Source organism: Pseudoliparis swirei, chromosome 17 (assembly GCF_029220125.1).
Source record: "Pseudoliparis swirei isolate HS2019 ecotype Mariana Trench chromosome 17, NWPU_hadal_v1, whole genome shotgun sequence".
Classification (NCBI taxonomy): Eukaryota; Metazoa; Chordata; class Actinopteri; order Perciformes; family Liparidae; genus Pseudoliparis; species Pseudoliparis swirei.
Window position 1 is genome coordinate 4,596,226 of NC_079404.1, and position 144,179 is coordinate 4,740,404.

At 41.9% G+C, this 144,179-nt stretch overlaps 5 protein-coding genes across 7 annotated transcripts in view; 2 read left to right on the top strand and 3 right to left on the bottom strand.

The window, feature by feature from the left end:
- The first annotated feature begins 10,708 nt into the window (after positions 1-10,708).
- Positions 10,709-37,907, top strand: slc18a2 (solute carrier family 18 member 2). The gene is made up of 15 exons (XM_056435799.1): positions 10,709-10,866; positions 13,048-13,366; positions 19,731-19,789; positions 19,888-19,971; positions 21,447-21,539; positions 22,942-23,031; positions 23,191-23,234; positions 25,926-25,986; positions 28,245-28,340; positions 30,859-30,937; positions 31,912-31,963; positions 32,839-32,902; positions 32,995-33,114; positions 34,200-34,333; positions 37,157-37,907. Exons 1-15 carry the CDS (start codon positions 10,734-10,736, stop codon positions 37,262-37,264), a joined length of 1,536 nt encoding a protein of 511 aa, XP_056291774.1. The 5' UTR covers positions 10,709-10,733; the 3' UTR covers positions 37,265-37,907.
- Positions 37,908-43,202: 5,295 nt separating this feature from the next.
- On the bottom strand, positions 43,203-89,856 carry pdzd8 (PDZ domain containing 8). Its single transcript, XM_056435797.1, has 5 exons — positions 88,882-89,856; positions 78,761-78,886; positions 72,149-72,251; positions 48,046-48,208; positions 43,203-47,940 (listed from the first exon to the last, which is right to left on the bottom strand). Exons 1-5 carry the CDS (start codon positions 89,766-89,768, stop codon positions 45,602-45,604), a joined length of 3,618 nt encoding a protein of 1,205 aa, XP_056291772.1. The 5' UTR covers positions 89,769-89,856; the 3' UTR covers positions 43,203-45,601.
- A 229-nt stretch (positions 89,857-90,085) lies between these two features.
- On the top strand, positions 90,086-107,797 carry edaradd (EDAR-associated death domain). 3 transcript variants are annotated; one of them, XM_056435804.1, is made up of 6 exons: positions 90,086-90,164; positions 100,417-100,475; positions 100,827-100,869; positions 102,387-102,454; positions 105,479-105,527; positions 106,813-107,797. In XM_056435804.1, exons 1-6 carry the CDS (start codon positions 90,146-90,148, stop codon positions 107,199-107,201), a joined length of 627 nt encoding a protein of 208 aa, XP_056291779.1. In that variant the 5' UTR covers positions 90,086-90,145; the 3' UTR covers positions 107,202-107,797. The 3 variants fall into 3 exon arrangements, with proteins under 3 accessions (XP_056291779.1, XP_056291778.1, XP_056291780.1); XM_056435803.1 differs by lacking the exon at positions 90,086-90,164 and adding an exon at positions 92,266-92,423; XM_056435805.1 differs by lacking the exon at positions 90,086-90,164 and adding an exon at positions 92,397-92,423 and having other exon boundaries at positions 100,565-100,869.
- Positions 107,798-109,069: 1,272 nt separating this feature from the next.
- Positions 109,070-113,972, bottom strand: si:ch211-125o16.4 (neuroblast differentiation-associated protein AHNAK). The gene is made up of 4 exons (XM_056435796.1): positions 113,897-113,972; positions 113,693-113,810; positions 113,374-113,549; positions 109,070-113,080 (listed from the first exon to the last, which is right to left on the bottom strand). Exons 1-4 carry the CDS (start codon positions 113,900-113,902, stop codon positions 109,754-109,756), a joined length of 3,627 nt encoding a protein of 1,208 aa, XP_056291771.1. The 5' UTR covers positions 113,903-113,972; the 3' UTR covers positions 109,070-109,753.
- A 17,467-nt stretch (positions 113,973-131,439) lies between these two features.
- exo1 (exonuclease 1) overlaps positions 131,440-144,179 on the bottom strand; it is a 15,502-nt gene continuing 2,762 nt past the window's right edge. Inside the window, exons 3-14 of the mRNA XM_056435798.1 lie at positions 144,154-144,179; positions 142,328-142,451; positions 141,123-141,260; positions 139,792-140,004; positions 139,000-139,187; positions 138,779-138,881; positions 138,457-138,655; positions 135,200-135,386; positions 133,741-134,218; positions 133,538-133,627; positions 132,685-132,881; positions 131,440-131,692 (exon numbers count right to left, since the gene is read on the bottom strand). The exon at positions 144,154-144,179 is cut by the window's right edge and continues 94 nt beyond it. Of these exons, the coding sequence (XP_056291773.1) occupies positions 131,581-131,692; positions 132,685-132,881; positions 133,538-133,627; positions 133,741-134,218; positions 135,200-135,386; positions 138,457-138,655; positions 138,779-138,881; positions 139,000-139,187; positions 139,792-140,004; positions 141,123-141,260; positions 142,328-142,451; positions 144,154-144,179 (2,055 nt within the window). The 3' untranslated portion in view covers positions 131,440-131,580. The remainder of the gene's footprint in view (positions 131,693-132,684; positions 132,882-133,537; positions 133,628-133,740; positions 134,219-135,199; positions 135,387-138,456; positions 138,656-138,778; positions 138,882-138,999; positions 139,188-139,791; positions 140,005-141,122; positions 141,261-142,327; positions 142,452-144,153) is intronic.

The following is a 144,179-nucleotide window of genomic DNA, read 5'->3' on the forward strand; positions in this document are numbered from 1 at the left end:
AACAGATAACTGAGAACTAATAATATAATAATAATACTTATAATACTACTAATAATAATAAAAATAATAATAATAATAATATATCGTATGAATCAAATATATATTTAAAAAATATGGGGGAAATAAATAATGCCTCTGTATTGCTCAATCGCACGCACGCACGCACGCACGCACGCACGCACGTCAATGCCATGGAAACCGGACCGAGGCTATTTAAGGCCGCGGACGTTCTGATTCTGCCCTTTGCACTTTGGACTTTAACGCGAGCGGACCTCACCTGTGAACCCTCCTGTGAACCCAGACCTGTGAAGGAAACTCTAAGACTTTTGCACTGCTTGAGTCTTTTTGTTGGAAACAAAACTTGTCTTACAGAACTACACCAGATCCGGACTACGAGAGACCCGAGACCCCGAGGAAGGCCCTCCGACGACCGAGAGCCGAGGACGAGCCCCTGCTGAAGCGACCGGGCTGTGATTTGGACCATAAGGTAAGACCATTTCTACATTTAATTTAGCATTTTTATTATTAACGTATCCCCTTAAATCCATAAAAGTGTTCTCAGTTTAGAAATCAGTGAAACCTTTTGAGTTTTAACGTTTAGAATGTTGACAGGACACTCAGTCGATGATTCGTCGTGTAAAATTAGATTTGAGCTGCAGAATGTCTTGAAAATGTCAGGAGGTGTGCGGAATGTGTTGACAATTAGTGCAACTCCTCGAACCCCCTTTTATTTTTGTTTTAAGGCATCAAAATGTCGAAATGTAACTTTGAAATTTCAGAAAAAAGATGGCGCCTGAACCAAATTTTTTGAATTCTCAAATAAACTGTAAAATGCATAAACTCGGCACCATGGTAACCATCGGGAACGCGCGGGCCGCCTGACCTGAGCTGCGCGTGACCCGGAGCTGCTCTGTTGTGACCGTTGAAGCGGGCCTTATTGTACACACGTCTGCTCCTTTTACTTTATCATATGAAAGTGATTTATTTAACGTTAAAATAATGTGCACGAGCGCGCGCTGCCTCCAGCATCTCGTCCTCGCGCTCTGAGATGCACCTCGTGAAGTGGAGAATAATGAGTGAGATCTGTAGCCGTATACCATCAAGTTCGCATGGACCTGTTTCTAGAGCCCTTAACTCAGAGCTATCGGTCCAAAACGTTCGAGCTTGAGCCCTCTGGTTGACCGGAGCTGTGAGGCGAACTCCTCGAGCTGTTGACCGCGAGCTGAAAGTTATCCTTGAATCTCGTTCTAGTGACTGACTTCCTCTTCCGCGGACCTCCGAGAAGCCGGAGAATGGAGGACCACGCGTACGCGCTGCGCGGAGGTAAGTTTTATATTTATATTTAGCATTTTTGTGATTGATTCTTACCTTAAAACCATTTAAAACGTTCTCAGTTGAGAAATCAGTGAAACCTTTTGAGCTTATAGTTGAACAGTTCACAATGTCAAGGGGCCTGTTTGAAAAATACAGATGTGGTGGAGGTTTCTCTGTGTAAAATGATTATTTGAGGACCGGAATGTCTTAAAAGTCGCTGGATATCTGTGGTATGTGTTAACTATGAGTGTAGGGGATTTAAAACAGTGTTATTTTATTTAGAGGCTATCAAATATGACAGATTTTACCTTGACATTTCTGAAAAAAGATATTCTTAATACTGAAATAGAATCATGCGTCAGCGTGACGTCATCGCACCAGGTGTGTTAGAGACGCATCTGATTGTGAGAATGAGTTGGTTTGTTTTGACTGTTTGACTGAAACGTCACTTATTCAACAAACATCGGCTCCTTTTACTTAATACTATCCTATGACCTATTTCTTTAACAATTAACCCTCCTGTCGCACAACTAAAGGTTTATAAAAGGGAAAGTGAGAAGATATGAAACATTGTTTAGTCTGGAAGGTGTGGCTCACGAGTCTAAACAGTTGTACATTGACCTGCTAACTGATTGATTAGCAGCTGGAATCTGAATCTATTATTGCTCGATGTAATCCAGAACTGTTTTATTGAATGAAGAATCCTGAAATGTTTCCCTTCAGCTGGCGGAGACTACGATGGAGCTCCTGGCCTCCCTACGGCCGTCAGGTTAGTCCAGGAAGATAACATTGCGGACATTAGGCTTCATAATGCGCGTGTGTCTTTGTTGCGTGTCTTGGCCCTTTTACCACCAGACGTGCTCCGGCGCCGACTCCGACACCCAGACATCCGGCCCCGCCGGCTCCATGATCGCCCGACCCGACTCCGCGAGAGACTGGCCCGCAGGTAAGTTATCAGGTTAGTGATACACGTGTCCCTTTAAACTTACACTGTTTAAAGTCCTGTTATTGGTTTGTATGAGCACTTTATTTTATATTCTACTGTAAATGTAATATGTTACAATTCTTGCACTTTGTTGATTGTTGATTGTTTAATGTTGTTGTCTGATGTTGCCCCACCCGCCATGACACATTCCTTGTATGTGAAAACATTCTTTGCAATAGACAGATGGATACAGACCGAGAGACACTTGAGAGATAGATAGATGCAGACCCGTTCTCCCGTGTCTGTCCTTGGTATTCCTGTCCTCTCACCCTCTCTTCAGCTGTGGACGTCCTGAAGCAGCTCCGGCCCCCCAGAAACCAGAAGAGTCTCCCAGGAGCAGCAGGAAGAGGAGGAGCCCGACTGCCCGGCAGGACCGATGAAGTGCCAGACAGCCTTCCCTCGCGCCTGGCAGGGGAAGGCTGTCTGGCACGGTTTTACTTTGTTATTTAGGTATGGATTGCTGTGACACGAGAAGCAACTTCCAGGATCTCCTTGACCACGACGAAGAAGATGACGAGGGAGGACCACATGAGAAGGATGAAGGACTACAGGACCAGATGCAGAGCGGCGGTTGCCTTAGTAAGTAATCCCTCTCAGACTACAGAAGTATCAGGAACACGATCCCATCATGGAGGCCAGATCCAACACAATAATGTAAAGGTTGTTCAGTTCAAACGTATTCATGTCTGGTGTTTGTGTCTCACAGGGCAGGACTCCTCTGTCTCACGCCCAGCTGGAGGTGGACGTCAACCAACCCGTCACCCTCAGCAGACCACTGGACAAGAACAATCAGGACCCCCCGTCCACCCAGACCCCCGACACCGCCCGCCCCGCCCACACAGGAAGCAGCTGTGAAGAAGACGAACACTTCAGCCTGAACAAGACATAATAATTCTTTCATTACTCGACGTTCATGTAAACTGTGTCCAGCATTTAGATTGTTATCTCCTGATTTTAATAAATACATGTACAACAACATCTAAATGTCTTTTTATTAAAAACTACTGGGTCAGCAAACACTGTTATGATGTTCATATTGGGTTATAATTCAACTTTAATGGTTGAGACTTATGCACTACAATGTTATAGTTTTTATATTTACTTATTGTGTTGATTCTTAATAATTAATGTCTAATATATTGTTAGTTTATACCACTGCTCATTTTTCATCTTCAAAACGGATAAATGATTAAATTTTTGTTTGGTGTTTTGCCGAACAGCTTAAATGACCACAAAGATATTTTATCGTACAAAACATCCTACATGGCAAAATGTCAACATGTGTCATGTCAGTTGGCAACAATCAGTAATAAATACCAACATATATCTTCACTCTAAATAATCCAACTAAAGTAATGCATCATTTTCATTGACAAATAGAAAATAGGAAAGTAAGTAACAGACAGTTTATGAAATGATGCTTTTATACCAACCTCCTAACTGGATGGAGAACATTGAAACAAAACCAAAGAACAGACAACATGGAGGAGGACGTCTCCACAGCCGCTGGACCTCAGCAGCATGAATGACGTCCTCTGGAGGCTGAGGACAGGAGACATGAGCCGGCACCTCGTCCAGCAGCTCCTGGAGAGTCCGTCTGGAAGCTCCTCGCCTCCTCGCCTCCCAGCAGCCGGACAAAGGGCTCGGCCTTCTGGACTCGTTGAACGTGGCATGTCGGTTCCAACCTGTAGAAGGAATCAAACGGAGACTTTAATCGTAACGTTCATCTTTTAGGCTTTCTGGAAGAACAGCTCCCGTCTCACATCTAAAAAACTGAACAAATAAACCGGAGCATGACGACCACAATAATGTGTATTTGACATGAAGACAGAAAGGGCACTTTTCTCATCCAGGGCAAAAGGGCAGGTGCTTGAGCACCACTAGGGCTCTACCTGTGCACGTGCCTGTTCCTCATGATGCATGAAAACACGATTTTACATCTCTTGAGTTTATCTTGAATGTGGCTAACTTTTATTAATTGCACAATAGTGAATAGAAAAAAATGCAGGGGATTGAACCGCCAACCCCCTGATTGAAGGGCAGGCCTGCTCCTCACTCACCCACAGTCACCCCTGCTTGTTTCCTGTACATTTTAAATGGAAACTTGACGAATCAAAGGTTATCGGTCCAGGTGGGAACAACCCGTTGACGCCTGTGGAGAGAGAGAGAGAGAGCTTCTCATTGGCTGCGGGTCACTTCCTGGTTACTCAAGACTTTAATGAAGCCCTCAATGTCTCCTTTACTCTTTCCAGGAGGAAAGGAGGTCCTATGGCTAAGGCTCTGTTTTGTTCTACACCATCTAGGATCGATAATCTTTATATACAGAGTGTTCATTCTGTGTGTTTTTATTATTGTGGTTGTTCTATTCACAAAACATCCATTGCATGTCTGTCCATCCAGGGAGAGGGATCCCTCCTCAGTGGATCCTGCAATAGTTTTGTCAATTTGTCTTGCTGTGTTCGTGCTTTGGGGGTATCGTACAGTTCCTTTGGGAAAATGTGTTTCTAAATAAAAATGTACCTGGCTTAACTCAAAGCATATCGTGAAATATGACAAACAGCAATAAATTGCAATAAGTTGCAATAAATCTTGTGGCTGTAGAAACGGAATCCGGTTTATTTTCCAGTCAGTTTTTTTTTAATACCATAATTTGTTTTGGTTTATTGCTAAACAAGAATCCAAATCAAAGAATGACAACGACAAACATATTTATTTACTATTTAAAATATGCTCAATGTAACTTTTTTAATTGAAAGCGCTATAGGCTGGTATGCCAACATCCGTTCACGGGGATGTGCGTCATGCTCGGCATGTAGACCGATGACCTCGGTGACCTCGGTGAGACCTTTGGTATCCTGATTCCTCTTCTTCCCATACGAGTGCCGTCCCGATGGTTTCCCAGCAGATGTCCCCACATGGAAGATATCGAAGCTTCAAAACAATGAACGTCTACCGCAGCCCGTTCAGCTTCATTGGCCTCTATGGCACTGTGCTCGATATATATATATAAATATATATATATAACAAGAAATAAAAAATGCAATATGTACAACAGATGCAAGTAAATCAGGTACAAATATGCTGCAAATATATAAGGATGCAATAAGGGGATGAGTGAAGAATATTGGTTAAAAAATGAAATAATTCTTTTGTTATCATTAAGCAAAAATGGAAATAAATAGTTTCTAACTAAACTAGATGTGTAATAATGATAATAATAATAATAATATTAATAATAATAATACACACCTTGTTTAGTCATAAAATATTTTAATTTGTATTAATACTAATAATAATACATTGCATTTGTATAGCTCATTAAAAGGTTCTTGAGGCACTTCACATGGTAAGCAAACAATAGAATCAACAGTAAAACTAAAAAAAAGCCTCCGCTTCCATTGCTCTAATTTCCTGTGTATTCTATGATTGTCAAATCGTTGTTTAAGGACTGTTTGTTTCTCTTCAGGCATACCAGAACACATGTTCCAGTTGTCCTTGTTTACTCTCTTTCAAATGCCTGCAGGCTTCCCCTTCATTGCTAAATCAATATTTAACGTCACAACTCACTGAATGTGAATAGCTGACAAAAGTCTGCAGAGATGCTGACACAAGGAAAGTGTAAATAAAGGTAAAAATGTAGGCGAGAGTCCTCTTGCACGAGAGACGCCCTGAAGCCTCTTCACATTATTAGTCAGAGCACTCGAGTAAACGATGGTAATGGTCACGGACCTGTGCTTCTCTTTTCTCGTCTTCCCACCACTAATAGCGCTTTAACACTCTACATGTCATCATTCACACATTCACAACCGTTCATACACTGATGGGAAGAGCTACCGTGCAAGGTGCCACCTGCCCATCAGGACCAACTAACCTTTCACGCAGTAGGTAGGCCCAGCTACAGGAGTCAAGTGTCTTGCCCAAGGACACATTGACGTGGACTAGCGGAGCCGGGGAATCGAACCGCCGATCCTCTGATTGAGAGACGGTCACTGGCTCACCACTGAGCCACAGTCGCCTGATCATAAACCAACAAGTGCTATGATGATATAATTGTTCATCTGTACACATTGTCAGACTAAGATAAGTGTGAGTAAGCAATGGCACTCTTCACGTTTTTGATTGGAAGAGGGGATCTGGTGTTATTGTTGTGTTGTTGAGTCAAAGCTTCAAACATTTAAAATACCGTTTTTATCCTGTTCCGTGTCATATTTGAGTCAAAGAAGCCCGATGAGATGGGATTGCATCATTCTATTTATTTCCACCATGCAAAAACGCATCTCTGCCATGCCCCAAAGTGGCTGATGCGTCTCAGTGGCCTTCACTTGTGTACTTTCACTGGTTGTAAATATCTGGAGTTCTTATTTTGTTCATACGTGCTGGAAACTGCATAAGATTTAAAAAATAAAAAGATCTTCCCGTTAATGTTGAATGACGAATTTGCTACGGTTATATTGTCAACCTCAGGCTACTATAAACAAACTGGCCGGCAATTCCCCCGTAGCCATCTTTACACAGGGAGTAGCCGACCAACGTAAGCAACGACACGTTGCTTCGGAAACAGTTTCCATCTCGTTGTAATTGTGTAGAAGAGTCCGCTGGTCACTTGACAACTATTCATCTGTCCATCCTGGAGAGGGATCCTCCTCTGTTGCGCTCCTTTTTTCTTCCCAGGGAAAGGTTTTTTTCTATTTATTAATTTTTTTCCTGATCCTATGTGAGGTCAAAGGTCAGGGATGTCGTGTGTGTACAGATTGTAAAGCCCTCCGAGGCAAATTTGTAATTTGTGATATCGGGCTATACTAAATAAACTCAATTGAATTCTTGAAAATATGAATTCTAACAACAGAATACACAAGCAGACGATGTCATGCTAACAGTCTCTTTGAAGGTGTAATGCTCGCTAACTCTTCGAGATGGCGAGGGCCGAATGAGGCCTCTGTTGCCAACATGGGGATGCATATATTTTCATGACTTCTGCAGTGAAAGGATCTAAGAAAGTCCGTTATGAGAGGACTTGGTCTGGATGAGCCGTCGAATGAGAAGAGTTGTCGTCAGGTGGCAGTGAAGGGTCAACTTCAGGTTGCCAGTTTGGGGGCGCTCCTGTTTGAAGAAGCAAACATCACCTTCCCTTTGATTTACTGGACTATCTTTTCCTAAACCGCAGTAGTTTTGTCGCCTAAACCTAATCTAAGTTGTTTCAAGACGGAAAGTTTATTTTGAAAAGACATGTTTGTATTTAACGAGCGGGCGTTGACAAGTGTCGCTGGACCTTTTATTGGTAAATGAACCAAAAAAGTAACTTTTTCTAAGATATAAAAACCATTGAGGTTTGAGGACACCATGAAATAGTCATTATTAAAGTCAAATTCTGTGGAGTCCAGTTGAGTTGAGTTCAGCTAGATAAAGGCCCGTATACGGGGCTCACCAGCCCCGGGTTCACTCTCGACTTGAGACGGCTCACTGCGGCCTCACGGTGTTTTCATTTATTCCCGTTGCGGTAATTTGTACATTTTGTGTAGCTTCTTCTTGAATCTGTGCTTACTCCAAACTTTAAATCGAGGTCGGCGCCCAGAAACGCACTGAACTCTGCAGAGTCCGCCAGAGGGCATGCGGGGTACCTCTGCAGATACCCCCACACACATCTAGTGGTCCTACGTGATGATTGAGAGGGTTTGACTGTGTATGGGTCCATACATCGTCTCCATTGAAGAACATCGTAACCCATTCGGCCTTTTAGTTATTAATGTCCTTAATCCAGCGGTAAATGGTCCATGCTGAATTTGTATTGAAATAACAACTGTGTGTGACTCCTGTGACTCTGTGCTTTTTCAAATAATAGAATAAATAAAATTGCAATCACTTTGAATTAAACCAGATTGCTCTATCAGACAAAAACAAATAAAAAAATGCAATCACTTTGTTAGAACAATGCAAACAAAGTTGTGCAAAAAAGAAATAATATTTGGCAAATAGCTTATTAATGAACATGTTTGGCGCTGGTTATCTCTTCAAGATAATAACAATAAGTGCAACATATGAAAAACTAAACTAAACGAGTCTAAATATTTGGCAATAAAGAGTTTTACACTAAATATCTTTTTCAAAATAATAACCTTTAACAAAACAAAACGAATGCATATATATGTGAGCCATCAAGTTGTATCAGTATTAGTTCAAATTCACTCAGATTCTCAAAGGAATCAATATTCCCCTTGATCGAGAGCCTGCAAATTAATCATAATAATTGAATACACTTCATCATGACGGACGTTTAGTCTCTCAAAGACTCGCGACAACACGTTTCCTCGTGAGAGCAACGGAGCTTCACGTGAAGGCTCTCGTCTCTTCACAGGGTGAACACAGTGGTGCCTTCAGGGCATGGACGGATTAGGAAACCACGGGCCCCTGGGCCTGGACGTGTCAAGGCCCCCCCCCACCCCAGCCGCAAAAAAAAAAAAAAAAAAAAAGTCTAAAAAAAAAGTCACAAAAAAAAACATTTAAATATACTTTTTTTTTTTACATCGCTAACAAAACAGTCCGTATGGAACAACGATACCGGAGCTGAGCAGACAACATAACGCGAATTATATGACCATGACATGAATGACTTAAGCCTAGCATATACCGGCTATGGCGCATCGTGTCATATCATCATATCAATACAAAGTTAATAACAGCTACTTCACGCAGAGGCTCTGGATTAGGGGCCCCCTGAGCTCATGGGCCCCTGGTGCCGGTAGGCTCGTTCGGTAATCCATCCCTCAGTAGGACTATTGGGGCCCTGTTACTGACATGAATGACTTAAGCCTAGCATATACCAGCTACGGCGCATCGTGTCATATCATCATATTCATATCAATACAATGTTAATAACAGCGGCGCCGAGAGGCTCAGGCCCAGGGGCCCCCTGAGCTCATGGGCCCCTGGGCTCATGGGCCCCTGAGCTCACGGGCCCCTGGTGCCGTAGGCTCGTTCGTAATCCATCCCTCAGTAGGACTATTGGGGCCCTGTTACTGACATGAATGACTTAAGCCTAGCATATACCGGCATACGGCGCATCGTGTCATATCATCATATTCATATCAATACAATGTTAATCACAGCGACGTCACGCGCGGAGGCTCTGGCCCAGGGGCCCCCTGAGCTCATGGGCCCCTGGGCCTGGGCCCGGTAGGCCCGTTGGTTAATCCATCCCTGCTTCAGGGACCTTGTTTTTATGATCTTGGCTTCTCTGTGTATGGCGGTGTGTCCATGTGGAGGGACACTCTCGATCACTATCTGTGCTAAAGCTACACAACTCTCCACCTCAGCCATGTTGTCAGGTAACTGATCAGCTGATGCCACTTGTCCAACGTGATTTGCCCACATGGGGTATTCAGCAAGTTTCCTCTGAAGGAACTCCCGCGGCGCAATGACGTCACGTGAGTGCAGGTGTGACGTCTCCAAGTGTCTTTGTTAATTAGTTTGGGCCAGTGGCTTTAGCCCCGGATGTTTTTTAATTAGCCCCGAATGTTAATTTAAAAAAAAAAGATTTAGCACACAAGTGGTTAACACCTCCAGGTCGCACGTGACGTCATTCAACAGCGGAGTCAGGCTGGCAGCAGGCGCACGTAACAGCAAGCTGCTGTCTGAGTGTTTCTATGTCTAAAAATTTCGCTGCTTCACTCTTCTGGGCTAAGCCCAGCGCCGCCGCTCCCATAACGCGCACTACGCGCTGCGCGTAGGGCACCAAGTCCTGAGGGGGCACCACAAAACAGAACTAGAGATATATTTAATCGCTCAGCACCCCCCCCCCCCCCCCCCCACCCACTTGAGGGTCACGCCCCACGGTTTGAGAACCACTGCGTTAATGGCACATCTTGGCACATCTTGGACATCTTGAATGAAAACATTGCCTGCGTCTGTTTAGGATTATCTATAAATTATTTAAATGATATTGTTATCTTTTTTGTTGCATCAATGGAAAGAAGCGAGACGATTGCAAATGAACTGGTGAGAAACCAGTTCCACAGACAGATGTTGAACCGTAAACTAACAACTATGTGGCTCTAAACCAAAGTCCAAGGTTGCATCAGGTCAGTACTTCTCTGTTCATCATCATCATCATCATCATCATGATGTGTGTCTGTTATCATGTCCATTGTGCTCTGATCTGATGTAGTTTGAATGCGTGTCTGTCATGCACTATGCACATAAAGGTTGGGTGACGTCAGCAGCGGGTCCAGTCGGTAGAAAGACCGCGTCTCCTCCTCCTCCTCCTCCTCCCAGCTGCGCTCCTCGTGCTCCCGAGGTAAGCTGCTCTCACTGTGTCCGATACTCCCATTATCCCTGGACTGGAAGGATTTGTGAAACTTACTGACACCATCACTGCCACTTGTGTGTCTCCCTCCAGAAGGACTTGTGGCTCCGCGTCCATTCTCTGGCTGCTGACACCATGGGGAGACTCGATGCGCTCGTGCAGTTTAATTTGCTCACATGGATCAGAGAGGAGAAACAGTCGAGGAGACTGTGTCTCTTCGTTGTTTTCGTCGCCCTGCTCTTGGATAACATGCTCATGACTGTAGTCGGTAGGTGCTCTCCGGTGTGTGTTTTCAACCCCTACATCTCTGCAAAGTTTTTTTTTTTTTTTGCGCAACAGGTTTACGCAACAGGTTTTTAACCAAGTCTGTCCAAATGTGCCCATTTGACGCACAGATCAGCGCGTGGACCAACCCGTAACAAAACCCTGTCAACCATAATGATGTGGTCAATAGTGTGTGTATGTATGTATATATATATATACTGGAGCATGGATTTTTAGTTTTTTACCCGTATTTATTAGATTAAATTTAAAGATCTAACATTTAAAACTAGTTCTGATTTGAGCTCAGTTAAAATATTAAAACCTCTCCATCTGCGAGGAATATCCCTCAAGTATGCTAATACATATCTCTAAATTGTGCATCCAGTTGATGAAGTAACAATCGGCTATTATGATACATGATGGATATTACAGTGCGTATCGATCGGCTGTTATTTTTTTCAAAACCCTATTATTGTATGTATCATCCATCATCATTCATTCTGAGCGGTATACACAACCAGGCGAGCGCACACTAAGCGTCAGCCTGGTTATACCTATAATTAATTCTTAATTTACCCCTGAAAGCACGTCACCATTTCCGCCGAGTATTCCATTAACGCATAGTTTTACATCATTATTAAATGCAAAATGAAAATGATTTAAAGGGCTAAATGAATGTGCTGGGTTAAGTTAATGACACCAACAGAGCAATGTTGTTTTCTAACCGGCTCTCACTAAATTGTAACAAGTTGTGTTACATCTGCTGAAAGCAATAAGATCATTTCTCATTTATTTGGAGAATATTATGCAGACATTAACCTGAATTAAGGCCAAATAAAGCACCTCACCGGTATGAGGCAGACCTGGGCAGTTAACGCGGAATTATTGATTCAATTTAATTGATTTAAAATTAAATTACACGTGTTCCTTCTCGCAGCCATTAACGTCAAACCCAACGATCACTGCCGTATTTAAGATTAGTGATCATATTATTATATTATGTCACTATAATTGTATCATTTGGAGATTGAATGTATGAAACTGTCACGTATAGACCTCCATATTTCAAATGCAGAAATGCTCCCCCCCAAAAAAATATTTTTGCAGACTGAGAAATATATACTTAAATTATCTAGGCTGATACACTAAAATGATCAACGCTAATGACACCATCTAGGACTTACTTAACCCTCCTATTACCTTTGGGGTCAATTTGACCCCATTCAATGTTTAATGTCGCTAAATAAATGATTAACATAATTTTTTTTGCTTCATATTTCATGACTTTTCCTAATTTATTGGGGATAACTGGGAAAACATAACATTTACATGATGATATGTTTTCACTGTCCTGTACACAACTTGTACGCATCGGTGTTCCTTGGGGTCAATTTGACCCCAGGCTGTTTTTCACTGTGTTAAACATATAGGAAATATCAACTTTTTTATTTATTTAAAAGGCTATTTAGGTAGTCAACAAACACACATTTCGTACCTGACACTTAAACTTAGGAAACAATATTAATTCTAATCATTTTCTGGAGATTTTAATTGCTGGGGTCAAATTGACCCCGAGGGTAAAAGATGTTATTACATTTGAAGGTAACAGGAGGGTTAAAGTTCTATGTTTTAATAACTACAACTTTACATCAGTTAATAATCTAGAGGTAATCTGGATTGTTTTTTACGTATTTAACGAAATTCAACCCGAACTTCTGAAACTTCTCCGAACACCCAGTACAGTGAAGGTGAATGGAATCTTTTCAAAAAGATTTAAAAAGTGACCATGTGCAATGAACTGGTTCCTCTGGATAACCCACAGATCTCACAGTCAACAGTATCTTATGATGACTGTGAACACAGAGGTGAGTTGTTACACCCGTTGGTTTGGTTTCATTCCAATGTAAATGTTTAATTTGAGCGCCACCTTTTAATTCCTTTCACTTTCATTGCATGAATAAATACCACTCGGGCTAAGTGGGCGTAACTTTGATTTTGGTTCAAATTCCGGCTTCATTTAGTTTTTCTTTCTCTGGTGTCGTCCTTGTGGTCCGCCCCTTTTGAAGAACCCTTCTTGTTCTTTGCAATGACATCTGGATTAGCATCGTGCTAATGAGCATCAGTCCGTGTTTCCTGTCCCGTTTCATTGCATCTGTGTCCTTCTCGCCTCTTCTATGCCCGCTAGTTCCCATCATTCCCAGCTACCTGTACAGCCTGGATCATCCGGCCAACGTGACGTTGAAGAACGACACCTCGTCGCAGCCGGGCCCTCCGGCAGCCTTCCACAGCATCGTGTCCTTATACGACAACACCTTGAAGTATTCCGGCTCCAACGCCACGGCCGGGCCGACCGCCGCGGTCCCGACGGCGCTACCGAACAACTCCGCCGAGTGCCACCAGTCCAAGCAGCTGAACAATGAGAACGTCAAAGTGGGATTGCTTCTCGCTTCCAAGGCCACCGTACAGATCATCACCAACCCCTTCATAGGGCCCCTCACAAACAAGTAGGTTTTATTGTGTCTCTCTCTCTATGTTGAATTGTTAAATTCAGGGGCGTCAAACTCATTTTCACTGTAGGCCACATCAGCATCATGGCTGCCTCTTAAAGGGCCAGTTGTAACTATATATACTACTCCCAAACTTATTGTTACATTTTTTCTTTGCATTTGATTATTGTTTATTTGAGTAAATGTCTCTAATATTATAACGTAAATCCATTTCATTTGAAACCTTCAAAATAAAAGGACAATTTCTTTAAGAAAAGGTGATCATATGTCTTTCAAGCCGTCAGGGGCCACATAAAATGATGTTGCCGGCCGAATTCGACCCGCGGGCCTTGTGTTTGACACCTGTGGTTTAATTAGAAAGGGGGGTGAAACACTGTTGCCGCCTTTTGTTATAGCAGCTTCGGAAAAAAATCTGCGTCACAGAATGAGTACAAGCCATCGAAACTCAATCGTCCATGTTTGTAATTGTTATCTTAAATCACAAAATGCAATTTACTGTAGCATAAAATTCAATAGTCAGTATTGTTAACGCTTTTTACATCATTAAGTCACAAAAAACACGAGGATCGAACAAAGAGTGGAACGATTCAGGGAATATAATGTTTGACACAGCAATTTATTGTAAGAAATCTAACTTGAAGAGCCAGTTCCATTTCCCAAGGTTTGTTTTAGGAACATGGGACTAGACTCCAGAAATTTACTTCAGAAATTGTCAATGTTAACAATGCAAGAAATATAAGAGAACCAAAAAAAGGAAATTATTTTATTATTATTATAACATTTGAATTATTGGATGAATGTATTCATTGGAAGCAGAATGACGAAAGACAAAGTCAGAGTATCCCAGTAGGACAGCTTTTCTTTCAGGCCACAGAAGCGTCCTGCTAGCCCCAATACGTGGTTCAAATATTCTCCTCAAGTTTGGAAAGCTGGCCAGAGAGTCAAGACCCAAGAACATTTATGCTCTTATCAAATTTCATATCAGCCACAACAGATCCAACCCAACTGAATCTAATAGAGCGGAAATCCTGATTATGTGTGATTGCATGTGAGTGCATGTGCACTTGTCTGTTTTCATGCATGGATGGCTAGATGAGGTTATCCACTTTCAACCAACACAGCTGAGCTCCTGGTCAGCAGCTGATTACAGGAATTAGGTGCCAGAGAGCAGAAAGTGGGCCTCAGGAGACCTTGATCACAGGCAGCCACGTATTCCCCAACCTTTCGTATTGTTTCATGACGCACCCCGTCCTGCGTATCCCAGGTTGGCTAGAGATGAAAGTAGTGTGAGCCCAATGTATAACCTGAGAATGGAGGTATAGGGTCAAACAGGTCTCCGGTACAAGCGGACAAAATTGTTTCCTCCCGAGGGGGGCCAGGCTTAGCCTTAGAGATAGGGTAAGGAGATGAGTTTCCTCTGTAGTGGGGTTGGGCTCAGCCTTAGAGATAGGGTAAGGAGATGAGTTCCTTCTGTAGGGGGTTGGGCTCAGCCTTAGAGATAGGGTAAGGAGATGAGTTTCCTCTGCAGGGGGGTTGGGCTCAGCTTTAGAGATAGGGTAAGGAGAGGAGTTTCCTCTGTAGGGGGGTTGGGCTCAGCCTTAGAGATAGGGTAAGGAGATGAGTTTCCTCTGCAGGGGGGTTGGGCTCAGCTTTAGAGATAGGGTAAGGAGATGAGTTTCCTCTGTAGGGGGTTGGGCTCAGCCTTAGAGATAGGGTAAGGAGATGAGTTTCCTCTGTAGGGGGGCTGGGCTCAGCCTTAGAGATATGGTAAGGAGATGAGTTTCCTCTGAAGGGGGGTTGGGCTCAGCCTTTGAAATAGGGTAAGGAGATGAGTTTCCTCTGTAGGGGGGTTGGGCTCAGCCTTAGAGATATGGTAAGGAGATGAGTTTCCTAACTCCTTCGTGTCGAAAGAAGTCAGCTGCGGTGGTTCGGGCATCTCATCAGGATGCCTCCTGGGTTTTCTAGATGGATGGATGGATGGATGGATAGATATGCCACCGCGACCAGACCCCGGATAAGCGGATACCAATGGATTGATGGATGGATGATCATCAAGATGGCGATGGGGGGTGAATGATGACATGTAGTGTTAAAGAGCGTTGAGTATTCAGAAAACTATAAAAGTGCTTCACAAGTACAGTACATTTGCCTAGTTTATGCTAGTATGTGCTGTGTAATGTTGACTCAAGTCAAGATGGCGGCCACTGCCTTTCGCCCTGTTCAGAGTCTCCCTACAAAGAATATGTTGAATACAACAAAAAAACTGGAGTTAGAAGAGATCCCTCAATGATGTCAGAGGAGATCAGCAAAGGGATAAAACAGCATGGGTCTAATGGAGGAGGTCTGTGAGCTGAAGGCTAAAAACAAAGTGACCAGAGGGTTGAACTGTTGGATCAAAGGCTGGATGACTTGGAGCAGGACTCCCGGACTGATGACTTTGTCATCACTGTGCTGGCATTATAGCCATGTTGAGTCTACAGACAGGGATCGAAAAGGTGAGGATGCACCACCTGAGGAGCTGCACACGCTGGAGCAACAAGTGGAGCAATTTCTGAGAAGCAAGAATATTCACCTAGACACAAATACCAGCCGGTCACACTCTACCATAAAGGGGTGTCCAAGAAACTTAAGGGTACTGGAGCGTATGTAAATGAGCACCTGACGGGGAAAGAAAATGTTGAAATAGCGAGAAATGGTCATCTCCTCAGAAAGCCAAACAAAATTCATGCAACATGGCCAATGAGTGGACAAGTGTTTCTACGGTTAAATGCAGGAGCAAGCCATTGTTTAGTTATATAAACATTGGCCTACTAGAAGCTGCTGGGTGAAGGATAAAGATATAGGGAAACCATGTATGACTAGAAGTCTGCAAAGGGCATCTTTACTAAACTGACTTCCATTATGAGATCAAAGAAGACGGAGTACTATAATGAAATACCACAGAATAGTAAAAATAGCATGCAAGGAAAAGTAATCAATCATATCATTCTAAGTAAATGCTACACAGCTCTGATGCCACTGTGGACGATTTAAAAATCACGGTTGATAATTTCAGTGATTCATTCGTGGGTGTTAAACCCCTCGGGCCAACGCAGTTGCCTGATAAACAAATACAATTTGTTTCATAACCTTATTAAGGACATGGTACATGTTCTGTTGTGGGGTAAATTAAATTAATATAATTGAAATTGTAAATGGATGAACAAACAAAAGATTATCTGACATGAATTATATTGAAGTGATAGTGATTGATTTTGTCATCGGGCCTCTGAAATCTGATGTATTTAATCCATCTTTTCAAAAAGGTATTTTTCCGAATAATCTTACGATAATATCAATATTTTAGAATATGATCAATATTACTTGGATAATTATTTTTCCAACTTTAAAAAATATTATGGAAATGATTTGTGCAACAATTGGATCTATTTACGAGTCCAAAATAATGGTTGAGTGAATATCAGTATAGATATAGGACCTATGCAGTGATGGAAATGGTGGAACAATGCAATGTCACTCAGTTCTCAATAAGACTGTTTATAAAGCTAATTCTGAAGGTGTGACAGAAATATATATTTCTTTTTTTTTCATATTCAATTTTCTTATGGCAGGATGGGCATATACAGGACTGTCTCAGAAAATTAGAATATTGTGATGAAGTTCTTTATTGTCTGCAATGCAATTAAAAAAACAAAAATGTCATGCATTCTGGATTCATTACAAATCAACTGAAATATTGCAAGCCTTTTATTCTTTTAATATTGCTGATTATGGCTTACAGCTTAAGAAAACTCAAATATCCTATCTCTAAATATTAGAATATCATGAAAAAGTATACTAGTAGGGTATTAAACAAATCACTTGAATTGTCTAATTAACTCGAAACACCTGCAAGGGTTTCCTGAGCCTTGACAAACACTCAGCTGTTATAAATCTTTTTTTTTACTTGGTCTGAGGAAATATTAAAATTTTATGAGATAGGATTTTAGAGTTTTCTTAAGCTGTAAGCCATAATCAGCAATATTAAAAGAATAAAAGGCTTGCAATATTTCAGTTGATTTGTAATGAATCCAGAATGCATGACATTTTTTTTTAATTGCATTACAGAAAATAAAGAACTTCATCACAATATTCTAATTTTCTGAGACAGTCCTGTATAAGCATTATGCTTCTGCCTATTCCTTTTCATTCATATTGTAGACTATATTGTATACAGACTTCATCCATTGTATTGTGTGTGATGGTGGAAGAAAACAACACTACTATAATAACCAAAAATACAAATATTGTTTTGCAAGGCAGGTTGAAGTTGTGATATTGCTACGGTAGTTAGGTGCGTGATTGTCCATGGGTATTAGAATTCAGTATTACAATTTATCATCCATTATTAATGGTATTATTATATTGTAAAATAACCATATAATTAACTGTATATTTGGCATATTTAAATGTTTATTATATTCAAATTATTTACATAAATAGTACTTGCTGTTAAGACCATTTTTTTTACTTGTTAACCCTAAGCTAGCACTAACAAACTACACCTATCCACACTGAGTGGTGGCAATATATTTAGAAAGTCACAGAGTACAAATATGCATTTACATTTAAACATAATATTAAAAATCTCATCACCAAACTGCAGCAAAAAACACAAATTTTTGTGCCGGAACTATATGAGTCTTGCTGATATTCTTGGATTATGGGGATGTAGTTTACAGACTTGCTGCCGCTTCCTCTATCAAATCCCTAGACGTGGTCCTCATTCAGACCCCGATGACAGTCCCCACTGTATTCTGTGTAACTCATTTGGTTGGTCCTCTGTGGCACAGAGACGTGGTAAACACCCGGATCCTTTTATCCAAAAATCCCTTGTTGGACATTCACCTCCCACACAGGACCCGATCAGACTCACTCTACTAACGGTCCCACAGGAATATCATTTGTTGTGCACAAAACACATGTAATTTTCTGCATCACATTTTCAAGATGGACACTCTCACTACCCCTGAACGATTCAAGAGCGTTTCACCTCGTTGTGCAATCGTCTTCACTGGGTTGCGTCCTCTATTGTTTTGATTTGTTTGATTCTGTATTCCGTGTCATCGACGCAAATAAGGGGAACCTCACTGATTCTCAAGGCTTACGTAGAGGTTTTGAAAGAATGTATGAGTGTGATTGGCTGTGATGCTCGTCAATGGACAAAACGCCTTGTGGAATATAGCTCAACTGAAATATACGAAAAGGAAAAGACTGTTCAGGCATTATCAATTGAGTTGGTCCTTAAGACTCCACTCCTCCTCTCTACCTCCATCTGCCTGATGGATCGTGGAGGTCTCCATCGTGGAATATGCCTACTACCAACTATTCATACACTGTTATATTCATTGAATGTGTTTTAACTCTAAATCTGTCCTTCTGGTCACATGACATCTCTTGTTCTGTCCATCCTGGAGAGGGATCCTCCTCTGTTGCTCTCCTGAAGGTTTCTTCCCTTTTTTTCCCCGTGAAGGGTTGTTTGGGAGTTGTTCCTGATCCGATGTGAGGTTTTGGGACAGGGATGTCTATGTGTACAGATTGTAAAGCACTCTGAGACAAATTTTTAATTTGTGAAAATGGGCTATACAAATAAACTGAAGTGAATTGAGTTGGACCTTAAGACCAAAACAGAGTGAAAATTACAGTGAATCGGAGACTTCAAATGAATGTTATTGTGCCTGCTGGATGTGTATATTGGATATCGGTTGCATCTACAGTCCAAACACAGAGCCAGTCTGAAGATGTAAACGTTGAGGACAGAAGGAGAAATGTGTCTCAGATGAGCACTCAGATATGCTGTAATTGATGCGAGGAACATCAGCGGTTCTTAGTCACCTTCTGCTGACAGAGGACAATACAAGGCAAGTCAAGCATGTCAGGTATCCATGGGGGAAGACAACAGCTCTGATCTGCATGGCAGCTTTTACCATGTTCATGAAATGAGACGTTGTCATCCTCTTTCGGTTAAAATGTCAGGCTAACAATTGTAACCGGCGACAATGTGCCATGGAATATTTCTAAATGCGCTTTGTGTTCACGGCGTTACTTAACACAGTTTATTTTGACCATTTTGGCTTTCGGGTAATGATTTGGTTTCACTACAAGGTTGTATTACTTACCTCATGCATACTTGGTTGTCATTTAAATAATCAGCAGTCCTCAACAACTTCTATAATTTAATTTTTTTAGGTGTCACTCCTTTAGAAAAGAAAGAATTTCAGCTTTGATGGAATTTATTCATTGAATCTATATTTGTGGAAACATCTCAAACTAATTGCTGCTTACTGTACAAACTCTGTCTTCTTTCTTTTTGTCCCTTCAGAATAGGATATCATATTCCCATATTCGCTGGCTTCTGCATCATGTTCTTCTCCACTATCAGTAAGTACCGACCAAACGTGTCGTAATTACCTGAACACCTGAATGCATCGTGCCTGACGCCTCTCGTTTACGCTTCTGTCGTCTTTGCTGTCGTGAAGTGTTCGCCTTCTCATCGAGCTACGCTCTGCTGTTTGTGGCCAGATCGATGCAAGGTGTGGGCTCCTCCTGCTCGTCAGTGGCAGGTAAGGCCTCCTGCTCTCTATTCTATTCTATTCTTCCTTTAAATTGAGAGCTGCATTATGGGATGTTTGTAGGCTTGATGTTACAAGGCAAGATGATCCTATGGAAAGGGTGTGACGTTTGCTTTGTTGTTGTGTATTTTATTCAGTCAATCATTGCAATACAATACAATCTTGTTCTATATAATATACAAAACAGAATGACTGAAAAGGTATAGGTAGAAGCAAAAAATTATTAGATATTCCTATTCTAAGTTATTATAATCAAATAAATCAGAAAATTAATATAAAATAAAGAAAAATAATAAAGAAAAAAAATTATATATATATATATCCACAAACATCTTCCATATACACACGTTTCAATCATACTTATAACCCTCAATAAAAAATTCTATATAATCCTTTTGAAAACCCAAAATGAGTCGACCATTCTTACATCCATTTTAATGTTGTTCCATATTTGTACTCCTACAATAGAAATACATCTTCCTTTTTTAGCCTTCTGTACAGTAGACTTCCAAACATCTCTCAAATCATATTTACATTCAGGTATTGAAAACAAACTTTGTACACAGTCTGGCTGTGACTTTGCTTTAGCTCTGTACATTGTCTGCATTATTTTATAATAAACCAAATCATTAAATTTCACAACATGTGATCTGTAAAACAATGGATTTGTGTGCTTGTAGCTTTCTTTGATGCTCCAATAGTATAAAGGAAGGTCTACTTTATGCTATCAGCCAATTGAATGGGTGATTCAACTATATGTCATATCATCAGCTTTCAACATTACCCTACACTATTTTCCACGACACAATAATAGGAAATGGCATGCTTCCAGCTATATGAGGCTCATTCAGACTAATAAGGCGATCTATCTGGGAGCTAATGAACAGCTGAGCTGGTGAATGTAGTTAGAAAGGCCCGGGAGGAAAGGTATTGTAAAGCTCCTTATAATATGCCTGTGTAGGATTGGTTTTGCAAAGATGTTTACAATCTAGCACCAAAATCCAAATCACAAAAACGTGTAACAAATAAAAGGCATCTAAAAAAAGTACACTTATTAAACTTCAAGTGGTATTGATTTATTCTTTTAGTTTTAAAAATAAATAAATTGGGCTGCTGACCTCATCCATAGGAGTACATTGCTTTCCTCTGGTTCTGCTACTCCTGTCTGTTTCTCTAAACTCCATTTACTGTAATACACTGTAAAGAAGAGCTCGTACAACCCCACGGCATAACATCCAAACTCTCTCTTTAAGGGACAAAGACGCCAGCTAAATGCTCATTTTGGCACAACTGGAACAACTATGTGGGTCATTTTCAGTTCAAAATATCATCGTCATCATGAAATGACAAATGGTATATCCTTGGTAGGATGTGCTGCCGATCAGCAGCGGTTGTGTGACATTACCTGTATGTGACACTATAAATAGTATTTTTTAATGCAGGACCTGTTCATCTGTGTGTTTCAGGGATGGGAATGCTTGCGAGTCTGTACACGGATGAAGCGGAGAGAAGCAAAGCCATCGGGATTGCGCTAGGAGGTCTGGCATTGGGAGTGCTCGGTATGTATACATATGCGTAGGGCGACTGTGGCTCAGAAAGGTAGAGCGGAATATCGGTGGTTCGATCCCCAGCTCCACATGTCGAAGTCTCCTCGGGGAAGAGATGCTGAACCCCAACTTGCCTCCTGAAGCAATAGTTCACATCCTGTTGATGGACGCCTCGGCCATCCGTGTATGAAGTCACGTAAAGTTTGAATGCCATGTACCATTGTAGTGTAATTTCATCTTCTATATAATGTCAGATTATCTAATGCAAACATGCAAATCAGAGCTCAAGGTTCAAGAATCTATGTGACGTGCCTCGATTTGGGTTGGAACCTCTGGAAGTCCAGCTCCACGTCCATGGGTGTAGAGAAGAACATATGTAACGGGCTTCGATTCAGGTTTGAACTTAGGGGGTCCACGTCTCTGGGTTCAACCTGGTAGAGCAGTCCCAGATGAGGTAATTATGCCTGCATGTGATTGGACCACAAAGGCCGGGAATAATGAACTCCTCCTTGTTTGTTTTGGATAAAGATTATGGTAAAATGCATTATCGGCAGACTTCTCTCAAATTCGGCCTCCTGAGAGTCTCCAGGCTTCCTGCAGGCGCCTGTTTTTGACATGTACACTACCGTTCAAAAGTTTGGGGTCACCCAGACAATTTAGTGTCTTCCATGAAAACTCACACTTTTATTTATCAAATGAATTGAACATTTCATAGAAAATATAGTCAAGACATTGACAAGGTTAGAAATAATGATTAATATTTGAAGTATTAATTTTGTTCTTCAAACCTCAAGCTCAAAGGAAGGCCAGTTGTATAGCTTATATCACCAGCATAACTGTTTTCAGCTGTGCTAACATAATTGCACAGGTTTTCTAATCAGACATTAGTCTTCTAAGGCGATTAGCAAACACAATGTACCATTAGAACACTGGAGTGATAGTTGATGGAAATGGGCCTCTATATACCTCTGGAGATATTTCATTAGAAACCAGACGTTTCCACCTAGAATAGTCATTTACCACATTAACAATGTAGAGAGTGTATTTTTAATTAATGTTATCTTTATTGAAAAAACAGTGCTTTTCTTTGAAAAATAAAGACATTTCTAAGTGACCCCAAACTTTTGAACGGTAGTGTACCTTTAAGAATAAACTGAGTATTCTTGCAAAGTACAGTGTCACTCGGAGATTCTTCTTCATCATCAAGTTCTTGAAACCACCTCCGGTCGACGAGAAGATGCAACGCCATGTCGAGGCTTCTGACCTTTACACAAAAGATTACACGTTGTCGATCAGTGTAGGCGAGCACGATGTTTGGGCAACGTGAGGCGTCTTGAAGGCGAACAACTGCAGTCGCTGAAGTGATTGTGAAGTCGATCTCACCACAACTTACCATCCAGTGCGTCCCCCACAGTCGGACCCCCGTTTGGCAGTGTGATGTACGAGTTCGTTGGGAAGACCGCTCCTTTCCTCATTCTGGCGTTCCTGGCTCTGTTTGATGGAGGTACAATTGCATTGTTTCTTACATGCAGACCCAAAATAGTCTCTGTCGCATGAATGATAAAATAATCTGCTCGAAGATGATTTCATCGATTTAAAAAAAAATAGTACCTTTAAGATATCAACGGTTTAAATTACATTGATTCACTGTGTGTCTTCACAGCTCTGCAGCTTCTTGTTTTTAAGCCCAACAAGATTGAACCAGAGGTGAGTTTAATTTCCTTGATAACTCGATTCAGTTTATTTTGAATTGCGCAAAATCACAAATTTGCTTCGGAGGGCTTTTAAAATCTGTCCAGGACTTCACATCGTATCAGGAAAAACTCCCAAAAAGACAACTCTTTCTCAGGAAAAAAAAACCTTCAGGAGAGCAACAGAGGAGGATCCCTCTCCCTGGATGGACAGAAGCAATGGATGTCATGTGTACAGATGAACGGTGTTACATTCAATGAATATGACAGAAATTGTGAATAATGAGTAGGCATGGCCCATGGTCCAGATTTCCACAATCCGTGAAACATAAGGTAATTTCCTGAACTTCATTAAGAAGCTGTACAGTTGCAGGACAGTTTAAAGACACTATTTGATGATGATTTGATGGATCATCGAGGTCTGGATCGTGGAATATGCCTACTACCAACTACGCCATTGCCCTGTTGAGACTCCGCCCACTGTTGAGACTCCGCCCACTCCTCCTCTCTACCTCCATCTGCCTGATGGATCGTGGAGGTCTCCATCGTGGAATATGCCTACTATGAACTATTCATACACTCTGTCATATTCATTGAATGTATTTTAACACTAAATCTGTCCTTCTGGTCACATGACATCTATTCTTCTGTCCATCCTGGAGAGGGATCCTCCTCTGTTGCTCTCCTGAAGGGTTCTTCCCTTTTTTTCCCCCTGAAGGGTTATTTGGGAGTTTTTCCTGATCCGATGTGAGGTTTTGGGGCAGGGATGTCTATGTGTACAGATTGTAAAGCACTCCGAGACAAATTTGTAATTTGTGAAAATGGGCGATACAAATAAACTGAATTGAATTGAATTTGTATTGTATATTAAATACAGGAAGAGTGGAAAGAAACAGCTGGAGTATATGCAACAAAACCCATGGCTTGCACTTAATGCATAAAAAGAACTTCAACTTAACACAAGTGCAAAGTATTTTGCCCAAAAATAAATGTTAGGTTATACTTTTGTACAGGTGCTACACATTTGTGTCAATCCGGCATAAGGCAAGTTAGGGGGGCCTAAGTAGTGAGGGACTAATGAGGAAACCGATGTGAGGTTTTGGGCAGGGATGTCTTTGTGTACTGATTGTGAAGCACTCTGAGACAAATTTGTAATTTGTGAAAATGGGCTATACAAATAAACTGAATTGAAAAATAAACTGAATTGAAACGGGCAACAGGTGAAATGACATGAGCGCTAATTAACCAGGCAGTGAAAACAACTCGCATGAATGGGAATTTGTGACGCACGAGGTCATTTGTCCTACTGAGAGTGAAAGAACATTTGACAGAGAGGCGTCAGTGAACTCGACATGGAAGCTGACGTGTTTTTTTTTTCCAACCATAAATAATGACTCATTCAGAAAGCGAGCAAGAATGCTCTGTTGCTTCTCGACACCTGATGTAATGTAGGTAGAACAAAACAAATATCCTGCCGGGAGCAAAGCCAACGGACAAGACAATACATTTCAATATCCATTTATTTTGAAAAGGATTTCCAGAGACTTGCGCAATAGTCCTGCTCAAATGTAGATAGATAGATAGATAGATAGTTATATACTTTATTAATCCCCAAGGGGAAATTAGTTCTCTGCATTTAACCCATCCTTAGTTATTAAGGAGCAGTGGGCTGCAGTGATGCGCCCGGGAACTGTTAACCCAAATTATTGTCATTAGCACGCTGCTCTTGACGGATATTAAACCCGACAGTTAAAACGCACACCTCCACTTCTCGCAGAAGAATAGACGACTTGTCCGTTTCCTCAATAGTTTCTCTTCGACACTTCTGCCATCGGCTTTTGTTTTGCATCTGCAAGTTGTATTTCTGCAGTACAGTTTTGTTCTAATTTGCCCCATGAGATCGCGTGAGAGAGATCCTGTGATCTGTGCATCGCTCTCTCTTATAGTAATAGAAGTAGTGCGTGATGGGCCATTATTTGCAAATCTTGTAGCGTGTACATGTTTAAAATTCAGAGAGAAGAACATCTGTGAAGACTCTCCTTATGTGTGTGATGCACGCTTTTAATAAAACGTTTTTAATAAAACACTCTTAATAAAACGCTTTTAAGAAAACGCTTTTAAGAAAACGCTTTTAATAAAATCGGCTATAATTTCAGAACTGTTGTCTGAGATGAGCTGTCGGCTCACCTGCTCTGCTTGTATTTAGCAGAAAATGTAATTTCCCTGTTCATGTGTAACAGGATTTTTTTATTACAGATGTCTGTGTTTGGAATACTGAATTCAATTTAATGTGTACCCTGTTATAACATTTATTGTTTTAATTATTCATTTACAATTTCTGAAAATAGTCCTAAAGGACGTACTTTCAGCCAGCGTCTGTATCTCACAGTGGGAAATAATCATAGAGTCATTGGACAGTTTGTGCATCCAATGGCATTATTAAATTACAGTCATTATTAATACAAATACTATCAATGAATCAATTCAGGTCGGGCTATGCCAACTAATTCCTAGATTAGTTCTCAAAAGTGTTATTTAACTTCGAGTGCGTGACACACAAAGGAAGAATTACAATTATTTGAATCTGCTTGGATAAAAGCAGAATCTGCTATGATGTGTTATCTTCTCTTCATGCTTACGGCAGAAGCATTCATGTATTTCATGTATCTCACGTAGAATGTTGTTTTTGTGCCTTTGTCCTTCACAGAGTCAGAAGGGGACCCCGCTGCTGACACTAATGAAGGATCCATACATTTTAGTCGCAGCCGGTAAGAAAATAATAGCGGCAGAGTCGATGTGAGGAAACCTAATGTCACCACGCTTAGGAGAAGCATCAGTGGGATATTGTTTTTTAGAATGGTGCAGGGGGACGAGCGGGGAGAGAAATGTACCCAGATGTTTGATGTTGTTGTCACTGAAACACAAAGTCATCGATTTATTTATTGGTCGTTGAGGAAGTGCATGTTAAAAATGTCCGTCTATCATCTTTCTTGTGAAAAAAAATCCTGTGAGTACTCAAGTTAGGCCGTATTTCTCCGCCCTATGACCAGCAGCCACGTGCTCTCTATCACACGGGTTCCTTGTGGTTCCTTGTGGTTCCTTGTGGTTCCTGCGGCCCTCTTCCAATGAGGCACCATCGATGTGGTTCAAATCAATCTCACACATAGGTGAAATGTTGACGACTGATAGGGGATGGTGTGGTTAAACCACGCCCCCTCGTTTGTTGCCGCCACATGATGAAGTCCCAACTCAGTGTTTTCATAGTCGTGATGATTGTAGACGCTGAGATATCTGATGGTGTCCTGATTCCTGGATTGTTGGCCGGTGATCATGAATCTCACAGTCGCATTGTTTGTGTGTGCAGTGAAATCAGGTAACGTGTGTGTGTACACGAAGGGTGACGGCTTTTGTGTGTGTAGGAGTCGTGCCAATCAGTCTCAGTATTAATGAATGCACACATAGAAAACTGGATTTGGGGATTTTCATAAAAGATACACTCTCGAAACTTGTATATATATATATATATATATATATACATTCTTTAATGCGCACGAAAATAGTTATCATATATAAATGTAAACAAAATCCACAAATAAAGATTCATATTCACATTTTCTTAAGCACACCGACATAAAAAAATAATAATAATAGAAATCCACATCTATATGTAGAAATATGTCAACAAAACATATCGCTGTGCTGACGATGGCCGACTTTCGTGCATTTTGTGAATACAGTTTGTGTAAATGTAACAACATCCAAATATGTTTTTGATGAACATGTTAAACCTTTTAAATACATATATTTGTCCATTTCTATCACATTTATTTAAAACAAGACACATTTGTACGTGCAGATATTTTTTTTATACATGTTTACGTTTACATATAATAACTATTTCAGTGTGCATTGACCCCAAAACTGAGTTTTGTGATCCTTTTCGCCCCATAATAAAAAATACAGTTCATTAACTATATTCAAAATACATGAATACACATATATACTGATTAATAATCATGGAAATGAGATTTACTCTGAAAATTATTGTAATATCAAAATCCTATATTGTCGCATACTACTAGAAGGTGTAGAGCCTACATGTTGAAAACACACTGAAATGAGATGGTGTCTCCTCCTGCTCCACACCCAGACGTCTGATATCATGAACTCTTGTGGCGCATCACGTTGAGCCGGTGACTTGATCCCAGTGTCCGCCCGATGCCTCTCGCCCCGGGTTATTCTGGAAAAGGACAGAGTCCAATTTCTGTCTAGTGCGTGAGCATTGTGCATAAAAGTGTGTTAAAGAGTGTGTGTGAATCGGGGGGATGCTATTTACTACACACACCTGGCACAGTCATCTCCGAGGCTAATATGGTTAACAATAAGGCCACTCACACTGCGGCCGGGCGCAGCAAATCTGCCCGACAGTCCACACGGCACACACACACACACACACTCTCTCTCTCCCGATATCCAGAAAGGGCCGGTAGACAATATCCCCCTTTGATCTATAGGTTCTCGGGAACAACAAAGGAGCCCGTCGCTTCAAACGGGGTCCACTGAGGTCTGCAGACGGACGTGAGAATGGCCTCTCTCCACCTGCTCTGGATCTTGCACTCACTATTCATATTTCTGAAGGAATATTTTTTTTTTCATTTGAATCATGAATACAGCTTGACTAAGATTTCAAAAGACATTTTTCCGATAATTGAAAAGTAACAAAGGTGTATTTAGAGTCTCGGATCACCAGAAGGACCAAATCCAAATATTTTAAAGGCGTCTTTTCCAGCTAGGAATGAACTGCATGGTGACCACATTGTACCTCACAGGTTACATCATACACATGCATGTGGCAGGACAATTGCATTTGTGTGAGTTAGTTTTTCCCATTCACGTCAATTACTGGCTGTGTTTGTATGTGTATCGATGTGCTGGAACCGGAAGTTGGAGAATTAACCAGTAAGGATGGAAGAAGAAGAAAACAGACCATAACTGACACATCCTTTTTCTCAATCTTCTTCTCCAGGTGCCATTTGTTTTGGAAATATGGCCATCGCTATGTTGGAGCCAACGCTGACCATCTGGATGATGCAGACCATGTGTGCCAGCGAATGGCAGCTAGGTATCTACAGAGTACTCAGAAAATACACACTGTGTAGGATGTGTTGTTACAGCCTAAATATTCACAAAGCGTCCAGTTCCTTAAACATGCACACATTTAACTGGCCAGTCTGTGTTGAGATTATTGGTAATGAGGTCTTTATTGTGTTTTTCATTTTGTGTCCCTACATTTACATATTTTCTAAATATTTTAATTTATTTTAATTTATTTGTTTTATTGTGTTTTTTACTGCACCATTTACTATGGGTTAGGGTTAGGGTTAGTGCAGGACTATAGTCCTGCACTTTGTGACACTTAGTCTGTGATAAGTGCAAAATAAATAAACCTTACTTACTCACTTATTTACTCACTTACTTTCTTATTTATTTATTTACTCACTTACTTATTTACTCACTTATTTGCTTTATTTACTAACTTACTTATTTACTCACTTACTTATTTACTTATTTACTTACTTACTTAATTATTTACTCACTTACTTATTTACTAACTTATTTACTAACTTATTTATTTACTCACTTATTCACTCACTTACTTATTTACTAACTTATTTATTTACTTACTTATTTACTCACTTACTTACTTATTTACTCAATTATTTACTCACTTACTTACTATTTACTCACTTACTTATTTACTCATTTACTTACTATTTACTCACTTACTTATTTACTCACTCACTTACTCATTTGTTTATTTACTCACTTATTTACTTATTTACTCACTTACTTATTTACTTACTTATTTACTAACATACTTATTTACTTACTTATTTACTCGCTTACTTATTTACTAACTTATTTACTAACTTATTTATTTACTCACTTATTTACTCACTTATTTATTTACTTACTTATTTACTCACTTACTTATTTACTTACTTATTTACTAACATACTTATTTACTTACTTATTTACTCACTTACTTATTTACTAACTTATTTACTAACTTATTTATTTACTCACTTATTTACTCACTTACTTATTTACTAACTTATTTATTTACTTACTTATTTACTCACTTACTTACTATTTACTCACTTACTTATTTACTCATTTACTTACTATTTACTCACTTACTTATTTACTCACTCACTTACTCATTTGGTTATTTACTCACTTATTTACTTCTTTACTCACTTACTTATTTACTTACTTATTTACTAACATACTTATTTACTCGCTTACTTATTTACTTCTTTACTCACTTACTTATTTACTTATTTACTCACTTATTTATTTACTTATTTACTTATTCACTCACTTACGTGAGAGAGGCGGATGATTTAAAACGGCTCTGAAAAGGATGCATTCCAACAAAATGACCTCAATGCTGAAACATTTCATTAACGCCTCTAAGGCAGAGCCAACAATAACACAAGATTAAAGGAGCATGTCAGTGTTTTTCATTGTTTAACCTCCATTAAAATAGTAAATACTTTACATCACTGCCCAACCATTTTCCAAAGCATCGTGCCTCAGACATCTAATGTTTTTCCAGCCCTTCCAGAAAATGGACTTATATTGATTTAAAAAACAACCCGGAAAACCTAATGGGGGGGGGGGGGGGATGCTATTGTAAGTAGTCCATCAGTGGACATTATTTAAAGACCATCTCGCAATTGTAAAGTTAAGCGTTCCAAAATTCCGAGTGTACTTCTTGTTGCAGTGTACGTCAGCTGACAGGAAGTGAACATGGACCCATGCTGTTGCTTCTGAATCGGTCTATAAGAATGAAATCTACAACTCCATCACAAACTTAGTAAAAAAACTGTAATATATAGTGGATTTGTAGTAAATTGGCTGAAACGGATATCCCTGTCCAACGAGCCAAGGCCCTGAATCTTGGGTTGCAATGTTGTCCGGAGACTTCTTTCTGCCACCAAAACATAAGCGATTTAAGGAAGTCTGAGCAGTGTGATATGACCATATTGAAAGCGTCTTCCATCCCTCCACACATGTGACAGTCCTCAATCCTCAATTGGATTTGAAACGTAATGAAAAGTAATGTCGTCCATGGCTCCCTCCACAACGGGCTTACAGTCAGGTTCAGACTGCTCTCCGTTTCTACCGTTATAATCCTAATGAAACGATAAAATAGTATAAAAATGCACTAAGAGTATAAAATAACATACCTGTTCACCCTGTAACACCGAGAGAAACCCCTCGGTATCATATTTGACCTTCTAAAAACAACATTTAAACCCCCATACGTGTTTTACTTCGTGGCAATGCTTTCTCCTCGCTAGATATCTTCTCTAACGAAGCTCCCTGCCGTCTCGACCGTTATTGGTTTGTTCCAGTCGGTTGTGTATGAAGTCTAGGTCAGATTAAAAAAAGAAGGGTCAGTGGGAAACAGGATATTAGGGTGCCATGTGCTGGCAGGTGGAACGCACAAGTCTTCATTACAGACAATGGAAGATGTACAGCAGCTCAGTGATGAGGCCCCGATAGAGATCTGCTTATCTCGGAGAGCCCGGGGCCCACACCTTCATCTCTCGCCTCTGTTTGTGTCCCAGGCGTCGCTTTCTTACCGGCGTCCATCTCCTACCTTATTGGAACCTACATCTTCGGCAGGTTGGGGCTCAGGATGGGGAGGTAGGGAGAGAAACAATCCTTATCTTTGCTCTGTCTCCTCTCTCTCTCTCCCTCTCTCTCTCTATTTTTCTCTCCCTCTCTCTCTCTGATATCTGTTTCCGCTCCTCTAAATGAGTTTTCAGTGTTTGTGAGGCTGGCTTTACCGAGACCTTGATAATACAGGTTACATACAGCATTGGGGGAGTTTTGTGTGTATGAGAAAGTGTGTGAATTAATTGTATGTGAATAGTTTCAAAAGACTATGACATGTAATGAATAACTCAGTTTGCAGTTTATTTATCATACTTTATACGTATTTATTTTTATCGATATATGATTTGTTCTATTTCATACGGTTCCATTATGTTTTTCGCAAATGTTGGTATGACGGAGAGTCGGGTTTCCACCACATAATTGCAATACAATTAATAATTTACATAAATAACAAAGAAGCTGACTACATTTTAGTGTGACTTTTTATTTTTTTATTTTGCTCGTTCCTGAAAGTAACATGTTCTGGAGTCACATTCAGGATTACATCACAAAACGTATAAAAAACAGAGATTTTATTCTATATTTCCAAATTTTCAAATTGTTGCTGTGTTACTTGAAAGTTTAATTTCCAGCAATATATATTATAATAAGACATGATGGTGATTTCCAGTTACATTAACACCTCATCGGAACACATCTCCTCATTTTTCAGCCAAATATTTCCTCACCTCCGTATTAATCCCATTATACTCGTCATGAACTACCAATAAAAACTACCGACCGCCAATAATAAATACAAATTGCTTGTGGAGATATGTTACCGAAACTTTTTATTCTATCTTTAATATATTGTTGCTATTGGTTGGGGAGACTTTACATAACTCTGAGGAGATAAACCCCGTGATGGAGACTGATGCCTATGAGAGTGAAACACGGAGGAAGCCAGTGTGACTTTAAGCAGAGGCGTTTAAATAGCACTGAGCTTGTCCTCTCTCTTACAGATGGCTTTGTGCTTTCATTGGAATGATCATGGTTGGAATCAGTGTAATATGTGTAAGTATGAGGCGGAATTAATGTAAATTCACATTTCACTGATGGGATACTTCAGTTTAAATGGAGCAGAAAGGTTGCAGTTTAAAATAACTGAATTCTAGAGAGAATTCATTGGTTAGCAGGTCCGTGTTTCAATCAGGGGGTTGGCGGTTCAATCCCCGCCCTAGACGTCGTTGAGCAAGACACGTAACCCTGAGTTGCTCCATGCAGCTGTGTCCACGGTGTATGCATGTAACATCATTTATAAGTCGCTTTGGATAAAATCCTCAGCCAGTAGAAACACAACAGTAGATCCTCTAAATGTGCTTCAATATGTAGTGTAAACGGTTGATTTTCTCAAAATCAGGTTCTGATTTCCATGTACAGAGAAAAGCATGGAGTGGGTTGGCACCAGTATTTAGAATGTTGTGTTTCTCGTGGTAAAAAAATATATACCAGTGTCCGAATAATCAAGATGTTGTCCATATTTTCCAAATCTCATCCTGCCAACTGGAGTCTGCGTTTACAATGATTATAACGCTATGAAAAAAATGTTTTAAAGCACCCATCATCCATTGCTTCTTCTCTTCTGGAAGTGTTGGTTAGTTGTTTACTGTTTAGTTGTCTATGTTGCATTACATTACATTACATGACATGTCATTTAGCAGACGCTTTTATCCAAAGCGACTTACAATAAGTGCATTTCAACCTAGAGTACAAACTAAGAACAACAAGAATACAGAAAGTAACATTTCCTCAGCATAGTCGAACTACAAAAGTACCATAAGAGCTTTTTAAGTGCCACTGAAGTGCTAATCTGTGTTTTAATCCAGATATAGTCGGAAAAGATGTGTTTTTAGTTTTGTTGTGTTCTGATATGTGTGTCTGTGTTCTAGGTTCCACTTGCCAAAAACCTCTACGGTCTGATTATTCCAAACTTCGGCATTGGTTTGGCTATCGGTAGGTCTGCTAAATGTAAACACGACGCTCAGCAAGTGTGTCCCGCTCTGAGTGTGTGAGACATTGTGTTGTTCGTGGTGTGTGTGTTCCAGGCATGGTGGACTCCTCTATGATGCCCATCATGGGTTACCTGGTGGACCTGCGGCACGTGTCCGTTTATGGAAGTGTGTATGCCATCGCTGACGTGGCTTTCTGCTTTGGATTTGCTTTTGGTAAGAAGGAACCTGAAAACCTGAGCAATATTTTTAGACAATTAATCTCCAGGGTTATGATGCCTCCAAAGTGAATGTGGTAACAGACGCAGAGAGAGTCCAATCAATGTCCATCTGGTTTGTCCAAATTCAATAGTGTGGTCATCGTAGTAGCTCATGGTTATCACAATAACTAAATGTGTTTTAAAGAGGAAAAGCATTTTGCAGCCTTGGTTTTATAGTTATTCACTTTAAACCAACGTGTCACACTTTCTCACCCTCAATGCGTCATATAGTGCAGCGTGGTCGGAGCTCCCATGATGCTCTACATCACAGGTGTCAAACACACATCATTTTATGACCCCCATTTAAGAAAACTATCCTGTGCTTTTATTTTGAAGGTTTCAAATTAAATGGATTTGTGTTTATATTGGAGAAATGTTCTTGTGTACACTATTTCTACACTCAAATAAACAATAATCAAATGCAAAGAGGGGAGTAGTTTATAAAATAAGATGAAATCAAATAAAATAATCCTTTATTAGTCCCAAAGTGGGGCGATTGCAGGATTACAGCAGCAGGTGCACAGTGGTGAGCAGTAAGAAAATGAAAAATGTTTAAAAAAACAGTAAGAAAAATATAGTAGCAATATTAAATATACAGATGGAATAAAAGTATATACAAGGTAATGATTACGTCTATATACCGCATTTCAGTTACACCGGCCCTTTAAGAGGGAGCCGCGATGCTGATGCGGCCCACGGTGAACATGAGTTTGACACCCCCGCTCTTCATCCATCTCTAAGCAGCAGTTTTGGACTTTTCAAAAATGAACGTGTCTTCGCAGGAAGTTCGTATTGGGCTTCAAAACCACTTAGGAGGCATTCCCATCGCTCAGTAGTTCGGCACACTCTTTTTCCTAAAGCTAAGTGGTTAACTTCCCGTGAAGACGGAAGTTTAATCTAAAAGATAAACAATGCCTGTCGGGCATGAGCTCATATTCAAGGGAACGTAGTCGGAAGCTGAGTATCTGGCTGGTTGGGAGGAAGTGTCAGCCAAACTAAACCAAACTAAACCGGCGTGTGATCCGTCCACGACTCCCGCAGGTCCGTCTATCGGAGGAGTCGTCGCCGAGAGTATCGGCTTCCCCTGGCTGATGACCATCATCGGGATCGTGGATATTCTCTTTGCTCCTCTCTGCATCTTCCTCAGGAATCCACCGGGACAAGAAGAGAAAATTGTAAGATCCAAAAACACACTTAAAAACAGCCAATCAAATAATACACGTACACACAAGAATATTGAATTTCTGGAAGACGAGGTCAACAAACATAATTACTAGAATTTTCAAATTTTCTAAATGCATTGGTAGTTTTTTTGGTGCAATTCCCCCGAGACAATCTTTTTCCTTCATTGCCTTTTAAGTCTCAATGATGTTCATCTGACATGCAGTAAATAGAGCTCACACCAAATGCCAAAGTTTTAACGTGCCAAATTAAAACTATGAAGAAAAAAGAACTGACACAGACCCTGTCAAAGTCTGACGTAGGACACGGGACAATGAAGGGTTGACCAAAAAAGTCTCCTCTTTTATTAACAGTTTATTTTATAAGCTATCTTGCTAAATATTGCATTATTATTCCATAACTGCACCGTGCCTAAGATGTAGAGACACTGTTTCAGGCTCCTCACAGCTCTAAAGCATTTAAAAAGAAAAAGAAAGATTCAAACTATATCAACATTGTCAATCATGTAAAACAGAATGCTTATTTTGGTTCAAAGCCCGAAAGACGAATCACAATTACATTTACCAACGCCGCCGCGAGACATTAATGATGAATGATTCTGAAAAAAAACTTCTATGGAATTATTTGAGAAATTCCATATTTCGACAATATATTCAAGACAGTCACATTTAAGTTTTCCATTCTGAGTTCTTTTGGCTCCTTTGACTCTATTCCTGCTGAAAAGAAGATACAGTCACATATAACCATGTTACACCTGTTGGAACTCCTGAGTCAGTGACCCCAAAGGCAATGAAAGAAAACTACGCCTCCATAAGGTTAACATGTGCATCTTATAACAATGCTTCTGATAAAGGACTTGCATGTATGAAGATGCATTGTGACGTTTCTATTTAGGGCTTAACGGACACACAGACTCTCTCATGTTTACAGCCTTTAAAGATCGGAGAACAGTGAATGCCCTTAACATCTCCATCCTGCATGAAGCCCCTCATGCACGTCTCCATCCTGCATGAAGCCCCTCATGCACGTCTCCATCCTGCATGAAGCCCCTCATGCACGTCTCCATCCTGCATGCTTAACCCTCCTGTTACTTTTAGGGTCAATTTGACCCCATTCGATGTTTAATGTCGGTGTTCTTTGGGGTCAATTTGACCCCAGGCTGTTTTTCACTGTGTCAAACATATAAGAAATATCAACTTTTTTATATATTTAAAGGGCTATTTAGGTAGTCAACAAACAAACATAAAGTACCTCACACTTAAACTTGGGAAACAATATTAATTCTAATAATTTTCTGGAGGTTTTAATTGCTGGGGTCAAATTGACCCCGAGGGTAAAATATGTGAGTAAATGTAAAGGTAACAGGAGGGTTAAGACTGAAGCCCCTCGTGCTGCAGCTCCACCCCTCTGCCTTCCTCATAGTTTGTCATCTGCTCATCATCCATCAACTCTCTCCTCCATTACATTCTGTTTGTATTCCCTCCATCAGTATTTGCCTCGTTTACTCAATCCCAGAGTATTTCTCTTGAGCCACTGGATCAGATGTCGAAAAAGACCGACTATGCATAAAGCTCCTACCTGTAGAAAGTTGCATGTGTATGATTTCTGTAATTTGTGGGCTCTGCTTTCGTGCTGGCAACAGAGCAAAGGGCCTCTGTTCATATTGTCTCCTCTAAATCACTGACATGAGTATCGTTATAGTAAAACTAGCACTACAACTTATACTTGGAGAGTGTAGAGAGACGAGGAGAGATATTTAATATCAGTCTATCAAAATAACGATGCAATGCTACGACAGTGCAGCAAGGTGTGACCTCACATCACATGTAGTATGCATCTGCTGCTCTTACATTCAATTAAAATAAATGCAATACTGTCAAACTCTAATACAGTGGCCTAAGTGCCCACTTGTGTTTTAAATCTGTAAATCCGTAAAGTTTAAACGGGCAGAAATTTCAAAATATCGGTTGCCGGTCATGGGCCCAATTAAAAGATTGTGACGCATACGTAGATGTAAGATATCATGTATTTAACGTCAGGATGTCCCAAGACGGTTAAGATTATTTCATAACATTTTGTGTTTAAACTAGTACGTGCAATGTATTAGAAAAATGACAACGGTATCTTAGTTATCTCACTTATGTTATACAAAAATAATAACAGCATTTGAAATATTATACTTTCACCAGTGTGACATATCCTAGTTAACCTCCATATTGTTTTATAATGCATATATTAGAGCTGCAGTATTGCACAGACAGCCCCCCCCCCCCTCTTGCCTTGTTGACGAATTGCTAAACCATCAGTTTTTATGCGTGCAGGTGCAGGTGCATGTGCATGTGCAGGTGCATGTACATGTGCAGGTGCATGTGCATGTGCAGGTGCATGTGCAGGTGCAGGTGCATGTGCATGTGCAGGTGCAGGTGCATGTGCATGTGCATGTGCAGGTGCATGTGCAGGTGCAGGTGCATGTGCATGTGCAGGTGCATGTGCAGGTGCAGGTACATGTGCATGCTGGTGTGAGTGAGCAACATACAAACAAGTTATGGGCCCAAGATTTCTCAGAGAAGAAAACATGTGACAAGCAGACCCACTATCTGCCCCTCAATACCCATGAGTAGAGCCCGGTGGTGGGACCCCGGTACATGGGAGGCTTGAATGGCTCAAAACATAACTGCATGAAATATATAATTTCCATCCAACTTCAAACTACCTCGGACGAGCCTCGTCTCACATAGAAGGATTACCGCGGTGTATATATCTCCAGATGACTTGAAAACACAAAAAACGACACTTTCCTACAATTGTCTTTTCAGGCTATTTTGATGGACTCCAACTGTTCAATGAAGACACGGTCCTACTCCACACAGGGGACGCACTACCAGGGTGAGAACATGGATCCAGAATATGACGATTATGATTAACGGGACACGAGCCACGCAGGTTAACCCTTCAGAGGATCTATTTTTTTGTACAAAAAAAAATGTTTATTTAAACAAAACAGCCGAGATATTTAAATGTGAATGTGCCGCATTCTGTCTTCGCTGTTCTTTGTCCTCGTAGAAGTTGTACTGGAGCAAACCAAAGTTGTTCTTGATCTGTGGTTGCAAGCGCATTGTGTGAGAGATATTTTTTTAGCCGACAGCCTTATTCAGTCGAGAGATGTGTCAAAAAAAAGCACTTTTTAGGTCGTAGAAGTACGCTTTGCCGGTTTATTTTTGGATACAAATCTTTCTTAATTTATGTGTCAGCTATTAAAAAGTCTCCTTTTTATTTACTGTACGTCCATGATACTGTCTTGAATATTATTACCAGACCTTGTGCAAGTTGGTATTATATTGGGTAACTGTGTGGTATGTCAAGAAACTGTTTTTTGTTTAAAGTCGGAGAGAATACCTTTTGGGTCTGATCTATGATCCTTGTTTGCATTGATGTGGCTACAAAAGTATTCATGACTCGAGTCAACACATTTGAGCTGCTTGAGAAAAGGATGAAGAATGTGTTCTAAAAACACGCCGTAGATACGTGACGTCGCAACAGAATCCACGGAATCGTGCATCGTGGCGAGTTCGGTTAAAAAAAAAAAAAGATCATTTAAAGTTGCTGTCCGTAATGTTTTTATTTAATAAATCATTAATACTGTAAATTCTCAAATAGTGGCCGTTATTTACCTCAGTGGTTGGGAGAACCAGGCCTAGAACAGGCTTTTCAACAACAGTGATGTCATACTCACCAGTCAGAAATACTGTGTATGCAAAAAACTTCTCACTCCCAACTCGTCAAATACAGATTCCTGATCAGCGGCCCTCATTTCACACACAAGTCCTGGAGGAACGCATCTGCTGTGAGTTATGGAGACTCGGTGCAGCAGTTCCTGCTGGTTACGTGTGACGGTGTTCCCAGGAAACTGTTTACACGCAATCTCGTTTCAAAATAATCTTCCAATTTAGGTTAACTTAGTTTTTCTTACTCGATCTTATGTATTTCACCACTTCCTACACAGACATGCATCCGACACGGTCTCGTGGCTGTCTGCAAAACTGGTGTTATGGAGAAATCCATATTACGGAAGAGTAGATGCTGCATCACAGTTAACATGATGGCCTTTCTGTCTTCTCCATCTCTCCATCCCCTCATGATTGGTCAAAGAAGCTTAAGTGTCAAAGTTCACCAAAACTGAACTTGAACTCTGATTGGCACAGATTTCATTTGCCTTCATTTTGCATTTTGTGGTTTTAAATACTGCTATGGCCATCGGGAAGAAAGATGCAGATACACGCTTATACACGGCGTATGTTAACAAGAGACCCTTTTCTTAAGTTTAGGATGTATTCAACATGTTAACAATGACCATTACAAACAGATGATCCAGGTCCAGGGTCTCTGTATTGTGCGTAGCTTCTTTGGACACTAAGTGAGGGTAGAAAGACACAGAAAGCAGAGAGTCAACCATTCTTGGGAAACCCAACGAGAAGACACTCGTAGGTAGTTGAGAGAAGTTCAGTCCCAACTGACATCTAATATATTTGTGTTGTAATTAGGTATAATGTGCAGCTTATTTGACCACATTGATCAGATGCAGTTTTGATTTGTATTAAAATAGCCAGTTTAGTGTCGTTCAGGCGACACCAGTGAACCCCAGTGCAGTCACACAGCAGGGAGAGAGACAGTTAGGTGGTGGTTTCATTTGTTTTTTTGGGCTTGTGGTGAGAGCAGGGCTGAGGGGGGGGGGAACGAGATCAGAGGACCCGGATCCGAGGCTGGAGTCGGGCCGAGGTTACTGCCTGAAACATATGGAAACGGGAGTTTGAATGAATCTAAATGTCTGGAAACGTGACTGACTGCTCCAGCAGAGTCTTGGATTGGATTTCGACCAGATGTTTATGGCAGGGCTAATTATGATGATGAGAGCTCTATACACCTGTCTCCAAGCCGGCAAATGAACACACACACACACAAGAAAGACACACACACACACAACAAATGTCCAGATGGCAGCAGGCTGTGGCTGGTTGGGGTTTGTCTTTTAATATCCTTTGGGCTCTGCTCCTCTTATCACTGATGCTCAGTGGATACCAGGATGTTTTGGGGCGGTTTTCATTTTAATGTTCGGGGTCTGTTGTTGAGGAAGTCTAATAACCAGGCGTACTGAAGCCCAGCGTGTCGCAGGTTACCGGTTCATCGGTTTCATTGGGGCGATTGTGTTGAAGGCGGAGCTTAAATCAACAAACAACATTCCGAGGTTGTTGTTTTCTAGATGGACTGTACGCTAACTGGTGCGGGGTGCAGGCCGGCTGGGGTATCGTTCTTCATGGGCTGGAGAACCATTTTCTCAAAGCACTTGATCAGAATGTGGGCGAGTCTACAAGGCGATGGTCAATCGCTCGATGGTGGGAACACTCACCTGTGACAGTGACCCGACGAACACGTCAGAGGTCCCCCCAGCCTGCCGATACCTCAGCTTTGTTCACGTGTTGCCAGTGTTCAGTGTCGTGCGCCCTCCTCCTCGTCACCTGACAACAGTGGAAGCAGCAGGAAGCCACATTTTGATTGATGGCTCCACGGATGGTAGATCTGGCGGCTGGCGTGGGGGGGGGGGGGAGGTGTCAGCGTTTCTTGGCAACGTTGTCACTTCCTGTGCGTTTTCTGCCCCGAGCCATTATTAATGTTATTACGGACTTGTTTCCTCTGCTTTGACTCGTCCAAATGTCAGCTGTGGGAAAAGGTCCGCTGCCTCATGTGCAAAGTGTTCTCTGGTGGATTCATTGAGGCAGTTCTGCTGTGCCAGTAAACACTGTGTTCACATTGACTTCTTGACATCTTGGGCAATACGGTTTGTTTTGCTTTTGTGCCACGAGTTAGAAGAAAAGATTGATAAACTATCCTTTTATTGTTTGTATTCAATATTCTGACATTTACCAATCCTACGAATGAAAAGCCTCTCGAGACACTGAGATCTAGCAGTCTTATCCCTATAATAATCAACCTAATTGTTGGTTGTTTCAAAATGTCACGTTGGAATCACTCATATTATAATTATTGTCCTAGAGAATCATGAATATTTGTTGGGAAAATGATTTTTCTGATGAAACTGACCCGAGACCTGATGTTTACTACAACACCAACATCCGCCTTACAGTTGGGTTCAACACAGCTGACGCCACTGGTTGCCTCTTATTCTCAGAGATTAAACATTGATCATGTCCTTCGGTCACATATTCACTTTTCTACAATGGATTTGGAAAAATAAATGACATCGCAATGTTCAACAATCGTATTCTCTGTTAACGCCACGATGCAGTCGATAGAAGTGCGTCAATCGGCTTCTATTTCTGAAGTATTCACATATCTGTTTTGCACGCCTTAAATTGTTGTTGCAGTTATTGTAGAATCATGAATGAAACTCTCCAGAATAATTGGACGATGAAGGGCTTGACTCTCAAATCGACAGCAAGAGGGTATTCAGTGTTAATTTAAATAACCTCATTTAACCTCAGTTTAGAATATTAGCCTGAACATAAAAGACACAACTGTAGTTTTTTTTATTTGGGTTTTTCAGAATAAGGCCCAGGAACATATTCTATACACTTTTATTTTAGAGAGACTAATGAAAGAAGGGAGAGAGAGAGTTACAGGAGGACCTGACTCTTTTGTTCTCCATTAGTAGTGTAATAATCAGATTTTTTGTCATTACCAATTACATACATTTCTTATTTTTTAGGATAATTATTATGAATCATTCTGCCAACAAGGTGCTCTAGTTTGTTTTTAGATAATATATTTGGCTCCGCCCCGAGATTCAACTCAACCCATGAGATTATTCCCCCCCCCCCCCTCCATTCCAAACCGATATTCTTATATTTTAAAGACTCCTGTCATGTGTTGAATCTTTATCATATACTAATGTTTCACAATGTTTTGTCGTTTCCTCATGAACTTGCTGGTGGGTTGTGAAAACTGCTCGACCGTGTTGGTAGAATAACATCACGACTATGAAAGACACCAAGCGGTTCATTCATAAAGGTCAACAGACGGGACTAACACGCCATCCCATCAACCTGCTGAGTGGGGACATTCAAATGGTGTGTAGTTTAGTTAAGTTAGTATGTGAGCTTTCCTACATGTATGTCATTGGCTGGATATTATTTATTTAGACATGTGGGAAGCCTATATCCTCTATTAAATGTGGTATTAAAAGAAACCCCCCAAAAAGCAGTTTCCCCTCTATAACCCTCCTGTTACCTTTGGGGTCAATTTGACCCCATTCAATGTTTAACATCTCTAAACAAATTACTAACATCATTTGTTTTGCTTCACTTTCCATGACTTTTCCTAATTTATTGGGGACAACTGGGAAAACATTAAAAAAAAAAAATTATTGAATGTGCTATTTAGGTAGTCAACAAACAAACATAAAGTACCTGACACATAAAATTGGGAACAAATATGAATTCTAATGATCTGGAGGTTTTAATTGCTGGGGTAAAATTGACCCCAAGGGTAAACGATGCGAGTGCATTTGAAGGTAACAGGAGGGTTACAAAATGACATGAATATATCGAGAAATATGGATTTTCAGCAGCGTTGTGCTGCATTTAAAACACTCGTCATTTAGTCCAACTCTAAAGGCCTTTTTCCTATTATTTACATATCTGTTTATGAACAGGAGCAACATGTACAGGTTACCCGTGGACATATCCACATGCTAAGAACGCGCTCGCTCTCCGGTTTGGTAACATACATGTCGACGGCAGCGTGATGGGGAAATGTGAGAGCGGACGCTCTGTAATCAGCCTGTCCGTCGCAACGCTGGGCTTCAATTACTTTTGCAGATGCTCACACGATACCTTCCCTCTGTTCCCTTTTCACCGAGAACCCAAACGACCGTCTCGCACCACGTCTTCGTATCGCGTCGACGGCTACAGAAGGAAAATATCGTGCGTTTCCGATGCAATGTGCTCGAAATACGTCACGCGAAAAGAGCGAGTGCCGCTCCTCGGTTTCTTCTGGAGGAGGAGGGGACGTCGTCCTCAAGGCGTTATCGGTAAACGGAGCGCAGCGTAGCGAGACAGGACGTCTGAAGAGAGCGCCGATGCATCCTCCAATGTGACATTTGTACTGGTTAATGTCGCCGCAAAATGAAATGTCATTTGACAATCAAATATACTGATACCATGGTAAACAAAGATTAGGAGTTCAAAGGGCTCTTTTAGTGTTAATCTCCGTCCTAATTTCACACTCGACTCATTCTGAAAGGTCACGGCTGTTTCTCGCTCCGGCAGTTGTTTTAATGCACAGCCGTGCAGTTTGAACACCTGGTAACGCGTTGTTGGTTTTGATAAGAACAATGTAGCTCTGTTTATTAAGTGTGTGTGCTATGTGCTCGATGTTGTCGTCGACCAAATGCAACGCAAAAAAACACATCAATATATATAAATATATATATATATAAATACACATATATATATATATACATATATAAATACACATATATACACATATATATATACATATATATACATGTATATATATTTGCCCCAATTACACAAACGGGAGAGAGAAAAAAAAAATCAGAGTTCAGATGCAGACTGAGGTTGTACACACACCAAAAATTAAGTGTGCGTGGAAGTTACTGGACGGGGCTGAATCGTTAACCAAATTACAAGAGGGATTAGAGACTGTACGCACAAGTCATCAGCTACTTTTATTGATACATTGGTTTTCCCTCCTTGTGTGTTGGTTTTCTGTGAATAATGATCTGTCGTTCAATGAGGACGGGATTGAACGTTATCGGTTCTCGCAGACGGCCTTCAACGTTCTCCTGTGTGAGCCGATCAAAACCACGACGCAGACTGACGGGAATTCATTTGAGCTTGTTTATTTAGGTTTATGGACAATAAAGCGTCATCACGAGCCTTTTTTGAAAAGTGTGTGCCACATCCCTCACGTTACACAAATAGAAGAAAAAAAACGGCATTTCTCGACCCCGCTGAAAGCCGTGGGCCGTCGTCTTTTAAGTGCAGTTTCAAAGGTTAGAGGGGGGGGGGGGGGCAGAAGCATTTGATTATGAGATCTGTGGAAGAGCACATAGAAACGGATGCAGCGGCAAAAGCAGCGCCTCTCAGGCCCGAGGGTTCTCATTGGTCCCCCTCAGGTCACACTACCAGGCAGATGGGCACACACAGGACATGTGTTTTTAAAGAGAAAGAAAAAAAGCAAGAGAAGTCACAGACATTGGGGATTCATTCCTGATCATCACCTTAATTTCCTACAAAAATATTGCACAAAAATCTTGATATACAGGGGACAAGAGAGAGATTGACAAGTATAGCAGCCGGCAAGCCAATATTCACATGGGCAACACGTCTCTTTCGTAGAAAAGAACAGGAAATGTGCGTTTGCTTCCGAGTCTGACGGATTACGTCTCTAGTTGCGTTAGCTTGGACGAGTCCATCGGGAGTCTCGTTACATCGAAGGAAAAATCTAGCCACTTATCAAGAAACCGTAGTCCTCGCCCCCCCCGGTACTGGTACCAGGCGGAGGAACCCCGTCAATTGGGCTGAGGAAACAAGATAATACATACATATATATATATATATATATATTTTAATATATTTATATATCTAAATATATATATTTATAAATATATTTATAAATATATATATGTATATATTTATACATATATAAATATATATATGTATATATAAATACATATATATAAAAATATAAAAATACATGAATATATATAAATAAATATATATATATATACACACATATGTATAAATACACATATCTATATATTTACATATCAATATATATGTATCGCATTCTGAAGCCTTCATCTTTCCCAAAATGCCCTTGGACAACCCAGTGAGAAGTCATTTAATAAAACGGCATCACCTCCAAATTGATTCTCTACATGTTCAGTGTTCCAAGGTGGATTTTTCCTTAGATATGTAAGAGTAGGATATTTCCTCCCTGCTCTAAACAGCATAGCATTTTGGAGCTGTAGCTGTAGTTGATAGAAACACTGTAACGGGCGACATTGATTCTTGATGTTTAGCAAGGGAATGGGGGAAGGCATTGCCCAACAACTGTATATACACAAAACACAGAAAGGGCTGAACATACATTCATTTGGGCATGAAAACAACTCAGGAAGGCAAATAATCTGCATTCAATTACATCACAGCTTCTTGAAGCATGGAAATTGTCTTCATACACACAAACACACACACACACTAAATCAATGAAATAGATGTGAGTGTTCATGTCATGAGAGCTCCTGGGTAACATTCATTCAGAAATTAATCCAAACAGTCAATTATGTATTTCTCACATTAACCCCATAAAAGTTGTGATCAGTTATCAATGTGCCGTCGTTGAGTTTTAGAAGTTTGTGGGTGTTCTGAACAAAAATGTGACTTTGCGAGACATAATAAAAGAACTGGTTAAGAAATTGATTAGTTGTAACGCAGGACAATTACCTCCTCGGGAAAAGAAACAAATATGGCTCACAAGTCAAACATGTTCGGCCTTATCAATATGAACAAATACACCAAAAGAAAGAGGCAAACTATATATAAGACTCACTCCACTAATGATTATGCAGCTGCTGAAATCCAAGAGGTTATTGAGCGGGGAGAATCCAAATATATTACTGTATAAAAAACGCTCAAAACGAAAAAAGATATGTATAACAAACAGCTTAATAAAACGACACGTTCGTCGGCGGTGCGTGTCTAGACCGGCTTTTCCCTGGTCGTATTCACACGGGCATTGACTCAAATATGTCACATATAGGTGTGATACTCACAGGCAATATCAAACCATTTCCTTCCCCAAAGGTCAGAAATGTGTACATGTTCGTAGAAAGAAAAGCAAACTGATTTAATTGCTTACAAATGACATTTTGAAGCCGCAGATTAACACAACTGGAGGATACACATGCAGGAGGGCAGATAAGTGTAATCTCGCAAGCTTCCCTTAAAAAACAAAACAAAAACAAGTGCATGAATACGGCATCATATTGTGCAAATCAAAACATCGATAACATGAATCCTTAGGGACGGAAGTCCTTTACCCAGACGTTTTTTTTCCACGTGAAATAAAAGAGAAGAAAATCTGTGAATCAAGCATCCGACCCCGACATATGCGATATCTTAAATGGACCGCTGGAATTCCCTAATCTCCTTTAACGAACATAATTTCCTTCGGAGGTCGAAGCACACGTTCCGCTTCTTCCTCCCTTCTCGTCGTATTCAGTGCAGCGCCTCCACGCAGATCTGCTCCTCCGTAATGTCATCCAGCAGCTGCGCCTCCGCGGGGCCGCACATGTCACTGTCGTAGACCTCGGTCCCCACCAGGGCCTCTTCCTCCGAGCCGTCTCCGCCTTTGCCTTTAAAGCCTTGCGGCTCCGTGGGAGAGGCGCTCTCCACCGACTCCAGGTCCTCGATGCCCGCTCGGTAGTGGATCATCAGCAGGGTGAGGGCCTGGAGTCTCTCCCCGGACTTGGCCAGGGCCGTGCTAATTAGGGCCTTGCGCCGGACATCCGCGGCCTCCCTCTCCTCCAGCAACAGGGCGTTGTTGTGCTCCAGCTCCTGGTCGATTTCCTGCTGGAGCTTGTCCAGCATCAACTCCAGCTTCTGAGAGCGCTCATCTGCGGGCAGCCCCCGGTACAGGTCACGGCCGATCTCCTTCACGGCGATGAACACGCTGTCATCCAACCCACCTTCCCTCCGGACCAGTTTACTACTGCCGCCGTGGTGCTTGGAGGGGCTGGCGCCACTCGTGTAGGTCTCGGTGTCGCTGCTCTCATTGTCTGAAGTGTTGGGTGTTTGCTTGGGCGAGGGCTCCACCGCTCCGGGCGCCGCGTCGGCCACCTGCTCGACCGGCCGAGTCTTGGGCACCTGGCGGAGGTTAAGCAGGCGGGAGCTGGTGTTGATTATATGCCGCGTGAGGCCAGTGGTGGCCCGGTTGATGGTGGATTTGGCTTCGGGGTCAGCTCCACGGCGTTCGGTTGCTGCCACGCAGAAGGGAGTTTCGGCGAGACACTTGTCCTGGCATTTCTTGTGGCAAACGTAGGCGCAGGTCATACACTGAGAGGCCGCCTTGGTCCAAACTTTCTTCTTGCAGTATTCGCACCACGTGGGGTTCTGGAACTGGGTGTCCTGGAAGTTGTGACGGAGCTCCGCCAACTGCATGGAGCTGTAGGCCAAGTCGTCACGCTGTGCGGCGGGGACATGCTCCCGCTCCCTCAGATCCTCATCCTGGAGGCTCTCCTGGCGCTCCCGTTCGGCCAGCCCTCCCGAACACTCAAAGTCACCCTCGGCCGCGTAGCAGAAGTTCAGAGTCATGTCTCCGTAACACAGCATCTCATTGAAGCCCTTGTGGCTGCTGAGGCTGCGTAGCGCAGTGCGACTGACATTAGCTCTGGGCTCCGGAGGCCCCACCCTAAAGGGGCTCTGGTACTCGGCTGAAGATGTGGCCATACATTCCAGGGCTATATGCTCCAGCTGGAGGCTGACGTGACCCAGGCACAGCAAACCGCCGAGCTTAAAGGGATCTTTGCACCACAGAGCTACATTAAGGTACTTATGGTTGCCCTCCACCTCAAACAGGACAGAGGCCTTGGGCCAGTGTGCCGTCTGGTTGCGATACATGGTTTCTGGGGATTCCCAGAGGGAACGGTCCTCGAGACTTTCCTGCATTCTGCAGGAGCTCTCAGACATTTTGTCCTTTGCTTGATCCGCTTTGTTGCTGCCGGTCCCAGTGGAATGGACTGGCAGCTCGTCACTGGACTCTGCAGGCCGAGTGGACTGCTTCGCCTCAGCCGGTTTGACACATATCTTCTCAGCGCCGATCTTATCTTCATTGGCTCCAGTGAGAGACTTTTCCGTAGTGCTGATGGTGTTCGTCGCGGTCGGAACAACAGGGGCATTAGTAGTTGTTAAAGAATCACTGCCTTCCAAAAGACTGGTTTCTGAGGAGGCCGATGTCAACCGTATCTGCGGCCTTGGTGGCACTGGGGGGCGAGACGGAGGCGGTGGGGGAGGGACAGTGGGGCGTTGCAGACCCTCCATTGGATCACTATGGGTTTTATGTGGTGAGGGCTTTGGTGATTCTTTGGGCTGGGGCTTTAGTGGTGACTGGAGACCCACCAGGTTCAACTTGCGGCTAAGGATAGGTGATATGGTACCGAGGGGCTTAGAGACCAGGTTGGCCACAGTCCTTTTGGGGCTTTGGTTTACAGTAAGTAGGGAATCCTCCTTCGGGTCACTGGTATTTGTGGGGCTGCTGTTAGGGCCACCACTCTGGCTAGGTTTGGAGTCTACAATCAACTCTTCAAACTCAGAGTCCATTTCTTTGTGGTCGGATATGTCAGAGAGGGTGGTGATAGGGGCCGGGTCTTCCTCAAAGCCGCCTGCCTGCGAAATAAAACCAGTTTCCTCCATCTGCCCGAACCCCTCCTGAAGAGTCCCGAGGTTTCCAAAAGAGGAGGTGGTCTGGTGACGAACAGGTCTCTCGTAAAGCACCACCACCCGGTCTCCAGCCTGCTTCAACAGTTTGGGCACTTGAACCGAGGATGTTACTTTGACACCTGTCAAATGTTCAAGAACAGGAAGAAAAGCGTTCCATTAGCAGTGTGAAGAACCGGGATTTTTTAAAAAAATGTTCTGCAGACTAACAATTATTATGATCAAACCTCCGATGTCGATGAGACGATCCCCCCTCTGCAGGTCTGCCAAGGCCGCGGGAAAGTTGGGCGTCACCGTCTCAATGCTGACATGCACCGCATCGCCCTCGCTGGCAGGAACGTGCCTGAACGTCATCCCGACGCTGCCACACGGCCCCTTGATGACCTCCGTCTGATGCGTACATGTAATTAGAGAAAAGTTACAATGAAGACTGGCATCGATTTAGAGGTCATACGAAACATGCAGGAACATGAATAATTACTATTATTATATTATCAGGATGAGGTCAACACTTGTTATCATTCACACAAGTCAGGGCCATAAGTATTTGGACTGTGACACAATGCAACTTTAATTCAATCGATATAAAAAAAGCGATCACATTAACTGTTTAGGAGTTACACCCAAGGTTACATGGTCCCCCACATGTTCAGAGGTTGAAGAGTAATTGGACAATTGTCTTAGAAATGGTTTAATGGCCAGGTTAGCCTGTTCCCTCGTTATTTCACGACAAATTAAGCAGATTAAAAGGTCTGGAGATGATTCGGTGCATGAGGACTGAGTCACTGCAGGTGAAGGAGGCCATTAAAAGGCTGACGGACTGCACACACCTATCTGGAAGATAGGAAAAACATTAGGGTGGACCAAATCAACAGTTTGGTATATTCCTAAATATAAGGAATGTACTGGAAAGCTCACTAATGCCGAAAGGCCTGGAAGACATGTAGAGTAGATGGAGCAGAATTATTCCCTTGGTGATGACCCACGACACCAAACATGAATACTGAGGTCAGGAATACTCTGGAGGCGGAGGCGTGTCTTTGTGAAAGTCTACAATCAGGAGATGCCTTCATGAATCTGAATACAGAAGGTTTACAACAAGGCGCAAACCACTGAGAACACTGAAGAACAGGAAGGCCAGATTAGACTCTGCCAGAAAACTGAATGAGCCTGATCAGGTTTAGATGAAGGTTCTTTGGAAGATGACACCAAGATTAACTTGTTCCAGAATGATGGGAAGAGAAAAGTGTAGAGAAGGAAGGGAACGACTCCTGACCCGAAGCAAACCCCGTCCTCTGGTTGACATGGTGGAAGCAGAGCTAAGGCATGGGCTTGTATGGCTGCCAATGGAACTGGGCCACTACTGTTCATTGATGATGTCATAGAAGTAGCAGCATTAGTTTTGAGGCGTTTACTATCTGCTCACATTCAGCCAAATGCTGAAAAACCAATTGGACGGCACTTTCCAGTACGGATGGATAATGATTTCAAAACATGCTGTGAAGAGCTTCTTAAAGGCAAAGAAATGGAATATTCTTCAATGACCAAGTCAGTCACCTCATCTCAGACCAAGTGAGCGTGCTTTTCGCTTCTTTCAGATTAAAGAGAAGGCAGAAAGACCCACAAACAAGCAGCACCTGAAGGAGGCTGCAGTAAAGGGAGGAAACTCAACGTGTGGTGATCACTATGGGTGGAAGACTTCAGGGAATCATTGACGGCAAAGGATTTTCCTCCCAGTATTAAAAATGATCACTGCATTTACTATTATGTTAGTTTGTCTAATTACTTGTGAACCTCTCAAAATGTGGCAGACAGTGTAAAAAATGGCTGTAATTCCTATGTAAAACCTATTTTGTGATATCCATTGAAATAAAGCTGAAAGTCTTCACTTCAACATATTGACTGTCATGTAAATAGGCAAAAATAGAACCTTTTTGCCTCAGTCCTAATTCTCACACACGGATTTGGGATGAAATGCCCAAGGAGGACATTTCAACATGCGGACTGGAGGGACCAGGGGATCAAACCACCGACCTAGTAATTGGAAGACGACCCGCTCTAACCATGAGCCGTAGAAGCACAGATTTGAGCATACTGTGTTTTTCAAGAGAGTATTTGGTCCTTGTTTGTTTGGTAGTTACGCTCAACTATCGAAAACCGCGTTATGAAAAGAACATGTTTTGTAAACTTTGGATCTATGATAATCTTTTATATTGTCATACAAGTTTGGTGAATAAAGTGTGGTGTACTGGTGAAGGGTTGTCTTAATTTTGGGGATTTTGAATAATAATAATTTGGGTTTTATTATTAATTACAAAGCCCTCTGAGGCAAATTTGTAATTTGTGATATCGGGCTATACAAAATAAATTGAATTGAATGTACTTGTTTGAGATGTTTGGTAACATATAAGCATCAACCACAACAGATGTGACCATTAACGTAACAGATTAAACGCTTTAACGAGGATCAGACTTGTATTTTAAGTTGCTGCAGTAAAAAAAAAGCAGAAAAAAAAGCTCGTAGTTGGAGCCAGAACAAAAAGATTTAAAAGCGATTAACAAAGAAATAAGTAGTGCGACAGAAAGAGGAAGCCACATACACAATTCCAATATTCACACCTATGTTTCAAGGTTGATATTTTATATATTTAATGTTAAAAGGTCTACAACCAACAACAAGGTACTGCAAAATTGTAAAATAATAAGAATGAAAATAATAAACTGAGTAGATAAAGTGCAACGCTGAGATCTGCCTCCAGCATTTTGACAAACTGAAAGCAGCAATTCTGTGGCAGGAGAGAGAGCTGCAATTAAATCCCCACTTGCGGCGGCCTTAATTACAGGCACCGCACACACTCCGAGTCACATACCCCGCAACACACCTGTTGCGAGGTGGAGGCGACCCGTTTCACGTCCGACAGGTCCTCCATCAAACGACGCCGCGTTCCGTCGTGTGCTGGCGATCAGCGGGGGACGGAAACCCACGCAATGTGAAACTGGGATTGGTGGAAATTGTAAGCTTACATACCAGAGACATATATGGTTGGATCTTTCCGGGGTACGGAGAAAAAACTAAAAAAGGAGGAGGAGGAGGAGGATGAAGATGGTACAGGTGTCCTGGTTTAGAGGACAGAAAAGGAGGGCCAACACGAAGTGGGTAGACGGAGATGAATGACTGTAATTTACTCTGCTGTCATTTGTTATGGTTCTGGTGGAAGGCAGTGATCGAGTTAGGACCGGCCATGAATGAGCAGATAATCTACACAAGCTGGCACAGGGGATGAGGGGGGGGGGGGGGGGGGCAAGTTTACCATCTAGTCCTATCTAGTCTCGGTGTCCCCCGCAGGGTCTTGAAGGACTACGCGAGGTGGACCTCGGACCCTCTTAAAAAATCAGTTACGTTTAAGGTATAATGCACTTTGAGAACTTTGTGCTCATGAATTTTTCCGTGTTCTTCCAGTGGTCGCACATTTAGGCTACTAAAGTACTGCATTGAGTACAATTTTGACTTGTGCTCGAGTATTAATTGTATGTAACGTCATACTTTAAGTCCGGTAATACTCTGAGGGAAACATTGTACACAAACACAAAGCGCGAGTAGATAATTTAGTCATGAACACATCGGTTGAATAAATATTAAACTGGCTAAAACTATGCTTCATCTACACCAGGGGTGCTCAATACCCCCCCCCCCCCCCCCCCCATAGGTAGATCATTTTGACTTGGTCATTTTATAAGTAGCTCGTGTGCTGAAAAAGTGTGAGCACCCCTGATCTACACCTTTCTATGGGTATTACCAATAATGTGCAGGGAGAAAAGAATAACATTTGACCTAAACAATACTTTCATGTTCGAATTACTGGATTAAAACAAATCAGGAATCAGAGAGATAATAAGAAATGTCCCTTAGGACTATGTCCAGGGTTTTGAATTCCCGTCTCCTGGTTCGAATGGTTCAAATTGGCTTGAACACAAAGAAAGAGTAATCTAATGTAATCTTCTCAATCGAATACTGTGTTCTTGGGTGTTGTTTTGTGTTGCTCGTAATGCCATATGAAACACGAGATTAAGTTTAGATTAAAAAGAAAGGTCCTTATTTGTTATTCTTACCCGCATCGTCACACTGTTTTTCTGGAAATTCATAAATCTTTGGTAATTGCACAAACGTCTTGTACATCGCCTGAGTCAACATTATAAATGTCACTTGCTCACGAGGAGGCGTGTTCATTCGCATGATTGATGCAAACTCATTTTCCTATAACGCTGCTCCGCTCACAGCCGTGTGAAACAAAACAATACATATCCAGCGCTGTGAAAGTTGTATGAATAAGTTATATTATACAGTTGGTGAAACGGAGCGAGTGCCTTTTCAAATCATCTATCAAACTACAAAACTTGCTATGACAAAACATGGCAATAATTAAAAAAAGAAAGATGGTTGGCTTTTTATTCTGACATGTAATATTCCACATTCATTCACATTAAGAAATCATGATCCTTAAATCACCATGTGTTTTGAAAAAGAAAAACCGGCAGACAGCACTAGACTATTTACTGACTTTAAAATTCGAGAAAATTGTCGAATGTGACTAATAGTCTTGTACGAGACTCTTAACAACAATTTGTATGAGTAGTTATTGCTACTCAATGACTCCAGACTATTAATCAAATTAGAAGCTTTGTGCATTTTCTGAGGTTTTCAGAACGTTTTGCTGTGTGTGTGTGTGTGTGTATATGTGTGTTTGTGCGTGTGTGTGCGTGCATGTCTCTTTAAATGAGATCTGGCCATGTTACAGCTCTTCCACGAAGACGATAACGACATTGTAGAGGCAACAGGTTGCTTTGGGGGAGAACGTGAAGGCTGGCCATTACTGAGTGCTGATGTAGGTTCTGTTGGCAAACACTCATCTCAAGGTCGTACGCGACAACGGCGTCGAGCAGGATATTGAAAGTGGAATAGCACATTTATCAGAATCAGAATCCATTTATTGCCAGGAATGTTTACACAAACGAGGAATTTTGTTTGGCGAAAGGTGCAACATTTAGACATGACAAACAACAATCAACGCGACAGCAACAGTGCAAAGTGTGTATTAACTTAAGTATAAGATAAGATAAAGATAAACAAATAAGATAAAGATAAACAAAGATAAACAAATAACGTTAAAGTGTTTAGGTGTGCGTTTCAAGAGACATGTGTATTTAAGTTAAAGTGTATGTTACATGTGACGTGTGTTTAAGTTAAAGTGCATGTTAAAGTGACGTGTGTGGAGGAGGCCTCCAGGAGGGAAGAAGAAGGAGGAGTAATTTTAAAAATATATATAAAAAATTATACACAACTATTCATCCAGTCAGTCTCACAGGATGATCAATCCTGTGAAGCAGTGGTACAGATGACAATCCCACATGCATATATTGAAAGCTCTACAACACACATGGTTTATATACACTCATATGCAACTAGATGAGGTCAACCTTTATTTATAGGGCAAGGCCCTTCACCCTTAGAACTTTAAGGGCAGTGACACTTGGCTTGTTGAGTGAGAACTGATGTAAGGAGTCTCGGTGATGAATAAGCCGACAAGAATCGGAGCAGTGTCGTAGCCGTGTGTAAACAGCTGCACCGCCGGCTGCTCTGTGTCCATTGTGCCTACAATAGATTTACAAAGGTGAGCTTACGAGTCCATTCTTCTGAAGTGCAAATAGTGTCAATCTCTCTTTTACGCACACTTACACCACCAATATGTGCACAGTCACAGACACTCTTGTGTACCGAATTATATATGTCAGTGCACACAGAACTCCAGTGACGACTGCTCTCCTGCAGCAACCGCCAGTTTCAGAGATATGAAGCTAGACGTTGACTCAACCTAAAAGCACTAATTCATTTTTTGGGCCATCAGTCCTATTATTACTTCAAACTTTACGTTTGGGCAAATCGACTTTATCGGTACCCAAGAGGGTCTACCTGACTTACTGGTGCAAGCCCATCATTCCCACCAGTATAGATAGCGTGTATAATGATGAGTGCCTTTGAAATCATGCCAAGCAACACAGGCTAATAGTTTTAAAAGTCCAGAGACGATGCACTTTAAAAACAGAACATGAAGTCTTTCAGCATAAGAAAATAGTTCCTAAATATTAAAAACATTTTCTTTGCCAGAAAGTCTTCTTCCAACGGGAAAGGGAGGACTCATTTTGGGGACATTATTTAGAAAGGAATGAAGACACGCATTTAAGGGTCGACTGTTTTATTAAAAAGTGTTGATACAAGAAATGTGTCATGGCGGGCGGTGCAACGTAGGACAATAGCATTAAACAATCAACAACTATCAACACAGTGCAACAAAGAGAGGCGACAGCATGACGCATTGAAAAAGGAAAACTATGGGTTTTTCTTTTACTTCGATAATCGCTTTTAAATTATCTTTTTATATATTTATATGTAAATATATTTGCAAGTTTTATACTAGTACCACTGTTTTTGTGTTGAAAATGGGCTACAACTGCTTTTCATTGTGCATCCCTGTGTTGCATAAGGACAATAAATGATCCTTCAGTCTTTGGATTGGAACAACTTGACATGAGCACATTAAAACTATTGAGCAGAGGTTGAAAGACAGAGGGCAGGTAAAGGATGCCAGTGTGTGCTCTTTATAGTCCAACACCAGAAACACTTCTGCAGCTGCCGAGTAGAAATGTTTGCAGAACAAAGTATTTAATGATGACAGTCAGGGAGACGAGTAAAAGTCCAAGCAAAAGGAAAAACTGCGTGCCAAAGTGCACTTAGGTATTTAAATTGGATAAGCCAAACGTTCAATCTACATTCGGAGACTCCGTGAATAAAGTTGTGCCTTATGTTCAAAGAATAGCATTTATGTGTTGATGTTTGCAAACCATACCGTGTATTTGGGGTCTTGAACCAGACATTATTTGTCTATTTTACACCTTGTGGGGTAAAAAGCATATTATCACATGCATTTGTCAAATTAAGTTTCTTTATTTCATTGCGGTATCTCCGCTGTGTCATCATCCAATGCACCAACCTTTTTTATTTAATTGTTTTCTCTTTGGGTGGGGGGAATCATCCATTTACTTTTTATTTTATTTCATCTACTCGTGTATTTTATTTAATTTTTCCTAACTTGCTGTGTAATTTTCGGTAATGTTTAAAGTAGCGTGCTCTGTATCATCCGCATGTTCTCTCGCATTGTGAAAATATTTGGAAAATAAAATATTACAAAAAATAATGCAACAAAGCTTGAAAAAAAAAAAGGAAAAAAAGGGGAGATACGAGATATTTGACTTGAATTCAGAAAGAAACATAATATTTTATCTCGAATCTAAGTGCTTCTGTGAATCACAATCAAAACTGAGTTGAAGCCAGAGTGATTTAAGGGAGTTAATTTCATAATTTCTCTTTACAACTCTTGCTTACAGTGTTGATTTGTTTGGTGGGCAAACGGTAAAGATAGGACTCTGTTCTCGCCTGACTTTCCTCTCGGGGCCGAGCAGCAGCGACTGCGCTAACCTCGTTAACATCGACGAGGACAACAAGCAGCTCTCGGTTCCTCGTCTCCGAGCAGAAAAGACGAACAAAGAGCGTAGCAACCGCTGAACTGGTTGCGGATGTAAATGGAGTAATTCACTATCTATTTGAGCAAATCCAGTCTCTCTTTTATCTACACTGCCACAGAGAACAAATGAAAGGTTAATATGCTCAAATGGCAGCTATCACTGCTTTAAAGTTCCCTTTTCTACCTCGCGGACCGAAAGCCAGACAAGTATTCCTTTGAACCATGAATAAAACACTCATTGCAATAAAACCATCCATTTCGCTTTTTCTTTGACATATGATGGGCTAACCTCACAAAAATTGGGATACCACACACACACACACACAGCAATAAACTTGATGAAACGCTGCGAGAAACAAGAATAAAAATCGTGTCCATGCAGGTATTGTGATTTTTTTGTTATTGACAACATATACCATGTGCACACAATCAAACCGACAAATAGGGCATCAACTATCAGGCATTGTGTGTGTATCAAAGCCGGATTTATCCTCTTTCTCTGTGACACAGAGCTCCATTATTGCCCTCCACAAACAGTGAGCCACACTGTTGCTCTCAGTGACATGTTCCTTAATTACCACGAACACATGCATTGTAATTTAATTGGACTCAATCCCACATACAAAGTCCCGCCGCCCCAATTACTCACAAGCGCATTACATGTGGATGGACCATGATTTAATTAAATGTAATGTATTTTGTGTAGCCCAAAATCACAAATTTGACCTCAGGGAGCTTTGCAATCTGTATTGTATTTTAACCTTTTGTAGTTTAACATTGGTACAGGACAATCTCCCCTAAAAAAACCTTTAACATGGAGAAATAAAGGAATAATCCTCTGTCAGAACGGACAGAAGTGTGATGGATGTCATGTGGAAAGAATGAACAGAGTTACAACACATTCTCACTTAACATAATGTACTAAGTGAACATCAGGCTGTATAGAAGAAGACTTGAAACTAGAGATTGAGACAAACTAATGTTTACCATGTTTACTGAGGGAATAAATTAAGAGAGAAGTACAGGCATTCTCTCAGACTTCTATACAAGCAGAAGAGTCGTCCCTGGTGGTCAGGAGAGATAATGCAGCATTAACACATGAAGCCTAGACTTCTATACAACCTGAGCAGTCGCCTCCTGGTGGTCAGTAGAGAGAATGCAGCTTTAATACATTAAGTGTATTCTTTTATACAACCAGAGGAGTCGCCCCTGGTGGTCAGTAGAGAGAATGCCACTTTAATACATGAAGCGTATTCTTTTATACAACCAGAGGAGTCGCCCCTGGTGGTCAGTAGAGAGAATGCAGCTTTAAGGCACTTACGCATCAACTTCCCTGTTCAGACCTGGGTGTTGCGGCCTGGTCTAAAGCAATACTTCGAGGCTCTGTGAGGCTTACTTAGCTCAGAGGTGCTGATGAAAAGTCACAGGACCACTCCAGTTATTACAATTCACTCTCAGGGAAACAACCTGCATGGCAATCCATCCAGTAGCTGTCGAGACATTGAACTCAAAACCAAACAGTGACCCTCATGGTAGAGCTAGAAGGTCAGGGGATCAACAAAGTCAGTAGGATGTATTCTTTGGAGATAAATGTCTCTGGACATCATTTCAATGAACCGACTGGCATTGCCGTCCCAAGCCTTCGAGCGTGGCTAAATAACATCAAATATAGAGCAGTAACCTAGCTAATGCGTCTAGAGAACAGCTGAAATCTTGAGCTAAAAAGAAACATCGGCTCAAATAGCCTGAATGACTCGATGTCACCTGTTAACCAGAGAAAAACTAGAAGTACATGTACAGATAGTTGCAGTTTACATCCATGTTTGTTTTAATGCTATTACTTCATCATTTTATCTTCATAAACATTTCTGTGAACTTGTCATAATAATTGTAAAAAAAAGTGTTTTGACCCTTTGTGTAAAACTTCTACCAATTTTTTAAAAAGACAAATGTCAATACATTATTTCATCCATGAGCTATAACACTAAAGTTTTGTTCAGATAAAATTGATTTCAGAACACAAAACACTGCTCCGCTCCAGCATCCCCCTGATTTATCCACCAAGTGTTTTCAACTGGGGTGGACCACCTGCTGCTTTCATTTGGACAATGAAGCTCACACTGGTCGCCGCCTCACTGCTTTTTGTCCTCGAGCATTACAACTGTGGACTGTCAATGGTACCGACTACGACCTGGAACAGTTTAACAAGCTCATTGTACAAAATATCATTGTTCTTGTGCAGAAATCTAAAATCAGCATGTGTGAAGATGTTTAAATTGGAGGTTTTCATTCAAATCATTCTGAAAAATATTGCTCATAAAAATATCAAGAGGGAATTGAAAATGTTCCCAACATTCCCAATGCAATGAGTCTCAATCGACTGACTGCTTACTATACGGGAAGCTACCGGATGAACAAGGGAGGGATTTCAGACACGGCTACAGTTCAGTTTCCATCTCTTTAAAGCAGATAGCAGCTACAAAATAAATAACCGGAAATACTTTCACAACCAGAGTGAGCGTATGCTTGAAAAGGAGCTTCTGTGAACCACATTCTCACATAAACTCAGAACGGAGATTACAAATGGCGAGTGAACGTGATCTAGCTTGCGGTTGTAATTCGGAGTCTGAAGTCCGGAGTCTTAGTTGTCGTAAACTACCGTTGTCTATAACAGTTATATTGGGTTACACTGGCCTCCGTGGGAATAAGTCATCGGAGGGTTATGTGTAGACTGAAAGCAATCTCCAGGGAGAGTCGGCTGGCTGCAGGCCGGTCTTAAACCGCTGCTTGACGGATAGCTCGGACGGAGCAGCTTCTCCTGTTGCTTGGCTGAACATCCCTCTGCTCTCCAGCAGGTCTGGGAGGGTGTGTATGTATGTGTGTGAGACAGAGAGGTGGGGGTGGGTGGGGGGTGGTTGAGCAAATCCTTTTCCCCGTCACTGCACCGCTTGGTAATTTAAAATAATACCACATGTCAGATCAATTTGTGTGTGGTTATAGGGTACGAGTCGCTGCGAGGCAAGTGCGCCGCAATTCCTTGCCACATCCAATTAGCAGCACAGGTGGTGATGGGGGTGGGGGGGGGAGCGGGCTGAGGGGGGGGGGGGGGTGCACGGCCGGTCGCTCAGGTGTTCACGTGGGTATAGCAGGCCGGTTAAGACTGACGCACATTTTCCGGTCGGTGTTCTCAAACACAGCGTCGCAGACGCGAGTCGTCGAGTGGACAGAGAAAAGCATCGGAAACATTTTAGATTTCCTAAAAACTACCGCGGCACACAGCAGGGACCGTCAAGATAGCATCTGGATGTTTCCATGCAATATGACTTCATTCAAGCGTCGCGTGAGCCAGCATCATCTTGTTAAAAGAGAGCAGCCCTCTGTTGGACCAGGGCTCGACGACGCCACCGAGCACGAGTATCGGCAGTGCCTCGCATCTAAAAGAAGATTTTTTTCCATGTACACTACCGTTCAAAAGTTTGGGGTCATCCAGACAATTTTGTGTCTTCCATGAAAACTCACTTTTATTTATCAAATGAATTGAAAAGTGAATATAAAATATAGTCAAGACATTGACAAGGTTAGAAATAATGATTAATATTTGAAGTATTAATTTTGTTCTTCAAACTTCAAGCTCAAAGGAAGGCCAGTTGTATAGCTTATATCACCAGCATAACTGTTTTCAGCTGTGCTAACATAATTGCACAAGGGTTTTCTAATCAGACATTAGTCTTCTAAGGCGATTAGCAAACACAATGTACCATTAGAACACTGGAGTGATAGTTGATGGAAATGGGCCTCTATACACCTCTGGAGATATTTCATTAGAAACCAGACGTTTCCACCTAGAATAGTCTTTTACCACATTAACAATGTATAGTGTGTATTTTTGATTAATGTTATCTTTATTGAAAAAACAGTGCTTTTCTTTGAAAAATAAAGACATTTCTAAGTGACTCCAAACTTTTGAACGGTAGTGTATCTCCAGAAAGAGTGAGATAATAAATCACTATGAGGTTTAGTTGTACACTCGTGTGGCTCAATCTGAATTGTCAAGTTGCCTTTTTATCATAGGAAGCCGGTTTCAAAAGCATTGAAAAGGACAAAGGAGTTGCCATGGAGATGCTGGCTAACAAAAAGGTGCTTTGCCTAATTTGCACTTGTATAGACGGCAACAGTGTCGAGGTCGCCCACACGGCCCCTTTTTTCTAGTCCGTCTTTGACATAAAAAAATGAAAAATAATGATCGTCATGAGTCATCATCCTGGAGTAACGAATGACAACTAAATTGTAAACTACGACCACAGGTTGAGAAATGGAACCGATAGGTGTGAAACGCCGATGTGCAGCCCGTTCGGTGAACAGGTCTAAAAGGTGCGTCAACGTACAGACGCGAGCGGTTGCGACAGTTGCGAATATTCGCCTCAAGTTGAAATATTTCAACTTTGGCAAAAGAATCCGCCCGACGCCGAGTTGAGAGAGCCAATCAGCGTTGAGACGCTCCGCCGTTGGTGAATCTGACCGCTGCTCTAATGGAGCTGCAAGAGACAGTTATTCAGACGTAGAGGTGAAAGTCACCGAGCTGCGTGAGCCTACGGGTGATGTCGTGTATAAATATATAATATATATATTAATGTTATGAACCGAAACACGAGGGCGTTAGATATTCCGACGTTTGTGGGATGTCCTCAACAAGTATAAAGCAGAACTAGTGGTTAGTTCTTCATGGTGGATGAAGGAGATGATAACTGTTTCCACGGAGCAAAGCCACATAGATAAGCCCCGCCCCTCGCACGAGTGAAGCGAAAAGCCACAAATGGTCACGCGAGAAAACTCACGCGAGTAAAGCGTTGCAAATACCGGCAACGCTTTTGGTGTGACCGCACCTTTAATCATTAGCATGAGGTCCCCGCCGTCACGTTAAAATCGGAGGATCGATGCAAAACGCCAGAATCACAAGAACTCTTCGTCCCTTCAGTGATCCAGGGAGGAGAAGCACGACCAAAATGAAGTTTCTTTTTTTATTTCATTTGGCTCTGCTGCTGCTCAATAGATCCGATGTAATATAATTTCTCTTAAGGAGAAGTACAAACGGGAAAGATTAAATAGTGAGTGGTTACCATCACTCTAAATAAGACTGACACAGCAGAAGGAAAACAGACGAGCATTCGTCACGTCAGCAGTCAGATCCTTCGAGGAAAGACAGGGAGTTCGGAGTGATTCCTCAACATTTAGATGAATTTATCGAGTGTCTTCCGAGGCACATCATAAAAAGTTAAAACCTCAGACAACGTGTACTGTAACGGATCGGCGTGTAACTTTCTGCTGGTGAAACTTCTTTATTTTCTCTCTTTAGGTGAATAAACATGAATTAAAACTCGTAAACAATCACCACCTCGTCACCAGCGTAAGAGCGTTCGCCTCGTACGGGTCCATTAAAACGATAACACTTTGTAAAAAATTAGCTTCTGTCCATCCGTCCTTTGCATTTCAACTTAAAATAAAAGTGCGCTTCCTTTTAACCTATCAAAATAAAAGTCTAATTTAACTATAAAGAGGTAGTAGATTAAAACGTCTATAAATTATTCAAATAATACAAAATAAAAAGACGTAAATCAAAAAACAATAAAGCAGACAAACACAAAACAATAAACCTTTTATAGAGTTATTTACAGACATGTTAGGCAATACTTGACCATTCCCCCCCCCCCCCCCCCCCGATTCAATCAATAGAAGGTTTCCCAGAAAGAAAAGAGGTACTTTAATACCAAGTATACTCGGGGGTCAACAGGTCCAGTTTAAATGATAGAAATGTATCTCCAACCAAACCGAAGCCCAGCACAATGTGGTACTATATTGATAACAAATATTATTATTCCCATTTTTGAATGACTATCAAAATACAGGAACATTTAAATCCGTTAAGTTTGAAAACTGCCCTGAAATCTGGCTAATGACGAATCAGTATGGGCCTTACATGGAGTCCAGTAGACCCATTTAGGCCCTGTGCAGTGAGCATCATCCATGTCTCCTCTAACGACAGACCACGCCTATAGGGCCAGAGGAACACACTCCAAATGAAAATGGAGAGAAAAGGTGTAATGTGGCTGCGGCTCTGCCGGTCATGCACAGGGCGGCCGGTCTATCGAGTTTTGCTCGGAGGTGAATTGATCCGTGGGAGAAGCGATTAGAAACAAACAAGCTTGTGGGACCAACCTCTCATGCCTTTAATCTGCTTTCTGCTGCGCGGTCCGGCCATTGTCAAACAGAATTAGAACAGGCCGTTTAATTGGCCCCGGCGAAGGCGGAAACGAACGGCGAGTGTGTCTACCCGTCAATGTGTGCGTAGCGAAAAAAACGACAAAAGGCGATTGGCTCCTTCAAGTGCCATTTGATTATGTGCCGGGTGTGCATGTTGACACGACAAACAACGCGGTCCTAGTCTCGTTTTTTTCTCTCTTTTTTTTTAAAGGAGAGACGGATCATAAATACATTGTCTAGTTTCCAGATAGAAAGACTTCCGCAGAGCATCAGACCATTTCATTGCGTTGGTTTAGTTTTTTCAATCCTAGTTTTTTCTCAATGAAGGTGAAGGTCTGTCACATCAGCAGAGGTTTTTAAAAGTCTCAATGTATTATTGACACACACGCACACAGTGGCTGGTTGGGGTTTAATTAAAAAAAGGGTATTTCAAAATGAATATAAATTCAGGAGATTTATTTACCGTTGTCACTAGCCAGGACTAGTTGTTTATGCATTCACTTTTCTTCACATAAAAACTAGTCTAATTCAAATTAGCTTTTTAATTGCTGGATTAGTCAAAGCCAGATGTGAACATTTACTATTTGATCCATCAATTGAGTTGCACGATGATTCAATGTCGATTTAAAATTGAATTTACCGTGACAATATTGCTCACTCCTACTGTACGTGTACTCTGACAAGCCCTGAATGGAAAGTGAACATGTGGCCTCTCTGGCGCTTGAAGCACCAAATGACTCATTGTGTGTGCGTGTGTATGTATGTGTGTGTGTGTATCAACCCAACTGTCTTTCATCGGGTGTTCGGGGCAGATTAAAGACACAAAGACACCCTAAGTGGAACATCAAACTACCAAAATGATGATGAGGAGGGGAGGGAGGGAGGTAGGGGTGTGTGTGTGTGTGTGTGTGTGTGTGTGTGTGTGTGTGTGTGTGTGCGTGCGTACACGCCTGTTGAATATAGACTACAGCATAGATAGTGCGATGGCTGCTCCTGAGGTCTTGGGTGACATCTGTGGACAAAGACTCTCGAACGGTTTCAAGCTGAACGGAACAAAACCTCATTTAATAGTTAAAATATTTTGGAATTGCTTTTTTTTTTAATCTTAAAGCTCAAAGAGCCAAACAGACGTTGAAACACAAACTGCTGTCCTTCCACAGAAGTAAACGGTCTGTACTTCTTCTGACCACTCAAAGCACTTTAACACTACATGTCCTCATTCACACACACACACACACTAATGGTACCTGCCCATCACGACCATCCAAAATTCACAACCATTCCTACACTGCACTTGGGCTAGCGGACTAACGGAGCCGGGGATCAAACCGCCAATCCTCTGATTGAAGGACAGCCACAATCTCCCCAAAGTGCCAAAAATATACATATATACACACAAAGTGCAGAACGCTGAATGGACAGTTTTTCGCTGATTACTACTAAGCGTACAGATCATTCAATCAATGCAGCATGTGTCTCCAAGCGCCATTATTTTTGTACTTACGAACAAAAATTTGCAACAAAATTGCCAAAGACTTCATTACCGTCTCCATTTCAAATGTTTAGCACCGAGTGTGTGTGTGTGTTACCGCGGCTTAAATGTCACGTGCAGTATTACGGTAGCTTTCTGTATTTAAAATCGCAAGCTATTCTAACGCTTGTCGTCTTGAATAAAGATCAAATTTGGGTTAATTGATAACAGAAAAGGTAAACGTATGCAGTCAAGTACAGTCACAATCATTAATTTCCATGTGTGCCTGTATAATGTACTATATCCTGCCATCAGACTGTAGAATCTATACAATTATAAAATGAAAGTTATGAAAAGATATCCGCACTCAACATTTTTCCAATTATTACCTTCGCATTGAAAATGCGGAAGGTTATGTTTTGATCGCCGTGTATTTATTTATGTATTTGTATGCGTGTTACTCGCATAACACAAAAAGTATTAAACCGAATCGCATGAAATTTGGTGGGATGATTGGGTATTATCCGGGGACCATTTGATTAGATTTTGGGATCGATCGGGTCAAAGGTCAAGGTCATGAAAAGGTCAAAATCTTCTTTTTTCTATCCAATTGGCATGCAACTAATGCCAACATGTTCATCATTCAATGCCCAATCTTGTGATATGCGAAGGTATGCGCTCTACCGAGTGCCCATTCTAGTTACATCTGCATTAATTGCTTAAGTCTTGAAAATATAATTTATGAACATAGAAGTTTTAGATAATATACGAGATTGACAGTCAGATTTCAGATCATTCATCAGCTAATTTAGGCTACACGGGAACAAAAACAACGGGCGTCACTCAGCAACTGCGGTGCTTGTAGCACGTAAAAAGTTAACCAAAGTTAGTCAAATGTTAACACCTAAAAACATGTTACACTATATAAAATAAAAGGAAGTTCTATGGCATAAATTCTCTGAATTCAACATTGACAATCACTTTTTTCTTGATGCTTGTTGGGCCCACTGAAGGGAACACCCGGACCAGGACTGTCAGACCCTGCTATAAAAAAGGTACCCAGGTGCTAGGAAGCAATACCACTTTCATCCACAGGGGCCGCCAGAATCAACACAAGATGAAAGCTCTTGGAAGTGGCTTTAAAATCATACAAGTTTTCACAGAAAACTGGATTTCCCTTTTATAAGTCTCCACTGTGCTCCTCTGTGTTTCAGATAAAGAAATGTATTCGCAGGTATTGAATGATGCAGATAACTTCTGATATCAAAATAATATCCTGTATATAATGTGTGCGTGTGTATATACGCATTCTGAACAATCATGATCGGTATTATCACGAGGACCAGCGAATCCTGATATTTGTTCTTTTGGCTCCAACAGTCCGATCGGGTGCATGAAAAATTATAAAAATGTTTAAATATAATGCAGCCGCAAGGTATCAGCGTTCCGACTACTGCTGCACGCAGGAAGCCAAAAGCCACATTTTGGCCACATTTTGTGTTAATGAGTCTTCAATTTGAAATTCTGTTGAGAAGCGTGAGCCAAAGTTGCTAAATACTCCAATACTTGAAATATATAAATATATTTCGCAAATAAATTATCTAATTCATGCAATCTGTACTTCAAACTGAGGGCAAATGTCTGGCTTTTACTGGTCTAACCCTGGAAAGTGCTCTCTGACAGAGGCCCTAAACAGATCAAGACGTTTCCTGACTTCCTAATCACTGACGTTACATGTTGCTGTGGATAAAAAAAACCTGTGCCTGGGAAGAGTCTGCCAAACTGGATGATTTTGAGCTTGGGGCCATGAGACTGACCACACACACAACATCCAGCGGAACATTGGGCCTCGTACAGCTGTAAATAGACACACCGCTTTCATACGACACAAAGCCAACCACCGAGTGCAAACAATTGTTGTTACACAACGTGATGTCGAGCCGCAGTGTTCTTGTGAATGTCCCTTCGGTCAAGCTGTCAGCAGGAATCAGCTTCCAGGGCCGACGATGGAATCGACGGTGCAGATGTGCAAACACGCCTGACAGAGCCTCCTCCCCCCCCCCCCCCCTACCTCAACACACCATAAATGAGTAATACAGAAATATAAAAAATACACACCCACCCACCCAAGCTCACACTCTGTAATGGAACAAGCTTCATTTTCCCAGTTCACAGGTGGTCTGTGCAGATGCGAGCACACACAGCACAATGAAGTGGCTGAAGTCAACATTGACCAATGGGAGGCGGCAAAGATAAAAGGCACGTCTTCCTTTGCGACATAACACATGTATTACGTCAAGGAGAATTTATCCAGAGCTGCAATGAATGTATGTATATATACACACACAAACATTTTATATATATATATATATATACACACACACATATATTTATTATATATACAGGACTGTCTCAGAAAATTAGAATATTGTGATAAAGTTCTTTATTTTCTGTAATGCAATTAAAAAAACAAAAATGTCATGCATTCTGGATTCATTACAAATCAACTGAAATATTGCAAGCCTTTTATTCTTTTAATATTGCTGATTATGGCTTACAGCTTAAGAAAACTCAAATATCCTATCTCTAAATATTAGAATATCATGAAAAAGTATACTAGTAGGGTATTAAACAAATCACTTGAATTGTCTAATTAACTCGAAACACCTGCAAGGGTTTCCTGAGCCTTGACAAACACTCAGCTGTTATAAATCTTTTTTTTAACTTGGTCTGAGGAAATATTAAAATTTTATGAGATAGGATTTTAGAGTTTTCTTAAGCTGTAAGCCATAATCAGCAATATTAAAAGAATAAAAGGCTTGCAATATTTCAGTTGATTTGTAATGAATCCAGAATGCATGACATTTTTGTTTTTTTAATTGCATTACAGAAAATAAAGAACTTTATCACAATATTCTAATTTTCTGAGACAGTCCTGTATATATGTGTGTGTATATATGTGTGTATATATATATATATATGTGTGTATATATATCTGTAAATATATATATATGTGTGTGTGTGTGTATGTATGTATATATATGTCTGTGTATATATATATATATATATAAATACATACACACACACACACATGTGTTTGATCAATATCATGACATTTTCTTAACCCTCCTGTTACCTTAGGGTCAATTTGACCCCATTCAATGTTTAACCCTCCTGTTACCTTTATATTTACTGACATATTTTACCCTTGGGGTCAATTTGACCCCAGCAATTAAAACCTCCAGGAAATTATTAGAATTAATATTGTTTTCCAAGTTTAAGTGTGAGGTACTTTATGTTTGTTTGTTGACTACCTAAATAGCCCTTTAAATATAAAAAAAAAGTTGATATTTCTTATATGTTTGACAGTGAAAAACAGCCTGGGGTCAAATTGACCCTACGGTAACAGGAGGGTTAAACATTGAATGGGGTCAAATTGACCCTAAGGTAACAGGAGGGTTAAAGAAGACATGAATTGAGCAACATATTTCAGAAAAATACACTCTGGTGGACAAACTGTGGAACAGCAACACCGACTGTGAAAGACTTCAAACATACAGAATCTTTGGAATTTCTCTCCAACCCGTTCATTGGTTTATATTATCGTTGGCCAATACATTGCATCTGCAATAAGCTCATATTCTCCGACATATTAACCCAGCCTATTTAAATGAGAAACAAAAAGAAAGGTTTACAAGCACACAGCATCGGCTCATTTAAAGGGTGACGGCGATCGCGGACGGTAAAGTCTGGCTACATGAAGCGCCGCACCGAGGGCCAACTGGAACATGACCATACGCTTGAAGTGGCTCTGTGACAAACAAAGGGCCATTCACATGTTACACCTTGAAAAACAAACACAAAAAGACCCTTCTTTAATCCAGGTTGCTTGGGAGGCGCTCCATCCTGTAACTCAGGGTGCTGGGAACGTTCCTGTTCTCGCCTTTGAGCCTTGCCTGTCGCACGAGTCTACATTGACGACAATGGAATGGACAGAGAACGCACTATTGTCCATCCCCCACCCCCTCTCTTGAAGGGCAAGTGTTGGTGAGATTATAAGGACAACCTGTTTGAGGATGCAGGATGAATGAATGTGCCACTAAAGTTGATGTTTAAACATCCTGTATGTGATTCCAGGTACTAAAGGATACTTAAATACAGCGTTGTCACTTTTACTTATACATTTTGCTAAGAAAACTGATACTTTGACTGATTCAAAACCTTCATTACTCGCTACTAGGGTTGTCACAATATCAAAATTATAACTTCCATACAATATCTGCCATAAATATCACTATAACCGACACTTACGATACCAAAAATACAATACCGGTACATTAATCTGGAATAGTAATAATTAAAACATCTGCATGGTTCCCTTTGTACCAGCTTGTTCCTGCCCAGCTTTTTCAACACTTAACAAATGTCATTAATATTAGCCTACAGCTAGATATTAATGAAAACTACCTGGTGCCATCATAGCATCGATTATACACGGCCATATCGGCCTTTTGTCCGTGTCTGACCAGACGACGACAGAGTTTCTTCCATAAGTATGAGCGATTCTAGAGTTCATATTTTATCTTAATTCATGGCGCAGTGAGTGCGCTCTGATCGCGAGCGCTATTTTAATGAAGTATCGATAATAAAAATCTGCAAAAACTTAGCGTTTTGAACGTACGGGTACCGCGGTATCTTTTTAGTATCGGTACACCGTATAATTATACTCACGACAAAAACAGAAAAAAACTAGAATGGGCACTGGGTAGAGCGCATACCTTCGCATATCACAAGATTGGGCATTGAATTGTGAACATTCTGGCATTAGTTGTATGCCAATTGGATAAAAATTGACCGTGCTATGGTAAAAAGAAGATTTTGACCTTTTCATGACCTTGACCTTTGACCCGATCGATCCCAAAATCTAATCAAATGGTCCCCGGATAATAACCAATCATCCACCAAATTTCATGCGATTCGGTTTAATACTTTTTGACTTATGCGAATAACACGCACGCACGCATACAAATACATGGCGATCAAAACAATACCTTCCGCATTTTCAATGCGAAGGTAAAAATGTATCATGAGACCAAAATATAGTACTCTCATGTTATGGGGAAATGGAGCTACGGTGATCAGGAGTTTTATGGAAGAGTGATTTAGTGTCGTGGAAAAATACGGAGCAGACCAGCCTGCTCTCGTAAAATCAATCGTATTCCACGCTGGGGGAGAAGGGAAGCAGATACGAGGTCTCCGGGTCTTGATCAAGATAAGGAGCTGACCCTTCCGGACGAAGGAGAAGGAACTTCTGTGAAGTTCTCGTAAGTTCTCGTTTTGTTTGCTTGACCGGGGGCTAAGGGGCGTAACCCTCATGTCGTATAAGTAATGGTGTGATGTATACTTTCATTGAATCTTGTGTCACAGAGTTCCCTGAAAAGTTGCGTCACAACTTTCCTTATTGCAAAAAATAAAAAAACGGACTTCGTTCCTCCTCTCTTCTGCCTTTACAACACGCATGTACGATACATTATGTTGAACACTGTTGCTCCTGCATGGATCATGGCCAACACAACTATTTATTTCGTCATAGTGGCCACAGCACATTAAAAAAGTCAAATCAAAACTGTTTTAAAAAAAAAAAAATGTTTTAATGAATAAACTTCATAATTCTCACAATTCTGACCCCTTGCTTTTTTATTAAAACGGCATTTACGTGTACTTTTACTTTCAATACTTAAGTACATTTAATATCAGAAAATTCCATTTGATACTTAACTACAGTAAATATCAGATACTTTAAGTCCAAGTAGTATTCTCTAAGAGTCATTTTCCTGCATGGTACCTTTACTTTTACTCAAGTATTGTTTTTGGGTACTTAATACAGTATATTTGTTTTACTCACACAGTTGTCAACTGAAACACTGGACAAACACCCTGTGAACTTGAACAGCTTGTGACTTACTTTTGGGACTTTTTTTTCGTGTGGAACCAGAAAGCAAACGATGATCCCACTCTCACAAACAGACCCCAGGCAGCTCCTCCACTCTAGGTTTGGACAGTGGCCCCCGAGGGTCGTGTGCTTCTGTTCACTTTGCACACACCCGACTGCCACCCCAAACACGAAGGGAACTCCGTTGCGTCGTTTTCACACGGAGCTACCGCCATCGGCCGTGTGGCAAACAATGACCCTACGTGCAGAGAGCACATGAAGGGTTTTGGTGACACGCTGTGAAGAGGCTAAATAAAAAAGACAAAACCCACTCGGCCACGGCTCGTTCACCGTGCTGCTGTCTGGAAAAGTCATAGACGTCTCGGCTACTGTACAACGGACTAAAGAGCAGGCTGTGAGACGCCTTCGTTCATCGGCCAGCTGCCATCTATAATATATAAATGCCTTGTTTTTTTGTTCTTATGTTTCAATATGGGATTAACATCTGCATTGTTGTACAATGACAATAACATAACCTCGTAAACCTTGGAAGATGGAGCCATTAAACCAGCCCCACCCCCCGCAAAAACATGTTGAACACAGTTCCTGAGAAGAGTGGTTTTCCCCAACTTGGGAAGACGCACACATGGTCCGGTGAAAAGCACCAGGGGGATATTCATTTGCATGAAAAACATTAATATACACAAGACAAGCGGCTGTTTTTTTAGAAGAGACGCGAGGGAAGCTCATACCTGACAATCATCGCGAGGGGGGGGGGGGCCAGAAAGATGGCAAATTGACCTTTTCTAGATGGTATAGCCTTTAATCCGTACTACAGAGTCCTGCAGGGGACGGGCAGACAGGAGCGGTCTGATAAACCAGGCTCAAATGCCACTGTGAATCTGCATTTCGAAGCCTATATATTTATTTTTTTACGTTCTTTGAAGTGGGTCCACTTGGAGAGGGCTGTGCTGATGTCTGTATTGGTTAACTGTTGGGGAGGGACGGTTCCCATATTCATTAGTCACTGGATGCTGGCTGCACCTTTACCGACCGGGAGGTCAGTTCTGGAGAAAGCGTGTATGTATTTGTGTACATGTGCAACAACTGCAGTTTTTTCTTGTGTAGCAAATGGTTTTTTGAGTTATAGAAGCAATTTCAGTGACGGCCCGAGAGTCTTTAAATCAACGATGAAATGGAACAATTACACACATTTTGGACTTAAAGAAACCTAAACCCCAAGAGCTGATTTTTTTATTTCATTTTATTGCACTGAATCTCTGAACGGCATCCCGATTAAAGACTTTTTTTGAATAAACTATTTTATGATTTATGAATCGATAACTGAGAAGCAAAGTTGAATATTTGCCTTTTTCATTGACGCCCAAGGATTAATTCAATGGCTTCAGCCATCGATTATGCAACAGGGTTTGCTTTGTTTTCACACATAAATAAACCAAACTGTGAGCCAACACTACAGACACACATTCTCCTCGTGTCGCATTTGATTTGAATGTTTCCTGACAACAATTCCACAAATAAACTTATTTGTACCATTTCAGATTGTATTTTCAAAGTAAAACATCAACTCTGAACCCCAACTGACCCCACTGACTGACTCTGTAATCCCCAGGACATTTCCTTCCGGTCACCCCCCTGCACATCACTTAATTCTTCATTTAAATACCCAAACACAATTAAACACGCTTAAAACACACTTAAATATACTTAAATACACATAACTTCACCTTAAATACACTTCCACTGCCGTCTGTGCACTTTATCTCATACTTATATTCAGATTTTTAATCACACTGTTTGTTTATTGTTACCTTCGCATTGAAAATGCGGAAGGTAATGTTTTGATCGCCGTGTATTTGTATGCGTGCGTGTTATTCGCACAAGTATTGCAAAAGGTATTAAACCGAATCGCATGAAATTTGGTGGGATGATTGGTTATTATCCGGGGACCATTTGATTAGATTTTGGGATCGATCGGGTCAAAGGTCAAGGTCATGAAAAGGTCAAAATCTTCTTTTTACCATAGCGCGGTCAATTTCTATCCAATTGGCATGCAACTAATGCCAACATTTTCATAATTCAATGCCCAATCTTGTGATATGCGAAGGTATGCGCTCTACCGAGTGCCCGTTCTAGTTGTTAATGTCATTGTCTATTGTTGCACCACCCGCCATGACACACTCCTTGTATATGTAAATATACATGGCAATAAAAAAATTCTGATTCAAGACATGCAGATGATGTTTTGTAACTGTACTTCTGCTGCTTTGGGATGACAGAACTGACAGAGGCAGGTTATGTGCCGAGTAATGAGGGAGGCCTGAGATGTCACTGCCCCCTGCTGGACGAGGATGCAACTCCAAAGTCATTAAACGCCACGTGAAAAGCACAGTGACGAACAATTACTGCTCAACACAATACAAATCTTTGAGCCATTGCAAATGTCATTCAGAAGTGTGTGGCATGGACAGCGGCAGCATGAGGCTTCGCAGGAGCCGGAGCCAGTAATTACGGCTGACATTTCCCTCTAAAACTGTCATTAGTCACTTCCAAACCAGTCTGATGTGATAGCCATTATATCTCTAAATTGCAGCAATTAGAAAAGGTTCGCCGGAGGGGCCTGAAAATGTTCGGCGCCGCTCCAAATGTCACCGATGGGACAATCTCATCAGTGCGAGGATGATGAAAATAAGCTTGTATTAAATGTGTCAATAAAACAAAGTGTCCAATATGTGTCATTAGAGAAAGTGTGAGGGTAACACTTCAGTTACAGTTTGAAAAGCTCTGGTTGATATTTACAGCAAAACAATTGTGATATATGTAAAGATAGAGAGGAGTAATGTCTTCCGCTTGCTTTGTTCCCCCTCAGGTACATCGAGAGGTCTTTGGATCAATGTGTAACGCTAAAGATCTCTCTAATGACACATAAGCCAGTCCCATCAATGTCCAAAACTAACTTTCCATCTGGTTCCTTCATTGAGTGGAACATGGTAATGCGGATTTGTATTTCTACTCTTTTTTGGGTTACGGCTGAAAGAAGGTGTGACGTTAAAAAGGGGCGGAGGACCCACCCGTTTGATGGAGGTGCGAGTCTTCTCCTTCCACTGGTGGCTGCTCAGCTCCAGGGTGCAGTGGACGTAGGTTTCTCTGTCGTAGGAGCCCAGGATGAACAGTCTGCAGGGACATGGAGAAACGGTGAGCTTCTGCACCGAGAAACACCAACGAGGTCACGACCAGGTACATCCGTCTCTTAAGAAACGGCGTGTGTAGCGTCTAGTTGACAGGTTGCAGATTCCCCCTGATGATGTCATACATGCATAACCCTCTGCTCACCACCTCCTCTAAATAGTTCGGAGAACTACGGTGGCCTTGAGGTGGCGCAAAAACAACAAAAGGCGGAGTTTGGTTTGTCCGTTCGGGGCTACCGTAGAAACATGGAGGTGCAACGTGGTGAAGAGGACCTGCTCCCCATGTGGACATGAAGGCCTCAGTCTGAGGAAACTTTATAGTAACTGCACGCCATGAAGCATTATATAATACTTTCATTTACAAAATGGTGAATCCATCTTTTATAAAGTGTGGAAAAATGCTTTATAAATGATGAATTAAGTGTTTACTCATAGCGTGCAGTTATTATAAAATGTTACCAGAATCGTGGTTTTAGATGATTACATACTTAAGGAATATTATATTACATTTCTGCCAATCAAATCACACACAATGACATATCGGTCCTGATGAAGCAAATTAACGGAGTGTTATAATGTTAAAGTTTTACTTTGATTGTTGCCCATTTAATAAAATAAAATAAATAAATTTAAATAAATGTAAATGAAATAAATAAAAATAAAAAAAAATGTTTAAAAAATGTAAACAAATAAAATAGATAAATAAAAAATAAAATACAAAAAATAAAATAAATAAAATAAAATAAATTAAACTAAAGATTTTAAATGTTTTCATAGCCTTTAATAACTTGTTATGTCATATGGAAAGCAACCTAAATTCTAAACAACCAGTCTTGTATCTACCGAGACCACCCTGAACACTGCTGTGCTATATTGAGAGATACAAGAGTAAAGAGGATCCGGTCACATTTCACTCTCAACCACAACCTGAGGTCAGAAAGGCTTTATTGATCTTCATCCACAGACGCTTAAATCTGCCCCCGAATCATTTGAGAGAGCGGTTGACTATCTGCATCGATACGGAACATCATTCCTCTTTATTTCCAATCCTCAGACATCCCCTGACACCGATTGGAGATTACTTTACTGTTATTGCTTGTGCATCTCAGCACGTGAGGAAGCTTTGTCAACTCTTAGAAATCATTCGTGATGATGCCGTGTCATCATGTAGTCGGTATTTTTAAGTCTCAAGTTAAGTGTCAACAGCTAAAGATTTTCTATGGCCAAAAATCAAAAATGACCCTACTTGCTTCCCATTTGTTTTCCGTCAGCAGGTTTACTTTGTATTGTCATTATCTGTTAATGAATGTTAATCAATTGCATGTTTGATCTATAAAATGCAAGGAAAAAGTGAGAAAAAAACCCATCACAAATTTAGAGAGCCAAGCTTCCAAGATTATCCTTATGAGATCTCCACATAGGAGAAGCTGGAGAAAAGCTGATGTATATTTGGCTACTGCTGCCCCCTGCTGGGCAGAGGAGAGCAATGCTCCACAGAGCATCTCTGAAGCGATGAGTCAGGAATACTGCAATATTATATCATCTTAAGTGACATGATGCTGACCTTACTCAATAAGACTCAACTATTTCACACTTCCTGCTCAGTGGGTGGATGCCTTGCTCTGCTGAACACGTACGGCATACAACAAGGAAACCTCAACAGCCACTCATTCAGCCACGGTGTGATATGAGCCAACTGACCACTCAAACTGGGAGGCCGGGTAGAACACAGCCTCCCGACCTGCTGATACAGAGGAAGGTGATGTCAAAGGAAGAACACAGTCTGTACGATATTAATGGGCAGGACATGCATTTTTAATGGATGAGGCTGATCTGATCAACCACATCCAAGCACACACACATACACACGTGTGTGTTTATCTCAGTAAGGAGAGCCTGTTGATGAAGAGTTCGGTAGGGTTAGAAGACACTTTATAATGGCGCAGAGAGGATGACAAAACAGGTCAAATTCAGAATATATATTGTTTCCATTTTGTCGTTTTCTGTGAAAAGTCTGCCTGGAGCTGCATTTAAAAAAATGCCGATTCAACAAATCACATGTTACCTTGAAAACGTTATCCAGTGCGGAAGACGGGGATCCAGAAGCAAAGATGCAGCGATAGAGATATCAGATATCCGTCTGATACCGACCCAACCAGCAGGATCTGGTGTCGGTGACAAAAAGCCTCTCTGGCATCGGATACCCTTATTTTAATGAAAACAAATTGTCTGCATTTATATCTTTGTTACATTCTGTTTGACAGCCAGAAAAGCAACGTTTAAGTCGAGTCTGATAGGCTTCAATATCAAAGAGTGCATCTTATTAATTAACCAACAATCTCAGTTTCATGGTAGAAGGGTAATAACTGCCGTGTTCAGGGCCTCGCTTTATTACCTTCGCATTGAAAATGCGGAAGGTAATGTTTTGATCGCCGTGTATTTATTTGTTTGCGTGCCTTTTATTCGCATAACTCAAAAAGTATTAAACCGAACCGCATGAAATTTGGTGGGATGATTGGTTATTATCCGGGGGCCATTTGCTTAGATTTTGGGATCGATCGGGTAAAAGGTCAATGTCAAGGTCATAAAAAGGTCAAAATCTTCTTTTTACCATAGCGCGATCAATTATTATCCAATTGGCATGCAACTAATTCCAAAATGTTCATAATGCATTCATTTAATGCCCAATCTTGTGATCTGCGAAGGTATGCGCTCTACCGAGTGCCCGTTCTAGTTTATACTTTATAATAATACTTGAAGAAATCACCAAATGTCAAAACTTTTTGAAGCCATACATTTTACGGCTCTCGTTCAGCGGTCCAGGAAACACACCGAACAATGACATGCGTTGTAAATGATATCACGTGTTGTTACTCAGACGATCGTATATATACGTGTATTCTGATAAGCGTCGTAGCTGTTGAAAGAGATATATAAACAGACGGGAGAGCACGAGTAGCTGGGGGAGATATTTTACATGATGTTCCCCAAAAAGAGAAATGTGGTCCAAAATGGAGAGACTCTTATGAGAGCATTCCTCCCTAATAATAATATAATAAATGAAACCTAAGAGCGCGAAATAATCAGAATATTTCAGGAGAAGTCATTCACTGCCCAACAATGATGTAGAGTAGAATAGAGCTGAAACAAGTGGTTTTAATAACCACAGATAAACATTCTGCACACAAATTTCTCATTGATTTCTAATAAATATTGTTAATAAATTGAACTTTCTATATTTGAAATGACAGTCGGTTGTGAACTTCATAGAATCATTAATACAACTAGTACTTCAATAAATATGGGACTAAATCACAACATAAGTTAGACAATATTGAAGAAGCCCACTCTGGATCCAGAGGTGTTGGCTGACTACAGACCGATCTCTAACCTCCTCTTCCTCTCTACGGTCCTTAAGAAAGTAGTCGCAGATCAGTTGTGTGACTTTCTACATCATAATAGTTTATTTGAGGATTTTCAGTCAGGATTTAGAAAACACCACAGCACCGAGACAGCACTGGTGAAAATTACTAATGACCTCCTCATCACATCAGATAAAGGACTCATCTCTGTCCTGGTCTTGTTAGACCTTAGTGCTGATAGAGGACTCATCTCTGTCCTGGTCTTGTTAGACCTTAGTGCTGATAGAGGACTCATCTCTGTACTGGTCTTGTTAGACCTTAGTGCTGATAGAGGACTCATCTCTGTACTGGTCTTGTTAGACCTTAGTGCTGATAGAGGACTCATCTCTGTACTGGTCTTGTTAGACCTTAGTACTGATAAAGGACTCATCTCTGTACTGGTCTTGTTAGACGGACTCATCTCTGTACTGGTCTTGTTAGACCTTAGTGCTGATAGAGGACTCATCTCTGTACTGGTCTTGTTGACCTTAGTGCTGATAGAGGACTCATCTCTGTACTGGTCTTGTTAGACCTTAGTACTGATAAAGGACTCATCTCTGTACTGGTCTTGTTGACCTTAGTGCTGATAGAGGACTCATCTCTGTACTGGTCTTGTTAGACCTTAGTGCTGATAAAGGACTCATCTCTGTACTGGTCTTGTTAGACCTTAGTGCTGATAGAGGACTCATCTCTGTACTGGTCTTGTTGACCTTAGTGCTGATAGAGGACTCATCTCTGTACTGGTCTTGTTAGACCTTAGTGCTGATAAAGGACTCATCTCTGTACTGGTCTTGTTAGACCTTAGTGCTGATAGAGGACTCATCTCTGTACTGGTCTTGTTAGACCTTAGTGCTGATAGAGGACTCATCTCTGTACTGGTCTTGTTGACCTTAGTGCTGATAGAGGACTCATCTCTGTACTGGTCTTGTTGACCTTAGTGCTGATAGAGGACTCATCTCTGTACTGGTCTTGTTAGACCTTAGTGCTGATAAAGGACTCATCTCTGTCCTGGTCTTGTTAGACCTTAGTGCTGATAGAGGACTCATCTCTGTACTGGTCTCGTTAGACCTTAGTGCTGATAAAGGACTCATCTCTGTCCTGGTCTTGTTAGACCTTAGTGCTGATAGAGGACTCATCTCTGTACTGGTCTTGTGAGACCTTAGTGCTGCGTTCGACATTATTGACCATGACATCCTATTATAGAGACTGGATCAGTCGATTAGTATTAAAGGCACCGCACTAAGTTGGTTTAAATCCTATTTATCAGATCGATCTCAGTTTGTATTTGTAGACGTTGAAGCCTCGATGACCACCGACGTTAGTCACGGAGTTCCACAAGGTTCTGTGCTTGGACCACTTTTATTTACCTTATATATGATTCCTTTGGGCAATATTATCAGGAAACACTCCATAAACTTTCATTGTTATGCAGATGATACTCAATTATATCTATCAATCAAACCAGAGGAGACCAACCAGCTCGCTAAACCTCAAGCATGTCTGACAGACATAAAAACATGGATGACCTGCAACTTCCTGATGTTAAACTCAGACAAAACTAAAGTTATTTTACTCGTCCCAGAACACGTCAGAGATTAATTATCTGGTGATGTGGTTTCTGTAGACGGCATTGCTCTAGCATCCAACACCACTGTAAAGAATCTCAGCGTTATCTTTGATCGGGACTTGTCCTTTAACTCCACGTGAAGCAAATCTCAAGGACTGCATTTTTTCATCTACATAAAACATTTTTTTAAATCAGGCACACACCGTTTGTTACTTCTAGACTGGCTTACTAAAACTGCTCTAATAAGTCTCTTAGGTCCCTCCAGCTGATCCAGAATGCTGCAGCCCGTGTTCTCACTAAAACTAAGAAAAGAGATCACATGAATCCTGCACTAGCTGCTCTGCACTGGCTGCCTGTAAAATTAAGAATCACATTAAAAAAATTCTTCTCCTCACCTCCAAAGCCTTGATTGGTGATGCTGCATCATATCTTAAGGAGCTTGTAGTACCATATTGCCCCACTAGAGAGCTGTGCTCACTAAATGCACTTGTGGTTCCTAGTCTTGGGAGCCAGAGCCTTCAGTTATCAAGCCCCTCCTCTTTTATGGAACCAGCTTCCACTTAAGGCAGACACAGTCACCTCATTTAAGAGTAGACTCAAGACTTTCCTCTTTAATAAACCTAACTGAAATCATCCCTATGGACTGGCTTGAATTGTAATTAAATACCCCTGCTGTAAACTGTCCATCCTTGAAAAACAAAACACAATGCTTATTACAGATTTATGAAATAAAGGACTTGACACACTGCTAAGTTTCATCCCAAATCTTCCGCTTCACAACATTCAGATAATGTTCACCACTTCTATTTGGCATTAAAAGTCCTGGTGTTAACCAAAAACCTGATATGAGACATCGATCCAAAAACACATCGACTTAGAGACGTGGGCACCGGAAGTGTACAAATGCTGACTCATTTTTAGGTTTTAGAACTCATTCCTCTCGAACAAGCCACATGCTGCCTGTGTTACTTGAAGATACTGCGGGTACTAGACCGGCCTGCCTGCAGTCTCCCATTGAAAATAAGTGGTGCATTGTTAAGTGCAGAATAAATGCAACAGAGACGGACTGGTGAGCATCAGAGAATCTAAAAACTTCAACAATCGGTTTCCTCAGTTCCCAAATGCCTCCCGAGCGCTGCTGAAAAGAAGTGGTGATGAAGCGCGTCCTGGACATAGAGGCATCTTATCCCAAGAGTGTGCGCTCACAAAAAAACTAAATTAATCAGTTTGAACATAGAATATCTTGTCTTTTTACCATTTTTCAATTGAACAATAAATTATTTATGTATTATAAATAATAAATTGCATTCTGTTATACTCAAGCTTTACAAAGCTTCCCAAATCTGGGGACTCTGGGTTGTGACGATTGTCATTTTAAAAACAGGAAAGGGTCTTTCCTGAAACTATGGTCTAAAATATCAGTGTGATTAAATGTTCTGAAGCTGGAACAAAAGGACCACAGACAAAAACACACCGAGGGATTCGGACAACGGTGCCCAAGACGCATTCAGGGTGTCGGTGTCTCACCTGCTACATTCAATGAGAGTGACTTTGAGTCGACCTTCCACCAGCCTGCTGTCCTGGATGGACAGGTCCAAATCACAAGCGGAGCCCAGCAGCGGCTGCACTTGGAACGGGAAGAAGGGCTTGTACCTGTGGAGAGAGACAGGAAACAGCCTTTCAACTCAGGATCTCCACGATGGCATCCATGTAGACGACCTGACTGGGCATCTCTTAAACTTTTACATACCGTTTGGACATTAGACGGCAGTAAAAATAATAATTGAAAAACCTTATGATATTCTTTCAGCCAGGAGTTTTGCGATGGGGAGGGAGGGGGGGAGGGTGTCTGTGCATCAGGTTTTTGCATTTCTGTGCACATCCAACGTTTTCTCACTTTGGAACATTTTGAGGAGCTTTCAGAAACCTTCACAGGAAATTAAAAAGATCCAAGTTTCCTCGCCACGTTTCTCCGCCAGCACTGAATCGTTTGGTTGCGCGACTAAACCGGACTGTTCCCGAGCTGATCGCCATTACCGGCCCGTCGGTTTCATAACGACGGTCCATTTTTGCACCATAGTTTTACGTCTTGTTTGACGAAGATGTATTCACAATAATATGAAAATAGATTGAGAGGACATTATGAGGGTTTAACATCCTTGCACGAGCCATCAGAACTAATGTCAAAGATGTTATTGTTTTTTTCAATGGAGTATTAAAATAATAATTACAATCATACATTGCCTAATCAATTGAATTGTGTGTTTTATAAAAAAATAAGCACAATCGAAGACAATAGGGGCGGCTGTAGCTCAGTGGGGAGAGTGGTCGTCCTGCAACTGAAGGTCGTCGGTTCGATCCCCGCTCTCCTCAGTTGAATGTCAAAGTGTCCATGAGCAAGACACTGAACCCCCAGTTGCTCCTGGGCGCTTCACAGCAGCCCACTGCTCCTTCATTCACGAAGGATGGGTTAAATGCAGAGAATACATTTCATATATGTATATAACTATATGTAATATGATGATAAAAGTAGATATATTTTTCTTCTAGGATAACGTTTAAAGTTGACAGTTTATACTGCCTTTAAAATGGCTGATAATTCTCTCTGGAGCCTTGATGTCATTATGCTTATCTATCGTCCCCAGAACCATTTCTTTCCGGTCACTCCCCTGCACACCACTTCATTCTTCACTTAAATACACGCAACGCTTCACTTGTCACTTTAAACTGACTTAAAGTTCTAAAACCTGCCCGTCTGTCCACTTTATCTTATATTTATATTGTTAATTCTCACACTGTGTTGTTGATTGATGTTAATGTTATTGTCGCACCACCCGCCATGTCAAATTCCTTGTATGTGAAAAGAGAAATAGCAATAAAAGATTCTGATTCTCAATCGGAATTTTCTTTTATCTTGCAAAAAATTAAATAAAAATCACACTAGGACAAACATTGCCTCGATTTGGAGAGTTATAACCTCGGCTATAAGAGTGCTTCAGGGATGAAGAATATTTGGAGGCCCACATGGTTTTCCCTGACCAAAGGCCAACGGGATGCTCCGTGGTAAACAGAGGTTGTGGATACAAGAAGTCAAATGTTGCCACTCAACGAACACGACTGAGTTAGATATGAGGAACCCGTCCGCCGGCTTTGAGAGGTGTGCAGCCACACAGTGTGGAAGGCGTCAGCAGCACTGCTTCCCACTTGGCTATGTGTGCAGAATGTAACCAGTAGGCGGGATCACAGTTGAACGCTGGCCACCACTGGGACTACTTCTGCTGGGTGTGGTGGGGCAGCCGGCCTGATTTTTGTATACATGAAAACGGTCATTGCGATGTATAAACATGCTCTCCGAGCTATTTTGGGCTCTCGGTGCCCCTGTGGTTTGCCTGAAGCTCGTTCCGTTCCAAACTGCGGACTTCGTTCAGACGAATCCTTCACGACGCCGGGGAAACGGATGTTGCAGTCCGTTCGTGGAAATGCTGCGGTGGCCACGAACGCACAGTCGGCGCTTGGTCAACAAACGGCGGCAGAATTGTCACGCGCAAGAAAAAAAACCTCTTCGCACATGCTCTGTTGATGCAAGTATCCTTCACTCGTGACCAGAACTAGAAAAACAATGGTCATAATACTTATGATTGATCTTAAAATTGGAGGACAACCCGCTTGACCTGAGCCAGAGCACCGTACGGACAGATGATCGCCGGCAAGCTCCGCCGATTGGTTGGCTTCTTCCACCTTTTAGTAATCTGCATTTACTGCCTGGACAGAGCCGGCTGACAATTGGCTCACGTTCTCCTTGATATAATTCAGACCTCAGCCAGTATTGGAAATGAAAACTAAAGTGTTTGCCTACTGACATCTAAACGTCTCTCCTTATTGCCCCGTGAGCTACTCTGATCCACCCAAACTCTCATTTGATTGGATTCTTTTTTTTTTTTTACTTGGTAGAGTTGTAAGGAGAAGGACTGAAGCTGGAGCGCAGTAGTAACTCTGTGCAAGGAACAATGTATCCGAGTAGCCAGGGTAGGAAATTTACATATTTTTTAGGGGGCAATTTTTGCCCCCACGAACTGAAATTCAGGGGCATTTAAAAAGAAAATGGGGGTACTTTTTGAAACTTATGATATAAAATTAAACCGTTATTCAAAAATAATAATTATACTTATTTAGGTTTTCGGTATATGAGCAATTGCCATAAAAATGGCAATAATAAGATTATTAGGCAGTAGTCTACGGATTCAAATTGTTTTTAGATTTTTTTAACAAAAAAATAAACAATAATATTCAATTGTATTCTTATTTATTATTTATTTTATTATTACATTTGTTTTAAATAATTGACAATAACTTATTTCTTTAACAATTCAAAATTATATTGATTGATTTTTTGTGTGTACCTACCTAGTACCGGCAATACAGATAGGACACGCACAACAAAAAACAAAACGCTATTAAATTATATACATTTTGGGGGCATTCTTTGCCCCTCTAGTGATATCAGGGGCAAAATTATATTTCTTAGAGGCAGTTTTTCCCTTTGCCCTCGTGTATTTCCGACGCTGATCCAAGTGTGCGCACACAGTTGAGTAGAAGCAGAGCAAATCAGAGGACCGAGTTTTGATGGAAGTGTTAAAAAATCTGAATGTTAAAATAATGAGTCACGCTTTAAAAAATCTAGAGACCTGGCTCTTGATTAAAGATATGCAGACGGCTCCACGGGAGTGCAGGATGAGTCATGGAACATTTGAACCATTTTACATGAGAAAAGACAGGAATTTAAAAAGGAAAAACACTGCCACTGGTTTTTTGGGGATATATTACATAATATTGTTCATTTCACTCCAGTCAATATATTAGACCACAGCATTTTAAAAAGCAGGAGACGACATACACATCACTTGTAAATAAGCAATGGATTAAAAGATGGTGTCCGACACATCTATAAAAGAATAATGTTTACTTTGCCACAATTAATGAGAAATATAACTAGTGAATTTAAAGGAGTTAAAATAGAATGAACCAAAGAAAAAGATGCAATGATTTGAAATCAAGGTTCGTTTTCAAAATGGCGAGTATTAAAAAGAGCCTTCTTGGCGCAGCATGCGATCTAAAGGTGAGTGTGAGGTGCAAGTAGTGGCAGCGCTGACTTCTAGACTCCGTTTGTCGTGTCGCCATTTGGGGAAACCTAGTAGTACTGATAATCCACTTTACTGTAGGTTGCATTTTAAAACTATTGATCTGGGGTTTAAAGCACTAAAAATGGAGTTCGGATTTATCTTGAGTGATGGTGTCCATTGATGAAAAAGTAGCTATGTGCAGAAATATGAACTGAGAATGCGATACATGTAATCGAATCTAGGGAAAGGGAAAGTGAGTGATTCTATATAGGGGGGGGGGGATTTCAAGACCTACTCACTTCCTCATCGAGTGTACACTTTCTAGACCCGAAGAAGAAGAAGAAGAAGAAGAAGTCCAGGCCCGGCTTCCATCACATCTTTGGCTACAGCGTGCGGCCTTCGCGTGACCTCAGCGCTCAGGAAGACGCTCAGCCACCCTGAGAACTCCCTAAGTGCGAGGGGGTCCGTGGTCAGCAGGTCCGTCTATCAGTCAGGGGGTTGGAGGTTCGATTCCCCGCCCTAGTCAATGTGTCCTTGAGCAAGACACATAACCCCGAGTTGCTCCCTGCGTCGACAGAGAATGAATGTAACATGATTGTAAGTCGCTTTGGATAAAAGCGTCAGCTCAATGAGATGTCATGTCATTTAGTCAACGGGTCAGATCAGTCTCAATAATTGCAAATGCACACAGAGAGACTCACAAATGCAAAGACAAAGATTCACAAATGCGCACAGAACAATTCATGAATATATTCTGTAAATATAATATGTATATTATTAGTATAAATTGGTTGAAAATGAGGGTGACATCTGATTGGCTACAGACAGGTCCATGTAGAAAATAGCGCATTTGCGAATCGAGTCACGGAAGAAGAGTCTCAAAAACCCACAAAAAAGAAGTAGATTTGTGATTTTATCTTTTACATTGATATAAAATCGGAATTTCTTTATGTGTGCATTGGAGAGTCTCATTTATTTGTAAATCCTTCTATGTGCGAATATATTTGTGAATTGTTCCGTGCGCATTTGCAACTATTGAGAATTACAATTACTGACCCCATACCCAAGTCTCAATATTGTTGTGAAGTCCATGTTTCATTTTAAAAAGGCCTCTTACATTTCCCTTCTTCCAAAGTAAAGCGATATAGGAGACCTGGCCGTGTGGCAGACTTTCCGGTGGCACTAATCGCCGTGTCACTTGCAAAAAGACGTGAAAGTTACATTAAAAAGAGCAGTTAATGGATGTTTTTAAGCCAGAGTGCTCCTTCCAGCTGCAGTTGTTGCTGTTCTACAGACTTCATCGTCTCTGGATCCGCGGCCGTCAGCCCAAAACCAGAGCTGAACTACAGCGACAGTCCAATCGATGCAGCAGTCTCCTCCCGTCTGCAGGGACAAACCCGAGAGGCTGCAATCAGATTAGCGAGCGACAGCAGATTAGAGTTTTGTCAATTCCGGTCTATTTTCCCGTCCGGGCCGGCGTACGAACTCAAACTCGTTGGCTTTGACGCAAACTGCCCGAGTTTGGTTAAATTAATGTCTTTCTGTAAACACGGGGAAACTAAAATGTGGTGCTTTTACCCTTTGGGTTTTTTTGCAACAGGAGGAAAGAAAACAGCAGCCACGAAAACACTTGGATATTCAGTGGAAAGATAATATGAGTTTATTAGTTTGCTTATATCCGTCATTAACTGATAAAACTACAGAAATGAGCAACTCGTGCAGCGAGTGCTTCCGGTTCAGAACCGTGGCGGTCCTCTAGAACCTCTCAAACAAACAACTTCACAAACGTGCTATATAGTTAGATATTGGAGGTCACAACTATTCAACGGGATTATTCACCGATATTGGGGACAAAATATTTCATAGCACTTGCACATTCTAATAATAAACAGAGCACGGTTATTTCTCTTTCTTACTGTGTAATATCAAAAATAAAAATAGTTGCATTAAAAAACTAGAATGGGCACTCGGTAGAACAATAATGTGCATTGAGAAAAAAATAACATTTGAACTAAACAAAACTTTCATGTTCAAATTACTGGATTAAAACAAATCAGGAACTAGAATGGGCACTCGGTAGAGCGCATACCTTCGCATATCACAAGTTTGGGCATTGAATTATGAACATTTTGGCATGAGTTGCATGCCAATTGGATAAAAATTGGCCGTGCTATGGTAAAAAGAAGATTTTGACCTTTTCATGACCTTGCCATTGGCCTTTGACCCGATTGATCCCAAAATATAATCAAATGGTCCCCGGATAATAACCAATCATCCCACCAAATTTCATGCGATTAGTAATGTAAATACTTTTTGACTTATGCGAATAACATGCATGCATACAAATACACGCGGATCAAAACATTACCTTCCGCATTTTCAATACGAAGGTAAAAAGAAGAAATCTGACTTTGGTCTTTATTCAAAGTGCTGCGCCCACTTCCACGTTGTTCTACATTCACGCTAATTTAGGAGAGTCCTGTAAATACGGTTAATCTGAATTGAGTTGAATTGAGTAATACGCGGTACATTACTCTTCTGGGTCCCACAGGCTGTGGCGTGCATGCGGTGAGCATGACGGCTCCCCAAAAAAGGTGAAGCCAAAACATCTGGGCGACCTTTACCATTTAATTGGAGGGCGGTTTAAATCGTGAATGAGATTAACGTTCTAATAATCGCGTGGCCCTAAAAGATAGAACGAGCCGTTTGCCAGGCTCCTCTGCTCTCCCCTCATCTAAGCTTCTGCAGCGCAGCTTCCGTTTGAATACGAAACAAATTCATGGAACTGGAGTGATGATTAGGGCAAAATAAGACCCTCCCAGATTAGGCTTTCAGCATCGTATTCCCCCAGAGCCGAGGTCGGGGCTCTCTCTCCGTGGGTGCCGTAATGCCTGGATTACCTCCAGTGGGCCGCAGTCCCGGCCCTGCCCTCCACAGAACTACCATCTGTGCCACTCCGCAAATCCCACGGTCCAGCGCTCATCCATTACATCATCTCGTCACGCTCGCTCACTCGGCAACGGTCGTGGGCGATGCACTCGCACGCGTTTGGAATTCTTCTGTTTGCCGCAGTCCTCTCACGGAGTCAACTTTAGGGCCATAAAGGAGCATTTACTGCTCGCATTTAACTGTCGGACAGGCAACACAGATGCCTGGAGGAGGGTTATTTAAAAGGACAGTATCAAAGGTCAGTTGTAAATGAGCCAAGTAACAAGGTTTCCTGTAGTGTCGTACCATATAGTCCCACCTCAACAAAAAAAAGGTCAGATGGAATTATTAAATTTTTCTGAAATAAAATAACACGCTTAGGAGAAGACCACATATGGTTATGGAGACGGTTCAGTAACTGGAAGAGGAAAAAGGTCCTTGAACTCTCTGTCTTCTTCCTGTTCTCTCACTTCTTTTTTATGTTTAGGTCAAAGATATGTGTGTAGCCCAGTGGATCTCAAACTTTTTCTGTTACAAAATGGTCCATGTTGAAGTTGTGACTCCCTCTGTGCTTTTTCAAATAATATAATTACTTTGCAATCATTTTCAAATCAAACCAGATTTCTCCATCAGACAAAAAACTAATAAAATGCTTCCACTCACTTTATTAGAATACAAACAAAGTTCTATCTGTGCAAAAAATAACAAATATTTGGCAAAAAATCATTTATTGTGGCTGCAATTAATCCGTTTTGCACTGAATACCTTTTCAAGACAATAACAATAAAGTGCAACCTGAAAAACTAAGACAAAACAAGTTCAAATATTTAGCAATAAAGAGTTTTACGGAGTTTTACACTGCAAAACAACAATATCGTGCAACTTTTGCCAAACAAAACGAGTGCGAGTCATCACGTTTCATCAGGATTAGTGGCTGCAATGAGCTTTCCCAAACACATCTTTACAAAACGGGGCTGCAGGATCGATACGGCCGCTTTCAATTCATGCTCAATGTTGAGCTCTTGTTTTGAAGGGCAACAGCAGGAACGCCGATCTCAGGTCGGACGTGGCGATCTCGGCCGTCACGCCTGCGCACACATTATTACACAAACGTATGACGTAGTTTTATGTTTGTGTATTTTGTAACATGGGAAGTTCTCAATAAAAGTATTGAAATTTTAAAAAATTCTGCATTTCCCCTTGCGCCCCACCTGTAATGCCGTAAAGCCCCACTAGAGGGGGGCGCCCCACAGTTTGAGAACCACTGGTGTAACCCCAACATTACAAATGGTCCTCAGAGGACTTTACAATATACGACATAATGTAATATTAATAATGGCTAACCAGAGAAGGTTTGAACCGAGAACCAAGGTAACAAACTTATGTTAGTCAGATTCTATTTATGGATACATTTGTTTATTGAATCCTTCTGTTCTCCAAAAAGAGCGAACGTACCGACGCGCATCCAAAATAAAAAGCAGAAAATAAACTTAATAGTCCAAAAAGATCAGAATCCTGACTGGTGATTTCAGTGTCCAACAAGGATGTGAACGGAGAAGAATAGAGCTGAAATAAGTGGTTTAATAATCACAGATAAAGTCCCTGCATACCATTTTCCATTTTTAGAAGATGACAAGAATATAATATTGTTTTATTTATTCATTTATGTTTATTTTTTATTCACTTCAACCGAGTTTAAATTACTTGAAATGAGAGAACATGCGTGTATTATTAGAGTATATATTATATATAATGCATTGAAATCTGACAATATATTTTTAGTTATATTATTTAGTAGACCTACGTCACCACCAGCGTCTGCATACGTAGACCCGTCAGTGAAGCACATCTTAATGTCATGAAAAAGAAATGTTTTTTTTTCCTCAGTACGACCTGCCCGTATTAGTTTGTGTCAATCTGACCGTTGTAGTGCGTGTCCACTGCGGGAGCGCTGCAGGATCTCGTCTTGAAACCACGAGGACCGAGTGTCACACAAGTTTCCGTTTGGTTTTCTCTCTTTCACTCTCTCTTTACTTCCCTTTTTCTGTCTGCTCTTTCTCTCACTTCTGTAAAGTGAATTCCCAACCCTACAAAATGTGTTCTCAAACCTGGTCTACGAGGCCTGCGTCGACATCAAAAACATGAGATTTATTGTATTTTGCGTTCCCGTTATCTGTGTGTCAAGAGAAGTAAATCTCTGTGATCCGTAGCATTGTTCAGTCAAGTCATCCCAATCCGACACTCTGCGCTTTAAAAGGACTGAAAGGCATCCTGTGGACTTCTGTCATGAAAACAAACAGTTCATGACAAATTAAAAACTCAAAACAATATCCATTTACTGGTACATCACATGTTTCCAGAGCGTTCAGCTGCAACTCACAACCTAAAAGTCCTAAGTCTCCACAGAGGAAGTCTGTGGTATGGTGGAAAGTTCAGAGGAAACAAACGTCAATAAGTGGGCTGTGACTTCATATTATTATCACCACTAGTTCCAAGGTCAAGAATTCACATTCCATCTCAACTTTTAGGCAAACATGGACACAGTAAAACATTTAAACAATTTGAAATACAATTTCCACGACACCGAGAGAAACTCGTGAGCTGAGGAAGACCATTGCAACACACCGGAACAGAGTGGGCCGAGTGGTGAGACGCCTTTGGGAAGAGAGACCAGGTTTCGTGGTCATGTGACCCCATTACCCAGGTCCTTCGCCTCAAACAGACGCCGTTAAAAGGACACGCGTGTCATAGGCAGACCGATGCTAACCTGTAACTCAAAGTCTGTGTATGAAGAGAAAATAAACTTGATATAATGTTGAAAAGACACTATTGTTTTAGGAAATAACTCAAATGACGGAGCCATTCACTGCTGAAAGAAATGGACAAAGAAGCAAAGAAGTCAGAAATTCTTTGATTTTCACTTCTGAAACCGAAGCACTTCCTGAATGAATGAACCCACTTCTGGTAGTTGGTTTCAGACACAATGCTCTTCCAATTGTGTCATCTAGCTCCATCTCTTCATTTTATCAGATAGGGGGAAAAGCTATTCATTAAATATCTTATTGTTACTTATTATTGTACCACCAGTGGTACAGTTTTAGAGAAAAGTAGTAGCCAGTGCATAGTGAATGTAGTCCTTTGGAATAAATAGCACATGAGACCAAGACAATATATATATATATATTGTCTTGGTCTCATGTGCTATTTATTCCAATATATATATATATATATATATACACACACATTTACATATATATATATGTGTGTGTGTGTATGTGTATATATATATATATATATATATGTATTGTATTTTTAGGTATTTTTGACACATTGAAACAGGGCATTGATTTATGTTGTATGCCAACAGAACATCATCAAATAGAAGTAATGTTGCACTATTTAATTATTACAGTTATTAGCATTGTTCTATTTAGGATAATGATAATAATTCTGGATAATGTAGGTGTTTGTTTGTTTTTTTAAATCCCCCTGGTCTCTCTTAACAGCTGTCCTCGGCCTCTGGGGGGTCTACGACTAGCTGAGGACTTCCTCCAGCCCTCATCGCTGCCCTCGGGTCAGAGGGGTGTCCGAGGAGCCTACCTGATCTTGTAGTTGGGCAAGGTGTGCTTCTTTTTGATCACCCGTTTCAGCTGGTTCACGATGATGGAGGTGAGCTGAGGCAGCGGCCTCCCCTCGAACTGGGACTTCACCTCGAAGTCCACCAGCGGGTCCTCGAGGAAGGAGAAGGACCAATGGGAGAAGGGCATGCGCGTGAACTGCAGCCTCAGTTTGCCCACCACGCGCCGCATCTTCACGAACAGGTAGGCAGACTTCCCGAACACCAGCTCCACGTCGATGGCGAGGTGGAAGCCGCCATTGTATTCGATGTCCACCTCGAAGTTGAGCTCCTCGGACATGCCGTCCTCGTTCAGGTGCACCGGCTTCATGAGTTTGGCCGTTTTAAAGACGGGCAGAGAATTGCCCAGGGAGATGTCCCGGAGACTGAGACCCTCCAGGAGGCGACCCGCCGTCTTGGTCAGCAGCAGCTCCTCGAACTCCACCTTGATCTTCTTGGTGAGCCAGTGTCTCACGGCGGGGGTGTCCCGGAGCTCCCGGAAGAGAAACCGGAATATAGCGTTTAGGAAATTGCACGTTTCGGGTCTGTCGGCGTCGGTGGGCTCTCCGTCGGAAGGCGGTGGCGGCTGTTGTTTGGGGCTGCCGCCGGTGACGGGGGCTTCCTGCTGCCTCGCCGAGGCGGCCTCCTGCTGCTTCGGTGCGGTAACGGTCGACGCCGTGCCGTCCTGCTGCTGGCCTGGTTCGGCATGGGGGGTGTTAAAGTAATCCTTCAGCGCGTTCCCGGGCACCACGTTGACATACTGCACTGTCCTGCCCGTGGGCTCGGGGCTCCTCCGGTATATCAACAGAAACTGCAGTATCAACGTAACGACCGCCCCGGACAACGCGGACATTAATATCACGTAAATCATGTCGAGCGGCTGCCGTCTCGTGGACAGCGCGTTTTCATCATCTGCGGTTTAAAGCCGCGTTAACAAAGCAAGTTCCACCAGATCGCTCTCAAAGCTGCCATATCATCTGCTTCTTCCCTGAGCTGCAGGCTCCTCACCTGATTGGACGAGCGGATTACGTCGCCGTGCGTGATGGCGTAGAAGAATGTGTTTGTTGTGATGCGTTCACGGAAAACCTGTTTTGAGTGTACCGTATCTAGCAGGATACGTCATCCGTTTTCTCTAACTTTCGTTGTGACCACAAGCGACAGTGAAGAAGTAGAATTTAATATGGCATAAAAACACAATTGTTTGCCGTATAGTCAGTGTGTTAAAGACAAGAAAAACAAACAACGTACATGTTGCTGCATATTACTGGTAAATTATCCATTTTTTCTTGTTTTAACGAGTTATTTTAATGTTTGAATGGCTTTTCTCTCGCAATCGTTGCATTTAATATATTCCATTTCAACAAGCTTCCTCTCTGTCTAACCACGCGGTGTCAGATCAGGAAACGTCCTCGCGGCTGTGCAATACCAAATGTGTGACGTGTGAACAAGAAAGAAAAGTTACAACAACAAACAAACATGTGATGAGCGTGCGTGTTATTATTACATTACATTACATGTCATTTAGCAGACGCTTTTATCCAAAGCGACTTACAATAAGTGCATTTCAACCAAAGTATAAACAAAGAACAACAAGAATACAGGAAGTTTCAACATTCAACATAGTCGAACAACAAAAGTACCATAGTAGTAGTGCTATCTAGTGCTAGTGCTAATCTAATCTTTAATTTAGATATAAGATATAGTCGGAAAGTGTGTCACGTCGGACGGGAAGATGAGAGTACTTGTCCTGATGTGAGTGGGGGGGGGGTTTCCACACTGAGGGAGCCAGGCAGCAACAGCGATGATTGATTGAGCAGCTGGGGGCAGCAGGATTGGCTGAGTCGATTGCGGCTGTTGCCGAGCGTGCTGAACGTGCGTGGGTGTACGGTGTGACCATATCCCATATGAGTCATCTATGTTTATAATGGAAACAATAAGAAGGGAATGCCCTGGCTTTGGACAAGATAAACGTGTCTTACACACACGCACACACAATACCTCTGAACATCAGAGACAATTATTAATTTTAACTTTAATTTACTTTTTATCAAATCATGTCGCTGTAAATTTGAGTAGCAGCATTTAGAGGTTGTCTCATAATTCTGAAAAGGTAAATGATCACAAAAGTCACATCGGGAAATCATCTCTATGGGTTCAATTTAGCAAGTATTTTACAATTCTAATAAAACTATATTTTCCATTTGGACAAACTTTGATTGATTTGTATGAGAGCCATGTGTCTCCTCACAACGGGCACATCGTTAGCTATTCACCCCATCGTGGCCATGTTTCGACCACATATCCTGTATCTAAATATACGTGTGTACTTGACACGTCTTGCTTAATCTTAAAGGGAAATTACATCATTTATAGACCTGAATTCTACAGTGTATTTCGGATCGATAGGTAAACATCATATAATGTCCACCATTAGTTTAGGATATTTTACATTCAGCCAGTAGAAAGTTTGACAATCAGATATAAAATGATGAAGAATAGTCAAGTAGGTCTCGCTGTTATGATATTAGGATATTAGGACAACAATTAAGCAGGTTCATAAAGCCTCTGTGGAAAATGCACAATATCCTTTAAGATGACGTCATCAGATGGAAAGTTTTATCTGACTACTAGTCAAAATCCCAAATATAAGACAATGTATTTTGTAAGGTCAATTGCATATATATCAAATTCTCACATTTTAGGACATGAAATGCAACTTTTGCCTTTTTTGCTTAATTCTAAAATAAATAATTGTCATGTAGTTTTCCTTGTTTGGTGTGGTGGCAGCAGAGTGACTCAGGTGCTTCCTCTTTGGTAATAATGTAAGTAGTGTGTGTTGAGCCCCTGGAATATACACACACACACACACACAGTGTATCGTCTCAAAACGTCTTACTTTTGGATTTACAGATGACAGTAAAAGAAAGCAAGATTTTTGGGGCATTTCTAGTTTCACATCTTCAATGATATGTTTATGTTAAAATGACAATTAAACTGTTGCGTCATAAACTGACCAGCTGGTGGCGCTGGATTAAAGCCTAGGAATGACCCAAATCATACTCTGGGGGAACACAAATGTCCAAATCTCACGGCCAGCCATTCAGTTTTTGTCGATACATTTATGGCCACAAGTATGTGGACACTAGCCTTTACACTATCAAACACGCGCATTGTGAGTCCTGATATTGGATTGAATGGTTTAAAGTTGCGTGGAGGTGTGCAGCGCTTTTACGTTATTTACGACTTCCGAGATGAATGTCGTTGAATTTCCGAGGGGAGCGTGAAGGCAGCACTGCTCCTGGCAGCCTACCTACCTTTTCATCACCAAGGTGTATCTAGTGTGAGCTGCCGCCGCTGGGCTGCTGGTATCGGCTCGTGTTCTTGCTGCAGACTGGAGGATTACAGTGTGTTTCTAACCTGTTTCCGTCATACAGACACTTAATATCTCACCCTCGTACATTTACCTTCATGGCAGACGTCATGGATTCAAAGATGAGCAGTTTGAGGGCGTTTAAGGAACCATTTGGTAAGTCAGATAGTCCAGTGTCTTCATAGTCTGTCTATATTCTGTTGTTTAAACAGACGGTTTGTTCCGGTGTTAAATCTTTTATTTATTTTACATTATCTGAGTGAACGTTGAAAACTATGTATTAACATTGAGACCTCCCAAATGGATCATGTCATGCAGTATCTCGGATTGTAATTGTGTAATAACACTAATCATATTTTACCATTTGAAATATTTTGTTTTATTAGCTTAATTGATATACATATATATTGATATATATAGCCTTTTAGTTTGTTGTTTCTGCACCGTTAGTTAAAGGGGAATTATTTGGTGTTTTCTGCAACATCAACCAAGAAAGTTTCTATAATCTAAAAATGGCCATACTCTAATAATGGAAAACCGTTACCCTTTGCCCAGTGACCCTTTGAATAAAGGACCTGACCTTCATCCATCCACGAGGATCTGACTATATGTAGCTATGCAGATGTCTTACGAGCTTCGCCGATATACTAATAGCGGGTTCAAAAGACAAGGCAGATGTGTGTGGAGACTATTGTATCAATCAAACTCGTTTCAAAAGCTCCACCATTGTGCCAAGCAAGCATGTCATTGTTTTGGAACATATTCAATTCCTTGATACCTTTACATTGAAAGTGTCACCTAAAACCGACTAAAACACACATTGATTTAGTTTTTTTTAGAAATGTGATCATACATTCATTGTTCAAACCTCCTTAGGCCATTAAACCCCCAACATCTCATACATATTACAGAGGAACTGCCCCTGCTCTCCTCACAGCTAGTTACAACCATTAAATCCCAAACGTATGGTCAATAACACCTTTTTAAAGCATTAGTAAATGATGTATAAACATTAATAAAGGTGTTAGTTGCAACTTTTAGCTGAACCCCAAATGGCTGCTAAATTATTCCTTCCTCAAGACTCAGGAGAGAGAAGGCTTTGCCTGAATCCAGTGAGACAACATATCTATGAACATATGATTGTACACTTTCTATTTAAGTATTTTTTTCAGTAGCCGGAGCTCTTGTTCCACGTTGTTTTTAACGAGAGCCAAATACACGAGTTTCTATAGCGAACTCATAAAAAAAACACATTCGTGTATACGTCCAAGAAGTGTGGCTTTCCAACACTTGCTGTCTCAGCTTAGAAGCACATATGACCTCATGGCATGTATTTATATGTATATATGAATATGCTATACAATTTCCTTTAGATCTAACTAACCTTGTTTTTCCTGCCACTTCCACACACCGTGTTTGGATAATGAACACGTGTGTAGTCACACTGCGGGCTAATGGCTGTTTGTCTGCAATCCTATATGATCCAAGTATACACTGTGGTTCCCTTCACTACTTAACTGTGATTCATTGCACCTCTTGAGTTGATCTGAAAACTATAAGCCAGGTGGTGGAGTTTTAGTTCAGTTCAAAATGGCCGCTAGAATGTTTAAATTGGAGATTTAAGATGGTTCAGTTGTAACTTTCATTTGTTTATTTGGAGACCTTAACCCTCCTGTTACCTTTCGGGTCAATTTGACCCCATTCAATGTTTAATGTCTGTGTTCTTTGGGGTCAATTTGACCCCAGGCTGTTTTTCACTGTGTCAAACATATAAGAAATATCAACTTTTATATATATTTAAAGGGCTATTTAGGTAGTCAACAAACACACATAAAGTACCTCACACTTAAACTTGGGAATCAATATTAATTCTAATAATTGTCTGGAGGTTTTAATTGCTGGAGTCAAATTGACCCCGAGGGTAAAATATGTTAGTAAATGTAAAGGTAACAGGAGGGTTAAGCATGAGAAAGCATTATATTGTTTATATCAAGTGATTGGGAACAGTAATATTGATATATGTTCTAGCAGAGGCCGAGATACTCTAAAGATATGTTTTTTAAAAAGTTTTTAGTTATTTAATAGACTGTTATTGAACTTTCATGATGAGATAACACACACTAATGCATTTAGTCGTAGCTGTGGCAGTGGTACTGGAGAGCAAATGACACGTGACCTCTCTTCCGACCTTTTTACTTGACCTTTTGTGCACAGTTTGGAAACAGTTGGACCTCCTGTGAATAGCGTTGTGGCTGCAGGTCTCGGGGTTAACCAATATGTTTTGGTTGACCTACATTAATAGAGATATGTGTGGCTTAAAGCTGAACCTTCCCTGAAACTTGAAAGAAGTCTTTTCTGTTGGCTTCGTATGTGTTTTCCAAGGGTCTGACAGGAACATATTTTGTTTCTCGCCATGCAGATAGTTTAAGATGTTCTTGGGTTTTCCCCAAAACAATAAAGGAAAAGGGAATTTTGTTTGTGGTGCTCAAAGATTTCGCAAAAAGGACATCAAGAATTTTAAACGGCAACATCTGCCACAGCATACTCTGATTTTAGTGCAATTGTTTGGTAGAAAGTAGTTCCAGAAAGAACTATTCACACCTTGTTTTTGGGGATTATCTTGTGTAACGGGAAGATCTGCTGAAACAGAAACAAAAAGGTGAAAATGTCTCATCGTTTAATGGTTGTCAGTGTTTATTTTAAAAGTCCTGGATGGAACTATTTGAGAACAGTTTAACCAGAACACCCTTTCCTTGAGCAAGACACTGAACTCGCGTGAGAATGTGACATCGACAAGAGGGAAGTTGTAAACACAGAGCAAGAGGAAGGACTGAATATAAGAAGTGGCCGCCAGGGTGTCACCCATTTTGTTTTTTTGTTTATCGCCATCTTGTTTGTTTTTTGCAAATAGAAGTGAAACGACTGTATGGAGGTATGTAAAACCTGAAAAATACAATTTTTAGGTAATTTTAATAAACTGAAAACAAACTATGATGTTGTGGTAGCGACCTGGTAAATGGCAAATGGACTGTACTTGTATTTCTATTTTCTTGTCTTCCGACCAATCAAAGCTCTTTGACACTACATGTCATCATTCATACACTGATGACAGGGGCTACCATGCAAGGTGCCACCTGCCCATCAGGACTAACTAATCCTTCACACACATTCACACACTGCAGGAGCAATTTGGGTTTAAGTGGTCAAGAGATCGGACCGCCGATATTTTGGCCATTTTTTCCCACCCCTAATCATCGAAAAACGATGCTACCATACCTGGCGACACTTCACTGTGACGACGAAGTGTCATATTTATATGTCTCTTGGATCAAACCAAAAAAATACAACGTTTGGACAGAGCCAGGCTAGCTGTTCCCCCCCCCCCCCCCCCCCCACACACACACACACACTTTCAGTCTAAGCTAAGGTAACCCCATGCTGACGTGAGCTTTACGCTTAACACACAAGATAAGATCGTGATTAAACTTCTCATCTAAAGCTCAGTGAGAAAATGAGAAAGTGTAAATCCCCAACAAAAAAAATCCCAGTGCACCTATTCAGTGGCACAGACACCACATCGCACCAAGCAGTTCAAAAAAGTGCCGTCGTTTTGGGCAGAATGTTTCTATGTGACTGATCACAGAGGAGCATCCAGTGGTGTCTGGGTGATGTGTCTTAAAGAGATAAAATAATCATTAAAATACCTGTCTAATCCGGTAGAGCTCAAGAAAACACACACTCGCAGTGAAAGAGAGACGCTACCAGCTATGCTACGCATGTAGTTTGTACAAGGTGTGTGTGTGTGTGTGTGTGTGTGTATAGCTGCTCTTAGTCTAGACTCCCCTGTGACACGGGTCAGGTATTGGCGTGCCATTCACCTCCATTCGTGTGTGAAAACAAACTCAGCAAACAGCCCATGACACAGACCGGAGACATGGGTGGTCAAAGCAGAGAAAAGCCAGGTTCACCTGTGTGGAATTATGGCCCTTAGCGATGTATTATGATGTGGTTTATATTTCATCTCTTGAACTTTATCCAGAGCGTGCAGCGACGTGCCCCTGCATTCCCAGAGAGGGAGAAACAATGCTCAACTGATCTGGGGTTCAACTTACACTTTATAATTGGGTAACCGGCTGTAAGTCCTAATGCTCGATGCACAATGCGTGAAGAAGAATACCACCCAGGGGTGCAGTGTTTAGCTGTGTGCTTGTAGTTTTGTACTTTTTAAAAGCATATTAACTTGAAATCACTCACAACTTACAGTGCTGCATAATTTCCATCATAATATGATATCCTTTATGGGATGGTTTTCTACCATTACTTGAAACCCTGCTACCCATTACATTAAACAATTGTTTGGCTTTCCATTACAATTGTATTTTGTCGTAATACTATTTTAAACTTGGACAGTCATTTTATACTATTTTTGTATAACTACTATTTTAAAACAAAACGAACAATTCGATGAATAAAAGAGAATACAAAATATTCATTAAAGACCTTAAGTTTAGGCCTCTATGTACGAATACTATACTCGATCAACCCTATACCATGTCAATACTATAATCACTATTTTATAATTCACTATCATATTGCTATTAATTATGTCTTGAAATGAATGCAACAATTACCCAAAAAAACGAAATAGAAAAGGCCTTTAAAGGCAACACAACGTGCCAATTATAACAACAAGAGAGACTTTTAGAAACTTTGACATGAGACGTAATTTGGGGTTTTGCCAAATTGTCCAAAATCAATATTCTTATCTTCAGATTAGTAATGGGTCATAGAAGTTGGTTTCATCTACATAGCAATACAAATCAACACAGATGACCCTTATTGGTAACATATGAAAACTGCAAAGTATAGTGGGCCCAGGTTAGAGCTTTGAGGCACTCCATTGAGCTTTGAAGTGAGACAAAAAGCTTCTTTCCCAATCCTCACCTCCAGTCAATGAGAATGTGGCGATGGAACGTAGTCATTACTGTTGTTTACTGTTATGCACCTTTCACCAAGTCAAACTCCTTGTATGTGTACTATAAACACTTCTGATTATGATTCTGAAGACTGTGAAAGGTCGAGAATAGTACAAGAAGTACAAGTGTTAGAAAATGATTTTCTTTTCCAGCTGTGTCTGAGCTCACTCGGCTTCACCAGAACCGAATGGTCTCCGGGGGGACCATGGATCTGCACTCGATTGCTCTTCCTCAACAACATTATTTGTGTCTCAGTAAAACTGAAATTTAATTGCAAGAGCTGAATTTTAATTGGGAGAACCAGAGCATTTGGGCGGAGTACAGAGGTTAGAATGTACGCTCCCCTCCAATCACATTCTCTGGTTCTGGCTCACTCAGATTTAAACTAATATATTCAACTTTCAATATTAATAATGAATAAGTCATTTAGAGTTTTTCAATACATTATTCAAGTTAAACACACATTTCAACGATGTGATTCTAGGGACTACAGATACAGTAAATTAGCGGCTCGCTAAAGGCCCAAACTCAACGAGACACTGCTGGTTCTGGCATTTTAAAATATTTTGCCTTCACAGTACCGAGCATCCATTGAGGCGTGCCCATATTCAAGTTAAAAATACTAAAAATTGAAATGATTAAATTAAATTCAGTTTCTGCCAATACAAAAAACGGGAAAGTAACACAAGTGTCGTGTGTTCAGCTTGTCAGTCATCCACGAATTATTGATTCAACACTCGTATACCCCTATAACTAATATAGACTAATATAGACCATAGAACTAGAGCCTGAAGGCAACATTGGAGCAAAGTGCAATATGTCAACATTTCCGAGTACACTTGTGTAGGCTGGTCTACAAAACTGTGGTGAAGGGGATTTACCTTTAATTTCCTTTGAATGGAGTATACTGTCTGTCACCTCCTGTTAAACAAATTAAATTAAAAGGTTTCATCTAGAGATGTTGTGTCACTGGCAGCCACGAAATGCAGCACCATACACTGAAAAATACACTGTGTGTGTGTTTGAAATATGTTGGAAAAGGCATATTAATGAGCTGCTCATGTATGTGGAAGACCTTTCATAGTTACAACAGCACATACAGTCATCTTTCTCACTTTACTTGAATTACTGTATTTAAGTGCATTTTGACGACCAGCTTTTCAAAATATCCACATTTGGAGGAGATTTCCATCAGTTTTTTAAATACTAGCCTTCCAACATTCACTTTCTATGAATGGGGTTACACTTGAGCAGCTATACGAAGGTCACGATATCGTAGCCCTAGTTCTATAGGCACAGACGGAGCCTCGACTCGACTCCCCTCCTCTCACAAGCGTGCATCAGCCCACTGAAACGCACATTAGCGTAGTCAGCAATGGGTTTGCATTCTGCGAGTATATTCTGTGTTTGGAAGCCACCTCAACCTGAAAGTAGACCCACATTGAACACGACGACGGGGAGCCAATCGCCCCGCTGAACCAGCTCACAGTGACATGCGGGAGCCCACCATGGCTAGAACCATGACATCTGTAAATCAGATCATTCAATTGGCCGATGCTTTGGTCCAAGAGGTCAGTCTGAGATAACATAACATGTGTGTGTGTGTGGGGGGGGGGGGGGGGGGGGGGGGGCAGAAAGTTGTTCCTCCTCCATAAACACTGGTCTGTTTCTTCTTCCAGCAGACATTTATATTTATATTGCACTCTACAGAAACATTGACAACAACTGCAGTTTAGATACAATACGATAAGTCTTGTGTTATTCTATATTATATAAAAAGTTAGAAACCAATAATGTCTTCTTCTACCTCGGGCTGTTATTCTTTGGTAATGATTTTATTTTATTTGGATTCTTGGCGTCAAGATTGGATCCAAAATTGATTCTCAATTCAAAACCCATTTCTCGATCAAGTGCTAATTTCAGGATCACTTCCTATTTGAAAATTCTCAAATCAAGATATTCAATTTGTTTTAACTGAGACTGTGAACATTGTATTTGGTGTCGTTCACACGAGTCACACAATAATACTTTGACTTGAGGATAACTCTCTAAGAGTAGCAATATCAAGATTATTCTTTTTTTTTTTAATCGATATTTGTAAGTTATAAAGTTTTGAGTTGTTGTCTCTCAGCTCCAAGCCCATTGGTTCCTTTATACACAATATATAATAGACATAAACTGTAGGAGGGTGTATACGGAAGTGTGTGTATCTCATGATTGTGATTGAAATAGAAGAAGTTATCAGACTTTTCTACTCATCCAATACCTGTTCGTACACTCCGTTACCTGTTGGTTAGGGTCTTTTCTCCTTAGCAGAACTCATTTCACCGTGCATTGCAGATATTTATGTTTTAAATTTGAAGTACAGTGTACAGAAAGAGAAACTGCTCCTGCTGTAATGACAACGTGACTTTTACGCCAGAATCCAGAATAGCATCGTATCTTAAAAACCCGGCCGAGTGTTGTCGAAGTCGTGGGCCGACATCCGGGCCGGTCACGCTGTCTCTGTGACCTACATACATGACTGCTCTCTCTCTCTCTCAAGGGAACAGCACCTTGAAAGCTGCATGGAGGAAACGATCTGCTTACACCTGATCATTTAATCCTAATTCCCGTTTCCCAAGGAAAACAGCGTTTCATCGGCGTAGAGTGAAACCCAAGAAAGGCCAGATGAATTCTTTATCTGGAGCCTTTGGGATACAATGGCTTCACAGTGACGTGGACTGATGAAGGCCCACATGACCCCCGTCCCGGAGCTGAAAAGCTGCCTTTGTGCTGCTCTCCCAACTCATCCGTGAATGTGCTCGTTCGAAATATTCCTTTTTCGGTGTCGAAGGCGTTTGATTTAAAAGTTCTCCACGTTGGTGGTGAACAGTTATTTCATTGTTTCTCAGAGACGTTCATGCCCTTAAAGCTAGTTTGCCTCCCGCTTCTACAAATTTCAGTTTACCTCCCGTTAGTGCTCTCGACGTGTCATTACTACCCAGGTTTTTACGGCCGACATTAACTTCCCCGATACACTCTCGCTACCAGAATATACTCGTTGGCTGGAGGAAGTGGCTTTTTCTGTGCATCTCTGCTGTTGATAGTTTGGTGAGAAGTAGGAAGAGGATGCAAAGAGTCAAGGGGACAGCATGTGTTGAAGCATTTCCTCTTTTTCCCCCCCGTCACAGACAGAAGCAGCTCTGAGCCTGTGGAGGACACAGACACCACCAGCTTTGTGGCCGAATTTGTAAGCACCTTTCTCTTTGATCTTCTCTCCTCCCATGTCGTTTAACCGCCTCATTGTCTTCGCACTGATTTCTCATTGTCCCTCCTCAGAGAGCAGCCGTACAATAATCTGCTAAGCAATGCACCATAACCGAACACACACTGCGCTGTGATTGGTGGAGCCCGAGGGCTCACTGAAGAACAGGTCGCAGCAGGCCGTGGTCTATCTTTGCACACCCGAGTCGTGTTCCCCCGCAGTCACAGACGACGTCTTGAATGTTGCCTCGGTCTCACAAACACAGCCGGTTTCTCTCTGGAGCTTTTGTTCCCGTTCTCTCTAATGTTCTCTTGTCTGCCCTTGTCTCTCCCACAGTCCCTGGAGGCCAATTATCCGGTGCAGGTGACAGATCCTAATGGTAAATCAGGGCCAAACCAGAATAGTCCCTTTCTATAACGCATAACATACCAAGTGTACATTCTCTTTTTTTTCTTTTTTTTAATATATTTATTTATTTTACTTTTTTATCATAAGACTAAAGACAATACATAGACATAACACCTAGAGCAGGGGTTCCCAAACTTTTTAGGCCACGCACCCCCTTCTACATCCCGACCGGGTTCACGCACCCCACCCCCCCCCACACACACGTCGGGCGGGCACAGCGCGTGGGCTATGGCGCGCGCTGGGCTTTGAAAGAGGAGTGGAAAATAGAAAAGACATAGAACAGCCACAGACAGCAGCTTGTTGTTACGCGCTGCCTGCTGCCAGCTGTTGTTTGGGTGAATGTGAATGACGACGTCATGTGTGCGAACCACTTGTGTACCACTTGTGTGCCAAATTTTTTTTTTTTTGTTTTTTGAATTAAAAAAAAACATAAACATCCGGGGCTTTAGCCCTAAGTTTTAGCCCACTGAGTCTCACGTCGCTCTGGATGTACTTGAGAATGTTGAGAATGTTTAATTATAATTATTACACCGCCATTATTACACCATTCACACTAATCCCTGACCTAGAGGACGACGAAACAGTGGACACAACATCATAATGTCAGAGTATTGTGAAAAAAGAAAGAAAGAAAGAAAAAAAAAATAATAATAATAAAGAAAGAAAAATGCATGTGTACATGTGTGCATGTTTCATTTTTTAAATTATTTAATTTATTTATTTTTAAGTGTACATTCTCAAATAAAAGTAAGAAACCCGAAAAAAAGGCACGGTAAAAAACAAATAGGGGTTGGAATGACCTTTTCTATAAAAGCTCACATGGTAAACTCAACATTATGAAACAGAAACAGATCAACACCAGCAGGTGTTGTGCCCCTTGAGCCACTAGAAGGCTTTAAATAGGAGACATTTGTGTCAGAAGTATTGAGCTTCAATTATAAGAGATTAACAGCAATGGAAAACTGGCAAAATAGAAGCGACTAGATAAATATTAGTGTACGAGTAAAAAAGATATGTTGAGTATTTGACGAATACGAAACTTGAATAGTGTTTCCGCAGCCAGGTTTAAAACTTGAAAAGAAAGTTTTGAGTTTCCATCGACAGCTGAAAGAAACTGGAACAGCCGACTGAGTCCTCCGAGATAACTATGTCTGATTTACTGCCCAGTTAAAAAAGCAGCATGTTTTTGTTTAGAATCAGAATGTTTGCTTCATTATTTAAGTTAAAAAAGTGAACTTTAACTTTTGATTTCACACGGGACACGAACGGCACCGTCCTGGGTGAAAATCCTGTGTTTACACAACTTCCTCATGTAGACGTTGATTAGAAATGTGTGTCACAAACAAACGTAAAGGTGAGGCTGCAAATAGGCAAAGGCCTCTCCGCTGTGCAGACCAGGCCTCTATTTGACACTCGTTGCTGGTGATTATTAGTATTCCTGCAGTGTTTTTTATTTCATCAGAATACACTGTAATGTGTCTCCATCAGATGCTGTGACGCTTCACCTGAGCTCCATGCCCTCTGGATTCCTGAGCCCCTCGGACAGAATAAGACAGGTCAGTACGGATGCAACCTGTGTTTGAAATCCTCGTTGTCACTAAAAGAAAGTAGATGCATAAAGAATCAGCAGAAATCCAAGAAGCATAATTTCACTTTCTCAATCGCCCCTCGGGCCCCTGATTAAATTAAAATAAATTAAAGTCAGTTTATTTTGTATAGCCCAATATCACAAATTGCAATTTTACCTCAGAAGGCTTTACAGTCTGTACACATACGACATCCCTGACCTTTGACCTCACATCGGATCAGGAAAAACTCCCAAGAAATAAAATAAAAACCTTTCAAAAAGGCAAGAAACCTTCAGGAGAGCAACAGAGGAGGATCCCTCTCCAGGATGGACAGATGCAATAGATGTCATGTGTACAGTTGGTCTCCTCTGGTTTGATCGATAGATATAATTGAGTATCATCTACATAACAATGAAAGTTTCCTGATAATATTGTCCAAAAGAAGCATATATTAGGTAAATAAAATTGGTCCGAGCACAGAACCTTGTGGAACTCCGTGACTAACATGGTGGTCATCGAGGCTTCTTCCTCTCTCTTCTTCTTTCTGAAAAGGCAGGTTGTTTAATGTTTAATTATTGTGAAGTCAGGTAGTTTAATTTAACCACAAACTGTTCCACCTGTGGGAAGCAAGTGTGACGTCGAACTTTCACCAAACACTCTCATCATGAGGAGCGACAGGATATTAAAACACCGTACCTATCGATCAGGTTGGAGGTGCTCTTATTTCCTTTTGAGGTTATTTTTAAACAGTTCATTGGTGGAGAAGCTCAGATGATTCACACTGTTCCACTCACATTGACCAGCAGATGCATGTTTACCCTGCGTCTCTAGACGAGATGCAATACAGTTGTTTCCTTCGATTCATTTCCTCTCCACACATCATTCAGTATGGACCCTCCCACTTTCTCAAATAAACTTAATCCAGCGGCAGTTATAGATGATTTATAGATGGTTTATAGATGGACAGAACAGTCAGCAATATACATCGGCGTGATAAACAGCCAATGAGATTAGAAAGATCCACACCCTCAAGGACATAAACAACCAATAGAGATGTTTCTTAGTCCCCTTGTGGTTTTTCACAAAAACATGTCGCACAATCATTTTTATAATTAGGCTCAGCAGTAAAAATAAGTCATGTACCCTAACAAATAGAACGCTGAGCATTTTATCAAATTCTTCCAATTTACGGCCGCTGTCAACCAATCAGCAATCACTATCATTACACACGTCCCTCGATGCAGATCTGGATCTGAGTGCATATTAAGCTGTTTTTCTAGCGAGGCAGAGGTGCACTGTGTGGTGAGCGTACAGGATGTGGTGTTGTCCCACTGAACTGGAGGTGCAGCTGTGAGTAACACGCTAATAACACGGCAGAAAGAGCGTTAACTTAATTCTCCGCCGCGCAGCTTTATAAAACACGACGTTGTTAAATAAAAAAATGAATGAAAAACGAGTGAGAAGATGTTTAGCGGTGGGACTTGAAAAGAGAACGGGTCCTTTCCAGTCCGTCCCCACTACAATGTCTACCACCCTCCAGGCGCAGCGTCTTGATTCTCTGCCTTGATGTGTCGTAGCTTTTGTCCAGGCATGTTTCACTCAACCTATTCCACAGTTTGAGGCACATAACTTGCATAAGTGGAGACATGCACCTGCCACAAAGCAAACACATAGAAACATAACTTGAGACCTTGAACCTGCTGTTCATCAGACAGCCTGTACTGAAGGTAGAGTCAAATGAGCCTGATGTCAACATAGAAAACAGCTGATTTTGTTTGTGAGGTTTTAAAAATGTAACCAATATACCAAACAGATTTGTGGAGCAGTATTCAGCCGACTAGTACAGCATATAGGGAGTGATACCAGAATAGGTGGTAGAAGGAGTGAAATACAGGATATACTCTCTCCCCAAACTCATTCGAGACTGCACTGACCTTTCAATATTCAGATCAAAACCCACTTTTTAGAACTGCTTTTAATGTGTGATTGTGTGCTCTATGTTCTTATTGTTTTATTTTTACAAAATTTTTTATTGTATCGCTTTTAGTATGATTAAAAAATTGTTTTTGTAAAATGTCTTTCAGTACGACGAAAAGCGCTATATAATTTAAATGCGTTATTATTATTCTTAATTTTATTACATCCTCAATATATTATATCATATCAATATTACGGTAATTCTCAATTATGCAAAATAAATAAATAAAAAATATACAATGAAGACATTTAAATACGCTAATATGTTAAATGTGTTTCTTTTTTTGTCTTTAAAATTAACGCCTGCTGCTGATGTGTGCAGAGAGTATAGACGTCCTTTAAGGAGTGGACATCGCCCACTGGTTCCTCTCCGCTTCCATTAGCTTTCATGACGTGAAATCGCTGAGCGAAAAGCTTAAAGTTTCTTGATGGGAACACAGACTGGACAACGTCGTGGTAGTGACCTGTCCATCACCTTGTAGCCCTGCCTTCAAGCGTACCCTGCTTTACGGTCTATTTGACTCTGAATGGACCATCATTTACGAGCTGAACATCACGCTGTATTGAAGAAGACTTGAGACGAGAGGTTGAGACCATGAACTCATGTTTATAATGTTTACTTAGGGAATAAATCAAGCGGGAAGTCGTCATTTTCTCATTCGCCCCCTGGTGGTCAGTAGAGAGAATGCAGCATTAACACATTCAATTCAATTCAATAAACTGTGTATAGCCCATTTGTGATTTTGGGATATTCAATCTGTACACATACGACAAACCTGACCTTTGACCTCATATCGGATCAGGAAAAACTCCCCGAAAAAACCACATGAAGCATAGACTTCGATACAACCAGAGAAATAATGCAAACGTAAGGCACTTCTGCATTCTCTTCCTTTACATATGTACATTGTTATACTAAGTTTTGTATAATTTGAAGATGTGAATAGTGATGTGTGTGAGGACAAATGTCTTTATATTGTCCATAATGAACCAGTAAACCGGATGTGGCGAAACTGATTTGTTTCTCTGTTGTAGCCAGTTCAAGATGTTGAAGAATGCACCTGCCCGACATCGACTTCACCAGGTATATTCATTTATTGTGATCATAATCTTTCTACATGAAATTAGCGTTCATTTTTTTATTGGATTGTTAACAAAAATATTCACAACCTTATTAATGATAGTAAATTTCATTTAAAAAACATAATTCATTTTTAAGCTGTGAAATATCAGCAACAGATTGTATGCAACATTTTGTAGGTGTAATAAATATTAGGACAATAAAGTGCTTCACACAGACTCACAGCCGGAGAATACACAAGTTTATAATGTAACATAATGAACAATTTAGCACATCTGTGGACTTATGATGGATGTGTCCTCTTCGTGTCCCCACTGGACACAGAGGTGAACAATTTCATCAAAAGGTAGATTTTGAAATTCACAGTTTATATCTTATTTAAAAGAAAAAGTAACTTGTATCCAGCTATAAGCCGATGACGACAGTCCTGAGCCATCCGTCCGTTGCATCGCTCCAAAGCGTTTTTCTGGCTCCTAAAAGAAAGCGCACGCCGTGATTGGTGGTTATGTGACGAGGAACCACCAATCGAAGCTGGCAGATATCTTCTCTTTCTTTCATTAATATCAGTCTGGAGCAAACAGATGGAGGAGAAGTTGATCATTTTAGTTGAACCCAAAACTGACAGACGGATCCGGGAGTAAAGCTGCTGTGACAGGGCCGGAAATTAATTTACTTTAGTTTTGATTACAGCAACATCATCATCATCATCATCACAGCCTCCAGGTTATGGTTGCTTAGCCACCTCCCCGAGCACCTTGGATTAAAGGAGTGAAGTGGCGCGGCCGGCGCTATAAATGTGACATTTGTATGTTTTTTTTGTGTGTATTTTTTATTCAGTCAATCAAATACAATACAATATTATTAGATAGATAGATAGATAGATATATACTTTATTAATCCCCAAGGGGAGATTTGTCTATTATCTATTATCTATAATCTATTATATATAATATACAAAATAGAAAGACTGAAAAGGTATAGGTAGAAGCAAAAATAAGCTTATATAATCCTATCCTAAATTATGAACAAACGCATCAGAAAATGAATATAAAATAAAGAAAAATAACAAAGAAAATGTTGGTGTACTTGGAGACCACGAGGTGACAGGGACACCCAACATGGCCGTGCTTTACGATAGCCTTCAGGGGCCCGAAAACCAAAGTGACTGAATACATTCATTCAACTGTGGATATTTATTCCATTTCATATGTTTGCCAGTATGCTGTAATTCTCAATGTACACCTTCTCTTGCGCTGACTCGCTCTTCCTTGCCCGTCTCTGAGCTCAGACCACCCCAAAGAACTGCAGACGCTCAGCAGCCCCTGCGAAAAGTGCTGCTGCCCGGCGCCTCCTCCCAAGATCAGCGATCTCATGAACGACAAAGACCTCCTGGACTTGTTGCGGCTCAAGCTGGATCCCAACCACTGCACCGTCAAGAACTGGAAGAACTTTGCGAGCCGCTGGGGGATGAGCTACGATGAACTGACCCTGCTGGAGCACCGGACCCAGGGCTCCTTGTCCCAGAGCCCCACCCAGGAGTTCCTGCTGCGCTACAACCAGAAGACGGTCACCGAGCTCACCGAACTTTGCCGCATCTACCAGCGCATCGATGTGCTGCGGCTGCTGCAGGGCTGGATCGAGAAGGACTGGCCGTCACGCTGGCAACACGCTCATTGACGCCCTGCGGATGGGACCTTCGGTCGGGGTCGTACTTGTACGGGATTTGTTCGTCTTCGTACGATGTTTATCGTCCGTAAGTTTCGTAAGTGATTTAAAGAAAGAGATCGAACGATGACCGGCAGACTGGATAGCACTTACAGGACGTACAGCTGGATAACAGTGGGGCTCCATGGATTGCGTTGTTTTGTCTGTTGGCCAATCTGTCATCCTGGTTGTTCCACCACTTTTGTAGAGCTTTTCATGAATTTAATAACCTACATTTTATCAATTTGGGATCGATTAATGCTATCTTATGATTCGTGGTCCCCCGGGCATGAATCATAAGACTTTGGGGAAGCCTTTTACTTTTCCTGTCGCGCCATCAGCAGGTCAAAATGTCCTCTTATCCAGTGTCATATCCCAACATTCACTCTATGGATTGGGACACATTTTTTGTAAAGACATTCATGGTTCCTAGTTGATGTTTCCTAATGACATTTATACTTCTGAGCGCAATATCTCAACAACTATTGGATGGTTTGACGAGACATTTGGGGCAGGCGTTCATGTTCCCCTCAGGATGAATTGTAATAAAACACTTTTTCTTTTTTTTCCCTGCAGAGCCATCATCAGTTAAAAGATCGTATTTGTCCAACACTCTGGTTTTCTTGCTGAAGTCACACTCCCATCAGCCTCAGCTTTACTTTGTGTTTATGGATAATTAGCTATTATTAGCATTCTAACATTAATCCAGGACACTCTTGTAAAGGAGATTTTTTCTTTCTTTTTTTCTTGTTTAAAAAAAAATCTCAGGCATTTCCTGGTTAAATACATTTTTAAAAAACATCTAAACATTACACCTTCTGAACATCGGCACGTTAGCATGCTGAACGTTTAGATTAAAGTATTTACAGAGCCGTTGGCTGTAGACTCCTATTAATGTGCATCTGGCTCAGTTGTCTTGAGGGAATGTCAGAGTATTTATTTTGTGTCTGTTTTTTTATATTTGGTAATAAAACTCATGCTCATACAACTTCGACGCCATGTTAGCAGATATAGGTCACAACCTTTGAGTGATGATGACATACTTACTGTTCTATTGTTGCATCAGGTGGGGTGCTGGCAGTGGAATGGAGGATGATTTTACTCACAACTCTAATATTAATTTCATAGATATCTCCTACATTTTGTTTAAGCAGAAAATATGCTATAAAATACATTTTTAAAATGTAATGTTAAATTTGCCAATCAAAACTATCGTTAAAACCTTTTTATCAGCTCCATGTTAATTGTTATTCAGTTTTTTCCAGTTTGAAAAAACAAGATAATTCAATTTTTTTATTGCATTAGTTTTGTTGTCAAACTCTGTAAAAGCTTTTATCATTTTCAAAGGCAAATATCTGTTGAATGTTATAACAGGATTTTTGTTTTGAATAAGGAATTCTCTTTTTATAATTTTTAAATGTATTTATCAGCAATGCTTTGCATTATTAGAGCTCATTAATTCCTAAATAATTACCATAAGGTTCCTGGAAAGAATGTTCTTTTTGGTACGTTGCTATTGCAGATTGTAGGTTAGCTCAAACAGATTTTAATAAGTAAGCATACAGATCAACTTATGTGGAGTAAAGTTTACAATAATACATATTTTAATCATAATTAAATCACATTTATTTGGGTTGTACTTGAGATTGTATTTTAAGGACATTCCTTTTTTACCAATGTTTTTTTAAGAGGTTTCCAATAAATGTCTTTGATAAATACGGATTTGTAAATGAAAAAGTTGTAAAGGCATCTATTTTATTTTCATACATTAATTTACTTTGCACACAAAGCAACAAATCATCAGTTTTATCTTTTTTATAAAGAATCACAAGGATATTGAATCAATTTAAAGAGTTATTTATTGAACAAAAATATCCACAAACACATTCACATAATTATCTTATCAAGTAAAGATTTTAAGGTAAAGTAATGCATTTCCGAGAAACTTGTGATCACATGCAATACTGAGACAGACATACTTCCAAATCAACAATGTTGGGAAACAAGCTTGTATAAATAACAGGAATATACACAGTTTAAAACAATACATTTATTCTCTTTGCTACCTGAAGTCACCACACAAGACGGATACTGTAGCTGGTTCTCGGGGGAGTTTGCGCCAAGCTTACCAGAAAATATCACGAGTTCAGGCTAGCGGGTAAAATAAATGAGAAAGGAGTGTTTCAAATTCAACAGTCCACCTCATATTCCACTCTCTCTTTTTCTTGCTCTCTGGAACACAGACATACACCGCGAGCTGCAATGCTCATGTCCGCGTCCTCTCACACATCAGTCCCTGACAAAGCTGCCGGTTTGCGGATCAGGTCGAACGATGCAAACCGGCTCTCGATAACGGGTCCGATGGTTGCTGGTAAAAACTGTGGCAAGTGTAAATCAAACAGTTAATATCTGTCATGGACACAAACTAAGGCAAATAATTGGTTGAGTCTATGTTTTTACAATATTTCCAGACTGACGCTTTACTTCTCGGGTGAGCCTATCGGTCAGCATGTTAATCCTCGCTGTTAAAGGCCGAGCATATTGGAGAGGCTCGCGGACATTTTGGCATTTTCATCTGACGTCGAAATTTCCGGGGTTACCAGGCCAAGTGCAGACTCTGGCTTATCAACTTTGAAAGTGCCTCCCCTCGCCAAAGAAGAATCGGCAGCAAGACTCGGGGCGGAGAGCTTCAGATCGATGTCTGTTTTCGCTTCGGTTGGTGAGGCGTTCACTGAGGGTGTTTTATACATTGACATTTTCAGTCTCTCCATAATGTCAACCTTTCCTCCTGCTTTTGTGTTTGTATTTATTACCGGCAAGCGGATCCCTTTGCTCACGACATAATCCTTTGCCTCTGTTTCAAGCTTTGATGTGCTGAAAATATCCTCAATGCCTCCAATGCCATTAAGATTGTTCCTTGGCAGTTTGTGGGATCTGAATACAGGCATCTCCACCTCAGCCGTAGAGACATCGGTTTCAGAGTCATCGCCACTTTCGTCTTCATTGCTTCCTGAACCAGACTTGAATCCCCATTTGAAGGGCCATCTTGACTTGCTTTTTGGAGAACCCTTAACGTCAGCATCTGCTTCGGCTGTAATATCCAGTTCAGGTGCGTTGAGGCTTGTCTTCACTTCAGGAGCAGAGATCCCTCCCACCTTCACATTAGGTGAGAATTCAAGATTTGCATTGGTATTATCCTCTACTGCTTTTAGTTGTTGTCCTGGAAGGCTCATCTTTGGGAAATTGAAACTTGGGAATTTAGACTTTTCAAGATTGGCGTCTACATTTGGAGTGCCAATGTTGACCTTTGGTGCCTCAATTCCAGCCTCCACTGAAGGATGAACACTGGGAATGTCTAGTTCAGGACTTGAAAGACCCAGGTTTGGACGCTTGAAATTAGGAAAATCAAAGTCACCCAGATGGGAATCGAAATCGAGATCTGGTGTATTTATCTGCGGTCCCTTCAGGTCGGCTTTCGGCAGGTTGATATCCAGGTTTGGAGATTTCAGTTCCGTTTTTGGTGCTGAGAGGTTTCCATTAATCTTTGGTGAAGACAGGCTGAGATCTGGTGCCTTCAAGTTGAGATCAGGTACCTGCAGGTCTGCTTTTGGTAGATCCAAACTGGGTCCTGTTACATCAGCTTTGGGCAAATTAAGGTTGACATGTGGACGCTTGGAATTTGGGGTTAAAAAATCAATGTCTGGTAAACTGATGTTTGTTTTGGGGGAAGAAAGATCTGTCTTAAGATCAGCATTGAGATCTATATCTGGAGACAGATTCAAGTTAGGTGCTTTGACGTCAGCTTTTGGCAGGTTAAGATTTACATCAGGAAAATCGACATTGTCAGCATCAACATTGAGATTCGGTGGTTTTACTCTTGGACCTGACCGGCCAAACTTTGGAAGATTTAGTTTGGGTCGCTTCATTTTTCCAGCTGAGGCATCAACCGCTGGAGCTTGGAGGTCGATATTCGGTGCAGCCACATTGCCTTTAGGTAAGTCAAAGTTGAGGTCTGGAGTCTTAATCCCACCCTCAATTTTTGGAGCACTCATATTCACATCAACTGCCTTGAGGTCCACGTCTGGCACCTTCAGATCAGCATCAATGTCCCCCTTTGGACCATTCAGTGTGCCAAATGTGGGTTTCTTAAAGTTGAACCATTTCAATTTTCCAGAACTGTCAAAATCTGGAGTATCAATGTCTAGGTCTGGGCCTTTCAGGTCAGCTTTGGGTACGTTTAGATTTACATCGGGTGCATTTAATTCACCATCAATCTTTGGAGCTTTAAGACTCCAGTCAGGGGCTGAAAGATCTGCATCTAGATTCGCATTTGGACCATCCAACTTAGGACCTAAGCCTGACCACTTTGGCATTTTTATAGTCGGCCATTTGATATTCCCAGAATCTACATCAGCTTTGGGTAAATTCACATCAACATCGGGTCCATCAAATGATGCTTGAGGAGAGAGATTGAGGTCAGGTGCTTTTACATTCGCATCAAAGTCAACGTCTGGGCCTTTCACCTTTGGCCCAGAAAGCATAAACTTGGGCTTTTTGAGTGTTGGGAACCTGATTTTGCCAGCATCTGGTGCTTTCACATCAACATTAGCTTTGGGTGAATTCAGATCAATATCTGGTGTGCTTATCCCACCATCAAATTTAGGGGCCGAGAGATCCAAATCTGGCGTGCTCAGATCTGCACTCAGATCAGCTTTGGGGCCATGAAGTTTGGGTTTTTTCCACTTAAGATGAGGCCAGTTCACTTTTCCGTCGATATCTGGGGCCTGAAAGTCTGCATTGGGGCCGTTAAGGTCCGCATTTGGGAGATTCAGCTCAGCATTTGGTACATCAATCCTTGGAGTTGAGAAATTTAAATCGGGTGTGTTTAGGTCTGCATCTATGTCTGCTTTTGGGCCTTGAAGTTTGGGCTTCTTCCTTTTCCAGTGAGGCCAGTGGGTTTTGCCAGATGGGAGCTCTCCATCCATGTCCACACCTGGGACATTTATTCCGCCATCCACTTTTGGCAGAGAGGCATCAACATATGGTGAGTTCAGGTTTGCATCTAAGTCCAGATCAGCTTTTGGGTCATGCAGTTTGGGTTTTTTCCATTTATGATGAGGCCAGTTGATTTTACCAGCATCTAGATCAGGGCCGTTGATGTCAGCTTTGGGTAAGTTGAGGTCAACATCTGGTCCACTTAGATCCCCACCAATCTTTGGTGTGGTGATGTTGAAATCAGGTGCAGACAGGTCAGCATTTAAGTCGGCATCTGGTCCTTTAACTTTGCCACCTTTCCATTTCTTATGGGGCCATTTGATTTTGTCAGGCCCGTTCATATCCAATTTTGGCCCATTCAGGTCCAAATCTGGACTTTTAAGATCAAGTTTTGGGGCTGACAGATTGAGATTTGGTTTCTCTAGATTTCCCCTGATGGAAGGGAGATCTAAATCACTAGAAACATCCATGTCTCCTTTTGGCGTTTTGATTTGAGGGAGATTGAGCTGTGGCATCGTGAAATTTGGGGCCTTGTATTTCAGGTTGCCTGTCTTGATTCCTGGATTCTCGATGTTAAGTGAGGCATTGGGGGCGTTGAGCTTGGGAGTTGAGACACTGACATTCGGTGCTTTGAAGCTGCTATCTAGATCTCCTTGTATATCTGGTCCGGTCAGTCCCAGGGAGGGCATTGTGAACTTGCCATCAGCTGAGGGCTTTTTTAGAAGGTCTCCATTGAGAGTGGGACCACCTATGTTACCCCCAAAGCTCTGTGGAGCATTTAGCTTTCCATTCAGGCCATCAAGGGACACAATGGGTGCCTGAGCATCCAGTGACAGGTCCTTTTTTAAGTTGAGCATCTGTTGGTAATAGAGTGATAAAAAAAAGTAAATTAACGAGTTATAACAAGCTTATACTGTTCAGTTATCGTTAGCAGAGTGTTGGAGAACTGCTGTTACTATTAATGTAATGTCTTCTGATTTGATTGGTTGAAAAAACATTGCATTTGTCATGGTTTTTAGGGATTAGTGATTTGATATACCCAAGTTTAGAGATATCCATTTTCTCTACAACTATTTTTGAAACACAATCCCGAGAGGAGGGGTAAGTGTTTCTTTCTCAATTTGGGTGAATCAACCCTTGAGAAGATTACCTTTGCAGGGTCTTTGAGACCTAATCCAAAGGAGCCAAGGTCAGCCCTGGCGTCCAGCTGCTTTTTTGTCAGAACCTTAATGTTGCTGTCATATGGCTCCAGGACCTTCAGGATGTTCATCACTTCATTTTTGTTGAGGTGCTCCAGGTGGATAGTGGCTGCAACAATCTCATCCCCTGGAAGTAGAAACAACTCATCAAAAAATGCATGTTTCTATCTATTTTTATGAGTCTTTTACCTACAGATACTGGTTGAGCTTCCCAAAACTGCAGCAAGAACAACATATATACATTTCTATATGAACTTATGTGTCTTATACCTGCTTGTAGGCCACTTCTTGCAGCGACCGTGTCATCTTTGATTCCAGTGATGACGACTCCTTCCGCTGAGTTGTCTAGGACCAGATTGTCTGAGTAGTATCTACTGCTATCCGCGCTCTATGTTGAAAAGTGATTGAAAAGATTAGACAGGCACCGCATTCATAATTTAGCAACATTTATTTTGTACTTATTTTCAAACTTACCATCATTTATTAGTTGTATTTACATCCACATATCAAGGAATTGTTGACCAAAATACCCCCAAAACGTTGGAAACACCAAACCACAGCAAAGTTATCTGTAAAACACCAGAGAAAAGCAACTTAAATCAGTGACATAACTATATCATGTACCTTGTGGAAGAAGAAGAAGCAGGGAAAAATGCAAAGAGTAATTCCTCTTTTATCTCTCTGTCAAAGAATAGCGCAAGCAACATGGTTTTCCCACTATTTATAAAGCCCCAGTTTAGGTTTCCATTATGTAATTTAACACAAGTTCACTATGAATAGGAAGGAAATTAATGTTGTGATGTTAAGTGATGGCCTAAAAGCTATCTAAAATCTTTTGGCCATTGGTAATATTTGAGAGCACGGTAAAAGATGACGATTGACCTTGAAGATGACCAACAGCATCATCAAAAGTCATCGTACGAACACAGCGGAAAGATCTTCACTTCGAAGAAATGATTTCCATCATCTGTGTTTATCTCTCACTCGAGGTCGGGCCTCTACCCACACGTCCCTGGAGGTGCCATGTGCTCTTTACCCCGTCTTCATCAGCTCTTTCATTTTATGACCCTGACTGAGGGAGAAACAACGACGCTCACGTGCCAGCTCACGTCACACTTCAGGAATCCGAAGCTGCTGCCAGGTTTGTTCATGGGAAACGTATGCATGTAAACCAGTCGGTTGGGATGCATTCTGACTGACTGTGCCGCACCGCTCAGCAAATGCAGGCCTCCCTTTAACCCCACCCCAACATCTCCACATGCAAATGCTCAGTGTCATTCACTTGCAGCACCGTGGCATGAATAATGCAAGATAAGGCTTCGCATTTAGTAATACGGGGGTTGTGAAACACGTCCAGAGAAAGAGAATCAAGGATGTTTTCTTCCACTAAAAGCCAGAGTGTCCAGTATCTCTTAAAAAGAAAAGCACTATGTTTCACCAAGATACAACCCATATATATGAGTTTAAAACTAAGTTAAAAATACCCTGCGAATAGAACTCTTTGAATATATTTTGTACCAGAGATCTGTTTGTTGGACCGAATTTATGATTGACTGACAATGTTGGTGTAGTGTTGCATAGTTGTTTTGATTTTTCTTTTCTTCCTTTTTTATAATTATTTTCCTGCTTTAACATTTTTATTTTTGTGTTTCCTTATAGCTCTTCTGTGCCAGATGCATGGTTAATTTGTACTTATTTTTTAATTGATTTTTAGGTTGTATTATTATTGTGCATTCTTACTTTTGAAGGTTGTATTTCTGTAAAAATACCTAAATAAAATATCAAGCATAAAAAAAATAAAAGCCAGACTGTCCAACAATGCTCCAAAAGAACATGGTGTTGATCGGGCCAACACCCATCAGTGTTCTCCCAGTCATCACCGTGGAAACAGTTATGAGTGAGGAATCAACAGCTTTGCTGTGTGCAAATCACAAGTCACAATAGATGATCCAAAACAAGGGCGGGCAACATCTGATGCCAAACCACATCGCATCACAGCAGCGTGTGAGTCAGCTGCAAGTCAGACTGACAGCAACATTTATCAACCAAACCCAATATAACATTTCATATACGGGACGATACGACTCTTTATCTGCAGTCTTGTCATTTCCCTTTGAATCCTCACTCGTTGTTCACGCCAGACATCACAACATATTTCCAAAGATCTCGACTATGCAACAAGGTTTTTTGTTTTTAAATGATTACGATAAAATATTCATTACAATATACGCCAAGAATATGGACCTAGAACTTGACACGTTGATACTTTAAGATTCCTTTAAACCAAGAAGATATCCTTGCACCACAAAGTGACTTTTCTCAGCTAAAGTTTTTTCAACCTCGAGCAACTCAGCATGAATGCTACACCCAATTAATATTTATAATTCAATTTAAATTCAATTCAGTTTATTTTATACAGCCCAATATCACAAATTTGCCTCAGAGGGCTTTACAATCTGTACACATACGACATCCCTGACCTTTGACCTCAAATTGGATCAGGAAAAACTCCCAAGAAATAGAAAAAAACCTTTCAGAGGTAAAAATAATATAATGCACAAGCTTTCTATATGTTCATAAGATAAGATAATCCTTTATTCGTCCCTCCGTGGGGAAATTGCAGGATCACAGCAGCAGGTGCTCAGTAGTGAACAGTAATATAAATAAAAATAAAAAAACAGTAAGAAAAATACAATTGCAATATTAAATATGCAGACAGAATAAAAGTATATACAAGGTAATTATAAAATAATAATACTTGCTATGTAAAGTGCTTTACAAATAAAATGCATTATTATGATTATTATTATTCTGAATGCATTTTATTTTGTTAATTCAATAACAACTGCCTTCTTTTTTTTAAGAACTCATTTTAGCAATCTTCCTCCCAGATGATCCCGTTACGGCGCCTCGTATCAAGCATTAAGAGGCCATAAACAACATATTGTCATGCACTCACCGTACGCTGCTCCCAGAGACGCCTCAACCGAAGGGAAGCCCGGAGAGAGAGATGTCGCCTCCTCAGTGTGTCACCGCGGGAGTGACAGGCAAGGCAAGATGGATCTGCTAGTTAACTGGCTCTGAGCTGACAGCCACCCAGGAGAACAGGTTGGGCCACATCAGTACCGCCTCTCCTAGCGCCCCCTTTTCCCCTTACAACACACACACACACACACGCCTCGAATTCAAACTATGTCGCAGAGAGTCTTTCGCAGGCATTTCGGCAGCCGAAACCTGACTAGAAAGCACAAGGGACAAGCACCACTCCTTCTGAACAGGACTAACCCGGTTTACAACGAAATAAGACATAGCAACATTCTCATACACAGAAACCTGACTCACAATCACATGTTTGGCATTTCTGCCTCGATGAAGCAAGGCCTTCGCCCTCCAACCTTACGGAACTTTGGTTTTTTTGTAACACTTCTGCAGAGCAGAATAAGTCGAGGAAATTAATCCGCTTTTAATTTGCGTGCAAATGTTATACTTTGCTAATTTTGATGACGTCATTCTCACATTTTAATTAGTGTGTGCGCACCAATTAAATCATTTCTTTACTTTAATCACATGCACAAAGCCTCGTCTTGCATCCCGGCCGCCAGCTGCTGAAGGCACTTTAAGACAGCTTTATTTTAGTTATGGGATGTTAACAGTCGTTTTGCAGGACATTGTTGTATCGTAAAAGCAATTAATGAAAATACCGAGAGCTTGTGGGTTGTATTGTTGGTAATATTTTGTTTTTATAGTCGGTCTCTCTGTATCAGTTGCAGAGTCTGCTTATTGTTGTGTGTGCAGACTTTAATCAACACGCATTGCCACACTTGACACCAATAGGGCATGGCATGATGATCAAGTTTCATGTATCTGCCACCTTGTTTTCATATCATAGTAACAGAAATGTAAACCAATGGTTGCCAGTTAAGAAAAAAAAAGAAAAAAACTCCATAGCTCACTTTGAGAAGCAGCAACTTGAAATAAAAATTGTTCAGAAATGTGGGTAGAAATCATAGGGTTTGAATGAATGTTTAAATGTTCATTTATAAATACATTATGTTGGTGATTAGATATTTTTATTTTATTTTATTCCTAACAAATCTGCATGTATCATCTTCTTTATGGCGTGTCTCAGACGGGTACTGGTTTCTGATTGGCTGGTGGCTGGGATAGGACTAACACTTTTACCGATATTCTAAATACATTAATACAGTATTACATAAACCAACTCACAGTTAACTACCCAGTGAAACAATGATGGAAAGTATACCGTCCACAGTTAGGGCAGAATTTACTACTTTGCTTGGGATTCGATGGCGTTTTATTACTTCTAAACATTTACATTTCAGAGGGAAATGTCGTATTTTTTGGACCATAATAAGATTACTGTAAGATTTTACATACAAAATGTAGAATCCATGTTTATTAAAAAAAATTAACCACCACTAATCAACCACCAGCTGAGGCCGATTAGGGCCTGGTCCCGGTACCGTTCCCTGAAACCCTGACTAACTGACACGTGGAACAACGTCATGTGGTGGCGCACATCTCAAGCCGGAGCTGGAGAACAGCGCTGGAAATATAAATAAACGTCCGCACACTCCAACACATCCACGATTTACATTTCTTCTTCAGTAAAAGGTAAATAGACTGTACTTGTATCTCTCTTTACTCGTCTCCCCACCACTTAAGTGCTTTAAGACTACTTTAAGACGACTGCCACGTGCCCATCAGGACTAACTATAAGATGCACACTCTTCCACAGCCTGTGGGAGTGATTCAGGGGTTAAGTGCCTTGCCCAAGGACACGTGAACACGGGTCGACCTGCTCCACCACTGACACGGTGGTGCCCTCTATGGAGCATCTGCTCCTAACATCTGGTGGATGTACTCCATCATTACACTAAGGGGAGCTACAGAGCGCCAAACCTTTATTTATATTTCAATTAGTGACTAATTGGGACAACAATGTTTTAAATTGTTTCCGTGTTGAACGAGAATGCTGCGTTGGCCGTGTCGTCATGTCATCGCTATAGCGACCGGCTCAGATTGATATATGTCTGACAACACGGAACTAATCCCTTTTCTTTTATTGTGTCGATATTCTCCCTGACGAAGATGCACACCACGTGATGCGGTCTGAGTCACCACCCAACCCATCCAACAAATTAAATACAATGCTAATACAAAAGGGGCTAAGCAGGGTGTTGTCACACATTCACATTAGGTGAGCAATATTTATGCTCGCCTCGAGAAAAACAAGTCCGACTTATTCTGGTAGGCCTACGATGATGTGCCCAGCGGAGGACGACTCAAATAACTCCTGGAGCGGGAGTCGCAGAACACCGATCACATGGGGCTAAGACGACTGGAAAAGACAAACAAGCATTCACACCAACGGGCATTAGAGTCATCAATCAACTTCAGCTGCATGTCTTTGGATTGTGGAACCCAGGAGAACCCAGAGAGAACCCAGGAGAACTCAGAGAATCCAGGAGAATCCAGAGAGAACCCAGGAGAACTCAGAGAGAATCCAGGAGAATCCAGAGAGAATCCAGGAGAATCCAGAGAGAACCCAGAGAGAATCCAGGAGAATCCAGAGAGAACCCAGAGAGAATCCAGAGAGAACCCAGAGAGAACCCAAAGAGAATCCAGGATAATCCAGAGAGAACCCAGGAGAATCCAGAAATAACCCAGGAGAATCCAGGAGAATCCAGAGAGAACCCAGGAGAATCCAGAGAGAATCCGGGAGAACCCAGAGAGAACCCAGGAGAACCCAGAGAGAACCCAGAGAGAATCCAGGAGAATCCAGAGAGAACCCAGAGAGAACCCAGAGAAAATCCAGGAGAATCCAGGAGAATCCAGGAGAACCCAGGAGAACCCAGGAGAACCCAGAGAGAACCCAGAGAGAATCCAGGAGAATCCAGGAGAATCCAGGAGAATCCAGAGAGAACCCAGGAGAATCCAGGAGAACCCAGGAGAACCCAGAGAGAACCCAGAGAGAATCCAGGAGAATCCAGAGAGAACCCATGAGAATCCAGAGAGAACCCAGAGAGAATCCAGGGGGAAACCAGGAGAACCCAGAGAGAACCCAGGAGAACTCAGAGAGAACCCAGGAGAACCCAGATAGAATCCAGGAGAATCCAGAGAGAACCCAGAGAGAACCCATGAGAATCCAGAGAGAACCCAGGAGAACCCAGGAGAATCCAGAGAGAACCCAGGAGAACTCAGAGAGAACCCAGGAGAACCCAGAGAGAACCCAGAGAGAACCCAGGAGAATCCAGAGAGAACCCAGAGAGAACCCAGAGAGAATCCGGGAGAATCCAGAGAGAACCCAGAGAGAACCCAGAGAGAATCCAGGAGAATCCAGAGAGAGCCCATGAGAATCCAGAGAGAACCCAGAGAGAATCCGGGAGAATCCAGAGAGAATCCAGGAGAATCCAGAGAGAACCCAGAGAGAACCCAGAGAAAATCCAGGAGAATCCAGGAGAATCCAGGAGAACCCAGGAGAACCCAGAGAGAATCCAGGAGAATCCAGGAGAACCCAGGAGAACCCAGAGAGAACCCAGAGAGAATCCAGGAGAATCCAGGAGAATCCAGAGAGAATCCAGGAGAATCCAGAGAGAACCCAGGAGAATCCAGGAGAACCCAGGAGAACCCAGAGAGAACCCAGAGAGAATCCAGGAGAATCCAGAGAGAACCCAGAGAGAACCCAGAGAGAACCCAGGAGAATCCAGGGGGAAACCAGGAGAACCCAGAGAGAACCCAGGAGAACTCAGAGAGAACCCAGGAGAACCCAGATAGAATCCAGGAGAATCCAGAGAGAACCCAGAGAGAACCCATGAGAATCCAGAGAGAACCCAGGAGAACCCAGGAGAACCCAGAGAGAATCCAGAGAGAACCCAGGAGAACTCAGAGAGAACCCAGGAGAACCCAGAGAGAACCCAGAGAGAACCCAGAGAGAATCCGGGAGAATCCAGAGAGAACACAGGAGAACCCAGAGAGAACCCAGAGAGAATCCAGGAGAATCCAGAGAGAGCCCATGAGAATCCAGAGAGAACCCAGAGAGAATCCGGGAGAATCCAGAGAGAACACAGGAGAACCCAGAGAGAATCCAGGAGAATCCAGAGAGAACCCATGAGAATCCAGAGAGAACCCAGAGAGAACCCAGGAGAATCCAGAGAGAACCCAGAGAGAATCCAGGAGAATCCAGAGAGAACCCAGAGAGAATCCAGGAGAACCCAGAGAGAACCAAGAGAGAATCCAGGAGAATCCAGAGAGAACCCATGAGAATCCAGAGAGAACCCAGAGAGAACCCAGGAGAATCCAGAGAGAACCCAGAGAGAATCCAGGAGAATCCAGAGAGAACCCAGAGAGACTCCAGGAGAACCCAGAGAGAACCCAGAGAGAATCCAGGAGAATCCAGAGAGAACCCAGAGAGAATCCAGGAGAACCCAGAGTGAACCAAGAGAGAATCCAGGAGAACCCAGAGAGAACCCAGGAGAACCCAGAGAGAATCCAGGAGAACCCAGAGAACCAATGAGAATCCAGAGAGAACCCAGGAGAACACGCTCCACACGGGAACCGGCCTCTCCAGACACCGGGTACCAAAAGCATCACCGGGGTTATATTTTTCTGACTCCACAGCCACATGAGGAGTAAAGTCAACCGGAACAGGAGGATTTAACCCTTTCAGTCCAAAGTCAAAGCCATCTTTATAGTCACTTAGTTTAATGGGAAGAGATGGACTCACAGTGTGTCCTCCTGTGTGAGAATAAGTAATGTGTGTGTTCAGTTTCTGTCCTCCCAGTTCCTCTAGTGCAGCGGTCCCCAACCAAAAAAAGTGAAGGAAAAAAAAGTGACGAAAAAAAAGGGAGAACAATATTTTCTTTTGAAAAAGGACCGGATACAACCGTTTGTGCGTCTGAAACTCTCACAAGGTCACGGAATACGTGACACATCTCAAGAGGTCATGGAATATGAAAAAACAAACAAAAAAAGCTAGCGAAGGCCCGAGCGATAACAAACCCACGAGATAGAACATGAGTGAAACGAAAAAAAGTCTTTGGAGAGCTTCTCTGGAGAGGGGGAAGGCCCATCAGGCTCTTCTTCTTCTTCTTCTTCTTCCACTTCTCCTTCTCCTCCTCCTTCTTCTTCTTCTTCTTCTCCTTCTCCTTCTTTTTCTTCTTCTTCTTCTTCGTCCCCTTCTTCTCCTTCTCCGTCTTATTCTCCTTCTTCCACTTCTTCTCCTTCTTCTCCTACTTCTTCTCCTCCTTCTTCTTCTCCTCTTCTTCTCCTCCTCCATCAGAATGTTTTTGATTGTAAATATAAATATATATATATATAAAGACACTGGAAACTGGTTTCTGAAGCTGAAGACCGGCTGCATTCCTCTTTTAATTGTTTGGATTTGTTTTAAAACTGAATGAATCTTTGGTGATTTGCTGAACTCACATTCACACGGATTCCCCGTGGAATACCTCGAAGGCCACCGTACTTTGTGGGCGAGGGGTTCGATGGAGACTCTGTGTTCGGACACGTCTCTCCGCCGACGGCTGCTTTTTTTGAGAAGTCAGAGAGAGGAGGGAGAAAGAAAAAAAGGAAAACAAGAGTCCTCGATTCATGTTTCATTCACCGCCTCAGTTTCAGGTCCCAACTTGTGCTTTTTTTTAATGAATACCTGTGGAACTGTAAAACTAAAATGCACACACACACACACACAGACGCACTCACACACCGCCTCTACTGTCACAACAGCACACACGTTATGTTTGCATCAGTCAACCGAGCCGGCGCGTTGCAGGTCATGCAGGAGGATCTTGTCGGCGAGCAGCATTCCCCTCATCGCTGGCGTCCTTCTCGACTCAAAGATAAATTCTCGGTGTATCGGTCCTGAGCTGCAGTGTACGTGTCAAAAGTGGGCGAATTCCCCAACTCGCTGACAAAGATCTTTGAGTTCGTTCCCTCTCGGGCCTCATCGGTGTCATCGTATCGAGAGACGTCCGACGCGTACGCGATGACTCAGTCACGGTTCAAACGCCGTGACATCAGGCCATGCGGTGCATGACCCTGTTAACTGTGTTGAGTAACATTAACGATGCATTTAAGGAACCTCTGGAGCCAGGAGTCTTTTTGTGTGGGACCACAATCTGTGTTTGGTTTTTACACACAAAAGAAAAGCTCCATCGAAATCACATTTAAATAATCATAATAATAATAATAGTAAATAATACCGAACAAATGCTTTGAAACATTTACAAGCAATTAAGAGACGCTTAATTTTTATGTACCAAGAGCATCTCTGGGCCGAGAAGACTGAAATATGGAAACATAATCAACACAAATATGGGAGGTGTGGTGTGTGTGTGTGTGTGTCTAGACCAGTGGTTTTCAACCACTTTCCAGTGATGTACCTCTCTGTAAAGACACATTTCAACCCAGTATGCCCCATAACCAATGCAAAACATTTTTAGTTGAAATATAAATAAAAATCCATACACAGCTCAGTGCCATCAGTGTCTGATTTAATATAGAATATATCGATAATTTTTTATTATCTCACACTTATATTTGAGTGAATATTTATGAAATGACTATTTCTAAAGGATTTCTGAATTGATGCTAGTTCTAAATAAATAGTTATATATATATATATAGATTAAATACATATATCGATATATATATCTATAGGTATATATACATATATCGATATATATATATAGATATATCTATATATATATATATTTATATAGTTTTTCCTGATCCGATGCGAGGTTTTGGGGCAGGGATGTCTATGTGTACAGATTGTAAAGCACTCCGAGACAAATTTGTAATTTGTGAAATTGGGCTATACAAATAAACTGAATTGAATATATATCGATATATTTATATAGATATATTTATATATATATTGTGGCACCCGGCGGGTGCCCCGTGACTGAGAAATAATAATTAAACTGTCCACACCCAATTTACCATCAAATGCAAAGTCTTTTATTTCCCAATACCAGAGGTTTAGTTCAATCGGGCGTATCGTCGTCTCCCCCACTCCCCTCTTGTGGGCTTCTGTCCTGTCTTTTATCTGCCACGTACCGGGTGGTGATTGGTTGCCGGCCCGTGCCTCCAATCACCCCCAGGTGTTTTCACTTTTGTCGTCTGGCTGTCGGTGTTCCGTTGGCTCCCTCTCTGGGCCGCAGTGGGGAAGTACAGGGAACAGTCGGTATTTCCCATCCCTTACTTCCCCTCGTGGTCTCGTCCGTGGCTGGCTGCCACACACCCCCCTCCTCAGCTCCAACCGGGTGGGCGGGGCGGCCCATCCCCCCAAGGCGTCTCTCCGGGACATGGCATCCGCGTTCCCATGCGCGGCCCCGGACCTGTGGACGACGGGGGAGGCAAAGGCTTGAAGGGACAGGAACCAGCGAGTGACCCTGGCATTAGTTTCTTTGTTCCTTGACATCCAGACGAGAGGGGCGTGGTCCGTGACAAGGGTGAAGTGCCGTCCCAACAAATAATATTTTAACTCTTCCAACGCCCATTTAATGGCTAAACATTCTTTCTCGATCGTCGAGTAGTTTTGTTCTCGGGTAGCAGTTTTCTGCTGATATACGTAATGGGGTGTTCCTCCCCTTCTTGCAGCTGTGATAGAACGGCACCCACCCCTGTTTCCGATGCGTCTGTCTGGACGATGAGGGGTTTGGAGAAATCGGGGGTCACCAACACTGGTCCTGAGCAGAGCGCCTCTTTGAGCTCTTGGAATGCCTTCTCCGTCTCTTCTGTCCACAGGATCCGGTCGGCCAGCCGGCTCCTGGTGAGGTCCGTGAGGAGTGCTGCGAGGGAGGAGAAATGGGGGACAAACCGGCGGTAATAGCTGGTGAGCCCCACGGTTCGCACCTGCTTTTGGTTTGGGGCGGGGCCAGTTTCGATCGCCTCGACCTTGCCTGCCTGGGGTTTGACGATCCACGCCCTATTGTAAACCCCAGGTAATCTGCGTCCCAAGGCCGAGGCGACACTTCTTGGGGTTGGCGGTCAGCCCGGCCCCTCTCAGGGCTCTCAGCACGGCGGTGACCTGCTGGAGATGGGTCCCCCACTCCTCCCCATGGATGACAATATCATCTATGTAGGCTGCTGCATATTTCTGGTGGGGCCGGAGGACGCGGTCCATCAGCCTCTGGAAGGTGGCCGGGGCTCCATGTAGGCCAAACGGGAGCATTAGGTAGTGGAACAACCCGTCGGGGTGATGAAGGCGGTCTTCTCCCGGGCCGCTGGCGCCAGGGGTACCTGCCAGTACCCCTTGGTCAGGTCTAGGGTGGTGATATATCGGCTGGTCCCCAGCCGCTCGATCAACTCGTCCACCCTAGGCATGGGGTATGCGTCGAACTTGGATATCAGGTTTAGTTGCCGGAAATCATTACAGAACCTGAGGGTTCCGTCTGTTTTGGGGACCAGCACAATGGGGCTACTCCACTCACTATGGGACTCTTCGATGATCCCGTTCTGTAACATCGTTTTAACCTCTTGCCGCACGGCTTCTCTCCGGGCCTCCGGGATTCGGTAGGGCCTCAGCTTTACCTTCTTCCCGGGCTCGGTAATGATGTGATGTTGCAGAAGGTTGGTATGGCCGGCTTCCGTAGAGAACACATCTCTATGGCGGTCGATCAGCTCTCGGAGGTCCTGGCGTTGTCTCTCGGATAGCTGCTCGCCCATAGGTACCACTACGGCCTCCGTTTTTGACGGGCCTGGTGGGAGAGATACAGCACACACAGCCTCCCGGGCGACCCATTTTTTTAACAAATTGATGTGATATACCTTCTCTGGTGGTCTTCGCCCGGGCTGCCTAATGCGGTAGTTGACCTCTCCCACCTTTTCGATCACCTCGTAGGGGCCGTGCCATTTGGCCAGGAACTTGCACTCCGAGGTGGGCACCAGCACCAACACTCTGTCTCCGGCGCCGAACACCCGGGGCTGTGCGCTCCTGTTGTAGACACGGGCTTGGGCGGCCTGGGCGGCCTCCATGTGTTCTCTTACCACGGGCCATATAGTGGCCATTCTCTCCTGTACCTCCTCCACGTGTTCCACCAGGGTCCGATGGGGTGAGGGTTGTTGCTCCCAGGCTTCTTTGGCCAGGTCTAGGAGTCCTCTGGGTTGTCTCCCGTATAGCAGCTCGAAGGGAGAAAATCCTGTGGAAGCCTGGGGCACCTCACGAATGGCAAACATTAGGTGTGGTAAGAGCTGATCCCAATTCCTTCCGTCCGCTTCGATAACTTTCCTCAACATCTGTTTCAGGGTCTGGTTGAAGCGCTCTACCAGCCCGTCAGTCTGAGGGTGGTATACTGACGTTCTCAACTGGGTAATGTTCATGACTCGGCATAGGTCTTTCATGATTCGGGACATGAAGGGGGTGCCTTGGTCTGTTAATATTTCCTCGGGAATGCCTACCCGTGAAAACATTAGCATTAGCTCGTGAGCTATTCCCTTGGACGCCATGGTGCGAGGGGAATTGCTTCGGGGTACCTGGTGGCGTAGTCTAGGACCACTAGGATGTATTGGTGTCCTCGGGCACTTTTTGGCAGTGGCCCGACCAGGTCCATCCCTATTCGACTAAACGGTACGGCAATTATAGGCAAGGGGACTAGGGGGTTGCGGTGATGGGGTCTGGGTGCCACCTGTTGGCACTCGGGACAGCTCCGGCAGTACTCTTCTACGGCTTTCTTTATGCCTGGCCAGTAAAACCTGGCTTTAATCCTCTCTAGGGTTTTCTCTACTCCTAGGTGGGCTCCGAGCTGGTGAGTGTGAGCTAAGCGCAGCACCGTGGGGATAAATGGCCGTGGTACTAACAACAAGTCACTAGTTCCGGAGGCTTTCCGGACAACCTGGTATAATAATGCATTTTTAATGGCAAAGTGAGGATATACACGTTGTCTCACCCCTCCGACGAGTCGCCCGTCGATCACAGAGACTTGCTGCAGAGCGCTGGTGAGGTTGACATCCTCGAGCTGGGCAGAGCCGAATCTCCCGGCTAGAGGCTCAGCCCTTGGGCCCACGTCGGTGTCGTTGTTGAAGGGGAACATGTCCCATTGGTCGGCTTCCTCTCTGCTGGGGGAAGCGTCTGCCTCTTCCTCGAGGGGGTTCCTTTCCCCTTCCCTCGTCTCCCCCGGTCCCTCTTCCTCTTCCGCCACTACCTCCCCGGTGCTGGACTCTCCTTCTGAGAGGGGGTCGGTGGAGCCTTGGGGGTCGACGTCCTGCACCGCACAGAGGCGGGGTGCCGAGTGGCGCTGCCTGGGAGGCGGGGCCGAGGGGCCCCCTCGGGCCTTCCGCGGCCCTCCCATGGCCAGGCGCCGCCACAGCTGTCTGAAGAGGGGGAAGTCCCGCCCGATGAGCACGGCTACTGGTAGGCCTGGTACGACCCCGGCGGTGCCCGAGTATGTTCCCTTTACTGTTTTTAACGTGATGTTTGTAGTGGGGTACTGACGGTGCTCGCCATGTATACACGTGACACTCAGTGTGTCTTCCAGGAGAGGGGTCTGGGCGAACTCCGGTCGCACCAGCGTCACCACGCTTCCGGAATCTATCAGGGCGATGGCGTCTCGCCCGTTAGCGGTGACCGGAGTCGAGGGTGAGTCCCCCGTCTCTTCTGCCCAGCCTGTGGTTAGTAACCCATAGGGTCGTCCGGCGGGTTTCTCGCTGGTGGCCGAGACCATGTGCACATCACCCTTCTGGGGACAGTTCCAGGCGATGTGGCCTCCCTCCCCGCACTCGTAACACCTTCGGTGGTCGGGGTTGGTGGGGGGCCGTCTCCATGGTGTTTCCTGTGTAGGTCTCACGACGGGCCCCTCCTCGGGCTGTCGCTTCTTGGGGCGTGGGGCTTCTGTATTCCCCAGCCGTCCATTGCGCAGTCCTCCTGGGCGGCCTGGTACCCTTCCAGCAGATCCACCAGCTGGTCCACGCCTGGGGATTCTGTTGACACACCAATTTCTTGGCGTCGTGGGAAGTGACCTCATGAATCGGTCCATGATGATCCGTTCGATGGGAGTGAGGGTTTTTGGCTCTGAGATCAGCCAAGCATTGGTAAGCCTCACTAGCTCATGCATCTGTGCTCGAGGGGTGACTGTGGGGTCGAATACCCACTCGTGGTAACGCTGGGCTCGGGTGATCAGTGTAAACCCATGGCGTTTCAAAATTTCCCGTTTTAGGGTGTCAAAAGTGGTAAGGGGGTCAGTGGCTACGTCCTGGTAGGTGGTCTGCGCTATGCCTGACAAAAATGGGCTAATCAGTCCTACCCATTGGTCGATAGGCCACTCTTCTCTGACCGCGGTCCTCTCAAAGGTGAGCAGGAAGACCTCAATGTCATCCGCGGGGGTCTGCTTGGTGAGGAAGCGTGCGGGGTGGACCCGGCGGTCCCTCTCATAGCCAGCATGCTCCTCCTGGGCTTCGTAACGCTCCGTGAGTTGGGTCCGCAGAAGCTCGGTGGTTTGCTGCTGCACCAGCAGGGTCTGGTCGTGGCGCGTCTGCTGCTGTTGATTGTTAACTATGAGCTGTTGATTGTTAGCCACGAGTTGTGCAATCAGCGCCGTTAAATCCTTTGATTCCATTGTAGTTGGGGGGGTTTAATCATTATCTTCAGTCAGAATGCGAAACCCGCATTCTCCACCATATGTGGCACCCGGCGGGTGCCCCGTGACTGAGAAATAATAATTAAACTGTCCACACCCAATTTACCATCAAATGCAAAGTCTTTTATTTCCCAATACCAGAGGTTTAGTTCAACCGGGCGTATCGTCGTCTCCCCCACTCCCCTCTTGTGGGCTTCTGTCCTGTCTTTTATCTGCCACGTACCGGGTGGTGATTGGTTGCCGGCCCGTGCCTCCAATCACCCCCAGGTGTTTTCACTTTTGTCGTCTGGCTGTCGGTGTTCCGTTGGCTCCCTCTCTGGGCCGCAGTGGGGAAGTACAGGGAACAGTCGGTATTTCCCATCCCTTACTTCCCCTCGTGGTCTCGTCCGTGGCTGGCTGCCACAATATATATATATATATTATTTATTTTTTAATTCTCACGTACCCCCTGGAGTGCCTTGACGTACCCCCAGGGGTACACAAACCCTCATTTGAGAACCACTGGTCATTGCTGCCAGCACCACCCTGTGGACCTCGCCTCTCTGCATGAGATCAACCAAACTGTCAACATTGACCATCAGAAGGATGATTTATGACCTCGTTTTGATTGCGAGAAGCTCCTTTTTGAACCTCTCGTATCTTTCACTTCACTTCCTTCAGAGAACAAGTTCAGTTTTTTGCAAGCGTGGAAACAAAGTGCTCAGATTCCAACAGATACGTGGAGTCGGGTCAGATTTCAGCAAACAGTTGAAGCTCGACAGTGACAGTGTGATTAAAAATGACTCTGAAGATGACAGATGTTATGCAACGATGAACTAAATGATGAATGACTGGATTTGGATTGACATCGTACCAAAGGGAATGCTGGGAAACGGCATTCCTACCGCACCATGTGTGCAGAGCAGAGATACATTAAAGCACAGGCCGTCTGAACTCACCCAACGCTGTCGAAAAGTGACAAATTACACGTACGATGAGTCTTCATAGGCGCTGCAAACATTCTGCAGAAGCTTCTTTGTTTTACCTCCCCCATCACATCTGCACGAGCACTGCGCAGAACAAATATGACGTGAACTATATTTCATGAAAGTTAAATATGTGTACCATTTGTAACGGTAACACCTGGTTATAGATTCGATAGGAAGAGGATGGGAGCTAAATACTGCACGTTGACATCTTAAGTAGCGCGTGCAGTCCACCTGTGGCCTCACACACCTCTCGCTGCCGTATTGAGCAACACATTCCTCTCCTCTGCTCATTGCAGACATTTCTAGGTGACAATTGTACTGAAGTTGTATCTTTTTTTACTGATCTAGGAGCTTGTTTACGTCTGCACTGAATAAATATATCTTCGATTACCATTTTTCGTACTTATATCCTGCATTGTTTTTCCAAGATGGATTCATGCATACGCTAAGAATAACAGCTCTCACCTCTCTCACCATGTTCACTCTCTCTCTCTCTCTTCGCCTGTTTATTTTAATTTTAATTATACATATATATATACACATATATATGTATACATATATATTATATACATACATATATACATACACACATATATATATATATACACATATATATATACATATTTACATATATATACACACATACAGGACTGTCTCAGAAAATTAGAATATTGTGATAAAGTTCTTTATTTTCTGTAATGCAATTAAAAAAACAAAAATGTCATGCATTCTGGATTCATTACAAATCAACTGAAATATTGCAAGCCTTTTATTCTTTTAATATTGCTGATTATGGCTTACAGCTTAAGAAAACTCAAATATCCTTAAATATTAGAATATCATGAAAAAGTATACTAGTAGGGTATTAAACAAATCACTTGAATCGTCTAATTAACTCGAAACACCTGGAAACACATTTTCAAATGTTTGATTTTGTTTTGCTGTTATAAATCTTTTTTTTTACTTGGTCTGAGGAAATATTCAAATTTTATGATAGGATTTTAGAGTTTTCTTAAGCTGTAAGCCATAATCAGCAATATTAAAAGAATAAAAGGCTTGCAATATTTCAGTTGATTTGTAATGAATCCAGAATGCATGACATTTTTGTTTTTTTAATTGCATTACAGAAAATAAAGAACTTTATCACAATATTCTAATTTTCTGAGACAGTCCTGTATATGTATATATATATATACATATATATATACACATATATGTGTATGTATATATATACACATATACATCATGTGTTCAGGCAGCAAATTGTTCATCACAGTGCTAGTGCGCTCTTGGAAAGTGGTGTGTGCTGTATTGGGGTCAGCTCAGATATTCTGCCACCCGGCGACGCCTCTTCCATCCATCTTCTCCGACAACTCTCGCGTGTGGGATTTCCAAATTGACACGACAACGACGCTGCAGCCATCTTTAAAAACCTTAAAAGACGAGAGCGGAAGGTCGACCTGCTGACCTGCTGTGCATTAGAACATCAGAGGCCCCAAATCCTCAAATATATAGAAAGTTGTTATAGTTCAGATATGTTCAACAGTAGGGAGGTCATGTGAGGTAGTCAACACCTAAACATGTTCATGCTTCCAACTGGTTATTGAACAAGGTCTGAAGAGTTAGGAGAGAATCAAGGACAAAGCTGTTTCTAGGAATGATCCAATAAATGAACATTGCAGTCGTTATATTTAGCAGTGCATACCCTGGAGGTCAGGACGGTGGTGGGTATTTTAAATCAGCTGATCAGTGTTTTTATTATTTTCTACATTCCTCCCCAGTGTGCAGATGCAAACATTAAAGACCTTTATGTTGGGAAAAGAAGACAAACACATGATTAAACTGTTAAAAAAACAATTCTATTTTCATTTCAGTATATTTTGTATAGCCCAATATAACAAATCAGCCTCAGAGGGCTTTACAATCGGTTCACAAACATCCCTGACCTTTGACCTCACATCAGGGAAAAACTCCCAAAATATAGAAACATATTTTTTTTTTTATCCTGTTAAAAGGTTTCCCAAAAAAGACAATTTGGGAAAGAGTTGCCGCCCCAGACGAAATATTAAATAGAGATTTGTAAGTAGTCAAAGACATATTGAATAAAGAGATGTGTATGTAGTCTAAGAAGATTTAAAAGTCTTTGGGACCGTACATTTTTTTTGGTAAAATATAACAATCTGAAAAGGGAAATACTCTTTGCTTTACAGACGGGTCAAGAGCTAGGACGCCGCTCTGGAGACGCCACATTCCTCAGCCTCGCATGTGGGTATTTTTTTTTAGCGAAAACACTCAAGTATGCATTGTGCATTTCTGCTAGGCGACACATGTTTTGGGGGCTGGCGTGTTGACGCGACAGATGATAACAAGATGTGACGCAACTCCACCTCTAGTGAGGAAACAATATCACACACACACACACACAAACAATACACAATACACTTGCATCAGAAGACAGTTGCTTTATTTCAAAACTGTACGCGAAAGAAAAACAAGTTAATGAGAAAGCATTGACATACATGGTATGTTTAAAAGCTTTACACACACACACACTCAGCACCATGCGTGTGGGAACTGAAAGCATCCATCAGGAGCCGGCGATGAGGTTCCTGCCCGTCTGAGGAGAGCTGGCTGGCAGGTTGTCTCTGACGGGAGACATGGGCTCTCCCTTCTGACACACGGCCATCGACTGGGAATCTCTGGGGAAAAAAGTGTGTGTGGGGGGGGGGGGGTTTTAGAAAAGGTCACAGATCAACGTCACGACAGCTTGTTTACTTAATTACTTTGTAAATCAAAGCGTGGCCTAAAACATCTCCTCTATCCTACAGTGACAATGTTTTCAGAAGAAGAAGACAAAGGAGGAGAAGAAGGTAATGGGGACTGGGCGTGGTCTAAAAATTCCTCGAATAGCTCAGAAGAAGGAGGAGAAGAGGAAGAAGACAAAGAAGATAATGGGGACTGGGCGTGGTCTGAAAACTCCTGGAATAGCTCAGAAGAAGGAGGAGGAGAAGAAGGAGAAGAAGAGGAAGAAGGCGGAGAAGGAGAAGACGAAGATGAAGACGATAATGGGGATTGGGCGTGGTCTGAAAACTCCTGGAATAGCTCACCAGAACTCTTTCCTGATATGTCGTGTGAAACAAAACCTTGTGTGCCTCATTAGTTAGTGGGCCTATAAATGACTACAGCTCTCCTCACTACCATAAGTAACATTGTTTATTATATTAACGCTACCATTTTTAAAAAAATGGTCCTTATGTAAACAGTCTGAGGTAAAAAATAAAATGTAAAAAGGCGACGAGTGGGCAACATTAAAAAGAAGGAAAAATCAAGAAAAGGAAGTCGTCACAACTGTATAGCCAAGATGTTATTCACTAACATCAGAACTAGTGTAGTTCGTAAAAAATCAATAAAAAATACTGTTTATGTAAAAAGATTCCCATGTCATTCATGTGTACGGGCCGGGAAGAAGAAAAGAAAAGTTCTCGACGGATGCGGATGTAGGGTGAGGCGACCAGATCTGTTGGCTGCCTCAACCCGATGGAAACATCCGTGGTATGCAAGCAGATTCATCTCTTCAAAATGTTAGTTCCATTATGTTTTATGAGGTTTACTAGGACCCCAGATGGTTCGAGCAATTCCAACAATACAACATCATATTGACTTGTGTGACTTCAGAGTATTTCTCTTTTACTTTTTGAAGCCGAAGTTCTTCCAGAGGCTGCTGATGGTGGCCTGGAGCCCGGGGCTGTTTTCATTGTTGGAGGAAGGCGTCTTCTTTCCAGAACCCACGGGCTTTCTCCTCAGTCCACTGGCCCGGGCGGGGCCCAGCGTTCGCACGGGCGCCGCTTGACCCCGGCGGCCGGACTTTGGCTTCGACAGACCTGAAACCTGGGGAGGGAGAAACACCGGGTACCGGGGGACGAGATCAACACACGACATTTCAATGCCGTGACAAAATCCCGTCATTATTATTATTATCAAATCATCATTATATTACTGTTTCTTCCCTTTATTTTCCCAGTGAAAGGGTTTTTTCTAGTTTATGGGAGTTTTTCGTGATCCGATGTGAGGTCAAAGGTCAGGGACGTCGTATGAGTACAGATTGTAAAACCCTCTGAGGCAAATTGGTAATTTTTTTATATTGGGCTATACAAAATAAACTGAATTGAATTGAATTATTTCCAAAACTGTGAATTCATTTACAATGGAGACGAGAACATTCATACGCCAGCCCGGTCTCCATCGTTGCAGCTCTCTGCAACACGTGTTTGAATGCAGCCGGTCCCGTGTCAAATGTTTACAATCCACAAACAAACCTTGAAGAGTGAGGCTGCCGTGACGGGATAGGCCGGATACGCAGCCATCCAACCTTAAAGACCAAAGTAATATATGCCCACAACTGTTCCACCTCCATCTTTCTGAACTTTTCTAGATCTCCATCTCCTTCGTGTGTCTCTCTCTCTCTCTCTCTCTTCCTCAATGAGTGGGATGGTAGTATTGGTGTATTTGCTCATCGTTGTGGAACAAGCTCATCACAAACCCACCTTCGATCTCAGAACGCCAAGTTTCTTTTCCGCTTCTGCCGAGTGTGTGGGACTCGGCTCCGGCTCAGAGTCTTTGCTTGAATTAATCTCCTGAGGAAGTGAAAGAAAAGATAAGATGATGATGTATGTGTGAAGGCTGACCCAACCGCAAAAAGGATGTGAAAACATTTAGAGGAGGTGGAGATGTGTAACTATGAACGCACAGCTGCGGCGGCAGCTTCCTCCTGGTGGGAGGAGGGGAAGCTGTCGGCGACGACTTCCTCTTTGTGGCAGGAAGTGACGCAAGGCTGGGAGAAGTAGGCACTGTCCTGGGAGGGAGGTGAATCTTGGAGGTCAGGTGTGTCAGGTTGTCCATCAGTGGAGGACTGATGTGGGGGCGACGCGTCTCCAGGGGGTCCGGGGGTCTTTTTGGACAGGCAAAAACTGTCCTTCTTATACTGAAACTGCTGCAGGGCGCTCAGGCCTGAGGTGGCCTTCGGCGTGCCCGACCACTGGAACAGCCTGGGGCCCTGACTGGCTGCGCCGGGGGCCGCGGTGCTCGGCGATGCAGGCGGGCCGGGCGTGTCCACAGATGGAACGTCTGGCTCGCCGCTGTCCTCGGTCCGGGTGGGACTCCCGGCTCGGGGCTCGTTCTCCTGAGGTGAATCCGCCTTAGCGCTCAGACCGGAACCACTGAAGAATCTACACGTGGAGAAAAAAATAAGCGCAGCGACACATCAGGATATAACGTACAGCGTGACGCCCGTCGCGGAAGCTTGTGTGACTTCCTGTGTATTTTGGTTCTATTCAGTCACCATGTGTCGACATTATTTGAGCTCACATTGTTCACTTTATCAGTGCATCTGGGTATCGTGTGTTTTTGTTGTTGTTGTTGGAGGAGCAGGATCAGGAACTGAGCCAAGAGTGTCTGATCATTGTATCTGCATAGGGAGTACATGCTCTCTGATATTGGTATTTGGGCTCGCTGTTTGCAAATGTCAGCGATGCGCGTACAGTTCCAAAACACCGCCCCTTCTGGCAAGATCGAATCACCAACCTGCTGCCTCTCAACGACCTGTGACCCAGTGGAAGTGGTCACAGGATACTACCGGGGCACTCGGATTTGGGATGCAATCTCCGATCAACAGTATGATGAGCTGCACGACTGAACACACCACCATGTCCGTAAGACAGTGTGCAGTGTCTCCCAAAACAAAAACCCTGTGATAACCAGTGACCTGGAGGAGCTTCTAAAATAAATACAACTAGAATGGGCACTCGGTAGATCGCATACCTTCGCATATCACAACATTGGGCATTGAATTATGAACATTTTGGCATTAGTTGCATGCCAATTGGATAGAAATTGACCGCGCTATGGTAAAAAGAAGATTTTGACCTATCCATGACATTGACCTTGACCTTTGACCCGATTGATCCCAAAATCTAATCAAATGGTCCCCGGATAATAACCAATCATCCCTCCAAATTTCATGCGATTCGGTTTAAAGCTTTTTTTGTTATGCGAGTAACAGCCAATACTCGTTTTTCCGAAAACAAAAACAAGATCAGTTCGTGACCGTGTTGCTGGCCCTAAAGTCCTCCGTGGTCACCGCACGCGCCTCGATAAGCAAAGAGTTGAGTCCGACAGGAAGCGGATGGTTCGATGGGGTCGACGCTCACCTGCTGCGCGTGTCCTGGCTGTCCTCCTCCGCCTCCTGGTTCCTCCGCTGCAGCAAGGTGGCGAAGCGGTTGCGTGGCCGCGGCGGGCCGGTTAACGTCGGCTTCTCTGGATTCTGGTCCGACCTGGACCGCTTGTGACTGGAGGGCGAGTACTGCTGGAGCACATCCTGGTCTGATACGCTCGGGTCTATGGAAGGGAAAAAAAGACGAGACCAGATTTAACGATGAGCTATAAACGGCTGCTTTTATTATTCGCCAGTTACTCCTATGCATGTATGCGTGCGTATATGTGTATGTATGTCTCTATATATACAGTCGTATGCAAAAGTTTAGGCACCCCTCTGAGGCTGCATGATAATTTACTCCGTCTTCACCAAAAAAAAGATCACAGTTGTGTAATATTCTTTTTCTAGTTAACACTGAGTGCTGGGGTGTTTTCCAGACAAAGATATTTAGTGTAGCAGTATTTAGTTGTGTGAAATTAAATCAAATGTGAAAAATAGGCTGTGCAAAAGTTTGGGCACCCTTAGCATTTTGTTGATTTGAATACCTGTACCTACTAAATGCTGATTAACTGCAACACATAATTGGTCTGATTAACTCGTTACGCCTTAAATTCCATAGAAAGGTGCATCCAATCATTAGAAAGGGTATTTAAGGTAGCCAATTGCAAGTTGTGCTTCTCTTTGATTCTCCTCTGAACAGTGGCAAAAGGGGGGCATCAAAACAGCTCTCGAATGATCTAAAAACAAAGATTGTCCAGCAGTATGGTTTAGGGAAAGGCTACAAAAAGTTATCCCGGAGGTTTCAGCTATCAGTTTCCACTGTGAGGAATGTTATTAAGAAATGGAAGGCAACAGGCACAGTTCTTGTTAAGGCCAGAAGTGGCAGGCCAAGAAAAATATCGGAGAGGCAAAGGCGAAGAATGGTCAGAATGGTCAAGGACAACCCTCAGACCACCTCCGAAGACCTGCAAGGTCATCTTGCTGCAGATGGTGTCACTGTGCATTGCTCAGAGAACAGCTGTATGGGAGAGTGATGCGGAAGAAGCCTTTTCTGCACACACGCCACAAACAGGCTCGCTTGCGGTATGCAAAACTACATTTGAACAAGCCAGGCTCATTTTGGAACAAAGTGCTGTGGACTGATGAGACAAAGCTCGAGCTCTTTGGTCACAACAAGAGGCGTTACGCATGGAGGCAAAAGAACACAGCATTCCTAGAAAAACACTTGCTGCCCACAGTAGTGGGGGGTCCATCATGCTGTGGGGCTGTGTGGCTAGTGCAGGTACTGGGAATCTCGTTAAAGTTGAGGGTCGCATGGATTCAACTCAGTACCAGCAAATTCTTGACAATAATGTTCTAGAATCTGAAATAAAGCTGAAGTTACGGCGGAGTTGGGTGTTCCAGCAGGACCCGAAACATCGCTCCAAATCCACTAAGGCATTCATGCAGAGGAACAACTACAATGTTCTGGAATGGCCATCCCAGTCGCCAGACTTGAATATAATTGAAAATCTATGGGGTGACTTGAAGCGGGCTGTCCACGCTAGGCACCATCAAACCTTACTGAACTGGAGATGTATTGTAAGGAAGAATGGTCCAAAATACCTTCATCCAGACACTCATCAAAGGCTATAAGAAGCGTCTAGAGGCTGTTATTTTTGCAAAAGGAGGCTCTACTAAATATTAATGTGATTTTTCTGTTGGGGTGCCCAAATGTATGCACCTGTCTAATTCTCTTATGATGCATATGGCATATTTTCTGTTTATCAAATAAACCTTATTTCACTGCTAAAATATCACTGTGTCCATGAAGTATAACATATATGACAAAGAAGTTCCTGATCCAAATGCCCAACAATTTATAGATGAAAGTAATGGAGCTTATCAGGGGTGCTCAAACTTTTCATACGACTGTATATATATATATGTCTGTGTGTGTGTGTGTGTGTGTGTGTGTGTGTATATATATATATATGTCTGTGTGTATGTGTATATATATATATATATATATTGTGTATAAATAAATATTTATATTAGATAGAAATATGTATTTATATATATATATAATTATAAATACATATTTATACACAATATTTATATCTATCTATAAATAAATGCATATACACACACACAATTTATATATATATACAGGACTGTCTCAGAAAATTAGAATATTGTGATGAAGTTCTTTATTTTCTGTAATGCAATTAAAAAAACAAAAATGTCATGCATTCTGGATTCATTACAAATCAACTGAAATATTGCAAGCCTTTTATTCTTTTAATATTGCTGATTATGGCTTACAGCTTAAGAAAACTCAAATATCCTATCTCTAAATATTAGAATATCATGAAAAAGTATACTAGTAGGGTATTAAACAAATCACTTGAATTGTCTAATTAACTCGAAACACCTGCAAGGGTTTCCTGAGCCTTGACAAACACTCAGCTGTTATAAATCTTTTTTTTTACTTGGACTGAGGAAATATTAAAATTTTATGAGATAGGATTTTAGAGTTTTCTTAAGCTGTAAGCTATAATCAGCAATATAAAAAAAAATAAAAGGCTTGCAATATTTCAGTTGATTTGTAATGAATCCAGAATGCATGACATTTTTGTTTTTTTAATTGCATTACAGAAAATAAAGAACTTTATCAAAATATTCTAATTTTCTGAGACAGTCCTGTATATATATAAATATTGTGTATAAATATTAATTTATTTATAACTATATATATATATATATATAAATATTTAAGTAATTAAGTACTGGCTGACTGCCATGACTAAAAGGACCAATAACAGTATACCTGCATATAATTCTGTTTCATAAACTGGGTTGGGTCGATCTGTAGCAAACTAAAGTAAACAGTAAAACACTGAACATTGGCTTTATGGGGATATGATGAGTGGATACATTTTTTCGATGCAAAAATAAGAGACTTAGGATGTCCCCTTACTGACAAAGTGACGCACATAACATTGTGGCCACGAACTCTCCCAGACGGGGGACCTGGAGGACTATCGAGTGGACCCGTTTGTGCTTCAGGTTATCGGTGCAGCTGGGCTAGTTAGATATTATTTAATTACCAAAAACCCTTTCATATCCTGTACAGAGGAGAAGTGGGGGTGTTCAAACCCAAACGGTGTCCTTTAAATTCTTCCACAGCCTGACTTCCGCCATCGACCAATCAATGGGGTAGATAAGTCCTGTGAAGTGTAAAGTCCAACCACTGCGTGTTGAGCGGCTCACCTTCTCGCTGTCTCTTGGCCTGCAGCCTCAGACTACCCAGGCTGACGATCCTCTCCTTCCCCCTGGTGGAGGGAGGCCTGCCTGGGGAGGCAGCAGACGGGGGCGGGGCCACTGCCGCTGACTTTAAGCCTCCGCTCCAGATACTGGGCCCGGTGGGAGCCGACGAGTGATTCCAGCTGCGGCTACGGGCTTTCGAAAACTGAAGGGGAAAAAAAGAAAAAAAAGAAAAAAGGAGGACATTAGAAAAATTGTTCTAAATTAAATATTTATCACACTTAGTGGAAGGAGACCCAAATATCAAAAATGTGCTGTGATCTGATACCTGTGGAATGGGTTTGTCTGGGTTGAAGTCATCTATCCTCTCCATGGTGTTGATGTCAAGGTTTCCCAAGGCCATCTGCAAGCCTTTGTCATCTCCTAGATTACTGGATATCAATGTCATCAAGGATAACAAAGACTGTACAACTAATAGAGGAGGAAGTTCCCTTTTCTAAATTATATATGACCAAATGTCCACCGAGAAATACAAGGGCAAGAGGATACAGTCCAGCGTAGCCGAGGGATGCCGGGTCGATGTGCTCTAGGTACGGGTTGAGAGGCACGACCTTCCTCCTGACGGGGTCGAACACCAGCTGGTAGAGGAAGGTGTTATTGGCTCGGACGAAGCCCTCGATGTACTGCTCAGGGATGACGACATTCATCTTCAGATACTGGCCCATCTTTCTGATCACCTGGAGGGGGCCAAGGAGAGCTCACGATGAACCGGCTGCCACTGGACCACTGCTGCGCGGTTCGGAACCGGGACAGCGTGCCACAGACCCAGTTGCAGTGAAACTAATACAATATGGCATTTTCGAAATAGACTGTAGTGTGTTCACAAAGATAGTACATGGTGTCAATGATAGAATAATGTAGCGTTTGAATTCAACAGGTGCTTTCCTCAGAAGCAGGTTTTGGTGTGCGGCATAATGTTGATGCATCAATCCAGTGACGGCACCTCTGGAATCACAACTTCAAAGAGTAAAGACGTTGCAAAACGCATTATCCAACTTCTCCGACTGTCTCACCATCTGAATTATTCATACATCCTGTCATATTCATTGAATTGTAACTCTGTTCATTCTGGTCACATGACATCTATTGCATCTGTCCATCCTGGAGAGGGATCCTCCTCTGTTGCTCTCCTGAAGGTTTCTTAAATTGTTTCCATGTGAAAGTTTTTTTTGGGGAGTTTTTCCTGATCCGATGCGAGGTCAAAGGTCAGGGATGTCGTATGTGTACGGGTTGATATTGGACCATACAAAATAAACTGAAGTGAATTGAACGGGGTCTCACCTTGAGGATATCCGGGTCGCTGGCCAGCCGCAGCAGTTTGCAGGCTTTGCCGAGGCCGATGCCGTGTATGGAGGCCAGATAGTCGCACCCAGAGAGGATGCACATGTGGCGGAACTTCTCCTCCGTGAAGACGTTGCCCAGAGAGCGACAGCGGCCCATGTTGCTTTGGTCGATCTCCAGGCCGTTGCCCTGCTTGTCCATTTTGAGGATCACCTGCGCGGTTGCGAAAGACGATTAGAAGTCGGTGGCCACGTGAAGAGGAGTGGTGGTGCCGCGTGAGGCCATTTCTCAATGTTACGCATGGTTCGCTGCAGACGTGATCAACACTGAAGGTGTGTAATCGTGTCGTTGTTGTTGTTGTTTTGACTAACACTTGTCTGATATAGGCCGTCATCTCTTTTACTTGTCGCTCAACAGAAGAACACAAATTAGGCACTAGTACCTTTCTCTGCCCATGTAAACTTGCATCTGTTTTGAAGGATCCAACCAATAACATCATCCGTCTCCATCAGGGCCCTGTTCCCTAAAGGCCGCGTGACTAATTCAGGCTAACAAGCTGATATCAGGCGTAATTTACACGAATTTGGTCGATTGACAGCAGTTTGATCATGGATGGAGTTATTTTTGGCAACATTCGTGGAGAGTTTCATTGAGGAAGGTGAACTGAGAACAGTCAATAACATCAAATTGTACAGCGTTACTGCATTGTTACTGTATTTCCACATCACTGTGAACAGTTAGATATCACCAGTGAGTCTTCCCCCATGGACTAGCACGTGATATCGTCAGACGTTTGAAAATAATAATAACAACATATTAACATCTCTTAGCAGCTTTAAATTTCAGCAAATTGAGCTAAATGACAGATTTTTATTTTAATGTCAAATTATATGTCATGTGGCTTTTTTGTTCAATATTTTTTCCTCAAACTACAATCTATTTAGTTCTTTTTTGTTTTATTAGATCGTATTTGATCAAATGTAAGGTAGGGTTTCATTGTGAAACTGTATTTCTGATCATTACGAGTGATGTTCTCTTCCGATATGATTGATTAATCTATTTCATGGATTTGTTTCACAGTAAAACATCTGGGTCATGGTCCAGCTGGCTGTCAATAAGCACACACTTTTCCAGATTTGGGCTTCAGGACTTGTTTTTCTTTTAATGCCAACGGCTCCAGATGTATTTAAATCTAGTTTCAAAGAACCAAAATGTCAAATCGCCAACACTCTTGATATGAGAACTCTTATCCCCGTACAGAGAATGGATTCCTCTGTGTGATTACATACCCGTGCAGCCTGAAACGCACCCCCTGGATCTAGTCGCCGTACCTTATTGCAGCCGAATGCCAGCAGGTCAGAGTCCTCGGTGATGACAGCCTGGGCCAAACCGGATTTAGTGAGGTACGCCAACTGAGCATCGGCTTCATACGGAGCCACGACACAGTCCACTCCTCTCCCCCTTGCGGCCTGGTTTATGAAAAGAAATCACACAATCAGAACATGTTCGACCCAACATGCAACACCGCTGGATGTAACCAGTCAGTATTAAGAAATACTAGGAAAGCAAAGCATGTACCTGTGGGGTCTAAATAGACAAATTAAATATTGTCATAGCCTTTCTGATGTTGGCAGGGTGGACATGCAAACCGGAAGAGAAACTGTAGAGGGCCTCTACTGGGTCTGGACAAGCATTCAAAAGGTACTGGCAGTAAGCCAGTACTTACTTAAATAAAACAATATCTAAAAAATATAATACATAAATATATATATATCTATTTATATGTATATATAAACATACACACACATATAAATATTTATACATAATATAAATATGTATTTATATATTTATTTAAATATGTATTTATTTATATATATATATTATATATATATACACACAGATACATGTACAGTATATATATATACACACACACACAAATATATATTTATATGCATGTATATATACAGGACTGTCTCAGAAAATTAGAATATTGTGATAAAGTTCTTTATTTTCTGTAATGCAATTCAAAAAACAAAAATGTCATGCATTCTAGATTCATTACAAATCAACTGAAATATTGCAAGCCTTTTATTCTTTTAATATTGCTGATTATGGCTTACAGCTTAAGAAAACTCTAAAATCCTATCTCATAAAATTTTAATATTTCCTCAGACCAAGTAAAAAAAAAGATTTATAACAGCTGAGTGTTTGTCAAGGCTCAGGAAACCAGGTGTTTCGAGTTAATTAGACAATTCCAGTGATTTGTTTAATACCCTACTAGTATACTTTTTCATGATATTCTAATATTTAGAGATAGGATATTTGAGTTTTCTTAAGCTGTAAGCCATAATCAGCAATATTAAAAGAATAAAAGGCTTGCAATATTTCAGTTGATTTGTAATGAATCCAGAATGCATGACATTTTTGTTTTTTGAATTGCATTACAGAAAATAAAGAACTTCATCACAATATTCTAATTTTCTGAGACAGTCCTGTATATATATATACACATATATATTAATATGGGAGCCCTCACCTTAATGAGGTTATGCGCCATGGCGGGGGTGATGTTAATGCAGCGGGTAAAACAGTCTCTGGCCTCGGACAGTTTGCCTTCACGTAGAAGCTGTCGACCTTTCTGAAGGTTGCTTTCTCTGCGCCTGAAAGGTACACAGACGACGGAGAGTTATTGAGGGCAACGTGTATTTGTTTAGCGGCGGGGTTGTCTGGCCTCAGCTGTCGACAGGTCTGTACATTCCTCCCTGAGACATTCACACCGAACAATGTTGCTCTGTTGCCGTTTAGGACTGCAGTCCTCCTCATAGGGCCAAGTATTGTCTGAGCGCGTTCGTTACCAGGTGTAAGAAACACTGGATCACTGGCGCGTCATCACTTCTTCTCAGATGATAATGCAGCCGCAGTGTCTGTTATAGTCACGTAGGGTTTCAAAGATTCTGTGGGGGGTTGTTTCTGCTACATCTGTTCCCACAGCTTTGGCCTCATTCATCTCTAAATTTATTTTAGATTCATCTTATAATGGTTAGCTCTCTTAAACATCCACATGAATTCAAATATGGTCATCAGTTTACTCAGAGTCCGAGGCAAACATCTTCAAATTCAGCAGTCCAGAACCCAAAGATATTTGGTTTATGAAGATAGAAAAAGGAAGCAAATCCGAAGGGAGATGTTGGTATAGGATATTGTTAATGAATGACTGTAATTGTAAAACTACAAAAAGACATTTCTGGAGGGATCAGCATGAATCTGATGCAGTGGCATGCTCCTCCCAATAGAGGGCATGCAGTGCTGCCTCTTCACTTTCTTTTGACACAAACTGCCTGCCACAGCAAAAAGCCTACCCAGTAACCATTCAGGGGCGCTCAAAACTTTTTCTGTCATGCCCTACCTTGAATAAAGAAAAATGTTCATGTCCCAGCACCCCAATACAATTGTAACAAAATGGTCCATACTGAATTTCTATTATTCTATTATTATAATATTGCGACTCCTCCATCCGGGCTTTTTCAAATAATAGAATAAAGAAAAATTGCACTCAATTTCAAGTAAAGCAGAGAAAAACAAATACAATGTGCAATCACTTTGTTAGAACAATGCAAATAAAGTTCTATCTGTGCAAGAAATAACTAATATTTGGCCAAGAAAAAAAAGACTAGTGTGCCTGCATTTGATTTAACCTGTTTTACGCTGCATCCTTTGATATTAGTGCAGATCTGTGTGAGCCATCAAGTTTCATCAGTGTTAGTGGCTGCAGTGAGCTTTCCTCGTCAAATCTTTTTTTATACGGGGTTGCAGGCTTGATACGACCACTCTGTTAACGCTCATTGAGGAGCTTTTGTTTTGAAGGGCAACAACAGAAAAGATCTCACTGGAGGTATGTGGTGAGTCGCCAAAAATGTCGCCTTGTATTTATTAATGGATTAGTTTGCACCATTTGTTTGTTGTTCTTTTTTGTGTTGTACACTGTACCTAAGAATCCTGTGTACCAAGGTATACAACTTAAAAAATTGACAAAGAAAATCGTTATGTTGTTGAAAACTACATTTTAAAAAAGTGTTTAAAAAAATAAAATGAAAATGCACAAACTGTAAAAGTAAAAGGGTGCATATGTTCATAATGTCAAGAAGAACAGCGGTTTACAGTTGGTGGATAATTAGCGGTTAGCTCCAGCCATCTGGTCACGCAATGCATTTTCTATGGCGCATCGTACTGAAAGGTGCTGGATAGTTTGTGATCGATGCTTTGGGGCTCAGGTTGAAAGAGGCGCAGATGTGCGCTCGTAGATGGCATGCTGTCCATGTCATGCATCTATAGACCGATGCACAATAAAAGGTAGATACTCACTCTCTGCGAGCCTTTTCCACTTCTTT

Excerpts from the sequence above, each read along its gene's own strand:
- slc18a2 (XM_056435799.1), top strand. The coding sequence starts at position 10,734 with ATGGGGAGACTCGATGCGCTCGTGCAGTTTAATTTGCTCACATGGATC. Across the intron at positions 28,341-30,858 it reads TGCCAGCGAATGGCAGCTAG|GCGTCGCTTTCTTACCGGCG; the intron begins GTATCTACAGAG and ends TTTGTGTCCCAG. Across the intron at positions 30,938-31,911 it reads TTGGGGCTCAGGATGGGGAG|ATGGCTTTGTGCTTTCATTG; the intron begins GTAGGGAGAGAA and ends TCTCTCTTACAG.
- pdzd8 (XM_056435797.1), bottom strand. The coding sequence starts at position 89,768 with ATGATTTACGTGATATTAATGTCCGCGTTGTCCGGGGCGGTCGTTACG. Across the intron at positions 72,252-78,760 it reads ACTCTCATTGAATGTAGCAG|ACTGTTCATCCTGGGCTCCT; the intron begins GTGAGACACCGA and ends ATGTCCCTGCAG. Across the intron at positions 48,209-72,148 it reads CTCGCACCTCCATCAAACGG|ACGGAGGTCATCAAGGGGCC; the intron begins GTGGGTCCTCCG and ends TGTACGCATCAG.
- edaradd (XM_056435803.1), top strand. The coding sequence starts at position 92,366 with ATGGCAGACGTCATGGATTCAAAGATGAGCAGTTTGAGGGCGTTTAAG. Across the intron at positions 92,424-100,416 it reads GGCGTTTAAGGAACCATTTG|ACAGAAGCAGCTCTGAGCCT; the intron begins GTAAGTCAGATA and ends CCCCCGTCACAG. Across the intron at positions 100,870-102,386 it reads GCAGGTGACAGATCCTAATG|ATGCTGTGACGCTTCACCTG; the intron begins GTAAATCAGGGC and ends TGTCTCCATCAG.
- si:ch211-125o16.4 (XM_056435796.1), bottom strand. Across the intron at positions 113,550-113,692 it reads AAGAAGTGGCCTACAAGCAG|GGGATGAGATTGTTGCAGCC; the intron begins GTATAAGACACA and ends TTCTACTTCCAG. Across the intron at positions 113,081-113,373 it reads GTCTCAAAGACCCTGCAAAG|ATGCTCAACTTAAAAAAGGA; the intron begins GTAATCTTCTCA and ends TATTACCAACAG.